Below are 121,896 nucleotides of genomic sequence, written 5' to 3'. Positions count from 1 at the left end.
TCCTCATTATGAAGAAAGAGAGTAACACCCCCTCACGCCGCAAAAAACAAAAAACGAGAATTTTGTAAGACCAAGCACGAGAAAAGTCTAGATTGTATTTCATGGAAGTCAGTGAGATGTCAAGACAAAGGCAGGCCGCGGAGTAGGGATGAAGGTGTAAGCTGTCATTCCCACGCTCTGCGGGCTTCCCAGCTACACCCTCAGACAAGCCTTGACACAGGGCTGAGGTTTTAGTCTTCTCTGAAAAGGACTTCCCTACCAACCCAGCCAGCAGCACAGCCTACAGGCTTCTGGATAACCAGGTGCGTGTCCTGTCAGAGTGTCTTAGGTTCCATGTTCCTTTTCAGTCAGATTTGCTTCTAACCCTAAGCCCAGCACCTGTTCTGTCATTTGGAGTCATAAACAGAAAGTCTCTAACTACCGCAGTCCCCCGACTCAGAAGCCAGCCCCATTGTTTCCGCTCTCGTGTTGATGTTTTTTTGTTTTGTTTTGTTTTGTTTTTTGTTTTTGTTTCTTTTTTTCTTACTTTGGCTGGAATCTGGATCCATGCACAACACCAGCGTGACGTCTAGTGTCCCTAAGTGCAATAGGGTGTGATGAACTTTACAGAGGTGGTATACACATTACTCAACCGTAATCAACTGTGTTTTGGTCTATGTGTGCTCAATGAGCCAGTTACATTAAGCAAGGGTTCTTTGAAGAGGCATATAAAACAAAGTTATGTAACGGTCAGTTGACACAAATATGATACCGGGATTCCCAGGAACCTAACACTACTATCTCCACCAGGTCCAATGGCCCAGCATTGTACCCCTTATCCTCCCATTGTCTCTTGTATTAAGCATCTCTGGGACGAGTTGGTTTTCAGGGCTGTTTGCGGCGCTGGAGGGGTGAAACCGCCCACCGGGTGCGCGGAGCGGCCGGCAGGTGGCGCCCGACCTGGCTTTCCTGGCGGCGCTCCGAGGACCAGGTGGACTGGAAGGGGCGGAGGGAAGCAGCAGCGGCCAGTGGTGGCGGCCCGCGGTCCCCCGCCCCCTCCACGCAACGCTGGCGACACGGGCACGAGCGCCGGGGCTCGCTGTCCTCCGAGCTCGGGCCCCACTGCCGTCTGCTCCACGAGGAGCCCGCGCGTTCCCCGCCGCTCTCGGCTCCACGTCGGCCACCATGGAGGCACAGGCGCAAGGTGGGTAGCCGCCGGCCGCCGGCCGCCGCCGAGGTCTGCTCCCGAGGCGCACGGGAGGAGACGCTCTCCCTGCGGTGACTAACTTTACTCCTGGACAGACAGGGACGTCCCACGCGGACGGAACTCCGCGCCCACGCGCGCCTTCGGGATCACGCTTGCATCCCCAGCCTAACTCGGGTTTTGCAGTGGGGCTGGGGCTGGGAAGAGGTCCGGACCCTAAAACGGTGTAGCCTGTCCCTGGGGATCCGGTCCCTGCCTGCACTACCCCTCCCCGCAGTCAGTCGCCCCCACTTGGCCATCTTGGAAGGTGCCCAGAGGACCTGTTGTGCAGGCTGCGGGTCGCTCCACTGTGGGCTCGCGTCCTTCGGATCACAAGAGCGGCTTGGGGAGGTGACGCGGAGAGGTGGTGGCTCGGTGGAGACCCTGCTAGTCAAGGGCTGCAGGAGGGAGGGTTGTCCTTCGCAAGAGAGGGTCACAAGCCCCACTTCCCGCTTCCCCCGCCTCCCGACCTCCAGATAACCGCGTCCTGGTTTTCCGCGGTCAGGGATGAATCCCTCCTTCCCCAGCCGCGCCGGGCGCCAGGCTTAATTAAGGGCTGGCCTCTTGCTCGCTCTCGGTGCTCAGGGTGTCCTCTGGAGGAGATAAGAGAACTCTAGGATCGTTCAAGCATAAGAGTAAAGGGATCTTAGAAGGGATCAAAGGTGGGCAGATGTGGAGCGAGAGGAAGGGAGGAAGAAAGCGCTCAGAGACCCACTTTGGAAGCAGCACTCAGAAGGAATGTGTTGTATTAACGCCATCAGGACCACCGAGGAATTCTGTGGTGCCTTTAAAAACACGTAAGAGCCATAATAATAATAATGGAGTAAAGAGGTTCACGACCTCATGTGCTTGTGTTCTAGGGGAGAAAGCGTCTCGGACGAAGGCAATTTGGGCAGTTGTGTAGGTCTGCAGTCACTCAGCTGGCTCGCGGCCAGGATCACTGTAGTCTGAACAGCATGAACCATACTCTCGGTCCCGTCAGCCAGGTCCTGCCAGGAAGTTGCAGAGTCCAGTTACCCTCCCCCTGCCCCATTATCTTAATAGGAAAAGAAGAGTTCAACTGAAGACAGTCCTGAACCCTGGAGGGAAATTGTAAGGCCCAGTGCAAGAGTCTTGTAGTGGGAAAGTTGGGGTTCCACCTCCCAAAGCGCGAACAGGTGTGGCTGTGCAGCCAGTGGGCAATGTGGGGGGCACTGATGGATGCAGGCTTACTCGGAGAAGCACCGGGAAGGAGTGAGAGGGATCTCTTCTGGTTTCTTTGGGTAACACACACACACACACACACACACACACACACACACACTCGAAAAAAAAAATTTCAAAACTCTAGGATGCTCACGGACCTCTTATTCATCTCCTGTATACTTTCAATAGTCTCCAGATCATTTATTAAGCTGATCCAGCCAAATTCATGAAAAAAAATTCATATTGTATTTATTTAGAAAATATTGACAACTGAGAAAAGTCAAATAGGTTCCCCCCCCCAAGTATTATGTATCTGTAACATCCAAGTTTGAAGACCCCCACGGATATGGGGTCAGGTGGACAGGGCTGACCTGTTATCGGTTGCTTTGGAATTCCTGAGGCCTGAGCATGAGTATACTTGAAAGCTATCCAAGCAATCCTATTATTCAGTGGTAGGAAATGAATTATAATAATTAAGAAGCAGCCGCCTGAGTTCTGAAGACTCCTGTTGCTGTAGACTAAGGAGCACAGATGTTACTAGCTTGCTTCATCGCCGAGCAGAAATCTCAGTGCTTTCCTTTTCCAAACACAGCATCCGGAAGAGCAAAGCCAGATTTCTACTTCATGAAAAACTCGGACCACACGGTGCAGTGCGAGCATAGGCTTTAGGCCCAGTTGTCAATCGTCAGAATAGCATAGGCTGTTTATTTCCTCCCGGTCTCTAGTCACAGCACCTTTTATGTGTTGACTCGGACCGTGTGCATAGCAGCCGAGGAGGTAGAGTTCTCATTCCCATTTTGCAAAGGAGATGAGAGAGTAGCTATATTCCTTGTTTATGGATAAATGGGCGACAAGTAGCAAAGATGGTGTTGGGAGGGGCCTCAAACCCTGGACTTTAAAGGAAAGATAAGACTCGAGACAGAACTGCCTCTTCAGCCGCCCTGCAACCGCCTCCCCCTCCCTCATGGCTGGATGGAACTGGCTTGTGCACTCAATGACTGTTTGCTCTTAGATTCTCAAAAAGCCCTGTGATGTCCAAGGTGTAAGCTTCTCCCCTGGTTTCCTTTAGGGTTTTCTGAACCGGAGATGGCTTGTCTCTCTTCGCCTTTTGCCTGTAAATGTAAAGGAAGGCAACTGTGTATGAGATTAGGCAGGCATTTAGTGAGTCAAGTCCGCTTGTTGCTCACAGATACTGTAGAGATGGGTTATCCATGTAGCTCAGAGATGCAGAAGAAGGTCTGTGAAAATCTTCTGGTAGTGAAATTCTTCAAACATACTCGTTGGCTTTGTGGAAAGATTAAATTGCTCCCAGAAAAAAAAAAAAAGAAGGCATGCTAAGAGGTTGGCAGGATGGGGATGGGGGACTGTGAGTGGGTGATTTCATGAGAAGGGGCTGGCGAGTCGGGTAGAGCGGGGAACCCTCAGGAGGACAGCACCGCTGGCTGGAGAGGTTTGCCTTCCCAGAGTTGATACACGGTCTCTGACTTAGTGTGTTTCTGGTGAAGGTGTTTCAACTTTACAATGGTGTGAAAGAGCTGGGCATGCAGGACTGTATGAAAACTTTAATGTTGATCTCAGGCTTGTGATTCGGCACAGTATTTATTATGGTTTTCATATGAGTTATCTTTCTGCAGTCCCCGCATCGTTGTAAGCTTGATTTCTCTAGGGTGTTTGCAGTCTTTGAGAGGTGGTTTGGGCATGAGGACTGGAGCCTAATCAAGATGTTGATCTGTTGATGGTTTCATAATTTGATGACAGCACTGGGAGTTGGTGGGAAGTGAGACCCGGATAAGGAAGTGGGTTGCCGAGACCTTTCCTTTGAATGGAATCCTGCTCTGCTTCCTGCTTGCAAGGAGGGAGGCAACTGCCTTGGCACGCTGCCCCATCACAGTCCAGCAGCAATAGAGCAAGCTGGCTGGGCACTAGAGTTGCTGAAACCATGAACCAGAGTCATATTTTCTTGCCACAAGTTGTTTCCTCAAGTATTTTGCCACAGCAAGGAGTGCTAACCGACCCATCGTATTCTGATAACTAGATGATGGCACCAGCTGCATTTTCTGGTCTACCACGTGATGACATGAATACCAGCTGACAAGCGGCGGTGAGCAATGTGCTCAGCTATGATATTTAGTAATTTAAATGGCTTCAAAGTCTTCTCATCATATGGCACTTTCAGTTCATGATGTGTGTAGTGGGGCATAAGTTCACAGTTAAGTTGAGCAGCGCTTTGAGTAAGAGACTTTGGTTAGGAATGTAGCATGCTCCTGCCTGCGCAGCAGCCATTTAAAAATGAAAGTTCTTGATGCCTTTCAACTGAATCCTAATGTTTTATTTCTCTAAATTAGAATAACTTCACTTTCATTATCTTTCCCAGGTTTTTTTTTTTCCTAAAAGGAAAACCTTGTCTTTGTTTAACAATGGCATATCAAATTAACTGCTGGCTCTAGCTTCCTATAGAAAACAAACTGCTGCAAACTTCACAGCTGAAAATAAGACAGTTCTAGAGACTAGAGAGACAAAGTCACAGAGTTGACAGGGCTAGTCTGTGAAGCCATGCCTTACCTCTACCAGCCTCAGGTGGTTGCAAGTCTTGTCTGGCTGTATTACCAATCGTTACTTCTAAAATCACAATGCCTCCCCCATTCTGACTGGTGAGTTTCTGCCTCTCTCTTATAAAAAATTGTGATAGTATTAAGGGCTCACCTGGCTAAATCTGGCTAAACTGCACACCTCAAGAACATCAAATTAACCACATCTGTAATGATAACTTTTTCTCATATTAATTAGTATTTGCAGGTTTCAGAATTTAGGATTTGGGCACCATTATTCAGTGTACTACGATAACTCCTTTTTCTTTTCTTTTTCTTTATTAATTACACTTTATTCACTTTGTATCCCCCCTGTGGTTCCTTCCCTCCCTTCCTCCACCCTCTGCATGCATGCCCCTCCCCAAGTCCACTGATAGGGAAGGTCTTCTTTTCCTTCCTTCTGATCCTAGTCAATTAGGTCTCATGAGGAAGGGCATGCATTGTGAAGAGGTGTCCTTCAGAAGTGGGGGGCAGTGATCTTTATGAGGGGCTTCCTGCTGGTGGTAGGTATGAGTGTCCAGGTTCAAATGATGGAAGCCTGGGTAAGATATGGTCTGTTTGGTGTGTGTGAGAGACAGACAGACAGACAGAGAATGTGTGTTTGTCTAGATTCAGGATCTAGACACCTAGGTTCAATAAAGGTTGTGTCCAGGTTCCAGTGCTGGAAGCCTGGTACTCAGTATAAGACCTTTTTTTTTTTTAATTTTTATATTTTATTTATTCACTTCTTTTTTTCTTTATTAATTACACTTTATTCACTTTGTATCCCCCCTGTGGCTCTCTCCCTCCTCCCATACCAATCCCTCCCTTCCTCCACCCTCTGCATGCATGCCCCTCCCAAGTCCACTGATAGGGGAGGACTTCTTTTCCTTCCTTCTGATCCTAGTCAATTAGGTCTCATCAGGAGTGGCTGTGTTGTCTTCTTCTGTGGCCTGGTAATGCTGCTTCCCCCTCAGGGGGAGGTAATTAAAGAGCAGGCTAATCAGTTCATGTCAGAGACAGTCCCTGTTTCTATTACAATGGAACCCACTTGGATACTGAACTGCCATGGGCTACATCTGTGCAGGGGTCTTAAATTATCTCCATGCATAGTCCTTGGTTGGAATATCAGTCTCAGGAAACAGCCCTGTGCTCAGATTTTTTGGTTCTGTTGCTCTCCTTGTGGAGTTCCTGTCCTCTCCAGATCTTACTGTATCCCACTTCTTTCATAAAATTCCCTGCATTCTGCCCAAAGGTTGCCCATAAGTCTCAGCATCTATATTGATAGTCTGCAGGGCAGAGCCTTTCAGAGGTCCTCTGTGTCAGGCTCCTGACTTGTTCCCTCTTTTCTCCTTCTTCTGATATCCATCCTTTTTGCCTTTCTGGATAGGGATTGAGCATTTTAGCAAGAGTCCTCCCTCTTGATTAGTTTCTTTAGGTGTACAGATTTTAGTAGGCTTATCCTATATTATATGTCTATATGAGTGAGTATATACTGTGTGTATCTTTCTGCTTCTGGGATAGCTCACTCAAGATGATCTTTTCCAGATCCCACCATTTACCTGCAAATTTCATTATTTCCTTGTTTTTTTATTGCTGAGTAATATTTCATTGTGTAGATATACCACAATTTGTGCATCCATTCCTCCACTGAGGGTCATCTGGGCTGTTTCCAGCTTCTGGCTATTACAAATAAGGCTGCTACAAACATGGTTGAGCAAATGTCCTTATTGTGTACTTGAGACTCCTTTGGGTATATGCCTAGGGGTAGTATAGCTGGATCTTGAGGAAGCGCTATTCCTAGTTGTCTGAGAAAGTGCCAGATTGCTTTCCAGAGTGGTTGTACAAGTTTACATTCCCACCAGCAGTGAAGGAGGGTTCCTTTTTCTCCACAACCTCTCCAGCATGTGTTGTCTCTTGAGTTTTTGATCCTAGCCATTCTGATGGGTGTAAGGTGAAATCTTAGGGTCATTTTGATTTGCATTTCCCTGATGGCTAATGGATAACTCCTTTTTCTAATCAGACACTTAGCTCAGGAGAATTCCTAATAGCCTAAGCATGACATGAAATAATAAAAACTGGATTATTCCTATCTGTTTGTAAATCCTACTAAAATGACAGTGTCATATTGACTTACATTATACTTTGCTCAAGACTCTTGCTCCAGGGAGGAATGACAACAACAGTTTATACGAATTTGTAAATGAAACATAATAGGCCACTATAAATTAGAAGTGAATGAAAGGAAATAAAGAAGGCTATGAACAGGAAAATGAGGCCAGGAATGATGATCTGTGAAATGTACTCAGTTGTGTAGTTTCTATGCTATGGAAAGCAAACTCTTGTATAGCGTTAATTTCTTGTATGTGTGAGTAAACACACAGACCATCTATGCATGGGGGGATCAGAGGGCAACTTTCAGGCGTTGGTTTGCTCCTTCAACCTTGTGGAAGGTCCCCAGGGACTGAACTCAGGTCATCAGGCTTGGTGACAAGCTCTTTATGCACTAGCCAACTATCTAGTCCCCCAAAGGATGAGGACTTGCTTTGTAGGCAAAATACGCCATTTTATTACAAAGCAATTTCTGCCTTCCCTGCCAAACAGCAACAGTGTCCTGTGTGATTAGATAACATTAGGAGAAATTCTACTTTTTATTCAAAATTTTTATTTCATTTCAGGCAATATAATCATGAGCTTAGAATAATGGAAATTAACTGCTAAATTTTTGTAAAAATTAATACATGTATTTATTTGTTCAGTGTGTGTGTGTGTGTGTGTGTGTGTGTGTGTGTGTGTGTGTGTGTTAGGCATTTATGCCACAGTGATCCTCTGGAGGTCAGAAGATAATCTCTGGGAATTGGTCCTTGTGCCCTGTGGAATCTGGGGATAAAAGTCAGTTCAGCAGGCTAGTGGCAAGTGCCTTCACCTGCTAACTCATCTCGTATACATATTCAGTCATATTCTGTATACTTGTTGCAACTCAAACACATCTCAAATCATTACATAGTAGTGTAGATGTTGTAGTTATTTGGAGCCCATCTTGAATTGCTGTCTCTAGCATTTATTCAGTTCCTTAATATGCTAGACAGACAGACTCATAAACTTCCTTCAAAAAACTTATAAGCAGAGTCCATCTTGGCGGTTTTGCTACTTAACACTATGTAGCAACTAATAAACATTTCAGAAAACATTGATTTGGTTAAATCAGTAAATATATATATTGATTGTTACAGCAATAACAAATATTTGACAAGCCAAGAACACTAGGCATCGGGGCTTCTGTGGGGCTCACAATCCTGGAATCAAGTAAACCTGTCTCAGTTTTAATGCTATCATCCTTACCTTAAAATTAACTGATTCTGGTGAGGTGCTGCTTTCTCTGAGCCTTGGCTCCTTCACAAATGGACGGAAGTTGATAGCTGTAATGTACTAGGGTCCTCATGAAGTGTCAGTGAGTTAATTTATGCAAGGAGCTTGAATGATGCTCTGTAGAGGGTAAGCAAGCCTCACTTGCCATGCTTGTGGTTGTCCCTCTCGGCCCTTGCCAAGACTTGCCCTTGAATCATTTCATCAAAATGTATAGTGACACCATCAGGTAGGTATCTTTACATTTAACTCATGGAAAACAGGAAAAGTGAATGTCAGAAATGAAGTGACAAGGAGAAAGTTCAGCTCCAGTTACACTGAATCTGAAGTACGTGCTTCCCCAGGGTACTCCATTGTCTCCCAGCGTGGAATCAACCACACTCCAGAGGGTGTAGCAATGGAAGGAACCAGAGTTAAGAATTTCATCACTATGAGCAATAGTTCATAGAGCTGAAAGATGGCGTATTCCCACCCCACCAGGAGTTTTAGGAAGCTAAGTAGAACTAATTCACACTGAAGAACTATGGGAAATGAGAGGCTGCTGAGAAAGTGAGAATCCACTTTCTCCAGGAATGAGCTCCCTGAGAGGGTATCCAATCCTGAACAAATACAAGTGACACTGAATGGACCCAGTGCATAAAATATACTTACATATTATTTATAATATATTTAAATATGCATCATATTTAAATAATATTATGATTATATAGAGAGATAGGATTCAGTATGTAATATATATATCATCTATTATATATAATAATTAAAGTAAAGGTTAAAAAATTGAAAGCATATTTAGAGGCAGACAGGGAAGGCCTTGGAAGGGGGAGAGGTAGATTTAGATTGGATTCCGATGCACTGATCATGTATAACATTCTCAAAATATTTTAAAATTTAAATTACAAAAAAAAAAAAAGCCAGAGCTTGAATTTGAAATTTGTTTCACTCCATACCTGAAGATTTCGTTGTTTCTGTACCATTTCCTTGTGCTGGCACTCATAGCAGTCAGTGCACCAAATTGCAAATGACGAACTCAATTTATATTCTGTACGCTCAGAACAGCTTCTGAAGGGCAGAAGTTAATTGCACTATTCCTTCTGTAGGTGGGTGGGGTCTAGGGAGTGGAATTTGAAGGTGATTTGGTATCCCGGAGACCTTTGAGAGCATTCTTATTAATATGGCTGAGGTTAGGAGCTTATTGGGCTCCAGTGCATGAGGAAGAATTCTGTTGAATCACCCAACATGTGTTTCACCGAAATAGTGCAGTGTTTTATCACTAGATCTAGGAATGGTCAGTCTAAATAGTTTATATGTTCTACTTGTTTGCCCATTTCTAATAACTTCAGGTTTTTTTTTAACTTTATGTTTCTCTCCCTGTGTATTGAATACATGTGTGTATGAAGGAGTGTGTGTATACTTGTATGTATGTCTCTCTGTGTGTCTGTGTGTTTGAATGAGGGTTGCGTATTTGTGTTTGTCTGTGTCTATGTGTATGAGTGAGTGTGGCCATATTTGTGTGTGCACATGTGTCTCTCCCCCGTGTGTATGTGTGTGTATGAATGAATGTGTGCATACCTGTGTCTGTCTCTGTGTGTGTGCATGTGTGTATGTATGTGTATATGAATGAGTGTGTGCATATTTATGTATATGTGTGTGTGCAGCCCAGCTGTCTTCCTCTATCATTGTCCTCTGTATTTTCAAAGACAGGAGCTCTCACTAAATCTGAGGCTCACCATTGAGGCCAGACAGGCCCACCAAGCCCGTGGGATTGCTACTCTGTATCACTGGGGTTATGGCTGGCTAACATTTCACCTGATACTCAGGACCTAAATCCAGGTCTTTATACATGAGTAGCAGGTACTTTACCTACTGAACCATCTCCAGATCCTCCATCTCAGTATATTTCACCCATCAGAATGACTAAGATCAAAGACTCAAGCAACAATTCATGTTGAAGAGGATGAGGAGAAAGGGAAACCCTCCTCCATTGCTGGTGGGAATATAAACTTATACAACTACTTTGGAAATCAATCTGGTACTCTCTCAGACAATTAAGAATAGTGCTTCTTCAAGATCCAGCTGTGCCACTCCTAGGCATATATCCAAAAGATGCTCAAGTATACAACAAGGACATTTGCTCTACAATGTTCATAGCAGCTTTATTTGTAATAGCCAGAATCTGGAAACAACCCAGATGTCCCTCAACTGAGGGATGGGTACAGAAATTGCGGTACATTTACATAAGGGAATACCACTCAGCAATTAAAAAACAAGGAAATCATGAAATTTGCAGGTAGATGGTGGGAACTAGAAAAGTTCATCCTGAGTGAGGTATCCCAGAAGCAAAAAGACACACATAGTATATACTCACTTTGGATATTAGACACATAACATAGGATAAACATACTAAAATCTGTACATCTTTTTAAAAATTATTTTTATTTTTATTAGTTACAGTTTATTCACTTTTATCCCCCCTGTATCTTCCTCCCATCCTCCTCCCCTCCCAATCCCATTCTCCCTCTCCCCAGTCCACTGATAAGGGAGGTCTCCTCCCCTTCCTTCTGATCCTAGTCTATCAGGTCTCATCAGGAGTGGCTGCATTGTCTTCTTCTGTGGCCTGGGGGCTGCACTCCTCTTAGGGGGAGGTGATCAAAGAACAGGCCAATCAGTTCATGTCAGAGAAAGTCCCTGTCCCCATTACTAGAGAACCCACTTGGACACTGAACTGCCATAGGCTACATCTGTGCAGGGGTTCCAGGCCATTTCCATGAGTGGTCCTTGGCTGGAGCATCAGTTTTACAAAAGACCGCTGAGCCCAGACATTTTGGATCTGTTGCTGTCCTTGTGGAGCTCCTGTGCTCTCCAGGTCTTACTATCTCCCAAGAAACCCAGAATTGCTAAAACAATCCTCTACAAAGAAAGATCTTCTGGAGGTATCTCCATCCCTGATCTCAAGCTGTACTATAGAGCAGCAGTAATAAAAACTGCATGGTACTGGCATAGAAACAGAATGGTGGAGCAATGGAATCAAATAGAAGACCCAGAAATAAACCCACACACTTATGGACACCTGGCTTTTGACAAAGATGCCAAAACCATACAATGGCAAAAAGATAGCATTTTCAACAAATGGTGCTGTTCTAACTGGATATCTACATGTAGAAAAAATGCAAATAGATCCATACTTATCACCCTGCACAAAACTAAAGTCCAAGTGGATCAAAGACCTCATCATAAAACCAGACACTCTAAACCTGTTAGAAGAAAAAGTGGGGAAGAGCCTTGACCTCATTGGCACAGGAGACAACTTCCTGAACAAACCACCAACAGCACAGGCTCTAAGAGCAAAAATCTGTACATTTTAAGGAAGCTAAGCAATAAGGAAGACCCTGGTAAGGTGCTCAGTCCTCATTCAGAAAGGCAAACGAGATAGACATCGGAAAAGAGTCTAGGAAACAAGGAACAAGACAGGAGCCTACCACAGAGGGCCTCTGAAAGACCCAACAGGGTATCAAAGCAGATGCTGAGACTCATAGCAAAACTTTGGGCAGAGTTCAGGGAATCTGATGAAAAGAAGGGGGAGATAGAAAGACCTGAAGGGGACAGGAGCTCCACAAGGAGAGCAACAGAACAAAAAATCTGGGCCCAGTGGTCTTTTCTGAGACTAATACTTCAACCAAGGACTAATCATTGAGATAACCTAGAACCCTTGCACAGATATAGCCCATGGCAGCTCAGTCTCCAAGTGTTCCCTAGTAAGGGGAACAGGGGCTGTCTCTGACATGAACTCAGTGGCTGGCTCTTTGACCACCTCCCCCTGAGGGGGGGGGGGCAGCCTTACCAGGCCACTGAGGAAGACAATTCAGCCAGTCCTGCTGAGACCTGATAGGCTAGGGTCAGAGGGAAGAGGAGAAGGACCTCCCCTATCAGTGGACTTGGGGAGGGACGTGGGAGATGAAGGAGGGAGGGTGGGATTAGGAAGGGATGAGGGAGAGGGCTACATGTAGATACAAAGTAAATCAAATGTAATTATTAAAAAAATAAATTTAAAAAAGAAAAAGAAAAAACTAAATGTCATGGGATATTTGCATTTATTTCTGGAAAATGGGGTCTGTATCCCTCAGATGTTGACTAAAATTAGTACTAATTGCAAAGAGTGACCCCCTCAAGAGTTTGTTTTCCCTTGAGAATATTATAATACATAATTGTTTAGATGAAAATTTTTATTCATTTAACTATCACCCATACACATATTAGTAAAATACCTACTTTAATTGTGGTTGTGTACTTAATGAAATTATGAAAAATAAAAATGAAAGAGGATTTGCCGTTAGGCTACTAGCAGTGTTTGTGGCCATGGTCTAAAGCACCTAGTGAAGAAAGGGATGTCTGTCTCAGTCACACACTTGGCTTTCTCTCAATGTTTGTGGATAGTCACTATGACCGCTGTTCTAGAATTCTCCCAGTGATACCTTGAAGATTCTTCTTCAACTGACTGAGTTATGATGCAATTAAGAGTACATGAAAAAATGGCAGCAAAATGTAAATATGTCAAGCATGTCATGTCATACTGCCTTCCATCAAATGTCTACAAAATAAAAGCTAATTTACTTAAATGTATGCCTTCAATTAAGAATTAGAATTGATGTACTGGGAAGGCAACAAACATCTTGATGTATCTGAATAAAATGATACAGTTGAGGGTAAAGGGAACTTTCTGTCCTTAAGTAATGATACATTTTAAAGAGTTTTTCTCTGGTGCGTTTGGTGTATACAGGTTGCAATTTGACATATAAGAAGTGAAATTCCCTGAATAAAACCACAATAATACCCTAGGTTGTCAACAAATTGCTTCTTTTTTACAAATGACAAGACTGGTACTTTGTTTTAACCAGAAAATGCACCATACTGAACACATGTGAGTGTGTTAGACCAGTTTCCAAAGTTGCCCATGGCTATTTATATCCTAGACAAATTACATTTTCTCTGACATAGATTTAAAATGTGGGATCTTCTTCGGCTCCTGGGAAATTACGAAATATGATTTTCTTCCTTCAGCTAGAATTTTTTTTTCGTGGATTGACAGCAAGAGAGGTGTGTCAGGGGTATCTCGGAAGCAGAATTGATTCATTTGAAGGAGAAGAACACTTTGAGATGAAGGGAGTAGGAGGGAGCTCTGCAGATGCCTGCTTTAGAGTCTGATGTTGGGCATTTGTGGGTTTTCATTAGTTTCTCCTTTACATATGGATGAACTGAGTGCAGCAGTGCTGAGAGCTCAAGACAAACAACAAACAAACAAACAAATGGTGTATATTTGTTAATGTTCCAGTTCCCAAAATAGATTCATTTCTATATAATGACATCAGGGAAAGATAATTTCGCTTACTCCACAGGGCAGGCTAGGAGGAAAACATAGCTTTTGTCCCCTGTTATTCCTCTTGGGGAATTCCAGGATGGTCTAGGATAGTCATGTTACCTGCAGTTTTGTTCAAAGAATTGGAAGAGATTCAAGGGTTGAAAGGACTAAGAGCCGTGGTGTTTTGAATTCACTTCTTTATAAAGTTGCTAATTTCCTTCCTTAGGAGATCTGGGCAAGAGTATTCAGTGTATCAAGGACTATTACTTCATACCTTGCCATCCAAAAACTCTCTGTTAGATGTCCATTGAGATTTTGGCAATCTTTTCTCGTAGGAGAAACAGTGAACACCCATTCTTGTCTGCCTTCCTCCCGTGTTCTGTAAACTCACCATTAAATCTACTGCTTGCAGCAACCAAGGAATTCAGAACATGAAAATAAAGAAATAACTGCATCACAGAGCTCAGTGCCGCTGCTCTGTTGACCCTGGACTGTCATGGAGGCGTATCTCCCTTCCCCCTCAGATGAAGCCCTAAAGCACAGGATCACACATCTTTCGTCTTCTCAGATAGTGTGCTGTGTCCAATTTTGTAGAGCTCTGTTCTAGCTCTGTGCCCAGAATTTGTCTGATCCTTTTGTCTAGCCCACAAGGCTGAGGAAATTAAATGATCCATAATGCTCTCATGTAATAAATTATAACTTTTGGTTTCCATTTGATTTGGAACTACCGTCTTCCTTTTTCTCCTCTCTTTCTAGTTCTCTCAACACCCAATCCAAACGTGACACCTCAGCCCTATCATACTTGACTATTATCATCACCTCCTCCTTTGATTTTTCAGAATCCTAGGCTCTCCTCTCCTCTCTTTCCTCCACAAACCTTCTTTTCTTTGGCATACCCTAGGAATGAAGGAAGCCTTGGCTTGTGTTTCCTTTATGCCTACTAACATTCTCTTGGCCATTTTGTCATGAAATATGCTCTTGGGTTCAGTTTAAGTGTTAACAATTCCAGAGTTCATTTTTTTTCCCATCCAGGACCTTGCTCCTCAGTTTTCAATCTTCACTTTTGCATAAGTGTGTGCATGAGTGTGTAACTCAGATAAAACATGCAGACTTCTAGTGTGGAACACCAAGTCTGTGTTCTAAGTAGACATAGAATTGAACAGCTCTCCCTGCCCCTGCTTCTCCTCCCCTGGGACAGGCCAGTATGTCTCTCTCCTGTCCTCCCAGGACTTCCCAGCCTTTGGTCTCTTTGCTTTTTCTCGGGCTTCTCTTTGGTCTTGGGGTCTCGACAGAAATCATCAGATTGATGCTGTCCCTCTTCACTCTCTTTGCTTTCTCTTCAGAATCATTTCAGTTCTTTTCTCCCTCTTCCTCCAACACTCTCCCCTCCCTCCTCCATTGCTTTCCCCCCTTCTTTGATCCTTTTCTAATACTCTCAGCATGACCTAAAGACCTGGAAGCTGGACTCCTGTTATTGGGAGTCAGTTCTCCATTAGGAACCTCAAGCTTACCCACAGGTCATCTTCTGAGAATTTATGGCTCTTTTTTTTTTTTTTTTTTTTCTGGACAAGTTTTCAAGGTTGTCCTGTTGTGTGCAGCTCTGGGTGATAGAAACTGCTTTTTTTAAGCTCAGGATTATTTGTTGTTGGCAGATAAGGAACATATTTGCAGCCCCTGTGTAAATTCAAGGCTTTCTAAGTTCAGTGTTACTCTCCTGTAACACCCTGTATAAACAGACAGACCTGGCCTTCATCAGTTGACTACATCAGCCTTTCGAAATCAGGGCTCAGGGAAAACCAGTGCAGTGATATTATTTTGACAACTGCTATTGCCAGGTGTAATAAACTGTCTTTTGGCTTTAGCTAACCAAGACATTATACTGTTCTTTGTCAGCATCCATAAAGCTAGGGTAGCATCAAAGCCGGCCCTTCAGAATTCCTGAACCTTTTAGGTTAGCGCCGCATCTACCTACTTCTGGATTTGTTTAAGCATTTGTTTAAGGTGAGAACTTTGTTGACCTTGAGCCCTGGGTTCCTGGGAATTCAGTTTCCTGCTTAAACAGCTCTGTTGTGTTGCCAGGTTTACATGAGCTTGCCATGGGCTAAGCCTGCTGCTGAAGGGCCCATTCATAGACCTGAGGGAGATGAAGAGCTGGCTGATACGGGGGTGATAGAAGGAGTAGATGGAACGTATGTTAGGAACTAGTTCTCAAAATGTGTTCTCTTGACCAGTATCATGGGCTTGCCCAAGAAACGTGTTAGAAATGCAAACATGAAGGTCCTACCTCTTGACGACTAAATCAGAAACTCTTTATGGGCCACCAGTGTTTGAATGCATCCTCTATGCAAATTCATCCATCATGAAAGTGGATAGAGTTCCAGCCAGTGCTTGTAGCAGACAGAATCTGAGTCTTAATGTCTTCTGACCTGCGTTTTATTAGCACACATTCTATCCTGTAGAATGTTGGCAAGACTGTGGCTTCTTTCTAATCATGACAGGCAGGCTAAAGTGTGGCCCCCTGCTTACATTACCTATAAGGATCCCAGCTTCACAGACTGGAGGTCCTCTCTGTGAATGGCTAAGTGAGCAAGTGTATTGTAGAAATTTAGCTACCAAAGGGAACTGTGGGGTAGCTTGTGGACACGGTGGCAGCTTTGCTAGGATCTAAGTGAGAAAACAAAAACCTGGGCCCTTATTATCCTCCTGACCACCTGTCTAAGTTTTCCTCTGAATAGTCAATTCTTATAGTCCTGAGTCATTTATATAATGATTGTAGCCTTTTAGGGAGGCAGCAGGATGTGGGGGAGGTCAGGCTGGGAGCCAGGGGTCCAGCTTTGCTCCAAGCTTTGCTATCACTCTGACACTTACTTCTTAAATCCTTTGTTTGCTCACCTATCACATACTTCTAATCTGAAAGGGTTTGATGGCATGCCCTTTAAGGTCCTACGTAGCCCATCCTTCACAGGTCTGTTCAATTCCTTCAATATAAGTTGCATTTTAGATGTATAGGCGACTATATCTGTGCCTCAGGGGTTATTGCTCCTATTTCCTATGTGGAAAAATTTTCAAATGCATCAGCCATTTTCACTATCTAATGTAATCTGTAGAGTTTTATTCTGGGTGCTGATAGTTCTCATTTAGTGGATGACTGCATGGCCACATCAGCATTTTCCCTGTCTCACATGACTGTGATCTTGTGAGAGAGTCAGGAAGAAGGAAACAGAAGAAAGCAAAACAAAGATTCTGTCGCTTTAAGGGACTCTTAAAGGCAAAGAGCATAGGTGTTGTCATAGATCTAAATTTTTCCCTCTCGTTCAGCCATCTCCTAAGTATGTTTTAACTCACCATTGTCTCAGTTTGCTTACCTACAAAATGGTAAAAATGGCACCTTCCTGGTGGGTTTGGTGGGAATGGGGTGGGATGGCCCGTAGGAAGTGCTTGTGACAGTGGCTGGACACTGTCATGCAAGTGGAAAAGGAAGCTGATTTTTTTTTAATTTCCCATGCAATATTCATTGACCATCTTCTGTGCTGGGTTCTAAAGTATATGTTAGGCAAAAGTGAATGAACTGAAGCCTTTCCTTGCTGAATTTAAGCCTCACCTCCTCCATTTTTTGTTGTAAAAGTTGGGCATTAAGCTCCTGTTTTAAAAATATTCTTGTATCAGAAAAAGTCCTTTTTATTTTCATACTCTACATGCCCCAAAGCTGAAAATAACTTTAGGGATCTAAGGAAAGATGAGTAAGTTAAAGTTACAAATAAATACAAATGGTCCTGGAGTTCAGACATCTGACCCATATGCAAGATTTTATTTCTGAAACATTAAGTTTACTTACTAAGTCCACTGAAATTTGTGGACAAGATCATATATTTTTCACATGGTTGCTAGTGTACGTCTTTTATTTTCTAAGATTATAGGTAAAGATGCACAATGGACATACAAAGCCATATTCATCATCTAGATACATTTTGGGGTAGAATGGTCAGGTTGGATGTTTTGCTCACTTTGTGCTGCTTTAGTAAAGCAAGAAGGGAACAGCCAGAGATGCTCAGAGCTACACTCTGCAGCTCCTGTTTCCACTCTCTCCTGACTTGGGCTCACCCAGTGCTGATGGAGAAAGGTGCATGCTCTGGATGGCAGGACATCAAGCGTACTGGTGCCGGTTGCTTAGCAGCATTTGGAGGCCTCGGAGTGTTCTGAGAGCATCTAATGACATTGGGATCCCGGCTCTTGCATGTCAGATACTTCAAATCTAATTATGGTTACAAAAAACCTTTTAATATGTATGTTTGTACAGGTAAACATATGTGTGTTTGTGTAGTACATCATGTATGCACATACATTATAAAGCCCTTACTCTGGCTTTTCCTTTATCCGTTGATGGTAATTTATATTATATACAAATATAAATTACGTGTTTGCTTTTCCTCTTGTATAGAAGATGGGCTCACTAAGGGTAGGTAATTTGACAGTTTTCCTTTATTGATGTTTCCTTAATTCAGCTAGAACGATGATTGTTTCATGAAACGTAGTTCTTAAATACTTCTAAAAAATAAAATGAAATAATAAATGAATGAGTGACACTTATAGAACATAATAACAGATAATTGTAGCAGATGGGAGCAGGAAAATGAGCTTTCTACTTTTATGAGAAATGAATTGTTTAAAAAATTAATGTAACGTTTGATACAAAGAGCTCCTAAAATTAAAGATAATAAATGTTATTAAGGTTCCAGAATAATATTAAGAATTTTAAGAGCTGTTAAGATGGCTCAGTGGGTAAAGGCATTTGATGCCAAGCCTGATAATCTAAGCTTGATCCCTGAAAACCAAAAGGTAGAAAGAGAGAACAAAATTTTTTTGTTTACTTTGTTGTTTTCTTATTTCTTTTTTATTAATTACAATTTATTCACTTTGTATCCCAGCTGTAGCCCCCTTCCTGATGCCCTCCCAATCCCACCCTCTCTCCCTCTTCTCCTTCCATACCCCTTCCCTAGTCCACTGGGAGGGGAAGTCCTCCTCACCTTCCATCTGACCCTAGCCTGTCAGGTCTCATCAGGACTGTCTGCATTGTCTTCCTCTGTGGCCTGGCAAGGCTGCCCCCACACCCTAAGGGAGAGATGATCAAAGAGCCAGCCACTGAGTAAATGTCAGAGACAGGCCCTGTTCCCCTTACTAGCAAGCCCATTTGGAGACTGAGCTGCCATGGGCTGTATCTGTGCAGGGGTTCTGGGTTATCTCCATAAATGGTCCTTGGTTGGAGTATCAATCTCAGAAAAGACCCCTGGCCCCAGATTTTTTGGTTTTCTTGCTGTCCTGTTCCTTGTTCTCATTATCTTCTGATGCCCATCCCGCTTGCCTTTCTGAATGAGGATTGAGCATCTTACCTAGGGTCCTCCTTCTTTCTTATCTTCTTTAGATGAATAGATTTTAGTATGATTGTCCTATATTATATGTCTAATATCCACTTATAAGTGAGTATGCATAAATGAGTGTATACCATGCGTGTCTTTCTGCTTCTGGGACAACCTCACTCAGAATGATCTTTTCTAGTTCCCACCATTTGTCTGCAAATTTCATGATTTCCTTGCTTTTAATTGCTGAGTAGTATTCCATTGTGCAAATGTACCACAATTTCTGTATCCATTTCTCAACTGAGGGACATCTGGGTTGTTTTCAGATTCTGACAATTACAAATAAAGCTGCTACTAACATGTTTGAGCAAATGTCCTTGTTGTATACTTGAACATATTTTGGATATATGCCTAGAAGTGTTATAGCTGGATCTTGAGGAAGCACTATTCCTAATTGTCTGAAAAAGCACCAGATTGATTTCCAAAGTGGTTGTACAAGTTTACATTCCCACCAGCAATGTTCGCCTTTCTCCACATCCTCTCCAGCATGTGTTGTCTCTTGAGTTTTTGATCTTAGCCATTCTGATGGATGTAAGGTGAAATCTCAGGGTCGTTTTGATTTGCATTTCCCTGATAGCTAAGGATGTTGAGCATTTCTTTTTGCATTTCTCTGCCATTCAATACTCCTCTATTGAGAATTCTCTGTTTAGGTCTGTCCTCCATATTTTAATTGGATTACTTGATTCGTTGCTGTTTAACTTCTTGAGTTCTTTATATATTCTGGATATTAGCCCTCTGTCAGATATGGGGTTGGTTGGTGAAGATCCTTTCCCAGTTGTCTTTGTTCTGGCAACAGTGTCCTTTGCTTTACAAAAGCTTTTCAGATTCATGATGTGCTAGTTATTGACTGTTGATCTTAGAGCCTGTGCTGTTGGTGTTCTGTTCAGGAAGTTGTCTCTTGTGCCAATGAGGTCAAGGCTCTTCCCCACTTTTTCTTCTAACAGGTTTAGAGTGTCTGGTTTTATGATGAGGTCTTTGATCCACTTGGACTTTAGTTTTGTGCAGGATGATAAGTATGGATCTATTTGCATTTTTTCTACATGTAGATATCCAGTTAGAACAGCACCATTTGTTGAAAATGCTATCTTTTTGCCATTGTATGGTTTTGGCATCTTTGTCAAAAACCAGGTGTCCGTAAGTGTGTGGGTTTATTTCTGGGTCTTCTATTTGATTCCATTGCTCCACCATTCTATTTCTATGCCAGTACCATGCAGTTTTTATTACTGTTGCTCTATAGTACAGCTTGAGATCAGGGATGGTGATACCTCCAGAAGATCTTTTATTGTAGAGGATTGTTTTAGCAATTCCGGGTTTCTTGTTATTCCATATGAAGTTGAGAATTTTTCTTTCTAGGTCTGTAAAGTATTGTGTTGGTAATTTGATAGGAATTGCATTGAATCTGTAGATTGCTTTTGATAAGATGGCCATTTTTACTATGTTAATCCTGCCAAGCTATGAGCATGGGAGATCTTTCCATCTTCTGATATCTTCTTTTAATTCTTTCTTCAGAGATTGGAAATTTTTTCATACAAGTCTTTGACTTCCTTGGTTAGGGTTACTCCAAGGTACCTTATGTCATTTGTGGCTATTGTGAAGGGTGTTGTTTCCCTAATTTCTTTCTCAGCCCTTTTGTCTTTTGTATACAGGAGGGCTGCTAATTTTTTTTGAGTTAATTTTGTATCCGGCCACTTTGCTGAAGGAGTTTATCAGCTGTAGGAGTTCCCTGGTAGAGTTTTTGGGGTCACTCACCTATACTATCATATCATCTGCAAATAGTGATAATTTGACTCCTTCCTTTCCAATTTGTATCCCCTTGATCTCCTTCAACTGTCTTATTGCTCTAGCAAGGACTTCCAGAACTATGTTGAAGAGATATGGAAAGAGAGGGCAGCCTTGCCTTTTCCCTGATTTTAGTGGGATTGTTTTAAGTTTCTCTGCGTTTAGTTTGATGTTGGCTATAGGCTTGCTGTATATCACCTTTACTATGTTTAGATATGTGCCTTGTATTCATGCGCTCTCCAATACTTTAAACATGAATGGATGTTGGATTTTGTCAAAAGCTTTTTCAGCATCTAGAGAGATTATCATGTGGTTTTTTTCTTTCAGTTTGTTAATATGTTGGATCACATTGATGGATTTCCATATATTGAGCCACCCCTGCATACCTGGGACAAAGCCTACTTGGTCATGGTGGATGATATCTTTGATGTGTTCTTGTATTCAGTTTGCAAGTATTTTGTTGAGTATTTTTGCATCAATGTTCATAAGGGAGATTGGCCTGAAGTTCTCTTTTTTTGTCAGGTCTTTGTGAGGTTTAGGTACCAAGGTGACTGTGGCTTCATAGAATGAGTTTGGTAATGTTCCTTCTGTTTCTATTTTGTGGAATAGTTTGAAGAGAATTGGTGTTAGCTCTTCTTTGAAGGTCTGGTAGAATTCTGCGCTGAAGCCATCTGGTCCTGGGCTTTTTTTTGGATGGGAGACTTTTGATGACAGCTTTTATTTCCTCAGGGGATATAGGACTATTTAATTTATTTACCTGGTCTTGATTCAGTTTTGAAAAGTAGAATCAATCAAAACAAATTTTCCATTTCATTTAGGTTTTCAAATTTTGTCCGTATAGGCTTTTGAAGTAAGTCCTAATGATTTTTTGTTTTTCCTCGGTGTCTGTTGTTATGTCCCCCTTTCCATTTCTGATTTTGTTGATTTGGATAGTGTCTTTTTTGCCTTTTAGTTAGTATGGCTAAGAGTTTGTCTATCTTGTTGATTTTCTCAAAGATCCAGCTCTTGGTTTCACTGATTCTTTGAATAGTTTTATTTGTTTATAATTTATTGATTTTGACCCTGAATTTTATTATTTCCAGCTGTCTACTCCTTTTGGGAGTGTCTGCTTCTTTTTTTTTCCCCCTAGGGCTTTCAAGTGAGATATTAAGTTACTTGCATGAGATGTTTCCAATTTCTTCTTGAAAGCACTTAATGCCATGAACTTTCCTCTTAACACTGCTTTCATTGTGTCCCATAAGTTTGGGTGTTTTGTGCCTTCATTTTCATTGAATTTTAGGAAGTCTTTAATTTCTTTCTTTATTTCTTCCCTGACCCAGCTGTCATTGAGTAATGAGTTGTTCAGTTTCCATGTGAGTGTATGCAACATATTGTTGGGTCTTGTTTACACATCCATTCTGTTAGTCTGTGTCTTTTTATTGGAGAATTGAATTCATTGATGTTGAGAGAGATTAATGACCAGTGGCTGTTAGATCCTTTGATTTTGATGTTGGTTGTTATAGTGTGTTTGTGTGCTTGGTTACTTTTAGTTTTGCTGTAGTAAGGTTATTTATTTTCTGTGTTTTCCTGACTGTAGCTAGCTTTCTTGGGTTGTATTTTTTCTTCTAGTATCTTCTTTAAGGCTGGATTTGTGGGTAGGTATTGTTTAAATTTGTTTTTGTTGTTAAATATTTTGTTTTCTGCATCTATGTTAACTGAGAGTTTTGCGGGGTATAGTAGCTTGGGCTAACATCTGTGTTCTCTTAGGGTCTGCATGATATCCCTCCAAGCCCTTCTGGCCTTCATAGTCTCTGTTGAGAAGTCAGGTGTGATTCTAATGGGTTTGCTATTATATGTTATTTGGCCTTTTTCCCTTGCAGCTTTTAGTAGTTTTTCTTTGTTCTGTATATTTATGGTTTTGATTATTATGTGGCAGGAGGATTTTCTTTTCTGGTCTAATTAATTGGGTGTTCTGTAGGCCTCTTGTATGCTTATAGGCCTCTCCTTTAAGTTGGGGAAATTTTCTTCTATGATTTTGTTGAAAATATTTTTTGTGCCTTGGAGAAGGGAATCTTCTTTATCCTCTATTCCTGTTATTCTTAGATTTTTTTTTTTTTTTCCTTTTCATGTTGTCTTAGATTTTTTTGGCTTGTTTCTGTCAAGAATATTTTAAATTTAACATTTTCTTTGATAGATACAACAGTTTCTTCCATGGTATCTTCCACACCTGATATTTTTTCTTCCATCTCTTGTAGTCTGTTGTTTATGCTTACCTCTGTAGTTCCTGTTTTCTTTCGTAAGTTCTTCTTCTCCATGATTTCCTCCATTTGTGTTTTCTTTAATTTTTCCAATTCTATCTTCAGATCTTGAACCATTTGGTTGATTTTTTTCACTTGTCTGACTGTATTTTCCTGTTTTTCCTTCAATTCCTTTACCTGTTAGTTTGTACATTCCTCTGTTTCTTTTATTTCTTTCAATGACTTAATTATTTCTTCTCTGAGGGCCACAAACCATTTGGCTGCATTTTCCTGTATTTCTTTACAGATGGCCATACTCTGTTTGACTTCATCTTCCTCTTGTTCTTTACAGATATTCATAATCTGTTTGACTTAATCTTCCTACATTTCTTTACGGATGGCCATAATCTTTTTTACTTTATCTTCCTGTATTTCTTTATGCATTTTTGTTTCCTCCATTATCCTCTTCATAAGCAAAGATGTTAGGTCATTTTCTTGGATTTCACTTATGTTAGGGTATCCAGGGCTACTTGCCCCTGGATAACTGGGTTCTGGAGATGCCATGTTGCTTTGGCTTTTGTTGGTTGTGCTTTAATGCTGGCCTCTACTCATCTGAATGTTGCAGGTGTTGGCTTTTAGTTTCTGGTGCCTGATGGAGTCCTGTGGTAGAGAGAATCCCCTTGGCAGGAAGATGGTTGTTCCTGAAGGTGATCTCCTCAGAGTTTTGGATATGGTCACCAAATGGCCGGTGCTTCTTAGGAATTGCCACAGCTCACCTGTGGACCTGTGTGGTAACTGTGGTCATTGGTAGTCACGGGTGCTGTCCTTTCCCCAGGAGAATTCTTGGAGACAGCTGCCCTGGCACGGGGTTTCTTGCTCTGAATTTAGTGAGCTGCTGCTGCTTCTCTTACACTGTGTTTGCTGAGTACAACCTTCTTGAAGAACCATGGAGCCCCACAGTTCTGTCAGATTGGCTAGGGATAGTGATTGTGCCTTGGATCAGTATCTGGGGACTGATCCCGGGAATCCCAGTCTTCTGTAGGTCTGAGGTTAGATCTCTGTGCCCAGTACCCAAGTGGTAATCAGTGGCAGGTGAGTACAACACTCATGTGTGTGGCATGAGGCTAGAACCGGGAGCCTGTGGAAACCCAGAAACTTTTCTGGAGCTGGGAGTTCTGAGGTTGGACTTGATGTTTCTTCCATGGTAGGGATTTCCTTCCGACAGGGAGACCCAATGTGTGGTGTTTTGGGGGTCCATAGTTCAGTCTGAGATGATGAGTCAGGCACATAGGCAGACCACCACCTCTGGGCTGGTGGTTGAGTGCCTGCCAGAACCTGGGACCTTTTCCAGGGATTTTCTGGGTGATCTGAGGTTGGTCCCAATTGCTTCCTTCACTGTGGGGTTTTCTCTCTACTGCAAATTGCAGTCTCAGTGTTGTGGGGCTCACAGTTCAGCCTGGGATGGTGATCAAAGCATGCAGGCATGTTATGCTCGGCTGGTGACCAAGTGCCTTCTGGGACCCAGGAACTCTTCCATGGTTTAGCGGGTGACCTGAGAATGGACCCGATTGCTTCCCACATCATGGGGCTTCCTCTCACCTGGGAAACACAGTCACTGGTGTTTTAGGGCCCAGAGTTCAGTCTGTTGGCTGCTGGGCAGTCAGTGCTGTCATGCTTGTCAGACACAGTTTTTTTCTCCGCACAGCCATTTGGATTCCCCTGAGAACAAATTTTTTTAAAGTTGTCCTCTGACCTCCACAGGCATGTACAACCCACACACAGACACACACTCACGAAATAAATGAATGAAAGAACAAACAAATGAATGAATGACTAAATAAATAATGTGATAACACAAGAGAAAATGAACTTTCAGGAGGTTTCTAGTGGTGCAGACTTGTAGGTTGAGGGAGGAGGATGAGGCAGGAGGTTGGGCAACAGAGTGAGTTCAAAGTCAGCTTGGGCAACTTGGATAAATGCTGTCTGGAAATAAAAGTAAAAACACAATTGGCATATCAGATAACCACATCTACAGTGTTCAAGGTTCAATCTTCAGCACTTGAGAAAGAGAAGGAAGAAAAGGAGAGAAGAGGAAAGGTAGGAAGAAAAAGAACAGAAAGTATCAGTACTCTGCTGTCATTCTATGTCCCTGATAGTGACATCTTGAAGACATTGTTAAAATTGGGAGCTGAGGTCTCAGGATAGCCCAGCCCACAAGCTATGGTAGAGCCAAGTTGCTCTTCTATTAAAACAAAACAAAAACAAAAACAAAACAACAAGAGAGCTATGTAAAAGTTAAATATAGGAAGCAGGGAGAGAAAAATCCACAAGGAATTTGCCTTTGTGGGAGAAAAAGACATGGAGGAGAAAGGACAAGCTGCCATGACTGAAAAGAGAAACTTCTCAGTGTGGGGCAAGAGATGCAATGGTGGGCTTCAGGGAACTTTTGGGACCAAGTCCTCCTTCCCCTATGATATTAGTAAACTCTGATGGTCGCTTGAGTAATTGGATTCTAGGAGCACAAATGAAGTCACTGGAGTGCCGACCTATAGCTTACTAACAAATAGCTGGTTCTCTAATCTACATTCAGCAAGCACCGAGGAGAGCCTTGAGATGACCACCCAGGTGAGATGAGCAAAAGAACCATCATGTGGGTGGCACACTTTCCTGGTTGTTCTGGGGCAGAGGCAGCAACGTGGCAAGAAGGAGATGCAGACACAGGCAGGTGGCGTGCCCGACAGCCGATTTTCTGTGGACTGGCAGTACCTGTTGCATTCATGTTAACCAGACAAGCTACAATAGCTTAGTGGCATTCTCTTCCATGTTGCTCAGGTGACTCATTCTGCTTATTTAGTAGACACAGATTTACCGGAAGGCATAGTCACAGTCCGAATACCAGCCGGAGCTGTTGAACGAAACTCCAAACGTGCTGGTTTCCTTCTCTGAGTGCGTCACTTCCCCACAGCATCACTGATGGCCTGTTAGGGTTTAAAATATCGACGAGTATGAATCCGTTCATCTCTGGGTTTCGGTGGCATTTCAGTGGAGGATATTTTCAGCTTTGTTGGGAATTTCAGCAGAGAACGTCGCCTACAAAAGTAATCATAACATGTGGGTCCTTTCTCAGTTCCGGAGAGCTGAGGATGGATTCTGTTAAGTGAGTGCTGGAGTTGTCATTAGCTTATTCTAACACCGCAGTGAACGCGCGTTTTTAAATAAGTGCATGCCTGTAATCCCAGCACTTGGGAGGCAGAGGCAGGCAGATCACTGTGAGTTCGAGTTCAGCCTGGGCTGCAAAGTGAGTCCAGGACAGCCAAGGCTACACAGAGAAACCCTGTCTTGAAAAAATCAATGACCAACGAAAGAAAGACAGAAAGAAAGAGAGAGAGAGAGAGAGAGAGAGAGAAAGAAAGAAAGAAAGAAAGGGAGGAAGGGAGGAAGGAAACTTATGTGAGAAAGAAGCAAGCTACTCAAACCTATATCCTTTTTGCATACTCAAGCACTAACTCCATAGATACGGCAAGCCTGTTAAGCAGTTGTTTGCTTGGGTCCAGTGCAGATGGCCTTCTTGTGGTGTGATTGTGACTGACCTGTCCTGAGTGCAACCAGATAAGGATGGGTAGCTGGGATTTTCTTTACTTTTTAGATTTTAAGAGCTGTTAACCAATTCACCGACGCTCACACATGATCCCATGGAACAGCTAACTCACCTTGGGTATATTCTGATTCCCCATTTTTCAAGCCCACGAGTTACAGAATGGGCTCGGGTGGCCTTGCCTACCTAGAATACTGGTTGTCCTCCCTTCTGTTTCCCAGATCGCCCCTATCTACTGCCAGTACACTCCTGACTTCCGCGTGTAAAGCAATTTCTGTTTCCCTGAGTGCCCACTGCTTTGGGGGTCTGGTTTGTACCCTCCAGCAGGGTACTCAGATTTAGAGTTAGAAAGGACCTGATGAGTGGTCTCACACAACATCCTGCTTCTGTGGAGAAAAGCACTTAGGGGATGAGGTGATTGATCCAACTAATGCCACAGTTGTAGCAGCAGAGGGAAAACGCTGTTGCTCTGACCCCATTCCTATGATGCAGTCTCTGCAACATTGTGTAGCACCCTGGAAATATTTACCCCCATTACTTAGAAAACCAAAGCCAGGCAGTGGTGGTGCATGCCCTTAATTCCAGCACTTGCGAGGCAGAGGCAAGTGGACCTCTGTGAGTTCAAGGCCAGCCTGGTCTACAGAGACAGTTTCAGGACAGCCAACACTACACAGTGAAACCCTGTCTCAAAAAGAAAAAAAAAAGTCAAATAAAAAACAAGAAGCTATTTTTAATGTAAATACCAACATTTTATTAAAGTATCAGATTAGGAGAATTTATGTTTTTATGTGCGGATTAACCTTTTCTGTTTGAAAAAGCAACAATTATATAATTAATAATTTAATTCTTATATATTTATTGAATAGTAATTGTTTTCAAAGCAGCTTTGCATGGTATAATATTCAAATAATATATAAGTACTTTATATGTCAGTATACACTTTCTAAGTGTTTAGCATTTCCAAGCACTTAAATTAAGCTTTTAATCATATTTAGTGATTTTAATCAAATTCTCTTTAATGATTCAATATTACTTACAAATTAAGTTAAGACTTCCATTTTAAAACCATAGGTTTAAATTACTTAACTAATAAAATATTTAAAGTTGTAATTATAAGTCTGGTAGTCTTTCAATAGAGCAAATTCTTTAGCAGATAACATAAGTTCCAAATATTCAGAAGTCTTCCTAGAAAAAACACCAGGTTTTTGGCTTTGATTTATTCAGCTCTTCATTGTCTAATTATCTAAACTCTCTGTGTATCAGACAGTGCTGTAGAAAAACAAAACACTATCCAAAAAAGGAAACTATGAAGCTAACATTGTAGGAATGAGGTAAATAATAAATAACATAACTGAACGCTCTTATAATCTATGTGGGTAAATGCTAAGAACAATCAATTGATGGAGTTCTGAAATGGAAGGAGGTCTTGTGACTATAGATTGTTTTACCTGGTGATTGGTTCTCTGAATAGAGGGCTTCTCAGCTGATAGATTCACTTCTTTTTTTTTTTTCTTTTTTTTTCTTTTTTCCCTTTTTTTTAAAATTTTTAATCAATTACACTTTATTCATTCTGCATCCCCCCATAAGCCCCTCCCTCCTCCCCTCCCAATCCCACCCTCCCTCCTCCCTCTGCTTGCATGCACTCCCCAAGTCCACTGATAGGGGAGGTTCTCCTCTCCTTTCTGATCTTAGTCTATCAGTTCACATCAAAAGTAGCTGCATTGTCCTCTACTATGGCCTGGTAAGGCTGCTCCCCCCCAGGGGGAGGTGATCAAAGAGCAGGCCAATCAGATTATGTCAGAGGCAGTCCCTCTTCCCATTACTATGTAACCCAATTGGACTCTGAACTGCCCTGGGCTACATCTGTGCAGGGGTTCTAGGTTATCTCCATGAATAGTCCTTGGTTGGAGTATGAGTCTCTGGGAAGTTCCCTGTGTTCAAATTTTCTTGTTCTGTTGCTCTCCTTGTGGAGACCCCGTCCTCTCCAGCTCTTACTATTTCCCAGTTCTTACCTAAAATTCCATTCACTCTGCCCAACAGTTGCCCATCAGGCTCAGCATCTGCATTGATAGTCTGTAGGGCAGAGGCTTTCAAAGGCCCTCTGTGGTAGGTTCCTAGGTTGTTTCCTGTTTTCTTCTTCTTCTGATGTCCATCCTCTTTGCCTTTCCGGATGGGGATTGGACATTTTAGTTAGGGTCCTCTCTCTTGCTTAGTTTCTTTAGATGCACAGGTTATAGTGGGTTTGTCCTATGTTGTATGTCTATATGAGTGAGTATAAACCATGTGTGTCTTTTTGCTTCTGGGACAACTCACTCAGGATGACACCAGACAGCTGGCAGAGGTAGATTCACTTCTTAAAGAGGTCAGGTTCCCTGAAGTTGTGCAAGCCCAAAGTTTTGACTTACAACGATGACTGAATTCTTCCCACTAGCCCCAGAAGTAGTGGTGGCTGCATGTGATCCCAGCAGTTGCGTGGTAGTCACAGGAAAATTAGAATTTCAGGGTCATCCTCAGCTATGTAGTGAGGTTAGCCTGTTCTAAGTGAGACCAAACAAGAGCATCAACAATAACAAAAATTGCTTTGTCCCTACCATAGTTTAATTTCTATCCTGATTAAAAAGTAATTCATGGGAGAAATGCTGTATTTAGCTCACAATTTCAGGTTAAAGTCCATGAGCCCAGGGAAATAAAGGCAGCAGGAACTTGCACATTGCATCCATAGTCAGGAGTATAGAGGAATACATGCATACTTAGCTGCTTGACTGCTTTCTCAGCTCCGTTTCTCCACTAGAACAGTTCAAGATCCCCTGGCTAGGGAATAGTGCTACCCACAGTGGGCTTGATCTTCCCACATCAGTTCACTTAATTAAAATAATTCCCCATGGATGTAGATAACCATCATGGTTCCCAACTCTATGACTTCTAAAGATAAATCAGCCACACTCAGATCGCTGGATTAAATTTCATTTTTTCTCTAGCTCTTAAAAAATGGCTGAAAAGTCTAGGTACCCTGCCTTGGCTGTGTACTGTAATTGGAAGACAACCTTCCCAGTCATTCCTCTGCTCCTGCCCCCATCAATTTTAGTTCCCCAGAAAGACATTGAACTTTGAGAAGATAAACATTATGTTTTGTTCCCTCACTTATTGTTCTCCATGTAGCATAATGGCTTACATAAGGAGACCTTCACACATGCTATTTAAGGTCTCCCGGTGTGGTTTAAAGCCAAAGGTCCTGCTCCACCTTCTGCTTGCAGGTGGCTGCTCAGAGAGTGGGCAGTCTCAAATGTGAACAGTAATTCTAAGTATCCCCACATGAAAGCATGATGTTAAGTAAGAAACACTGTATGCATGGAATTATAGTTCCCTTTCTTATAAATAGTTCAATGCTTATTCTGAAAAGTCCTTTAAAGCTTGGTATGGTAGCTAATGCTTATAATGTCAGCATTCAGAAGGCTGGGACAGGAAGATTGCCGCCCAGGACAGCACGGACTACAGAGTAACTCTTTGTCTCAAACAAAATAAAACAGATAACAAAAGACCCACATAAAACAAAACCAAACATTTCTTTCCCAAATATTTATGAAGTAGGCAGTTTCTTTTCCATTCTACTTAGGCTTTGGGTTCATTTGGGTTCATTTTTGTTTTTGTTTAGGGTTTTTTTTGGGGGGGGTGTTTATATCTTTGCTTATTTTACAGTGCTGATGATTTTATGATAGCAGGCACATGTTTATGGCATTATTCTTTGTGCATAGAATGGGTTTAATAAAGAGGAATGAACCATTTATTCCTTTGCTTTCACCCCACTGAACTCAGCTTTACCTTCCTATTTGTTCCATCTGTTCACTGTAACTACAAACAAACACCATGAAAATGGAAATGCTGGGTTGGGAGAGATGCGTCTGAGGCTAGCTGTTTTTGTAGAGGACTTGAGCTCAGTTCCCAGCACCCTACATTGAGAGATTCACAACCACCTGCACCTCCAACTACAGGGGATCTCATGCCCCCGTCTGGCCTCTGCAGACACTTGCACACACCCTTGCATGCGCGCACACACACACACACACACACACACGTAAATAAATTGTCTTTCTAAGAGTGGAAACACTGACAATTCAAGACTTGCCTTAAGAAGTCTTTGCTATGCCATTGTCTGCACAGTTTAAGATCCCAGAGGACTTCAGTTCTGGAAAGAAGGTCTTGCAGAAAAACAACCTAACCTGTGAGAAATAATTCCATCAAAGAAAGCCACTACCTACCTGGGGTCCCTGCAGGACAGAACTCCCACCTCCTACCATCTCACCCTACTCTGGTTACTACTTTTCTGTACCCTGTAGCTCTGGCCACTGCAGCCATCAGTCCTCACTCTAGTCCATGGGCAAGGCTGAACTGAGAGCCCACTTCCTCACTTTTGCCCACACTGTAAAATTCCTAGATGGACCCTAGTTTCTTCCTACATCCTATAAAGATTACCGTAGATTTCAAAATTGCGCAAAATTCTACTTTAACATTCCTGAAATTGGGAATGCACAAGAATTTGCAAATTAAATTCGGCAGTTTCATGTGCATGTAGACAGCATGCACTGCTAGGCAGCTGTGTCATGATCAGAGGACATGAGGGCTAACGACCTCACCCTGAGCATTCAGCTTCCAAATATTAACTGTGATCGGGACTGTTTAAGCTGTGCAAAATGCTTGCTTCCTGGTTCTTCTAATGATGTGTTCAGGTATCAAAAATGTGTTCTATTTACTCTCTCAGAGTTTTTTGGTTTTGTTGTTGTTTTGTTTTGTTTGAGACACGGTTTCTCTGTGTAGCCTTGGCTGTCCTGGACTCACTTTATAGACCAGGCTGGCCTCAAACTCACAGAGATCCACCTGGCGCTGCCTCCCTGAGTGCTGGGATTAAAGGCATGTGGCTCCATGCCTGGCTTCAGAGTTCTTTTTAATAAATGAAAAGACACAGCTTTCTGCTTGAAGCCCACAGAGCTGCAGCCTGTGACATACTTTCACCATGTTCCTTTATAATTGCTCACTGCTTTTCAATACATCTAATTCGTGGTGTTTTTCTCTTTAAGGTCTACAAAGGTTGAAGAATACTAAGACAACAAAATCAATCATGAGTATATGGTCCTAATTAAGTTATATATCTTCAGTGGTCGAATAAATCTGAATATATATGACTCCAATTGTTAGCATAGAGCACTACCCCAAGAGCAAAATTTTAGAAGACCAATTTCAGATTATAGAATCCCCTCCTAGAGGATTTAGGAGTAACCGGGGAAGCTGAATAAGGTACCTAAGAACACCGAGAAAGACTTAGGCCAGAGCACAAGAGACAGCACTGGCATCATGGCTCAGTCAGTCAAGTGCTTGCACACAAGCATAAGGCCCTGACTTGAGATCCATTTCCAGCCTGGGTGTGTGTGTGTGTGTGTGCGTGCGTGCGTGTGCTCGTCCTGAGGCACACCAGGCAGTGCTGAGAAGCAGAGCTTGCCAGCAGCCAGTCTAATTAAATCTGTGAGCTCCGGTTTGGTTAAAAGACTCTCAAAAAACAAGATGGAGAACAGTTTAGAAAGACAGCTGACATTGTCATCGCTGTGTGTACACACTCACGTGCATACATGTAAACACACCCTAAAGGCTCATATTTATACACAACACACACACACACACACATATGCCCACTCGGATATCTGTACACTTGTGTGCACACACACCATGAAGAACTAAAGTACTTGGAAACTTTGCCATCATATCAATGGGGAAGCCTGCTTATTTTCTTTACTCTCCCAGAGAAAACGGACAGAGGACAGCGAACAAGACCTCATCAGCATCCTGGGGCTTCAATATTAAATTAGGAGCAGATAAAGAACAAGGTGTTAACAGAAGCATATGTTACTATTTGATAATATTCTCATGCCAACATTCAGCGAGCACTTTCAATGTGCTAGGCACTGTCTAGGTTATGGGAGCGCACCAGTGAACTGGCATGGATGCTAAATGTGTCAGCACAGTTAACTTTAGAGATACAGGCTGTACCAGTTGACTTTGGCCTTGTACAAACTGTTGATGTTCAGACACTTATTTTCTTCCCTCTGGTTGCCAAAGGCCAGGATTTTTGCTGTTGTTGTTTTGTTTTGTTTTTCCGTTTTTATTATTATCATTTATTACAATTTATTCAATTTGTATCCGGCTGTGGCCCCCTCCCTCGTCTCCTCCCAATCCCACCCTCTCTTCTTCTTCTCCCTATGCCCCTCCCCTAGTCCACTGAGAACCCTGAGAGTCAGTATTGTTGCAATGACTCCAGTGACTGGGGCATGCTTGGGACGTTGGGGTGGTTCTACCTTCTACTACAGCTGTTTGTTGTTGTCATCATTTTTCCCCCACCTGCTTTCAAATCTCCCTTTTATTTATTTATTTTTAAAATTCACTTTACATCCTTGTTGTAGCCCCACCCCTTCTCCCTTCCCAGTCCCCACCCTTCTCACCCTTCCCTCTCCCCTTTTTCTCAATAAAGGGAGCTCCCTTTCCCATCCACCCCAGCTCATCAAGTTGCATCAGGACTAAGCTTGTCCTCTTCCCATCTGGCCTGGCAAGGCAGTCCCGCCAGGGAAAGCTATCTAAAAGCTGGCAAGTGAGTTCTTGTCCAAAGCAGTCCCCACTTCCCTTACTAGAAGACCCACATGAGGCCTAAGCCGCCCATTTGCTATGTCTTTGTAGGGGGCCATGGTCAATGCTTCAGTCTCAGCAGGCCCCTCAGGGCCCTGGTTAGTTGGTTCTGTTGGTCTTCTTGTGAAGCTCCATGACAGCTGTTCTTGATAGGAAAAAGGTGATTTGGACAGTCCTTCCCCAGGAGTCTGTTGCCTAGATTATCTCTCTGGCAAATTTTAAAAAGAGATTTATTTATTTATGTATGTATATGGGTGTCTGTATGTACATCTGCACATCAGCAGAGGACATTGGATCCCATGGTACTACAGTTGTAGACAGTCATGAGCTTCTCTGTGGGTGCTGGGAATTGAACTCAGGACCTCTGGAAGAGTAGACAGTGCTCTTAACCACTGAAACATCTCTCCAGCCCTGTTTTTGGCTCAATTTTAAAAATTATTATTATTATTAATTATTGTACATATACTCTGTGTGTGTGTCCACATGAATGGTGCAAGGACATATGTGTGGAAGTTGTCAGAGGACAGCCTTGTCAAGTTGGTTCTCTCTTCCCACTTTTATATACATTCCAGAATTTAAACTGGTCTTTAGGTTTGCTCAGCAAATGCCTTTGCCCACTGAGCCACCTCATGGGCCCCTGGGTCAGTTTTTATTGGCAAGGGTGTTTCTAAGACATTTCTAGCAGCTGTGCTGTCTAGAAACCAGTTACAAATATTAACCAAGAGTACGAGAGAAGGGCAAGTAGACAGATATGACGTTTGACAGGAAACTTTATTGAGCTAACATCTGCGATGTGTTTTACTTGTCCGTGTGTTGTGCAGACCCGTTCAAATCGGATCAGTGCCTTCTTGCAGGCGGTGCGCTGAAACCAAATGCACTGAGGGGCTTAAGGGAAGCAAGCAAATGTTGAAGGAGCATGCCACACTTCCACTTTTCTTGATGGACAAGGACAAGCTGCCTTTTTCCAGAGTCGTGAGCCGGAGTCCTGAGCCACTCGTGGGTGTTGCATTTTCAGGGAGAGTGAGGCGAAGATGAGTGGGTCCCCCTCTAATAGTAGCAGAGGAGTGTTGAGGGGGTGGCTGTGAGAGTTGGGTAAAGGTAGAAAGGGAGGGGACCTGCCATCTGGATGAGAGACGATGTTGCGGGCACTGGGTACAACTTCTTCTTTTTAAAAAATATCTTATCTATTCTTATGTGCATTGGTGTTTTACCTACGTGTATGTCAGTGGGAGGGTACCAGATTCCCAGGAACAAGAGTTAAAGGCAACTGTGAGCTGCTGTGTGGGTGCTGGGAATTGAAATGGGGTCCTCTAAACAGCAGCCAGTGCTCTTAACTGCTAAATCATCTTTCCAGCCCTGGGTATAGCTTCTTACAGTATGCCCTTCTCTTCTGGAGCAGGTACAATGGCAGACACGTTAACCTCACTGACGGAGTGGGGGGTTAGGATGCTGAGAGCCCAGGGCAGCCTTCCAGAGGCCTTCAGCCCCTCAGGCTATGTAGTTTTGAACAAGAGCTATGTAAGTATTATTATCTAGAACTATGTTTAACCTCCCAGACTCAGCTATGTGGTAGGTGATGGCACTTCCATTTCACACATTTCTGTGGAATGTGAGTTACATGTGTGACAAGCTCTCAAAAATTACAGTGGATGTTTATATAGCACATGACTCCATAAGCGTTTGTGTGAGCATATGGTGATGCCTGGGTGCTCTTTTTAAGTAGTTCATGCCAATGACAGCGTTAGAAACTTAGGACAGACAAAGTCCCTTTTTTGGGAGAATTTCCAATACAAGTAGTTCTTAGAATATAAAGTCAGAATAAAAAGAGTGTAATCCCAGTACTCAGAGAGGCAGAGGCAGGAAGATCTCTTATAGTTCGAGGCCAGCCTGGTTTAAAAAGAGTCCGGGACAGCCAAGGTTACACAGATAAACCTTGTCCTGAAAAAAAAAAAACACAAAAAATAAAATTAAAATTAAAAACTAAGAAAAGCAATGTTTCATGAGCACCCATGAAAGATTCCAGGGTGGCCAACTGAGGGCAGGACATACAGAAAGTACCCTTCAGTGCCCAGAAGATTCCATGGGTGCCAGGGGGTCAGGGATATACAGGAGAAGCCTTGCCAGGGTGAGTCCAGATGTGGGTTTGTGGTAAAATGGGGAGACCATAAATATGTGAAACAGATTGGAGTGTGGCCAGGAAAGTACCTTAAAGAGGAACAGCAGTATGACTGCAGTTCCTCTGAGTCACTGAAAGACTTTCAGAGAAGGACTTTGAATAAAAACAATGAATGATGCATCACTGCAGTATGTGACATTATAATATTTATAGAAGTTTGTGAGGTGACAAATATGGAACAATAAAGGATCATATCTTTCCCCCATTCCCACAGAACTCAATTCCTAGCAACTTGGTTGGCTCAGAAATTAATGTCATTTATTAATTAATGACAACAACATAATTTATAAAATTTAAATGTAAATGAATACTGATAGTGATGGAGAATGTGTAATATAAAGCTAAGTAAGGACTCTTAGAAGAAAGGAAACTGAGTGTTCAACCCCAAGTACTAAGTTATTGTCTCGGTAAAATCTTAGAGCAGTGGTTCTCAACCTGTGGGTCATGACCCATCGGAGGGTCACAGATTAGATATCCTGCATATCAAATATTTACATTATGGTTCATAACAGTGGCAACATTACAGTAATGAAATAGAAATAAAATAACCTTTTAATTAATTAATTTTTTATTAATTACTTTATTCACTTTGTTTCCCAACTGTAGCCTCCTCCTCATCCCTTCCCAATCCTACCCTTTCCTCCCTATTCTCCACCCATGCCCCTCCCCCAGTCCACTGATAGGGGAGGTCTTTCTCCCCTTCTGTCTGATTCTAGTCTATCAGGTCTCATCAGGAGTAGTTGCATTGTTGTCCACTGTGACCTGGTAAGGGTGCTCCCCCCTCAGGGGGAGGTGATCCAAGAGCAGGCCACTGAGTTCATGTCAGAAACAATCCCTGTGCAATGAAATAACTTTATGGTTGGCACTCACCACAACATGAGGAACTGTATTAAAGGGTCGCAGCATTAGGAAGGTTAAGAACCACTGCTTTAGAATCTCTGTCAGTCTCTGCTGGGCTGGAATCCATCCAGCTGTTTTAAACAGGAAGTAATCTGTAACCAAGCCATGCTGCTGAATGGTCCTGGGATCATTGCATGGTCACAATTGCAGATTTAGCTTCCATGACCAGTTCTCAGTGCTATTCCCCACGACTGGGACCCCACGTGGCTGCTACTTTGGCAACTACAAAAGCTGTTAGGACCAGCTCTGGAGCGTCTGCCTGGTCCACGAGTTGTGACTCTTACCACTGGCTCCAGAACTCTGCTGCGTCTTTATGTCAGCACTGGGAAAAGGATAGATCAAACCTTGTCTTTTAACATCCTGATGTTAAAGGCCAAGACACTGGGAAGCCAGCCATAGAGCACTGATGCCAGCATCAATGTGCTTGACTGCAGGAAGAGCACACATAGCCGAGGTACACAAAGTCACTTCAGAAGGTACATAATAGAAATGTCGTCATGCTCTGCTCTTTGGCTTCGGGAAGGACAGGACTTGGCTGGCCAGACAGGCATGTCCAGAGAGAAGGAATCCCTAGCTGAAACTCTGCAGGTGCTAACAGGGAAGGAAATTGGCAATAATGGACATGGAACAGTCAGAATTTTGTTTATATATGACAACAGCCATCAGATTTCACTTTAGTGCTACGGTTTAGCGTTTTGCTTTCAGAAGATTTTAATTCCCTTGTACCCTAGTTTGTTTCCTATTTCTGTGACAAGCACCATGACCAAAAGCAACCTGGGGAGAAAGAGTTTTATTTTTAGCTTCCAGCTTATAGCCTGTCATGGAGGGAAGTCAGGGTAGGAACTGAAATCAGGAACCTGGAGGCAGGAAACGAAGCAGGGACCATGTGGAAAGGGTTCTTATAGGCTCTCTCTGCAGGGTTTGTTCATCCTGCTTTCTTTTTTTTTTCTTTTTTTAATTAATTTATTCTCTTACATATTGCATCCTGACTACAGTTACCCCCGTTCCTGCTAATTCCTCCCTTTCATCTCCCATCTCTCCACAATCCACTTTGTCTTTGTTTCCCTTCAGAAAAGGGCAGGATTCCCGGAGATAGCAATCAGACATGGCATATTAGGTTGCAATAAGGCTAGACACCTCCCCTCATACTGTGGCTGGAAGAGGCAACCCAGCAGGAAGAAAAGGGTCCCAAAAGCAGGCAAAAGAGTCAGAAACAGCCCCTGCTCACACTGCTAGGAGTCCCACCAGAAGACCAAGCTACACAACTGAAACATATATCAGCCTGCTTTCTTATGTAACCCGGGACCAGCTGCTCAAGGGTGGCACAGTCAACCATCAATTAAGAAAACACACAGAACCTGAGACATAGAGTGACTACAAACTAGAAAAGTCCAAGCTTAAGAAGCTAGAAAAGGATGAAAGAGATGGTCTGGTTCATCAAAGTGTACTTTGAGGATATGAATTTGATCTCCAGAGCCCATGTAAAAAGAAGAGCTTGACGGTACACACAATCCCGCACTGGAGAGGTGGAAACAGGGAGATTTCTGGGGCTAACTGCAAGTTTCAGGTCTATGAAAGCCAATGTCTCAAAAAAGTAAAGTGGGCTTAATAGAGACACTTGACACTTGACATTGACCTCTGGCCTTCACATGTGAATGCACAGGTGAGTGCATGCCTATACACACATGTACCCATGCACTCACACACACAAAATAATTTTTGTAAAAACTGGCAGGGCTGGGGCCACAGAGACAGCTCAGTGGTAAAGCATTTGCCTGGGAAACATTGGTACTAGAGTGTGGATCTCTAGTATCCTCATAAAAGCCAGGCAGGAATAGTAACTGCCCATGATCCCAGCATTCTGGAGGTAGAGACAGGGAATTCCCATGGTAAGCTGGGGAGCTAGACCAGCCTAGCTGGCAAGCCCCGGTGAAAGACTCAACAAGAGCAATTCGGAAAGGACACCACCGTTTGACCTCTGCTCTCTACACTCAGACACACACACACATGGTCATGAGAGGCACCCTGATCAGTGCCACTGTAATTGCCTAATATGCATAAGGCCCTGGGTGCAATTTCTAGCATGTAAAAAAATAAACAAAACCAGACAACAGACTGGATTTGACAGCAGAGCTTAGATTGCGAACCCTTGAACTAGAGTAAGTGTGCGTGTGTGTGTGTGTGTGTGTGTGTGTGTGTGTGTGTGTGTATCACCAGAATGGCTCAAGTAGGATCTTAAACGCCAGTGAACTGGTAGCTATATTTAGTGTAGTCCCCCTTAACGCACCAGCAGAAGTGTTTTGGAGTTGTATTAAGTACTCCCAGACTAACTGAGAAAGATAAATTGTGAGTATAAAGAGAGTAACTGACAGGGATTACCCTGGGGCTATTGGTATGCACTGTTCTAGGTGTATGTCTGCAGTTGTGCTAAAACACCCTGAAAAAAAGCAGCTGAGGTGGCAGAGGGTTTTATTTGGCTTACAGTTACAGATTGCAATTCATCGCTGAGGGTAAGTCAAGGCAGGAAATCAAGCACTGAGTCACAGCACAGCTGCAGGCCAGTGGAGAGAGAAATGGGTACATATGTAGACTCTCACCCCTGCTTCTGTTCAGCCAGTTTTCCTCACGCCTATGCAGTACAGGTCTTCATCTGTGGAAGACCTTCAAGACGTGTGGAAATCGTTCAAGACGTGTCTTCCAGCCTCAATTCACTCTAAAGACGATTCCTCTGAGACATGCCCATAGGTTTGCGTGATGATGCAGATAATTCCTCACTGAGCTTCCTTCTTTTCACATGACTCTAGCTTGTGTCAAATCGACAGTAATAACTTACTGGCACAACAGTATTTGTTGTCATGGGAACTGATGCACTGATACCAGAACAGTTCTACATAAGTCTTCAGATTTGCTGGAACTCAGTGTATGCAGTGCAGTGTGTGTGTTTGTGTGTGTGTGTGTGTGGGGGGGGAGTCAAGCTTCATAATAACTGGCTGAAGAACATCAGTTTGAAGTTTGGCAAAGTGGTGCATGTCTGGAATCCCAGGACCTAGGAGGGAGAGGCAGTAGGTGCTGAGTTCAAGAGTTCAAGGCCATCCCAGGCTAAATAGTAAGACTTTGTATTTAAAAGGGGGAGGAGGCGACAGCAACGAAAACAACTAAGTGATTTCTACTATATGCATTTTAAAATCAATTTCATATAGATTAAAATCTTAGCTAGCACATAAGAGAAAAATGAGATAACTATGTAAATACAGACAGAAATAGAAATTATTTCCACAGGCTGATAGAGGAATATGAATTATTTTGGTCTTTGAGAAGGATAGTTGGTCAGCATCTGTTAAAATTTAAATTCTGCTCTTAGAACTTTCCAGAACAGAATCTACCTTATATAATGAATGATAACAGGCACAGAGATTATTCATTGGAGCACTGATTAGTAAGCATCTCATTGTACGGGGGGGGGGGGGCAAGAAGAAGCTAAATTTAAAAAAATATATATTATTTAAATGCTTATGTTTGAATACATATGATATTTGTTTACCATGAAGCAGTGAGTGGTCATTTAAAAGAGAGTTTTACCATCTGGTGTATGTATTCAGTATAAGTTGTTAAGAGTAGCAAGATGGAGAGGGTACATAGAAACAAGGCATTTTTGACAAACAGTTCTGGAAAACTTTGCTTGAGAATGTGTTATATACTCTACATGTATGGGTGTATATATGCATGTATTCATATGTGCATGCATATATATGCACATGGGGCTATATATGTGTGCATACACACATTGACATGCTGCTAAATAATAAAATTCTGTATTATTTTAAATCTAAAGTCTAGCAGGTGTGTTTTTAATATCTCCTTGGTGAGAAGACAGTGCATTTGATTTCTTTCCTGAATACTGTGAATTAAGCAAAGCTTTCCTGATGACACTAGGAAAACCTTTGTTTATTTTTTATTTTTGGCTGGGGGCTGGAAGAAGTAGTGAAAGTATTCTTCATTAACACTGAAGAATAATTAAGGCAGATTTTGGTTTGTCCCATTGAGATGATACATGGTCACATGACCATCCATTGAGGAGGAGCTTTCCATAATTACTATAGCATACTGTGTATCCTGTCAGTGCCTTCACTGTCTGGTGGATTCAGAACAAGCTACCTATCTAAAGAAAGATGTGACTCAAATGGGAACTTGGCAGGACTTCTCTCATCAGATGAGATACTATGGTGGTTTGAATAGGTATGACCTCCAAGGACTCATGTTTTTGAATGTTTGGCTCATAGGAAGTGGCACTATTAGGAGCTGTGGCCTTGTTGGAGTAGGTATGACCTTATTGGAGGACGTGTGTTACTGTAGAGGCGGGCTTTGAGGTCGCCTATGCTCAAGTTCTGCCTAGTGAGGAACACAGTTTCCTGCTGCCTGTGGATCAAGATGTAGAATTCTCAGCTCCTTCTCCAGCACCATGTCTGCTTATGTGCCACCATGTTTCCCACCATGATGATAATGGACTAAACCTCCGGAACTGTAAGCCAGCCCCAATTAAATGTTTTTCTTTATAAGAATTGCCTTGGTCATGGTGTCTCTTTACAGCAATGAAAACCTAAATTAAGACAGATGCCCACATCCTCAACTTGTTATTCAGGTGGGGAGGCATAGTCTCATCCTTAGCCGCTTCGTCTTTTGCATAGAATGCTGATTCTTCCCCCCAAACCTGTTTACTGATAGGGACCAAAGTGGCTTCCTTCCCTCATCTACCTTGTTAAAAAGGACATTGAGAGTGAACAGAAGTATCGACATTGTATGAAGCAATGGAATTCTCCTTCTTACAAGTATTTTGGAATAATATCAAATTATTTCACGTTTGTTATTTGTGTATACCTATGTTTATTCTCAGAGAAGCTATACTGAAACCAATTAGAAATACTGCTTAACTTTTCTGTGTGCATTCCTTATCACTCCTACTCTCTTTTATTCCACTTAATTTTATTAAAAATCATCCGGTCACCCCCACTGAATTAACTTCATGACCCACTAACTGTGAGAATGACCTGAAGTTTAAAAAAAACAAAAACAAAAACAAAAAAAAAAACAGTATAGAAGGAATCTCTCAGAACTGAATGTCTGGCATTCCAGGGCAGAAGGATTTCCACTTGACTAGCCTGACAGTTCCTCACAGGGGTCAGATAAGATCCAGGAATGTTTTGCTTCCATTGTATGCACCCGCAGGGCCAGGACAAAATTTTAAATTGCTACCATAGCCAAACGTTGTAATACATTTAAAAAAATTAGCTTAGACTAGAGGCAAGTGAATAACTTTTTGTGTGGCTAGTGTTCGTGGGAATGGCTTTTATTTACTAGTGGGGACAGTCATGAGGAGGCTGGTCATCTCGGTATAAATAGAAGGCATCTCAGCTGATTTCACCTCTGCCCTAACTGTTCTTGTGTTACCTTTCTCACTTAGCCTGTAAAACATTATGCTCAAGTCTGTCAAAGAAAGATTTCTGTTCTGAACCTAAATGACAATTGTTTATATTATCTTAATGACTCCCTCACTTGGGCAAAATGCCAGCATAATTCTTTAGGGGCCACTAGAGATGAGCTGTACACTCTGTCCCAAATGCAGGATTTGTGTAGGTCATAAACGCAATAGGTGACTGATGTTCAGGCTCTTAAAGTAGAAGTGTTTGAAAGCCCGATTCGCTCCTGGGCCTCAAAGGGAAAGGTTGTGTTTTATATTTAACTGCATGTGGGGCAAAGAATTTCAAACAGCCGGGTGGGACCGCGGACTCCTCCACAGCACCTTTTATAGTGTTTCTAATTTAAGAAATATTTGTAAATATTCACTTGGAAGCAAAAGCTATTATGAACTAGTTTGACTGTCAGTTTTTAATCTAACATTTTTTTTTCCTGCTGATTGACATCAGTGCCTTTGATTTTGTGAGTATTGTCCAAAGTGGATTCATCACACGGTGAGTGCAGGCAAGAGCCTCTCTATGCTTCGTACTTTTCCACAAGCTTCCTTTCAGCAACCCCATTGTTCTTTCCTCTCCGCTCTGAAGTCCTTCCAAATCTGATACTGGGGCAAGTTAACTTTATTTCCGCACTACATGAGGATTTGAAAGAAAGTAAGCCTTTAAAAAAAAGTTATTTACCTTTTCTTTTACTGTGCACCCCTCAGGAAGCAGTGTAAAAGTAGAAACACAGCAACGGCTGCCTGCAGAGACAAAGCACTGAACAAAGGGCATGGCAAGGTGCAGGAAGTCAAGGTATTAGCCCTAACACCAACCCTCCCACCTCTGGTCCCGTTCTAGAATTCTCTACAGCATTGAAGTGTTGTGGATTAGAACAGAGAAAACTTTTTTTGCTCCCAAGTCATTTGCCATTTCCATCTGTAACTAACTTAAACAGTTAGCCATGATGTCACTTAAAGTTCCAGCCTGGAAATAGCCTCTGTCTGTGGAGCGCACTGGACATAATTTGAACCATCTCTGCCAGCTGTGTCTTCTTTGTGAGTGGCAGGGATCAGTATGTTCCTGCTGTCGCTGTTGGTTTGGTTTGTGGGACTGTCCAAATGTAGTATATTCAACTTGTTAAACTTGTGACCAGCCCTGAGAGACGTGAACTGTTGGTGCTATTCTTCAATTTCTGTAGCTCACTTGCTTCATTAGTTTCTTAGGTTATTCTATTTGGAAAACAGTAGTGAATTAGTCTCATGTGAGAGCCACTACCAGAAATTGTAGGAAAGTCATGAAACCCAGAATGTCAGTGGATCCGCATGGCTGAGTGTCAATGGCTCTGGTTTAGCATTTCCTCATGCTAGAACAAGGAAACAACATGAAACTATGCATTCTTGTTCCCTCAACCCTCTGCGCTGGGTTCAGTAAGTCCCATGGACTCTTGCTATGATTTTAAATTCAAATTATGTGTTTTCCCCTTAAAATAAGTTATGCTTTGCTGGCTTTGAATTTTGTTGGTGGTGGCATTTTCACCATTCTTATTTTGTTCAGTCTCGTATTTTGATTTTCACTAATATCCTGAGAAGTATTTCCTACTGCATGGATGTAGAGAAACAAACTCCCCTTTGCTCCTTGCATCTCACCTGTGCATCCTATGCCTGTACATCCGATGGATTTCACTAAGGGTGAGCCTTTCCTCTTCTTGGTGGAGGGAAGTCCCAATGTGCTTTTCCTGGTCACATTGAAATATAGATGTAGATCCTTTCCTTTAACCTTAAAGGGAAGAGTAAAGAGAGGTTATGCTTAAATTGAGGTGGACTGTATGTTCAAACAGAGAGTGTGTAGCGGAGCCTACTTATTAGAAAATATGGCTTGTGTTGGATCAGAGGTCTCCAGGCTCAGCCAACTTTCTGTTCAGCTGGTGGCTCTTGAAAGTACTCGTCACAAAGAAAGATGCAGATATGCCATGTACTGTGTGCCCGCTCTCCCCACTGAAGTTTGCCAGAAAAGAAATAAATGAACAATCGTGGCCACTTCACAGTTCTCGGGCACCCTTAAAGCAGCTCCGTTTTTCTCTCCCCTCATGTTCCTTCATGAGATGTCAACATATTTTGTCATTCCTGACTATTTCTTTTTTTTTTTTTTTAATCAACAACATAAGTTCATTAAAACAAAACAACTAGCACCCACGTGGTGTAATACTGTGAGAGCTTAGTGTTTCTAGGGCTGAAGCTCATTAGCCTCGTTAAAGAGGTAAAGGAGATTATGGATGAAGACCCTGGCACAGATGCCTCCGTGGCCGTGTGCCTTTCCTGTTCTTCAGTAGCAATGAGGGAAATCTCACTGTTTCCCAGGGCCTTTGTTGTAGCAGTCAAGTGGGAGTGTTCAGGGTTGGCATTGACTCCTGGTGGAAGTTTCTGTCTTCCTGGTGACCCTGGCTTCCACTTCAGAGCATCAGCTCCATAGGTTTGGGTCACATCGATACCCGCCCTTAGTACTGAAGAGTTTTAGAGCTTACAAGACCTGAGCCTCAGGACCTTGTTCAGGGCTCCTCTGCAGCAATCAGAATTTTGGAGCATAAGAAACCCAAAGATAACACTTGCCCTGGGTTCCAAACACCAGCCAGGCCTTTCGCGCATCTGCTTTAGTGGCAGGCGGAGCTTTGCTTCACACATTCGTGTGCAGCGCCCTCCCACAACAAACCTTGTTAATAAAGCCAGATCCTCGTGATGTACCCTGGTAGGAGCTGGCTGTGTAATAGACCCATGCCATCTGAGTTCTTGGACAATTAGCATCCATGTTGTCTGTAGCAAATATTTAATTATAAGGAGGTGGGCCAGGCAGTTCAGCTCTGCTTGGCCGGCTGGGCGTAATAATCACAGCCAACATTTATTCATTATTTTTTATGTGGTAGGCACTGTGCCCGACAGTTTGTGTAATCGGATGCCACTCAATCCTCTTAAAGAACTGTTTGAAATATTTGCTCTCTATTCTTGCGTTTTGCAGATGAGGAAAGGGAAAATTCAGAGATGCCAAGGGAGTTGGAGGGCCTTCCTTCAAATAATTGAGTTGCCAGAACTAGGCTGAGGCTCACCCACCTCACGGGTCCCACCTGAGTTGCACTGTGGTTCTCATCTGGGGCCTGCAGGCTGCCGCTAAGACCTTGCAGTAAGAACCTGAGCCTGGGCTGTAAAAACCTGCTCCTGCTGCGTTGCTCTTTCCTCTCCCTCCCAGTTCCCTGTTCTGATGTGTTTCCCCCCGTGTGGGGTGGGGGGAGTAGGACAGGGGAGAGAGACTCTCCAGTACACAGTACAGCTTACACAATGTCTCTCCCAGATGCGTGCTTCTGAACTCGTGGTCCCCAGCTTGGATCGCTGTTTTCAGACATCATGGAATGGGATGTCTGGCATTTGGGAATGGGAGCTAGCTTGAAGAAGTGGACCGCTGGGGGATTAGGCGGTGAGATTTGTAGCCTTATCCCCACCTTTAGTCTAGGCTTTGCTTCCTGGTCCGCTGAGACTCAAGGAAACAGGCCCGTGTTCCTGCTGCCGGTGGCTAGGTCTTTCCTGTGATGGAGTGTGTGTGCCCTCAGACTGCGAGCGAAAATAAAATAAATCCTTCCCCCTCGAAGTTGCTTCTTGTCAGTGTCTTGTGATACGGTGTCCAGCCCTCGGGAACGCTGTGATGGAGAAACAGCCGAGAACCAGTGGGCTGAAGGATGGCTGCAGATTCCCCAAGGTGCTTTTCGGTGACTTTCTACAAGAGGGGAGCTCACGTGATAGCCCACCCTCCTGTGGTGCTACACCATACATAGCGTTGAGGAACAGCAAGCATTCTGGGCGTGTGTGCCCGGTTGTACGCACGTGTTTGTGTGTGTGTGTTTGTGTGTGTGTGAGTGTGTGTGTGTGTGTGTGTGTGTGTGTGTGTAACACCTACATGTGAAAATCAGTACATGAGAGACATGTAAAAACACGCAAAGCTATGAGATATATGTAGTTATTAAAATTTATATGTAAAGTGTGCGTCTAGGTATAGATGGCCGCCTCTCTCTCTCTCTCTCTCTCTCTCTCTCTCTCTCTCTCTCTCTCCTCTCTCTCTATCTTCTGAGTCGAGCATGAATGTTGAAAGAATGCAAACTGCCGCGCACTGGTAACGCACCACCTTCTCACTGTGCAGCTGCTAGGGGCTTTTTGGAGTGAACTGGGGAGCCGGTACTGTCAGAGGCTGGGGCTCTCACAGAGCTTGCCAGGTCTTCTGTGTTACTCCAGCACACCGACAGTGCAGTTACGGGTTGGTGCTCTTAGATATCACAATTCGAACAGAGAATTTAGGGCTCTTGGAGGAGAGAATGACAAGCAACCAATAGCATGACCAGTTTGAAATGGCAGCTGACAGCGGGAATAGATCAGGTACAAAGATTACAGGCTCAACATTTTTTTTTTCAGTGTGTCGGTAAGAATGGGGGTCCGTCCCTCTAAAACTCTGGAGACAGCTGGGCATGTTGGTGAAGATTAATCTCAGCTACCCAGGGAGCTGAGGCCAGAGGTACGCTTAGACCCAAGAGTTCTGAGCAACATAGGGAGACCCTATCTCAATCAACAATGACAAAAATAAAGTAAATCTCCACATATGTATGAAGCAGGGCAATTGAGCTGGCTGTGACCTCTCCCTAGGAAGCTGTTTTTGTTTTTGTTTTTGTGTTTTTAATTGGGATCTCAGAAGGCAGAGCACCTGGCTCATCACAAAGGCATTCTCCTGGATTCCTTATGCTGTTCCTGGTCTCAAACTGGTACAGAAGCTCTCTGCTATGGCCCTGGCCCAGTGTCCCCATGGCAGCTAAATAAGTTGATGCCTCTCTCTTTTCACACCTCTCTAGCTTCTGGAGAATTGGGGTCCTGCCTTTTCTAATAATGACTGTGTCTCTGAGACCTAAAATAATACTGAGCCCACAGCAGTGCCTCTTGCATCATACCATTTTATAGAAAATCGGTGATCTTGAACATTAGCTGTCCATCAGAGTCACCTGCAGAGATTAAAAACACGCACATCCTCGTGATGGACCTCAGAGGTTCCAATTCAGTAAGTCTGGAATGATGCCATTAAAACTGGCTTTAGATGGATGAATCATCAAGGACTCATGACAAAGAAAAATAAGCTTTCTATAGTTTCCAAAGCTGAGGTTGTTTTTGAGACTATATTTACATGTTCACCTCCTATCCTCAATCCTTGTGACTGTTGAAGAGAGAAAATAAATGGAACATGAACTTGCATTGGCCCCAGAAACTTCTAGGAGGCCAATATATAATTTAGGGATGACCATTTGGTATTGGACAATCAATTCATTTTGATTAAACCTAAAGGATTACTTTCATTTTATGCAGAAAAATCTTTTGGTGGCCATCTGAACAGTGACAACACAAATAGCCAGGCTGACATGGAAGGGGGGAAGCTCACAGGGCCTGTCTTAGTTACTTTTCTATTGCTAGGATAAAATAACATAGCAAGGCAGCCTATGAAGAAAGCATTTAATTTGGCTTTAGTTTCAAGGGGTTAGAGTTCATGATAGAACAGCAAAGAAACAGCTGTGTGTGTGTGTGTGTGTGTGTGTGTGCATCACATTTTGATGCGCAACCTCCAGGCAGAGAAACCTAACTGGGAACCACACTGGGAATGTTTTGAAACCTCAAAACCAACTCCAGTGACACACCTCCTCTAACAAGGCCACACCTCCTAATCCTTCCCAAACAGTTCTACCTCCTGGAGACCAAGTATTCAAATACACGAGTCTACGGGGGCCATTCTCATTCACACTACCATAAGGCTCTACCCCTAGATGGAGGGCTACAGGCAATAAACCACTGCTAAGCGAGGGAGAATTAGTCTTTCCTAGGGTGAACGCCCTAATTGGTTATCCAATATCAAATGGTCATCCATCCCTGAAATTATATATATATATATATATATATATATATATATATATATATATAAAAGCAACAGGAAATAGACTCAGCAGTTTGTATCTGTGAGTGTGCATGTGTATATATATATATATATATATATATATATATATATATCAATAATAAAGAAAAAAGAGGCTATGGATTTGAGAGGGATGTGGGAGGGATTGGAAAGCAGAGAGGGAGGGGATTAGGTAATTATATTTCAATTAAAATTGTGAAATTTTGACCTATACCTTACAAATAAAGAAAATGTAAATATGTGTGTGTTTGTGTTTGTATGTGTTGTATGTGTATGCACGTATGATTCAGAAGGGTTGCCTGTGCTTGTACATGTAAATATAGACACCAGAGGTCCAGCTTGTGTGTGTGTGTGCATGCGTCTGTGTGGGTGTGTCTGTATGTCTGTGTGTTTATAACTTTTGGGACAGGTTCTCTCACTGAACCTGAGACTCACTATTTTGGTTTGACTGTCTGACCAGCAATCCCCTGGAATCCAAACTCAGATGCTGATATTGGCAGAGCAAACCCTGCACCCGTGGAGACATTTCACCACCTCAACCACAGGCTAATTGCTTAATAAGACATACATGGCGTGATGAATGTTTGTTATGTTTTCTCTTGGCTTATATAAAGTACATGATATTTCCTGGACAGCGAATGAAACTGGGGATCACCATACTATGTAAATAAGACAGATTCAGAAAGATAAGTATTTTAACTCTTATGTACATAATTCGGATTTAATACACACACAGGGTATGGAAATAGATATAAAAGGGGAAGTTAGGGGGAGGAAGGGCGTTAAGGAAGTGTTGAAGGAAGAACAAGGGAGGATAAGGGAAGAAAAAAAGGAAAGACTAATATTGCATGTTCTCATACGTGGAGCATATATTTAAATATGTATTTGTTTGCATGAAAGCAGGAAGAGGACTTTGGGGAGAGGAAGAGGATCAGTGGGACAGGAAACAAAGTGTAGTGATGTGGAGTGACTAAGAGCAAAGTACAGTTGTACATGTGAAAATGTGTATTATGCATTCTGACTTTTTTAAAGTGCCTACTACTTAACAACTCAAAGTAGGCACTTGGTTTTCCCACAATATATACTTTAGTATTTATCCATTTCTGTTAAAATACACAAGAAATTTTTTCTGGAAAGAGAACTCCCCTTTTCCCTGAACTCATGGTTGCTATCAGACTATTCTTAGGCTCTGCACTCCCCTCGTCACCATAGCATCAAAGCAGACTCAGAGCTCTGACATGCTGTCAGCCTGGTTTGACACAGAAAGCACAGAGGTGAGAGTCAGTAAGAACCATGCTCAGAACCATTTAGCCAATTAGTGTCAGGTGCAGCGTTCACATCCCTCCCCCCTTAGAATCACAGGTAAGGTCACGTCCCAATACGATTAGCAGGAAGAAATAGCGAAGGCAAATAAATATGCCTCAGAGACATCTGACCAGGCCTGAGCTTCACGTGAACATGCAGTCTCTCACTGGTGGCAGAAAAAGATGTTCCCTATCTTCTCTGTGCCATGAGGAGCTATGTTTAAATTATACTCTAAAAATGTTTCCTAAAACAGACTCATGCTCCTTCTCACTGAAATTTTAGTCCACCTTCCTCATTTCTTGGTGAGAAAAGAGCTGGAATATTTTTTTCCTTAAAAGCCTTCCTCACAGAGTCTCCAGCCATGTTCCTTTTCCAGATGTAATCTTCCTCCATCCTATCACTTTGACCTTCCATCATTTCGTCTAGGTATGGTCCATCCTCCTCCTAACACCCAATAGCTGTAAAGCCCACATCTTCTGTGCTATCCAAGTTGCCATGGAGCAGGATTGAAGCCAGTCCACAAACCCAAAAGAGTGAGAAATGTTTTCCTTCCTCCTTCTCCTCCTTTTACCACTGCAGTAATTTTTGTTATTGGTTCATTTTTCTACCAGAAAGAACTTCAGAAAATCTTTACCTCCAAAATAAAGATTTCTTTTTTTCTTGCCTGCCATATCTAAAAGTAAAGACTCTTACAAAGTGTAGGTGCAGAACTCTTGAGTCAGAATGAGTAAAACGGAGTTTTTAGAGTCAAATTTATTTTCCTTTGTAAAGTAGAATATAATAAGAGGTGTGGATCAGTAATAAACTAGCATTTAGTTTAACATTTTATAAGGTTATTCCACGCTTTATAAACAAGGGCCCCTTATCAATGATTACCCTCAAAACAGTGACCTCCCCAAAACATTGTAACCATTTATCTAGTAGCTTCTCTGATATGTCAGGGCTAGAAGTTCAGACATAGCAGGTGACAAGGACTAGGGAGAGTATGCATGACTGAGGATATGGTGATTAGAGTCAAAGGGAATGTGCAGACCACCAAATCTTGGAGGTTAGAGGTTGCCCCTTCAGTTTTGGGAATCTAATTGGGCATGTGGGTGCCCACTCCCTGAAATAGTAGAGCTGCTCATATCTCCAGAAAAAGAAATCTAGGAGAGGAGGGGGTGCCAGTTGTCCCACATAGCATGGTGCCTGGATTCACTGATATGGTGTACTTGTGTGGGGCTGGACACTTACTGTGGTTTCAAATCACATGCATTGGGCAAGCCACAGGATGGATTTGCCCTGGAGCCTCCAAGTGAGCCCTTGGCACCTGAGGCCAAGATCTTGGGAGGTTAATACAATCAAAGTTCTCATAGAAAGGAGGACTGCATGCAAAACTTCAAGCCAAGACAAGACCAAAGTTCTCTACCTAAACTACTTGTGCCCATGATTTCTGCTTTGCTTTCTGGGAGAATGAGCCTCTGGTTCATCTACTTTTGGAGACAGAGGTCTTTAGTTGCTTTCCAGGGCATTCACAGTACTGTGGGAAGGTCCTTACAGGCATTTCAACCTCTTCAGGTCCTTTGAATCCTCTGTGCCTACTCTCTTCCTCGGTGACTTGTATGATGGTTGAAACTGCTAGTGGCTTGGGTTGACAAGTGGTTTTCAGCTCTAGACACTGGGTACAATCACTACCCCTGAAATCTCTCCACACACTCAGACTGGATGCACTGTGTAATGGAAACACGTGAGCCAAACCCAGAGATACCGGTCACCTGGATGTAGAAGAAGCAGAACTCAGCTCTGCCGTTTTCTGTGTGTGAACAATAGTCCTTTTATGTAAAAATTAAGGATAATAGCAATTACCCATATGAAATAAAATATCCTTGATCCTATGCCTTACACTGTGCATACAAGTGACAGCTCTCTTCAGCCATAACTGAGAACATCTAGCCTGCCTTTACCCTGAACAGAGCTTTCAGTCATTCTCAGCTCTGAACCACAGGGATATTAGGCAATCTCAATCTCTATCTGTGTGTGTGTGTGTGTGTGTGTGCATGTACACGCATGTGTGTCTGTCTGTGTGTCTCTCCTATCCCTCTTTCTCCATGTGTGTGTGAAGAGAAAGAGAGAGACCCAGAGATGTATGTATGTACATATGTATCCATGGATGTAAGATGCATGTCTGTACATATGTATGCATGGATGTGTTTGCCTGGGAGTGCTTGTGTAGAGGTTGCTATCAGGTGGCTTCCTGTCCTCTTTCTTATTTTCTTGAATAGGTTCTCTCATTGAACCTGGAGCTCGCTAGTCAGCTAGACTGGCTAGCCAGTAAGCCTCAGGATCCTCCTGTCCCCTCTCTCAGTGCTGTGATTATAGGACGTCAGCACCTCTAGCTTTCCCCCCATGTGCTGACGATCTAAATCTAGGCCTGCATGGTTGCACAGGAAGTTATTTACCTATTGAGCCATATCCCCAGGGCTCTGGAGATGTTTCCACTGTTCTTTTGGCATGAGGTGGGCAGAGAGTAGGTGGGCTGCTGAACATCTCACAGTGATGTTTCCCACAGGGGAAAAATGTGTAATAAAAATGTCAGTGATGCTGAGGCTGCAAGGGTCAGTCTATGTACTTCTAGCCCAAAGGTATGAACTTAGCTCGGATCCTTCAGAAATTTTTATGTCTGTCATACTCCCATCAAGGGTCTCCGCTGGCACTGATGGATACCCATGGGTTCTACACACAACTGAGAAGCTGCAACCTCATTCTGAGCAGAAAAAAAAACAAAAAACAAAACACCTCTTCCTTGAAATATGAACATTTTTTTTTTGATTCCCAAATGGGGATAATGTTCTTTAAATGATTATTTTTTAAGCTCTTGACTGGAACTTGTGATCATATGCCTTAGCCTCCCAAGAGCTAAGAGTTCACCATGCGTTGTTTGTTTGTTTGTTCAACTTAAATTTAGACAAGAATTCTAACTAATCAACTGGATAATTAAGCATAAACTAAAGGGTCAAAGAGTTGGTTATGTTTATTTTAATTTTTACCCATAGCACAGCCTAAAAAACATTTTGTTAGTTTGATATGATCCATGAAACCATTATACTTTTTTTGTGTGTGACACACATGACCAATAAAAGGGTCACACATTAAATTCTATGTGCAGAGCAACTCCTCAATTTAAGCAAAATAAAATTAAGAAGATACTATGTTTAGAATGCCTGGCACATAAAAATAAAAGGTGCCCGAACTGAGCACTTATATGTGAAATGGTGGGAAGAAGTTGTTGAATCTGAACACAGACATCATGGCCATGGAAGGTCCTAAGAATAAGTAACAGTTGAGTGCACAACCCTGGACGTGACATTTGTACTACGTCCTCTGAGGTTCTGTGAACACAGCAGGAGAAGGGAGGGAAGAAATGGAAGAACCCTAGGATAGGGAGAATAACTGTGAAATGCTTTCTCCTGGGCATGGCACAGCCAATGTGGTCATAATCTCACGGTTTGTGTCTGCCTGCAGTGGGCCTGGGGAAGACTGGGGCTACCAATAGTCAGCCGTGGACAATGGAGCAAAGCACAGGGCCTTACCCCTCCCTGATGAACTATTGGCTAGTGATGAATTCTGGGAGACCGGCAGATATTGTCTTTAGTTAAGTACCCACTGATGAACTACCAGGCTCCAAACCCATGGTCACACAGGTGGCCCTGGTCAAATTCAGTGAGTCACAAAACAGAATAAGAAGACAAGAGGCGTATAGGGTTGGGGGAGGGGCGTGAGAAAGGGGGGCTGGGTGAGAGTAATCAGAATGCACTCTATACATGCATGGATTGTCAAAGAACAATTTTAATAAAAGCTACAGAAGTTTTCAAAGGGGAAAGGGGAGGAATTAAGTGTCTTTGGATCTGAGGCTGCTACAGGCTTTCCACTGCATTCCATTCCCTCTGATGAAGTCTCCTGGTCCATCGCTACCTCACACCCTAGGTAGGTCCCACGACTCAGGGAAGGATCTGTGATTCCTAGCACCATCAGCAGTTTCCAGACTCCTCCTTTTTTGAGGTAGGGCCTTTGTAGGATAGCTCCCAGTTATAAAGCTGCTTTCATTCAGCCTTTCAGACTTGCATTGTTTGGTTGTGTTTGGTGTCTGGGATGGATTTTGCAAGAGCACTTAGGCCTCTTCCTGCTTCTCTGCTTGGCCTGTCATCAATTTCATTAGTAAGTTCTGAAGGAACTTTGAGCTTCTTTTTTAAAACAGTACTTCGGGATTCAGTCAGTTAATATGTTCAAATTTGACTGCAGGAGTATTAACAACAGGTTCAGTGACGGGTTTTCTTTGGGAAAAAAAAAGTCCATTTGCAATGCAGAAAATGTTCTCAGAAAATAGAGACAAATGATAGACATAGTTTCTCAATAATTCAACATGTCCTAGTTTTCAAATGCTCCTTATAGTCATTTATTTCCAGGGTGAGTGAAGCCTTTGTGACTGGGAGCCTGGGACAGACGGCAGCAGTTTCCACTGCAATAGGAACCATGGATATTCATCTAGTTCCTCAAGGTGCTGTCTTCTCAGCCACCTCTAAAACCTGGGCCCACTTTGACCCTCATGGGGGGGAAATGACCTTTGATTCAGACATCAAACCTAGATGTTTATCTTGCTTAGGCTTCTAGGGTGTTCCCATTCACGAGGAACTCTGATCCATGCACTTTCTTGGTTTTTCTCTTTATTTGATGATTTGAAGATGGAGACTGTGATAAATCTTCATGATTTCACAGGATTAAATATTGTCATTCTTATTCAGCTGTATAATGACTGCTCACTAAATACTTTGGAGATTATAATATACTTACATCACCTCCCTTTCTCTTTCCTCCCTCAAAATCCTCCTATTTATCCCGCCTTTCCTCTCTTTCATATTTGTGACCTCTTTTTCTTTAATTCTTTTCACATGTGTGTGTTCCTAAATATGCATATTCCTAGATATATAAGTACAACCTGTTCATTTTGTATACTGTTTCTTGTATGTATTTTCAGGGCTCAAATACTTTTTAACACCTCAGGCATGCTCTGGCTATGAGAGAGGATTCAGGCTATGTCTCTACTCTAGCAGAGTCTATGGGAAGTTCCTGATACAAACCTTTAATTGTGTGATAAGTCCCAGAGTGAAGTAAAAGGTAGGGAGTATGGGAGGAAGCAGTTCTGAGAAGAAAGTCAATCGTTTGATTGGGCCTTATAGGTGAACAGAAATTAAACACGTGCGCATACACACAGGTATCCATGCAAGCGTGTGCACATCGGCACACAAACACACACACACACACACACACACACAGGAAAGTGTATAAGCATCTGCATGGGAGCAGAAGGTGTCCGAATGACGAAGCTGTGTGCCTGGCGGGGGGGGGTGTGTGTCCTGATGGAGAATGGCTGCAAGGAGCAGGGCAGAGCCATGCCTGGCTGTTTAGAGGTCTGTGTTTTAGTTTGCTCTCAGTGAAATGCCATCGGAGTCCTAGTGGGATGCTACAGACCCCATGGTTACTAGGTGAAATAGCAGGACTGGGAGCCCGAATTGTGAAATTTCATGATGCATAGATATACTGTCCTGTGAATATGTAAGCTATTTTGAGTGATTTATATGCTCCACATTTTCATTGTTATTACTCTTCAATAAATGCTTCTAGTTAATATTGTTGACTGTAAGAAAACCACATCTATGCTGTTTTACGCTCACATGTTCTCTGATTCTGATAAAAAGGCACAACAAGTCACTGGCTGAAATAAATGGAATACTGCATTTGCTACAGTGATATGAGAGTAATTTTGTGCTAATAGTTTGGAATATCTTCCTTTATAATAATCATGAGACCATACTAAAAGTCTCATTGTTTGGATTCTTAAAAAAATTAAACAACTAGAATTTAAGTACAATCTTTCATCAATATTGACTACAGTGTCTAGCTCTGAAACTGTAATCTAAGAATCCTTTTTTACTTATTCATTTTTATTAAAACTTTCATTTAATATAGAAACAAAAAGCCAGTAATTGTGTGCCTATCGTAACCAGTCAAGAAATGCATTCGTAAAATAGTTTTCTTCTTGCTTCCACCTTTACCTTTTGCTGTTGTCAAGATGGAATTATTTACTGTGCATTTTTTCTAACCTTCCTCAAGTTTTCATACAGATGGGTAATTATAAAGAGTCGTGTTTACATATCAAACACATTTTCAGTCCTCCCTGAAATAGGTCATATGCAAACAACTCTTTTGCATTCAGTAAGTTATACACTGTGGAAACCCCTCATTGTCGAGACATATTTTTAATAACTGAAAAAATACACAATGCAGGTATACTGTATTTGCCTTAATTTTTATAGTTGTCTCAGTCACTGTCAATACTTTAATATTTTATACATATTTCCTTCTTAGGTCCATCGCTTTTTCCTTACAGATTTATTTTCCAAAGCAGGAGCAGTAGGTCAAAGGCTCGCCGAGCTCACCATGGCACAGAAGCCAATGATGCAGAGGTTCCAGTGCTCCCTGAGCTTTTCAATCCAACCTGCTGTCCTGCTTTTGAAGTTTGATAATGGCATAAATGTAAATTTGCATACCCTTTGACCTTAACATTCAGTGAGGTGGCACGTCTTTTCATTGTCTCTTGTCCGTTGCATTTCATATCTAAGACTTGCCTCAAGTTTTCTAATTCGTGCACATTTCATCCTTGCAAAACATTTTGTAATTCAGAAACATATTCTCACGTCCTTTCACATTGGTTTTTCTGTGCAGATCTTAGGAGTATTTCAGGGATTTTTACTTGGACATACTCAAAGCAGCCATCATCAGAGAGTCTAGAGAAAGATGAATGTTTAGAACTGATTTGTTTAAAGCCAGAGGGGAGGATTTCTGTACCCTGACCAGTGCTTGTCAGAGATTCAGGACTCTGAGAGTGGCTGCCAGACAGTTTAGCTGTGCTCTCTAACCCTTGTCTCACCCTTGCTACCCCTTAAGAACTAGAGTTTTACAGAGCCCTGGGCCATCTGAGAGGGTCTTTCTTACTGCCTGTCCTCTTCTTTAACTAGACCTTAGGAGAAAGTTGCATATTATCCCACTTTACATTTACACCAGATATCTTCCACTGCCAAAGGAATGATATTATTGTTTCTCCTGAACTAGGCTGACCCCACAATTAAAGAGGTGAATGAACATTCAAGGCATGACCCAGGATGGAATGTTGCCTGTCCTGAAGAGCTGAGCATGCATAGGCTTGTCTCTGCCTCTCTCCCTCAGCAGACAGAGGAGATAAAAAGATACTAAGAAACCATGGCTATAGACTGGCTATCTTGGGAAAACTCACATCAGCAAATTTGTGAATGGGAAGACCAGTTCTGAAATCGACTTTTGTTAGTTTCAAAAGGAAGAAGGTGAGAAGACAAGAAGGGTTGTCTTTTAAAACAAAATAGGTGCTTTTTTTTTAGTGAGTTTGAGTTCAGAAGAATTTATTGCCCTGGACACTTTTGGGATATAAATAAGATCTTTGCTTGTGGTAAAATTATAAGGCTTGTTGTTCAATTCAGAGGGTTATCCTTTCTCAGGCTTGACCTCCCTTTTCAGCTTTAATGAGAGATGATTTGCTGTGTAAAGAGAAAGAAGAATGTTGTGGGGACAAGCGTTTCTCTCCCTCTCTCTCTCTCTCTCTCTCTCTGTGTGTGTGTGTGTGTGTGTGTGTGTGTGTGGTGAGTCTGTGGTGTATGCATATAAGTGAGTGTACATGCTCAGATGTGCAGGTACAGAGGCCAGATAAGGAAGATGGGACTTCAGTGGGTGCCATCAGTTCTGAATGAGCCTCCTGCCTCCACTCTCTGCAGTGGTGGGGAAGCAGACACATAGGCAGCCAAGCTGAAATTTTCCCTGCTAGAGGTTTGAGCATGGGTCCTCAAGCTTGTTCAGCAAGCTCTCTTACCCACAGAGCCACCCTTCCAGCCCCAGGAGCTGATGTTGACTGTGGAGAATGGGTGTTGTGAAATGAGGATGGGATGTAGAGAAGAGGAAGATGATGTAAACGCTTCCCTGGTTCATCTGTTCTGGGTTCCTCCATACTCATTCCTGCCCATAGTTTACAACCTTTCCTCAGGCAATGTGAGGGCTCATTCAGAAGGAAATTCCTGGAGTCTATCCGTCAGGAGCACTAAATATTTTTGCTATAGTTATATATTTATATTTTTAGTCATCGACTTGTAGCTGTTGTGTTTTTATGACTTTGGCAGGGTTGTTTTGATCTGACTTGTAGTTTAATCCAGTGTGCTTCTATTCTATTTTTATGTGTGTCAAAGATTTCTTTCTAGACTAGCAAATAATACTTTAAAAGCATATATATATATATATATATATATATATATATATATATATATATCCAAAATGCCTTACTCTTGTCTTTAAAATGGTTTTATCATAAATATTTTATAACGCCTTTTGACGAAAACTGACTCAGTTTGTCTTCCTGGTTCTGAGTGTGGCTGTTGAAACAGTAACAGCAGAAGACAAGGTCATGTGACCTCACATCAGGAATAAAAGCTAGAGTTCAGGAGCTCATGCTGTTTGAGAGCCAAGTCGAGACCCACCAGAGTGAAGTTCAGAGGCTGTTCCTGGAAGAGCACACCACCACACTACCTGTAAGAAACCTAAGATCCTCTGTTCTGGCTTTTGCTTTTCCTTCTTCAGAAACTTGATTATTCTATATTCGTTCCCTTGACATCATTGTCAAACTTTTTTTTTAATGTCAACAGTATTCACAAGCTTTTAAAAGAAACTGATAGATTATAATTGACATAAATGATAAGTGAGGTTTGAAAACTTAACACACCTCTGCAGTAATTCTAATCCGAAAGGTCCCAGATAAATACTAGGATTCAGCTTGTCAGGCAGCTGGATAAGACCTAGCTGTGGCTGTCTTCTGCCACTTAATGCAACTAAAATTGCAGGTCATCTATCATGTCGTGTACAACTGTCCTCGATTTAATGTTTCTTTTCGTACTTTCCTGAAGCTTTCCCAAATGGTAGGCAGGATGTTGGTTTTATGTAATATATATGTATGTATATATGCATATGTATATTCATCTACATGAAAGTGAAGGCACAAACTTTGCACAATATCCGTAGAATGAAATTAGCCTCTGACATGTGATGCTAGATGGGCAAGATGCTCAAAGAGAAAGCGTGAAGATACAGCAGAGCTGATAGTCTGATGCTCGCTGCCTGGCATGTCTTTATAATTTATTATGTCATCCTTGTCAATGACCATCCAGTTGACTCTCCTTGATCATTTCATCATCAGACTTACAGAAGCAAGGCACCCCCACCCCAAGCATGGTATGCATTTGAAAAGTACATGTGCAAATCAATGACAAGCTAGTTAAGTTATTCTACACAAATTCATCAAGAACCTACTATGGGCAAGATAGGGAGCTACAAAGAATAAGGTACTTCATAATTTAAAGAAAGAAAAACAGAGTGACTTATGCAGTTGAAATACTGCATAAGATAATGTGACAATAGTGTGATGCCATCCAACTCTTTCCTATCGTCAACTCTTGTGAGATAACTTTGACTCTCCCCTGGTTCTTCATTTCGCTGAGTTTGGTTGTATGTGACACATGCAGAATTTATCATGTGGCATTTAGTCAGCTAGGCAAAGCAGTCTCCAAGGAACTTTGTCAGCAGAAATTGCCCTGGCAAGCTGAGCTCCTCTCCTGTGCATGTCTTCAGTGGCCAACTGAAACCAACCCCCAGGTTCATTCATCTTAATTGTATAGCTTTTAAAGGAAGTAGGTACTTGGGATTTATTTTATCTGAGCATATGAAGTAGGCGTCCTGATCAGTTGGTAAAATGATTCCACACATGAGGCCCTAGGTGTGCTCCCCAGCATCATGAAAAGAGAGGAAGACAGGGGATGAGGTGGAGAGGTGGGAAGTAGGGGGGAAAGAGTTAGGGAGGGAAGGAGTGAGGGAGAAAAGGAGGGAGAGGGAGACACAGAGACAGAGGAAGAAAGAGAAAAAGAGAGAAAAAGAATAAAATATAGTTCTGTACCTGTGAAATAAAAAGTCTGACCCGAGACAGCCACCACTGACAGCTTGGAACAGGCTATGATTCTCTAGCATGCCGTTAGGCTGGTGATCCTGACCTGGTTGACTGGCTCTTCTAACAGAATAATGTGTCTTAAAAAAGTGGCATGTTCTGTTCATGGTCCAGCCAGATGATTATCTAAGGCAAGCCAATCTTGTGGACTTGGAAAGTATTTTGTACCTCCATAAGTGAGCAGGTTCTAGCTACCACCCCAAATTCTCAGCAGTTTCAATGCTTTCCAGAGCATCCCACAGGCATAATTTGTGCATGCTGACTAGGTTTTCAATAGTTTCTGATTCCTGGTCACACTTTGACCACAGAAATGATAGTTTAGGTTAATGGGTATCCAGGGAACTTTGAAATGTTTTAAGTTCCTTGTATATTGTCTATTTTTTTTTTTTTTTTTTAGATACAACTGGCACTTGACTAATAATGTGGAAACAAATGCTTTTTCCCATCTTTGGTATTCCTTTGAATTTTGTTGATTTGGGCTGTCACATGGTTAATAGGTAGTACACAATTAACTGCAGAATTTTCCTTCAGTGATATGTTACCTCTTGCAGTCAAAATGGAACCCATGTCTCTGTACATACATAATAAAAGGAAATAGCTCCATATATTTGCTGAGTTTCAGTTAGTAATCCCTTGTCGCTTCCACTGTTAGCCACAGTTGTGTTTTATCCTGTCACAAATCTGTGTTTACAGTCCATTTTAATCATCATCTGACTATTTGTCACCTATATATCATATATAAACATGATAAAGATAAAGTCTACAAGTGTAGTTTAATCTCTACAACCTAAGAATAATCTTGAGACAGATTTATTGGTAAAAATCCAAAATTCTTTGTTCATCTGATTGATATAATCTCAGGCTGATCATTATAGATATACTTTCTGGATTTATTCACATTGTTAAATGAAACTAAAAAAATTTAGTAATGTTGACTCATGAATCCTTCATATTTTAAGAAGGGCACTAAACATTAGGCAGCACCTGAAACAATTACCTCTTAAACTTGTTTGCTCATAATTTTATCAATATTTATTCCAGCGTGTCTTAGTATAAATTATAATGCAACTTGTAATATACTTTATATTATACATGTATGAAGTTTTATGATATATAATAACGACTACATTAATGTATAAACAAGGAAATGAGTCAATATTTGAATTCAAATTAAGTCATTTAACATGTTGTTATTCTCGTGTTACTGACAGCTTCGTAGACTTCTTGGAAGAGAAACCGTGGAGGAAGTGGGAAAAGGCTTTCAAAAACTGACATGTCGCATGAAACATTTATGAACGGATAGAAGAGTGCTGACAGACACTGTGTATGAGAGACATCCTGGCTAGGATGGAGCTTTGGTAGGAGAAATCCTAGTCAGTCAGCAGCAAATAGCATTAGCAGCTGCCATACACATAAGAGTGTTTACATTTAAGCTGGAAGCTATGGATGTCCATCAAGGGGGCTGTTTCTTGAACTTGATTTAGACATGATAGAAATAATACCCCACAGTATTCACTTATATGTTGTATAGATTGAGTCCACATGAGGTAGTGTGGTCACATGAAAATACCATGAACTCTGTGACCTAACAGCTTTTCATTCAAAATTCAAGTCCGCTATGCATTAACTTGCAAAAACCCAACAAACTTTCTCAACTGATGTTTCTTCGTTGGAAGAAATGTGGAAATACCAGTTATCAGAGAGGATTCTCCAAGGATCTCTTTCATTTCTCCAAATTATGCAAGAAGAGACATTGGTTACTTGGTTTTGTTTTTGTTTTATTGCTGTTGTTGTTGTTGTTTAAACCCCCATCTGCCTTTTCAAGGAAAAGAACAGTTAAGGAAGAGAGAGATAGTATCTTCTAGGGAACCAACAGTCCCTTCCACTTTCCATCCAGCAAGTCCTCCTCCAGAGCAAAGAACAGGCAGCTTTGCTTAATGCCTAAAGAAAGATTCAGATCTCACGAGCTCAGGGCTCTTCAAATGGACTCAAACCCACTGTTGGTGCAGTGTCCTTCTGATATCACCCTCTACAGGACTTAGAGGCAAAGAAAACCAACCTGTGATGTTCATGATTCTTATTCAGCCATGAGTCACAGGCCCATGAGTCCTGGATCTTCTTCCAACAGCCTTGAAATTGTACCAGAGCAACTTGCTGGCTTGCAGACTTGGTAAAAATCTCAGAACCTTTGTCAGACATTATGCCACCTGCCTAATGTGTTTCTAGGGAGGTTAAGACAAGATACGGGATACTTCAGAGAAAGAACACGCTGACCATCATGGCCAATAACATGGCAGCAAGTAAGCAGGTATGTTACTGGAGCAGTAGCTTAGAGCTTACATCTTATCTACAAATTAGAGGCAGAGAGAGACAGAGACTGACAGACAGACTAGGAATGGTGTGGGCTTTTGAAACCTCAATGCCCAACCCAGTAACATGACTCCTCCAATAAGGCCACACCTTCTAATCCTTTCCAAACAGTTCCACCTACCGTGAACTAAGCATTCAAATATATGAGCTTGGTGGGGGCCAATCTCATTCTAGCCACCACAATAGGGTTTCTCTGCTATGCATGAATTAGATGTTTCCAGTTCCACCACGAAAATCCTAGACCCTGGTGGTAAAATCCCTTCAGAATTCACGTGTCTACCATAGAACAATGACTGACAACTATAGTCCCATCTGTCTTTGAAAATTGAAATGCCTGAAATGCTGCTTCCTTATGGACAGTGGGACAGGGCAATGATTGACTGCTGATCCCATGCAAAGCTCAGGATTGGACTCAGGAAGAGTACAAAAGAAAACTGCCATTTATTGTTTATGGATATTTTAGACTACCAGGCCATTTATACTAGTCAAGACCATCTCAGGGAACTAGCTTCGTGGAAAAGCTATTTTGAAGTAACAAATAATTCCCATTTAATTAATTTAATTTGAAGTAATGGCTAGAAATATTTTAGAGCTAAATATTGAAAGGAGTTCCAAGTTTTATCAATTTTTTTTCTTTCCTAGATTCTGTGATGCTATGTCTCTGTTAAACTTGGTGTTGCTTTTTCTTTTGTTTCTTTTTCTTTTTTTCTTTTTCTTTTTTCTTTTTTTTTTTTTTTTTTTTTTGGACTTTTAGACTAGCTCAAATGAAAACCTTGAAGTTTATTTTAAGGATTAAAAAAAAAAATCAGACATTCAGAAGTCAGCCAGATAAAGCCTGAGTACATCTAATGGGAAGAGAAGCCGGCACAGTACTCAGTTCTCCACAAAGTCTCGTTCAAAGGACAGGATGCAGGACAGATATGTGGGGGATTTCCAAGTGGTTTCTACCTTTGTGTTGATGTTCCAGCATCAACCTTGTTTTCCTAGGCTTTCCACCTTATTCAAAACCCCAAGCATGGATCCCACAGGCTACTTTAATGTCCTTCCTAGTCCTGTAAGCAATGACTGGCCAGGAAGGATAGTACCAAATGAAGCATTAGCATATGAAGCACAGTGTGGTGGGTTAGGGCACTCGTTTAGTGAATTAATTAACTGAGCCTACCATGTAGTGATTTTCCTGAGGGGTTATATGTTAGTAGCTTATCCCCATACTGATTTTTTTTTCTTCTAGTAATTTGAGGTTGAAGTAATACTCTTTGCTACTCTCACAGCACCTGAACTTTTTACAAGAATTCTAATCAAAAAATGATATATAGCTTTGTTATAATCAAACTGGAACTAATGTACTTACTAATTATCATATGCCAGGCACAGTGCTGGGCATTTGGCAAAACTGTAATACTACCCTCATGTAGAACATTGTCATCCTTATATTCTAGGTCAAAAGACGTGTGTAAACCGCTACAGTACAACAGTGAAAAGGAGTTTGTTCTGCAGCAGCTTGTTCACCACACATAGACTCTTTTCACTATCACTCTGCTGCCTTGCAGTCACCTAATAAACCATTAATTAAAATATCATGATGAAATGTACAGAAAGGATCCAGTTCTCATTCATGAGTCATTAGAGACCCAAGAAAGAAATGTCTAAAAAAACATAACAAACATGAGTGTTATGGTTGTGAACTCAATGATTAGATTGGGAGAGATCAGCTTTAAATACATTGTAGAACCAGTTGAGAACCTTTGATATGGTCAGGCTATGAGTGACATGATTGAGAATGAAATGAGAAAGTGATGTGGGGGGGAGAGATCAAATTACAGAACAGTGTGCTTTCTTTCGTCTTTAAAATACAAGGGTGGATTTAGCTAGTTTGCCCTCTACCTTAGCAGGTTTCTTACAGAATCAGCCAACTGTGTGGTGGTTTAAATGAGACTGTTTTGAATGGGCTCGTGTATTTGAACACTTGGTCATCAAGTTGTTGGCACTGTTTGGGGAGGCTTAGGAGGTGTGGCTTTGTTGGAGGAGCTATGTTCCTGGAAGCTAGATTTCAGAGTTTAAAGAGTTGCACCATTTCTGGTTCGCGCTCTCCTCTTCATGCTTTTGGGGTTCAAGGCGTGAGGTCCCAGCTTGTGCTCCATGCACTGTGCTTGCTGGCTCTCATGCTGACATACTCTGCCTCTCTAGAACCGAAAGCCTAATAAACCCTCCTATATGTCACCTTGGACATGGTGTTTTACTACAAGGCAAAAAGTGAATAATACCAACCATGTTTAAAATATTTTTAATTGTACTGAACATGTAAAACTAATCCCTTTATTATTCCATAAACAATGCAAGATAAAACTTATAGATAACATTGTGTTCTATTTTATAGGTTATTTAGAGATTGTTTGACATACCAGGGAGAAGGACATTGGTTATATGCAAATTCTAAGTCATTGGAACAAATAACCCCACAAAAGTACCCCATAATTGCTCTATGATTTTTAAGACCAAAGATGTTAAGATACCTATTGTGTTATATGTACTAAGAAAGACTTAAATGCTGTCAGTTAAGACACTGCCAATTAAGAGGTGTTCTGATATCTGAATGAGAAGGAAGAGTGTATACACTGTAGAGTATATGGGAAAGATGTGCTGATATTATTGAAACTTTCTGGGAGGTAATTTGTTTACTTTGGCTATGTATGTGTGTATGGAAATTCTCCATATGACCCTGACTCCCTGCCCCACTCTCACCCCAGTCTCAAAGGCCAAAGTGAGTAGAGTGGCTCTCAGTTTCAGAAGAACCAGTTTTAAAATCTTCTGGCACGCTCTGCTTTAGCTTTCAAGCCTTGAATTCAGGATGTGAGGATGTAAGGTACCCATTGTACCACTCCTGGCATTTGAAGCCTCTGCCAGAACTCTAGGGCAACAGGAAACGCAATACAGTAACAGATTAGATAAGAGCTACTAAGAGATGAAAGAAGAGCAGTTGAGTGATGGAGGTCCATGAAAAATAATACTTCAGTCTGAAGGATAAGTTAAGTAAATATGTAAGAGTGTAGAGTACTAAAAAATAAAGATGTTTTATATCTTTAATTTCCGTGCATCACTTTGTATTAGAAGTTTTTGTTCATTTAAAGATAATCATAAATCCCACAGCAATGAGATTAGCTCAATAGTTTATCTCTTTGGTAATAAACAGATTTTTGAGGTTATTTTTTTACCACATATTATGAAGAAAACATAATTAAGTAATAAATGTTAAAGCCTGAAATCTATTGTTTAAGACATGGTAAGTCTTCATTTAAGCTACTTTATTGCATTCCTTCTTTTATTAAATCTTGGTATAATTTTGTGCTCTTTCTACAAGAATACACCTTTCTTCCCTTTCTTGGTTACAGAGATGGACTTACTTCACTAGTATAGTACAAGATTATTTTTTTCAAAGAAGTCTGCAACTTCTAGTATTTCCTAACAATGTATCACTAATCCAACAATACAGTTTATGATAATTTCAATGTATAGCTGTCTGTAGAGCTTCAGTGAAGGCCACGAAGTCATTACTGAATGTCGGGGGTGGCTGACAACATGCACTAAGAATATACAAATGCCAAAGGTGATTTCCTCACAGTGTTGAAGGTGACACTTAAACCTAGAGCTTTTCTCTTGATTTATAGCTGCCAATACATTGATGGCTCCTAGTCCAGCAGATACAGGGCACTGGTGAGTTGCAAATAAGTCTCCTGAGGTTGCCATAATAGACACTAATCCCTCCTACCATAGCACTGAGAAGTGGTGAAGTCACAAGGGTTCTGTCATACACAGATCTTGCTGAAGAAAATTAGTATGTAATAATAAATTCAATTTCTTTCCTTTCCCCACTATCGCACGCACGCTTTCTTGCTCTGTTGCCTTCCCCCAAGGGATAAGGTTTCAAGAGGAACCTCTCCAGATGTGGGCCCCCTTGACTTCAATTTCTCAGCCTCTAGAACTGTAGGACATAATTCTCTATCTTTATAAATGAATTAACTTCCTTCCCTCCCCTTGCCCCTCACTGCCTGCAGCAGGCAGGAGAGCCAGTCCCACCCATCACCAGGCTGCAGCCTTCGAAAGAGGGGGTCCTACACCTCGCTTAGGCAGCACAGCCAAGCTGGCCCTGCTGGCAAAGGCTCAGGTGAGCTGGCCCCGAGAACATGAGAACAGGGCAGCTGACCTTTCCTCTTTCTGGCTGAGGCATTGGGTCAACTAGCCAGAGCATTGCTGGAGAACTCACCCCGGTGGTGGGGGCACAGGAGAGCTAGTGGGCTGGCCACCAAGGCCCAGACTCAAGGCTTTGAATTGGCCCACCCCAACGTCTATTCCATCCATGCTCTGCTGGAACACGTGAAAGGGCCTGTCCTACAGATCCAAAGCTGCAGGATCTCCATGACATGGGGCAACAACAAGGTCTCTAACCTCAGTTTGGGCCAATAACTTGGAACTGTGCGATTACAATTGGTGCCTTAAATGTAATATTTCAGGCCAGTTTTTCATATCTCAGAAACAGGCCTATGACCATTTGACCAGTACTTTACCATCTGCTTGGATTCCAAAGGTCTAACATGACTAATAGAGTACTCCAGTTCCTGTCTCAAACTCAGACTTATTCTTTGTTTTGTTTTGTTTTAATAAAACAATTCTATTTAGCAAGCATCAACCCAGTGGAGAGCCTCTGACAGTTATTAGAAGAGAGATGTTAAGTATTTGCTAAAGCTTGCTCATTACACGGAGAAGGGAAAGGATTGCGATGAAAGACATCTACTTTGAACTAAAAAAAAAAAAAAAAAAAAAAAAAAACAATTCTATTTGTATTACTACATACACAGTGTAGGTATGACTGGGTTTGTTTTCATTTTTGTTTTTAATTTCAAGATTGCAGTCTTGCCAGCAATGGATGGGTGTTCTCCTCATACCTTAACTTCTCCGGCATGAGCTGTTCTTTATTTTATTGATCTTGGCCACTGAAGCTGGTGTAAGGTGAAATCTCAGAGTAATTTCGATTTGCGTTTCCCTGATGACTAAGGATGTTGAACATTTCTTTATGTTTTTGTCAGCCATTCGTGTTTCATCTTTTGAGAACTCACTCTTCAGATCTGTACTCATGTTATAAATAGGTTGTTCGCTTTCTTGATGACCAGGTTTTGTTTCTGTTTGTTTTTTAGTTCTTTATATATTTTGGATATCAGCACGCTATCAGATTTGTAGTTGGTAAATGTAGTTTCCCATTCTGTAACCTGTTGCTTTCTACAGATGATGGTATTTTTTTGCCATTCAGAAACATTTTTTTATTTTCATTTTTTCACAATTTATTCATTATATATCCTCACTGAAGCCCCCTCCCTCAACTCCCCCTAGTCCCACGCTCCCTCCGTCTTTCCCCCAACTCCTTCCCTTAGTCCTCTGAAGGGCTTCACCACTGCCATCTACCCATAGCTTGTTAAATCTCATTAGGACTTCTTGGATGCTCTGTTGGTCTTAACACCTGAGCTAATGGTATCCTGATCAGGAAGTGTTTTCCTCACTTTTCTCTTTTATCAGATTCAGTGTATCTGGCCTTATGTTGAGGCTTTGATCTGTTTGGAGTTGAGTTTTGTGCATGATGGTAGACAGATCTATTTGCAGTCTTCTGTTTGGCCAGTACCATTTGTTGTCTTTTTCCAGTGTGTATTTCTGACTTCCTTATCAAAAATCAGATGTTCATAGGTGTGTGGACTTATTGTGGCTGGGTCTTTAGTTTTATTCTATCTATCAATATGTCCGTTTTTGTGCCAATACTATAGCTCTGTAGTACAGTTTGAGATCAGGAATAGTGATTGTTCCAGCATTTCTTTATTTTTTTTTCCTCTCTCTTTAAGCCATCCTGGGTTTTGTTTTGTTTTGTTTGTTTTTTTGTGTGTGTGTGTGTCCATATGAAACTGCAAAATATCTGTTCAATTTCTGTAAAGATTTGTGTTGGAATTTGGATGGGGATTGCATTAAATGTGTAGACTGCTTTTGGTAAGATGGGCATTTTTATTATGTTAATATTACTGATCCACGAGCACGATCAAGATCTTCCCATCATCTGATATTTTCTTTGATTTTTTTTAAATGTCTTAGAACTGCTTTCACTGTGTCCCATAAGTTTGGGTATGTTGTGTTTTTACTTTTATTCAATTCTAAAAAGTTTAATTTTTTTCTTAATTTCTGTCTTGACCGATTTTTCCTTCAGTAGTGAGTTGCTCAGTTTCCGGGTGTTTGTGTGCTCACTGTTGCTTCTGCTCTTGCTATCCAGCCATCACCCGTGGGGCTGAGATAGGGTGCAAGGTGTTATTTCAAACTTCTTGTATTTGTTTACAACTTCATTGTATCCAAATAGGTGATTAGTTTTAGAGAAGGCTCCATGAGGTGCTGAGAAGAAGGTACATTCTTTCGTGTTTAGGTGAAATGTTTTGTAAAAATCTGTTAGGTCCATTTGGTATCTAATGTCAGTTAGTTCCAGCACTCCTCTGTTTAGTTTCAGTCTGGACGACCCATCTATTAGTGAGAATGGGGCAGTGTGTTCTCCCACTATCAGCCTGTGAGGGCCAATATGTGATTTAAGCTGTTGGAATGTTTCTTTTGCAAACCTGGGTGCCCTTATGTTTTCGTTATAGGCGTTAAGAATTGCAGTGTCCTCTTGGTGGATTTTTTTTTTCTTTGATGAATATAGTTCCTTTGCTATCTCTTTTTATTAGTTTTGGTTTGAAATTTATTTTGTCAGACATTAAAATGACTACACCAATTTGATTCTTAGGCCCATTTGCTTGGAATATATTTTTTCAACTCTTTTCACCCTAAGGCGATGTCTATCCTTGATGTTAAGGTTTGTTTCTTGGATGCAGCAGAAGGACGGATCCTATTTTCAAATCCAGGCTGATAGTCTGTGTATTTTTAATAAGGAATTGAGACAGTGTTGAGCAGTGTTTATTGATTTCTGTTGTTTTGTTGCTATGGTACAGGATTTGATTTGGTGCTCTTAGGATTATTTATTCCTGTTTTCTTGGATGTGATTAACCAATTGAGGTTGAAGTTTTCCTTCTAGCACCTGGAGAGTTGGATTTGTAGATACATATTGCTTAAATTTGGTTTTTATCAGGGAATGTCTTCTTTTCTCTATCTATTGTATTTGAAAGTCTGGGCTGACACCTGTGGTCCCTTACAATCTGTAGAACATCTATCTGTCCAGGCCTTTCTGCCTTTTAGAGTCCATTGAGAAGTCCATTGTTATTGCCAGAGGTCTTCACTTACTGGTCTTATTCCCTTGCAACTTTTAATATTATTTGTTCTCTACATTAGTGTTTTGATTATTATGTGTTGAAGGGAATTTTTTTCTGGTGCCGTCTTTTTGGTCTTTTCATATATGCTTCTTGTACCTTGATAGGAATCTCTTTCTTAAAGTTAAGGAAAAGTTCTACGATTTTGTTGAAATATTTTCTGTGCCTTTGAATTGAATTTCCTCGTCTCCTTTATTCCTGTTATGTATAGATATTTGTCTTTTGATAGAGTCCCATATTTCTTGGATTTCTTTTTAAGATTTAATATTTTTTTTACTTCGGTATTAATTTCTTTTATTGTATCATCAATGCCTGAGATTCTCTCTTCCTCCTCTTATATTCTTTTGGTGAGTCTTACCTCTGAGATTTTTGTTTGACTTTTTCAAGTTTTCATTTCTAATTTTACCTCATGGGTTTTTTTTTTTCAAATGTGTGATTCTATGTCTACTTTAACATCTTGAACTTTCTCATCATTTTATCCCACTGGTCATGTTTTTACAGACTTCATTAAAGGATTATTCATATCTTCTTTCAGCTCTTTGAGCCCATTTTTAACAGCTATTATGAAGTCCTTCTCTTGTTTTAGCTATATTGCATTTTTCATGGTCTACTGTAGTGGGGTTGCTGGGTTCTGGTGTACACATACTATCTTGGGTATAAATGATGGTATTTTTGTATGGGTGTCTAGGTCTCTGGGTTTGGGATGCTTACATGGTCTTGTCTGTGTTAGGTGAGTATTCTGATCTGTGGTTTCTGTTGCCCTTTGAGGATCTTAGTAACTTTTATTGGCTGTGTTTTGTCTGGAGTGCTGCTGAGACGCTGCCAGCTGTGGCCCTGGGGGTCCCAGACAGAATGTGTTTCTAGGTATTAGGCCCTTGTATAACAGAATGGAACTGGGCTAGAAGGTTGTCTGGGAAAAGGTGCACAGGAATGAGGAAACCTGGGTCTGCCATGGGATTAGCAGAGCCTCCAGAGATTGAAGTAAAAAAGGGATTTTGCTACAGGGCTCGGGATGAGACTGGAGAACTTTAAACGGAGCACATGAAGAAGAGAAAATATTGCTGGGCCCCATCTAAAAAAATGATTTCTAGAAATTCCAAATATTCTAGGAACTGATCTTTCATTTTTGTAGCAGATATGTTCTAATGTGTCTCTTGTCTGTTTGTCTTTGGTAATGTTTAAGGGAGAGACATTCCTTAAACTTCCTTACATGTTTTGCTGTTTCTGTCTTGTTGGGTTAATCTCTTCCTTCCCAAAGGTGAACTGATTGTCATCGAGGACTTTCAGTTTTGTCCTGTGAGTTGTGTATGAATATGTAAACTATTATTTCCACATGGATAATATTGTTACACAATGATTATTAAAAGACCTTCCTTTTACTTCAAGTGTATAAATGACAGCTCATATGCCATGTCATAAATAAATAGTTTCTGAACATATTTGCAGATATACTTTGGTTTCTCCAGGCATCACAGGGCAGGGAGAGGGTCAGCCGGATGGCCCTGGGGCTCTCCCAGGGATTGTATAGCTTAACTACAAAGGCATCTTTATCACATGAAGAGTTAAAAATTGAGTTATCATGGGGTTAGTCAAACTGTGGTACGAACTGTGGTACAAAGATAGCATCAGAACCCCAAGGGCTTCCCGCCTTTCCTCTCTGGGGAACCCTTTGTTCCTGTGTTTCCTTGAAGTATGCTGTTCCAGCCTCTGCATGTTACCACATCAAAAATAGTTTTCTGTGCTCAGGTTGTTTGTAGGTAAAGTGCATGTAAGTAGTTGGGTCACATGCACCCCACTAAAGGGTAATGAGTTCTCAGGAAAAGAGTATCTATCTATCTATCTATCTATCTATCTATCTATCTATCTATCCATTTGTCCGTTTATATGTCTATCCATCCATCCGTCCGTCCGTCTGTCCGTCCGTCTGTCTATCTTTGCCTTGCAGACACCTACAGGGAAGGAAAGCTTATCTGAAGCCTCACTCATGTTTCTTTCCCTGGGTGGGCTTCATTCTCTGACCCCTGAACCCATGAGACAGTGAAAGGTGAACCTGTATGACACAGGTTAATTCTGTGACAGCTTACTTTGTTTATGTTTTTAAATCATGCATTTTATTTTCAAAGTTCTGTGTGTAAGTACGTGTTGGGAGGTATGTGTATATGTGAGCACAGGTACCCTTCGAGTCCACAAGAGGGTGTGGGATCCCTTGGAGCTGGAGATACAGGTAGCTGTGTGCTACCCAACATGGGGACTGAACTCGGGTCCTCTCTGGGCCATCTCTTCAGCTCTTGTTTACATTCTGGCTTTCCCTTTGCACTTGGTTTTTTTTGTTTGTTTGTTTGGTTTTTTTTTTTTCTGTTGTTCCTTTTGTTTTAGGCTTCTCGATATTTGCTTCCTTAGAGCTCATCACACATTTAGAATGAGCTTGTTCTTGTTTTTCTTTTGACACATTTTCGGTTGGTTTTCGGTGTGAGGGTAAATCAGTCTGCGGAGTTTTTCGGGTTGCAGCAATGGAAGGTGGTTACACGTATAACCCTCCCTTTATGTCTTGTCACTTTTGCCTGAAGGCTTATTGGAGTCGGAACCACTACAAGGAAGAGATGAGGATGCAATAGCCAGTGCTGACTTCTCTAGCATGCTCTCTGAGGAGGAGAAGGAGGAGTTAAAGGCAGAATTAGTCCAGGTACGTTTAGAAATCTTCTATTTCTATCTTTAGCTCAATACAGATCTCATATTGCAATTATGTTGTCTTTCACGCAATAAATGAATACACTGTAGGATGATTCATTTTTCCCAAAGTGTTTTTTCATAATGCTGGCTGTGTTTGCAGTGGCAAAGTGGATGGCTGTACTGCTTAATCCGCAATAACAATTAGTGTTATGTATGTTCTTCTTGTTTTGCTTAGTATGAAGATGTTGTGTGAATGTTAATCACTTAAGGATCAGTGAAATGTATTTAAAACCATGGGACAAACCAGAGGGGCTTGTGCGTGTCTGTTATCCTTGAGTTCAGGAGGCTGAGGCAAGAAGATGAAGAGTTGGAGGCCGACCTGGGCTATAGAATGAGTTCCAGGCTAGCTTGGGCTACATAATAAAACCTTATCTCAAAAACAAAAACAAAGAAACCATAGCATAGGTGTACACTAACCTGTAAGAGCAATTCTTCAATTTGTAATGATTTTTATTGAAAATATCAATCATGAGAGCAGCTCATGGCTCTTTTGCAAAAGAATAAGGCTCTGTGGGTGGAGAGGTAAGCTACAATTAATTAGGGCTTAATTAGAGCTTTTGCAACTGCTGTAGGGACCCATCCTAGAGGAGAGGTAAATGCCAGTCTCATCCTAAGTACAGGCTTGTGCTAAGGCTTTTGCTGGCCGTCCACTCTCACACATTGGCTCACTATGTAGAGGTGTGTGACTCTTTCACGGAGAGAGCTGGAGGAGGGCTCCTGAAAACAGACTGAAGTGGGAAGATAGGAGAGGTGGAAGCCTTCATGCCTTCCGTATCCAGTTCACAGGGCAGGAAGCTCGTTTCCTCTGAAAGTTTGCCTTTCTGCCGTCACCTTCCTACCTGGCTCAGGACACAGCTTGAGCTCCACCACACCTGGTGTGTCACTGTAGCTCACTGACATAGTAAGGTTTAATTGCAATAAATCGCCATAAGTTTTATTCTTTGATTTTACTATTTGCATTGTGTTTGGTTGAGGCTGAGTCTTGCAATATAACCCAGGCAGATCTGGAATTAATGATAATCATTCTGCCCAGCCTTCTGAGTTGGGTTTTTAGATGTTTATTAATACACCCTGCTATAAGTTCTCATTTTATTTTTATTGACATGTGATAATAGCACATATCTATGGGGTACACTGTGATATATCCATATATGTGAATAGTGTGTGGCAGTCAAATAAGAATGCATCATATATGTATTACATCACACATCTAGCTTTCCTTTGTGGTGAGATCATTCAGCCTTCTGGTGATTTTGAAATGTATAATCAATATTATCACCCTCCTGCAGGGTGGAACATCAGAACTTACTCCTATCTAAAATAGCTTTGTATCTTTTGGCCACTTTCTCCTCATTTCCCTCATTCCCTCCCCAGCCTCCACTAAATACTGTTTTACTCTGCTTCCATGATTTTTGTATCAAACGTAGATAATATCATGCAATAATTGTTTTTGTGTATCTGCTCTTAAATGGTTTCCTCTTAAAATAAAAGACCAACTAGGTCCTCTAACACAACTGGGAAGTATCCCAGCAGGCGCAGTGCCTCAGACAGAATATTCCAGCTTTCCAGCTGACTCTGTACATGGCTACCGATTGGTCACACATGCCAGAGTGCAGAACAAAGGTGGCCTTAATGGGGAATAGGCTGACTTCATATGGCCTCATGACTCAAGATTGTTTCACGGCCTGCTTAAGTCAACTGTAGTGTACAAAACTTATGTTCTGTAAACTACTGTAGGCTCATTGACCTGAAGCTTGATCTTAAGGACTTCATTACAAGAGCTCAGTGTCTGCTCAAGAAGGCAGAATGCCAGACTATCAGAATGACTCTTATAAAGTGCCTTGATTTTTCTGGGTTCTGGGACTATTGGGATGTGCATACATACATCTGTCAACTCAGTATGTTCTGTGTATTCAACAGTGAGCGTGATTCTTATTGTCAAGGGAAAAGTAAGCATTGGATTTAGATGGATGGTCCCTGAGTGCAAACTACCAGCAACATTCTCAGAATTCCCTGTCTTCATGGTCACAGCACTAACCCTTTAGCAAGTTTCGTTTCTGAGATTTTGGGGGTCAGAATCCTGATGGTAACACTAGATCCACTGTAACTGTGCTCCGGTTCCTGGGGTTCGTGATTCCACCCTTCACATTGCACTGGCCTTTAATACTTCCTGTTTTATTTCTGGGTGCTTCAGAGATAAGAATCAGCTAGGGTTAAGGTTAGCATCATGACTTCTGGAGACACCTGGGCAGTGTCTGTCCCCCGGACAGTGAAAAGACAGGCAAGTGTATCTTTGCTATTTCCCCTCACCCATTTCCACACGTTCCCTGCTACCCACTTGCTTGCCCCTTTCCCAAATTTTCTTTCACCCTCCTTTCTCCATTCTTGCATGTCCTGCCAATTCTCAGACATCGCTACAGGTCCTTTATGTCACACACGCGTTCAGACTTTACTTGTCATGCTAAGATCCAGTTACTACAAGAACACACAGAGATCACCCCCAGCCACCTTAGCACTTTCAGGAAAGCTCAGCCCCAGTCTCAACCTTCCCCAGGTGATCAGAAGTAGCCCATCTCTATATCTTCAAGGTCGTGTAGAGTATGAAGACTCCTCAGAGGCCAGCAGCTAGCTCAGCAGGTAAAGGTACCTGTGGCCAAGCTTGATGGCCACATAGCAGAAGGAGATATCCATTTCCACAAGCTGCCCCATGACCTCCACACACGCACCATGGTATGTGCATGCCCTCTCCATCCATAAATAGTAGTATTTTTACAATTTTTAAAGATTCCACAGAGACCAGGCTTTTGGAGACCCACCTTTGATCAGGCAAAGTGTGTGCATGTGGCAAAGCAAGACTCCATGCATAAGGGCTTCTTACCTCTGACGGTTTGCCTAGAGCAGTCTTGGGTCTGCCAAACACCCAGGCTCACTCCTCTGCATGGTTCCCTCATAGCTTTCCATGCCTTCTGTTAGCCAGGCCCTCTGTCTCCCCCGTTTTGTTGTTAATGTCCTGACGAGGACATTAGACAGTCCTCAAAGTCCATTCACCCTCCCAGTCAACATATTTTGAACACAATTTGAACTGTAGTTAATGATGATGATGATGATGATATTATACTTGTATTCATAAAATTCCCTTGACATGAGACTAATACTAGCCCTTCCTTGGTGCAGTGGTTGGTGCATAGGTGTCCAGTGATTACTTATGAATAGCCTGAGTTATTTTGCAAACTTAATAGAAAACCACCTATAGTTGTAATGCCCAAAGTGGAATATGTGTTTTCATGGATTTTATCACTATATTGCAAAGTATTATTTCATTTCAGATTTTTGTTCTGTCTCATCAGCAGCTGCTTAAGGTCTTCAAATATCTAATTATATCCCTCTTGAAATAAATGTTACCAATAATTCTTGCCATCATCCCTTTCTCTTTTTTCTTCCTCTAAGCTTCATTTGGTGCAAAACGTTCTGTAATGTGCCTGGCTTTGGAAAGATGGCAGTGTTGGCACCAGCACTGCCAATGTGATTATGTAACAACCCAATACTGCCAATGTTCCTAGATAAAATGACTCAAGAAAAACAGGTATTAATAAGAGTGAAGAAATATCAGCCAGCGTTATCAATAGGCAGAACCTATTTTCAAGTTCTCTCCTCTCTTCTGCTTTTTCATTGGGTAGAAGGTCCAAGAACACACAGTGCCTTCAGGCTACTTTGTCTTAGATTAGAAAAGACTGAGGTAAACTTGTGCCTTTCTCTATCAACTCCAACACAGTACCAGCATTTTAACCTCAGTTTTCCAGGGATCTCAGCCAATAGAGGCAGTTGTCCAAGCAGGATGAAGTATGCATCCCTGATGATTAACAGATTATCAAAACATTTCTTCTAGCTCTGTGTTATAAATTCCTTATGATTTATCAGTTAAAATAGAAAATTAAATTTTCAAACGTACAACATAAAGTTAATTCTGAGCTAATTCAGTTTAATTAATTTACTCTTTTTCTTTTTTGTATTTTTACCAAGACAAGTTTATTCAACATAGTCAACAAACATTGAACATTCTGTAGTCGTAACTTTAGTCTCTTTCCAACACACAAATCTTGTCATCCTCTCTGAAAAAGACCCTTCACATCAAGCACTTATCATACATTGCCCCTCCTCCAGCTCTCTGAAAACCACCAGGCTGCCCTGTGTCTCTTTGGATTTACTGATTCTGTGTATTTCATAAATGGGGTCTCAGATGCTATAGTGAACTTTTGGTGTCTGTTTTTCTTTTTCTTTTTTATTTATTACAATTTATTCACTTTGTATCCCATCTGTAAGCCCCTCCTTCATCCCTTCCAAATCCTACCCTCCCTTCCTCTTCTCCTCCCATGCCCCTCCCCTAGTCCACTGATAGGGAAGGTTCTCCTCCCCTTCTATCTAACTTTAGCCTCTCAGGTCTCATCAGGACTGGCTGCATTGTCTTCTTCTGTGGTCTGGTAATGCTACCCCCCTCAGGAGGAGGTGATCAAAGAGCTAGCACTGAGTTCATGTCAGAGACAGCCCCAGTCCCCCTTACTAGGAAACTCATTTGGACACTGAGCTGCCATGGGCTACATCTGTGCAGGGGTTCTAGGTTATCTCTGTGCATGGTCCTTGGTTAGAGTATCTCAGGAAAAGACCCCTGGGCCCAGGTATTTTGGTTTTGTTGCTCTCCTTGTAGAGCTCCTGTGCCCTCCAGGTTTCTCTCCTTCTTTCATAAGATTCCCTGTATTCTGCCCAAAGTTTGGTTATTAGTCTCAGCATCTGCTTTAATACCTTTCTGGGTAGAGTTTTTCAGAGGCCCTCTGTGGTATGTTCCTGTCCTGTTCCCAGTTTTCTCTGTCTTCCGATGTCTATCCCAATTGCCTCTCTGAGTGAGGAACCTCCTTCTTGCTTAGCTTCATTAGGTATATGGATTTTAGTATGATTATCCTATATTATATGTCTAATATCCACTTATAAGTGAGTATATACTGTGTGTGTCTTTCTGCTTCTGGTATACCTCACTCAGGATGATCTTTTCTAGTTCTCACCATTTGCCTGAAAATTTCATGATTTCCTTGTTTTTAATTGCTGAGTAGTATGCAAATCAAAGCAACCCTTAGATTTCACCTTACACCCATCAGAATGGTTAAGATAAAAAAACTCAAGTGACAACACATGCAGGAGAAGATGTGGAGAAAGGGGAATCCTCCTCCATTGCTGGTGGGAATGTAAACTTGTACAACCACTTTGGAAACTAATCTGGCACTTTCTCAGACAATTAGGAATAGTGCTACGTCAAGATCCAGCTATACCACTCCTAGGCATATATCTGTAATATGTTCAAGTATAGAAGGAGGACATTTGCTTAACCATGTTTGTAGCAGCTTTATTCATAATAGCCAGAATCTGGACATTTGCTTAACCATGTTTGTAGCAGTTTTAGTCATAATAGCCAGAATCTGAAAACAACCCAGATGTCCCTCAATTGAGGAATGGATACAGAAATTATGGTACATTTACACAATGGATACTACTCAGCAATTAAAAACATGATTTCTTTTTCTTGAGCCTAATATTTTCAAGGTTAATCCATGCAGAAGCATTTATTAAGAGTTTCTTTCTTTTTCCTTCTTTCTTTTTTTTTAGACAGGGTTTCTCTGTGTAGCCTTGGCTGTCCTGGAACTCACACTGTAGACCGGGTTGGCCTTAAACTCACAGAGATCCACCTGCTTGCCTCTGTGTACACCACCACCACCATTTCTTGTTATGAATGCACCGTATCTTATTTTAGGTTTACTTATGTTTAACCTTTGAGGGACATTGGGGCTGTTTTTCTTCTTTGTAATAAACAGTGTTGCTGTAAACATATGTACTCTAAGTTTCTTGAGATATAAGTGTAGAAATGCTACTACTAGGCCAAATTGTAGTTCAATATTTAAGTTTGAGAAAACAGTTTCCTACAGTGCTGAAACCATCTTATTTTTTTATCAGCAATATGTAAAGGTCTACTCCACGTCTTCGCTAGCACTTGTTTTCTTGCTGACCATATGTAAATAAACAGTTAAAGTGTCTCACCTTGGTCATAAATGTTTCTCACATGAAGATTGTCTAGAGTCCAGAAAAAAATTAAAGAACCCTCAACAGTGTGCTCCAGGTCAGTATATAGTGATACCGTGTCTCAGATAGATAGATAGATAGATAGATAGATAGATAGATAGATAGATAGATAGAGATTTAAAAAGAAGGCAAAGAACCAACTCTCCATTTCTAATGAAGAAATACTTTTAAACTGAAGGAAAGAATACCGTAATGTGGTCGATCAGTGTGATTTACCTGAACCCCACCTCACTCTAGATTCTATGTGATAGCAAAAATGCTCACAACATAGACACATATCACCTGCAGCATAATATCTGGGGGGTACTTATCAGATATTATAATATGCCTGTTTTTACTTGATACTTCAGAATCCCGGGGTAATAAGAGTGGGTGTGCGTACTTGGGACTCTGCATTTTACATATGCCCTTGGGGTGATTTTTATAAAGGGCAGTTAAATCACTGCTGTAATTGAACCCCCAAACCTCATGACTGGGCTCTTTGGAGTCATAGTCTCAGAAGCTTTGATCCATGGTCACTTGACTGTGTTGCTGTAGGCTGGTGGTGGCGCATCACATCATGGCGGGAATGTGTGGAAAAGAAGATTGCTCACTCCATGGTACGCAAGAAGTAAAGGAAAAGAGAGAGAGAGAGACAGGGGAAGAAACCAGCATTCCAGCATCACCCTTGTGGGCACTCCCAGATTCCCCCAAGTTTTCTGTTACCTCTCAGGCTTGGAATCATGCCTTTGACACATACAGACTAGGAGACATAAGTAGACCACCTCAAACTTTCAGTCTTTTTGTAGGGAGGGTCAAAATTTTATTAAGTATTCTAATAGAAACATCCTTTTTATTTTCTCCTCTCCATAACACATAAGTAACTCACTATGTTTATGCAGTTTCATGTACATAAGGCTGAATTATCAATATCTATAAGCTGTTTCTCCTACCCTGCATCAGTAGCTTATTTCTGCAAGTTAAAAATTTCCCAGGATTTTTATCACACAGAAGAAACTAAAGAAACACACGATGTATCATCGCATGCCAAGAAAAACCCAGGCTCCCAGTAATTTCAGTCACTCAAAATGAAAGAAAGCAAGAGCTCCATAGCTATCAAAGAGTAAAGGAAGACACAATCCTCAAGCATTTTCTGTGGTAGAAGAACAAGAGATAACCATATTAGGCAGCAGATGTAATACAGGAAGACACTTTGACAAAGATGAAAAGGTGGAATATGACATGATAATAAAGAAGAGAGAAATGAGATTTTAAAATAACACTGTGTTCTCAAGTAACAGCGAGACTGAAGCCTATGCCCCCAGGTGGTCTGACTATCCTCCATTAGCAGCTATCAGCCTATGCATGTACACAGAAGACTTGACCACCAAGAAAACAGCGTGTCTACTGATTGTGAACATATATGGAATGTGTGATTCAGTCTCTTTTCTGGAAAGTTTTCCAAGAACATATAGAAACAAGTCCATGAAGATAACCTAGAACCCCTGCACAGATGTAGCCCATGGCAGCTCAGTGTCCAAGTGAGTTTCCTAGTAAGGGGAACAGGGACTGACTCTGACATGAACTCAGTGGCTGGCTCTTTGATAACCTCCCCCTGAGGAGGGAGCAGCCTTGCCAGGCCACAGAAGAAGACAATGCAGCCACTCCTGATGAGACCTGATAGACTAGGGTCAGATGGAAGAGGAGAGGAGGAGGACCTTCCCTATCAGTGGACTTGGAGAGAGGCATGGGAGGAGGTGAGGGAGGGAGGGTGAGTTTGGGAGGAAATGAAGAAGGGGCTACAGCTGGGATACAAAGTGAATAAGCTGTAATTAATATAAAATGTTTCAATTACAATAGAAAGATAAAATAAACGGTTTATGAATGTAAAACTTGAATAACATTAAATGACCCAAGGCATTGCTCTTTTGTGCTATGCATTTCAAGGTGCCTCTCGCCTTTACTTTCATCTCTTTTCCTACAGTGATTATCTGTGTTGTGAGGCTTCACATCTGGGGGAGCAGCTCAGGGGTAGAGCATGTGTTTACCAGGTGTGAGTCTGTGTGTTTAACCCTTCCCATGATAAAAAACAAAAACAAACAAACAACAACAACAAAAAAAATAAGGGTGTGAGTCTGTGGATTTAACCCTCCCCATGGCAAAAACAAAAACAAAACAAACAAAAAAAACAAGGGGAAGGAGGGAAAATCACAACATGATTTCTACTGCCTAGCATTGGGGACGGGGAGGGGAGTTTGTTGTGCCAGAGAAAAGGATTTTTTTTTTCCCAAAGGCAGTCATCACTCTTCAGCAGTTTGTTCTCCAGTGATCCAAGGAAAAGTATCTGCACAACGCCTGCAGGGTTAGGCACACGTTGTGGTCAAAAGTAAATGATACTTTGAATGTAAATAAGATATAGCTCCCCCTTTGAAAACTCAGAACTCTAAGGATCTGATAGACTTATGGTGCCTCTGCACACATGGAGTCCTGAGGATGTCCTCACGATGCTTTTGCTTGCCTTGCTGAAGAAAAGCACAAATGGCTGTGCTTCCCAGAATCAGAGATGGGAAATCAAGCATTATTATCAGAGCAATCCACGAAGTTAAGTCAGATGTTGGCAACTTTAAATTTATTTTATAGGATATCACAATACCCCAAACTCTTAATATTTTATGTAATTTCTTTGCTAAAAAATAACTTGCAAAAACAGTTAAGTGAATTATTTGTATGCAGCATGGGGGAAAAAAGAAATGCTTTTTTCATACAGAGCCTTGTAGGTAGTTTTCCATAGTGGTTTTATTTTTATTATCCAAGTGCCCCTTAACAAAAAGTTGGCAAACCCACATAACAGAGAAGTGCTCTGCAGGGAAAAGGGAAGGAACCGTTGATAATGCAGCAACTTGGGTCAGCCTCAAATAACTGCGCTAAGTGAATGAAGTCAAGCAAAACGAATATGCGAGGTATTATACCATAATTATGTAACATTCTTGAATTTTCAAACTCAACTCGAGTGAAAGAAGGAATATTAGTAATTGCCTAGGCAAGAGTTAGGGGGACAGAGAAGAATTGGGGAGAGGAAATTACAAAGAATGGCTAGGAGGTAATATATATTTTTAGGCGCCAAGAGTAGTGATGGCTGTGTGGATACATACACACATACATATGTGTGTGTGTGTGTGTGTGTACATATATATGTACATGAATATATACATGCACATACATATTACAAGGATAATATTTATAAACTGCATATTTAATATACATGTAGTTTATTATGTGTCAACTCCATGCCAATAAATTGATAAAGAGAACATAACCCAAGTTACTCCCTTGCATGTATTCTCACCTCCCTTTTTTATGGCACTAGATTGGGAAAAGCACAATGCCAGCCAAATTTATTCATATGCCGGTACAGTTACACGTGGCTGGCAAAAATAAGCCAACGTTAACTGGTAACACATGAGAAGAAGCTGTTTTGTTAAATAATGTGGGCAATACAAAACCAATCATTTTTTAAAAAAGGATGTGTATTGGGGTAGCAAGAAGGCTCAGGCTGTAAGGGCATTTGCTGCAACAGGAAAACCTGACTCCAGCTCCCAGGACCTACCTGTTAGGAGAGAACCAACTCCTAAGAGCTGTCTTCAGACTTCCATGCTCAGGGAATGGCTAAACCTAAGCAACCTGTATCCAGTTTCAAAGAGTGGATTGTCCTTTGTCTAGTAAGTTTTGGGGCTGGCAGCACGAGGTCCCTAACAGGATTCAGGCTTTCTGCCAAAGCATTGCACTCTTTTGGAAATGAACTTTTCACTGGCTCTGCCGTCTCATCCCACCATCTTTTCTCTCACCTCTAGCTAGAAGACGAAATTACCACATTACGGCAAGTTTTGTCAGCGAAGGAAAGACATCTGGTTGAGATCAAACAGAAGCTCGGCATGAACCTGATGAACGAGCTAAAGCAGAACTTCAGCAGGAGCTGGCATGACATGCAGACCACCACCGCGTGAGTATATCCACAGAGCTCCCATCCGTTAGCGTCTGCTGGTGAAAACTCCTCATTCCCGGAACCAAGGGTGTGTGGAGCTCAGCTGCTGGAGTGCCCGCTTGATTAGGTACAGGGAGTCCTGGGTTCAGTCTCCAGCACTGCATGGAGGTGTGATGGGCTTTCTTTCCCTTCTAGCATTAGGGAGGTAGAGGTATGAGGATCAGAAGTTCAAGGTCATCCTCAACTACATACTAAGTTAGACACCAGCTTGTGAGACACCAGACCCTGCCTCAAAAAAACAGCCAACCAAATGAAACTCTAATTCCATTTACACTTTTTTGTTTCATTTATAAGCTCTATTATAAAAATTTTTGAAAACAAAATCACACCGAAAATCATCAGACCCAAAGTCTGATTATCTTAGTGAACTTCTATCCAGTTAGTACAGTCATTTGAAGAAGAAGCCAAATGACTTTTATACTTGTATCCCCAAATATAGTTGTATACGCCTATCCACCACCAAAACCAAAAATTCTGTGTGACAGAGTTAGAACTAGGAAAGCAAGCGTAGTTTTGAATGTATCTTCTTTCATAACTTGTGTCCATTATCAGCATTCAGTCCTTCCTTATCCCCTAACATTTATTCTTTTTTTGTTACACCCAAACATATTTGTTTTGGGGTAAATTATGAAGGTGAAGGAGAACATAAAGTATTTTTATTTCACAGATTGTGTGACCTCATTTAATATTATACATTTTAAGTCTGCCCATTTTCCTACAAACTTTGTGATTACATTTTTAATATTTAGGAACTATTGAAACAGATTTCCACAATGACTATGTTAATTTGCATGCCACCAAGAGAGAAAAAAAATGGCTACCTCTCCATATCCTTTCCAACATTTGTTGTCAGATTTGTGGATGTTAGCCATTCTGACTGGAGTGAGTAGGTATCTCAAATCTTCTGTGAATGGGCAGAAGTTTCCTAGGAAGTCAGGTGCTGCCTCTTTGCACACTTGTTATGACTTTTCCTGATTCTATGACCTTGGTGATTGTCAATTATCATGAGACGGAGAGGCCAGTTGACTTGGCATTGGGATGGGACTTTGGGGGGGGAGGGCAGATGGGACTTCTTGAGGATTAAAATAGTCTCCTTGCCAGATGATCTTACATGAAAAAGGTTTTTAAACATAAGATTTTTCTTCTTCTTCTGTATTGAATATTAGTAGCTGATGGGAGATCGGAAGGACACCCTGTTCAATTCCTTAACTTTAGCCATCGAGATGGCTTAAGTGCAGCCATTGAGAATTTCTTTGCCTTTGAGTTAGACATTTCTTTCCTGCTTCATTCATTAGGATGTAAAGACACTATCTTCACCTATGTCTTATACCTGTGGGAATCAGTGTTTCCCTCTGTAATTATTCGCTCCTGGCCTTAGTGCCTGACAGTAAGAAGTACCAATGATTGACAGCAATTATTTCAATTTTTTGTGAGACACTAATGTCACCTGCCAGTTATTAAGTACTGATGCCCAAGACCTTTTGGTGCTGTGTGAAGATGCCCTCCATATGAGGATCCCTAGAGTAGCTGCTTTGGTTTCCATGGGAACAGTTATTTCTCTTCCCCTGCAGTGTGGCCCATCTGCCTTTCTATGTGTGTGCACCAAAACTTCATCTAGCTAGGACAGAGGAGGACAGTATGAAGTCAGGGGTCTTCAAAGTTTCTCTCCAGAGGCTAGCTAAGTATCCTGTCCTCGTCAGATGACAGCTGCAGAAAGACATTATAAACCTTACAAATGTGCTGTGTGCATCAACTTACAATAAGTACTGCAATAACTCCATATGAGCAACCTCCGGAAAAGGACAGGAGTGCTAGGCACTAAACTAAATAATTACCTAGCAGTAGTCTGGCCTTCTGTTTTTGCCCTCTGGTGACCAATACCAGTGAGTTTCCCTGACGGTGTGTGGCTGAACCCCCTCCAATTCTCCAGGTCTGGTTGCTTCCGCATTTAATTTGGGCCTCTTGGCCTCAAGTCATACTGATCTGAACTTCCCTCTGGGGTGTAGGAATGGGAAGGATTGTTTCATCTGGCCTCCTTGATAATTTCAGGAATTAGATGACCAGGTGTAGACAGAGTAGTTTTACGGCGGAGGATTGGGAGGAAGAAGAAGAGGCGGGAATAGCTGTGTAAGGTGTGTGTATAGTGTTAAGCTGTGAAGGGGCAGTAAGAGGTGATCGGGATATGTCTCCTGGAATGTGGAGACTTCTAAGAAGTCTCCAGTCTATTCATACGGGGAAGAGTGAGTATTCTGTTTTTCTCATGTTTGAAAAACAAGTTGGTGTAGCCAAACAGTCTACTTGGTGTAAAATAGCACAGATTTAGTCTCTGGGTTTATGGAGTTTACAATATAATCAGAAAGATAAGAGTTTGTTTTTTTTTTCATGAATAATAAATACAGGGCACTGTGGGAGTGTGAATCAGGACAGGAGCTTTGCCTTGGGATATTGCCACTCTAGGGAGTGCGGAAAGCAGGGTTTCCAAAGAGTCCTCAGAACGTAATCAGTCCTAGAGAGACAGGTGGTGCCTCTTGAGGATGACACATACTGATGATGGCTCAGCAGGAGAGAAGTTTCTGCTCATAAGGAAAGCACCTAGTTCATGTGCTCAGCTTGGGAGGTAGGGCAGGCGTTGTCAGTTAATAAGAGTTATCTTTCTTCTGCAGGGACTAGAAAGCCATTAAAGGGTCCTAACCACTCATTTATCCAACAAGTGCTAATGAATGTCTACTCTTAGGCACTTACTATCTACAGACTAATTTAGACTTCAGGATAATAGGATTGACAAGGTGCCTACTTTTTATTCTGTGCTGAAAGGAAAAAAAATAAGCAAGAAACAATGAAATAAACAAAAGAGGAACTTCTGGGGAGGAATTACCAGGATCTAGGGAAGGACTTACAGGACGAGAAAAAGTTGAAGCAAAGACTGGAAGGCAGGAACTAGCTTTTCCAGCTTTCACAAAACATCATTTAAGAAAGTGTAAAGTGTATGTGTGTGGTGTGCTGAGATGAGAGCACCACCACTGAGGCTTCCTTCTTGGGAAGGTGAGAATGTAATGCCAAGGGCTTAGATGCTACTGGAATGTTTGGAGCATGGCATGGCCTGGATGGACATACATTTATGCATCATTTCCATTAGATTATGGAGTAGATTGTGGAGAGGGGTATGGGTGTTGGGATAAAGCTACAGGAGGCACCTTTGGTGATCACATCATGTAAGAGATCTAGAGCAAGAGGTTTATTGGGGGAGGGGAAAGAGCAAAAGGCCCTCTTGGAGTGGGGACATGAGAGAGTGATAAGACAGACAGATAGAGAGAATGAATAAGACGAAGTGAGTGGAAGAGAAAGGGAGAGAGAGAGCAAGCGTGCGCGAGCAAACGAGAGTGATCCTGGGTGGCCAAGGCCTTTTATGTTCTGCACCTGGCAGTGGCGGGTGATGACGTAAGCTGCTGCTGCTGAGTCACCGAAAGGCAGGTTGGCAGAGCACCTAATTTACAACAATGGGTGGGAATTGGAAAGTCATATATGAGACTATGATAAGCAAGAGTCATGTAGAGGAGGAGAAGGATTTGGAGGTCAGTCTGACAGGAGGTCCCAATGGGTTGGAGGTAAATGATGAGGGAAGCAGAGTGAACGAATGTGACTTGGTTATATGCTTGGACTACACAATAACCATTCTGTTAACCTCAATGTCAGTTGAGGATTGCTGTTAAATCTCATGGGCTGCAGATACGACAGCCTGGATTCTGTGTTGGGACCATGTCAGTAACAATGTCATAGGGAGGGAGGATTTAATGAGGTAAATATTGTAGGTAGATGATGTCTGATGCTTTGTTGCCCTGCTGGGACTCTGCTATCATCAGGAAGATTGACACACAGAAGTAGAACTGACACTCAATGACCTGTTTTGATCATGCCTGAACCACCCCACAAGTGAATTCTAGTCTGGGAGGACAACTTGAGAAAAGTTAAAGGCAGAGATGCGTGCATGTGTGCATGGGTATGAGTAAATCATTTGCCCATAGATATCATGGGTAACTTTAGGCCCTGGAGATTATTTAATAAGTCCAGTGACTGTGGTCTCACTAACATTTAGGAATGAAGTTGGTTAGTACCAAAGAGCCAACCCCTTACTAGTAAGAGAGATTAATTTATTAAACATATAATTTTAGGAGAAAGTCTTCCACTAACCTTATTCCTTTGGCTGCCGAAAGAAAGTGGGGGAAGGGGCTTATTAATCATCTATTGGAAGGAGTGATAACAAAACTGTTTCTCCCTGAATTAAATACCGCTCTGTGGGGACTCATGACTCCCGTTCTAGCACATGTTCTATATCTTATAGGGTGAAAACGTGGATATGAGAGAATGAGGAGCTGTGGCAAGTTAGCTGAGAAGAATTAGTCTTCAAAGCACTGAAAAGAATTTCAGCTCTCAGAATGTGTGTGACTCCCAGAGGTGACACTTTGCATAATGATTAGGCAATCATGACCTATTTAGTTTGATTTATAATGAAAAGAAAATCTATGGTATGCTAATGAAAGAGCTTGGCTTTTTTTTTTTTTTTTTTTTTTTTCAGAAATAGGATTGAAATTGCCATAGGACCCAATGAGTAAGAATAATTACATAATGGACTCAAATTGTCTCCTTTAAAGGAAGAGTTCAAGAACACAGAAGCAGGACAAGGGGTCATCTGGGGGGGGGTGAGGAAGTTGTTCTTGCTCTTTTCTATTTTGTTCATACCTAGACTTCTTTTATTGTCTTATGGGCTTCAAGAGGGAGGGTGCAAATGGGTGGCTTATAGCCAGTATACTTGTTTATTCAATGTTCTTCTTTGTGAACCTATTTAAAAAAAAAAACAAAAAACTCTCCCACTAATAGACCTCTGTGTGTTGTGTTACAGGTTCTAATGGTAGAGGGTAGGAGGTTTTAAAAGGGAATTTTAACTCCTCCATCTTTTATGAAAAACACAATAACTAAGCTATACATAAAGAATGAGGCCTAACCCCGAAGCATTTCAGAGATGTACAGTGCTTGAAAAGTGAGGTTCAGTTGATGATTGATTTACTCTTTGCTGGTGGGTTCATTTTTTTTCAGGTCCAAATGATACTTGTTTCTCTCTGTGAGGAGTGCTTTGTAGCTCTGCTTCATTCAGAAGTCTCAGTGATGACTAAAGGCCTAATATTAAAAGCTGTGCATGCCCAGTCTCCCATGAAACTAGTTCTCTGTACCTTCAGGATGCTATTGTATTACACAAACCAGGAAATAGATTCTTTTTTTTTCCCATACAGAAGTGGTAAATTTATATTTTAATAACATACTTAGTATGTCTTTGGAAGAAAATGATCCTAAATGGTGTTGTGTGTATGTCCTCGGTGAGATGTTGAAAATATAATTATTAAGGGAATGCAACCATTTAAATATCTTCCTAGGGCACATATATTCATGCTGTGTAATATCTTGTTTAAAAAAAAGTTGATGTTTCTAGTTATATGTAGAAAAATGCTTACATCCAAATCACATGCTCATCTATCATTTTGATTATTACCTCTGCCTTTTAAAATTGTGAATCACGTGGATGATGTGAACTATCAAGGAATCCATGTAAGAAGTCAACAGAATTCCTTTTACTTGTGCATGGAGAAGATTCCCCCAAAGAGATCTACAAAAGATGCCCTAGGTACTGGCCAAACACCTTAACATTTCCACCAGGTTCACTCTGTTTAAGACCAAGTCCAACCGGGACTTCACCTAAAATTACAGACTCTGGACAATGTAAAACCCCTGAGGTGCCCTTCATGTAGGCTGTGCTCTAAGTGGTGCTCCTTGGAGCTTCTAAGTACTCCGAGTTCAATGGCCTATTTCTCATAGGCCCTTGGTTGCTATGGTGTTGGTAATCACTTCCCACATATAACTCCCTCTTACTGCCTACCCCTGGAGATCTTTTTTGCTTATTGGTTCTAAGCATCATGCAAAATGACTGCTAACTATTCTTAAGAAACAGTTTGCCTAACGAAGAGGTGGGAAATGAAACACGCACATACACACCTTAGAATTGTGTGTGTGGTGTGTGTGCATTTGTGTGCATGATTGTGTGTGCTCGTTTGCACTTGCCCGTGGAGGCGAGAAGACAGCCTCAGGTGGTGTTCCTCGGGCCCTGTTCATCATCTTTGTTTTGAGACAGGGTCTTCTACACACCTGAAAGTTCTTAAAATACAGTGTTAATTGTTTTCCTGCGTGGAACCGGAGCTATAAAAAGCAGACCCAACTCACCTCAGTGTCATCTCCATGGCGACAGGCCATTATGTCACCGTGGAGCCACAGCAGTCTTCCTTGCCTCCATTTATCATGTGTAATCTAAAAGACTCAGTTCTAATGACCTTCAGATTTAACATTAAGGGCTAAGGGCCCCAAATTCATTTCTTGGCACCACATATACGCTCGAGAAAAGCAGAACAAATGAAAAAAAAAAAAAAAAAGAACAAAATGGAATTACAGCTTATTTCTAGAAATAAGGAGTCCTGGAATCCTCACTGAATTGAGCCAAGAACAGGCTGCACTGGGCCATTGAAAGTAAAAGTGGGAACAGACATGCATTTTTCATCGTTGCTACGTACATGCCATTAATGCAAAGTCGACATATCTTTGTGTGTTCCCAAAACCTCCCATTTTTGGGAGTGCCCTGAAAACAATGTAGCACTTGCCGCTTACAATATGACCTTATTTCTAGCCAGTTTTAAATTTAATGATCGAATTCAGAGTGTCACACATCTCCAAAAAATAAATCTCTTACCTCAAAATTCAAAGCCTTCTCAAACACAGTGTAGACCAGCTTTCAGTAGAAGTAAACATGCAGGCTTACTGCAAGAAACTGCTAAAGCAGCACTACCCCAACATCAGAAGGAATTTTCTAGTAGCCTAGCTCAGCCTCCTGTGAAGATCACAGCTGTTGCACCATTTTCCTCTGCTTTCTTTGTAGTATCCTTCAGGCCACTTGAGTCAGTGCCCGTTGGCTTCCCACTAGACATTCTTCTCTCAGTCTCCTATGACTGCTTTTTCTTCCCTTTCCCTGCCTTCCTGGCTAGGGCTTAATTCTTTTAGGCTGGCATTCACATGGCCAAGGCTCCAAGGCGCTATCTATGGCCCTGTTGGACGGAGAAAGGTGGCTTCTAGTCTTCCTTAGAGTGCAGTCTCTTTATCCACCAAAGCAGAACATTGACATTAGCCTAACGCCTTTCTTGCCAAACTTGATGGCATCACAAAGCAGAACAGTTAGAGCAGAGTCGCCCAAGTTATGTGGGGCCCAGTATCTTTGGGGAGTAGTGAGGGGGCTAGGTGAGCTGAAGAGGCAGAAGGAGGAGTGGTTAGGCCGAGGGATCAGGTTGTCTCAAGCCACAAGAGGTTGGTGCATATGGACTCTGGATTTCTCTGTAAGTGAAATGAGAAGCTGGTGAAGGGTGTGAAAGAAAGTGGCGAACTCGGCTTGGTTTTATTGGCTCTTCCTGGTGGTTGAGTTGAAGAGACACTATGGAGAGAGAAAGGTAGAAATAGCATGTTAGGACATTGTTGCGAGAGCCCAGGTGACAGATGGTGCCAGAAGTAGTAAAGAGCAGTAGAAGTGGTGAGAGAATTGACAGGGTCTAGTTTCTATGGTGAAAATGGAAATGAATCAGGAGGGTTTCGTGATGGATTGGACGTGGAAGAAAAAAGGTCAAAGGTGGTGCTGGTCTCCCATCTAATGGATTGTTTCATTTCCTTGCCACTGTATGTGAGAAATTTTACATAAGAAAAATTGTTTTTTGATACTTTTTTTCAGAATTCGACTATCAGTATTAAAAGGGAAAGTTCTAGAATAAGCTAAACCCTAGTACATGAATGTGTCTCTCATACATACTGTACAGTGCTTCCCTTTTCTCCACAATGCCCTCATTCTGTTTTTGAATCTACTTTTTATGGATCTGGTTTTATGGCTCTAGGACTACTTGATGAAAACTCTTTCAGGATCCTAGAAATCTGAGCAGGAAGTCTAGGGTTTTTTTTTTCCTTGACTTGTTTGAAAATACATGCCTTTATGCCCTTATTTTCATAATTTTCTTTTTTTAATATGTGTGTGTATGTGTGTGCATAAAACTGGAGGAGTTCTAGGTGGTTGTGAGCAGCCTGATGTGGGTGCTGCCTGATGTGTGTCTTCTGCAAGAGCAGTGCATGCTCCTACCTACTGAGCCATCTTTATAGCCCCAATACTCTTATTTTTAAGACCAAAGGCATGACATTTAAACGCTGTTGTGTGCAGCTCACTTAGTGTTCAGTATACTACTTTTGGATTCTTTTGAGTAGCTGGTTTGTTCTGAAGAATCTCAGCGCATGCCACTTTGTGATTGGAGAGCTCTTAAAGTCTTGTGATAATGATTGATATTTTTATTCCTAAGGTTTTACATTTAGTGCTAGGGTAACTTCCTTTTTATCAGCAGAAACTTGTATTTTAATATTTTATATCATGCATAAACTGCCTGAATTTTTTATATAATATTTTATATCATGTATAAGCTGAGGTTTCAGGGGATCATAGTTTTACCATAATTAAAACATAAAACTGTGTGTGTAAAAAGTAAAATTATACTTTGAGTATGCTATTTTCAAACCTCTTCAGAAAGAAATAAAGTTAGACAGATTTTTCTTCTTTGGTATGTGACCTGTCACCAGCCTAGGCTCATCACATACAATCTGTTCTTCAAAAACATAAAAAAAATCCAGATGAATAAATTATCTATAAAATATTTTTGAAATTTATAGGTTCATAGCTAGGAAAGAAAGTTAAACTCAAAGGTCTTAAGTATGGCTGGTTGCTATTTTAACATTTTTATTTTAAATATTAGCGTCTAAAAAGAGTATTGTTTCTATGTAGCAACCTTTCACAGCAAATTTTGTTAATTGTGATAGAACTTTCTGCTCTAAGCTGGCGAGGGACTTCAATCAGACTCCAGGACAAGGGAGGGACTCCTTGTCTTTCTACCTTGCTTCACTGCTTACTGCTCACTGCTCTAGTTGGCAGCGAACAGAGGAGGGCCTAAAGTTAAGATGGACTGAAGTCTCAGGCTATAGCCAACTCTCTTCAGAGCATCCGACAGTAAATACTCTGAGGCTAGAGCCATCCTGAGTAAAGTGTAAATCACAAGGGAGCCACACGTGGCAGCAGCACGTTTTTTTCACAGAGGCACACGAGTAACAGCTGGAGTAAGCTCGCTCCTGTCCGCTGCACCTTGCAGGAGCATGAAAACACATGCCAAGAACAGTTCTGTGTTCTGAAGAAACTGAGGTTACCAGACTGTCTTAGTTAGGGTTTCCTTTGCCGAGAAGAGACACTGTGACCACACCACTCTTATAAAAGAGAACATTTAGTCCGGGCTGCCTTACAGTTCAGAGGTTTAGTCTGTTTTTTTCATGGTGGGAAGCACAGTGGCACACAGGCAGACACGGTGCTGGAGAAGAGCTAAGAGTTCTCCATCTAGATCCACAGGCAGCAGCCAGAGAATGAGACATACTAGGCCTAGCTTGAGCTCCTGTGACCTCAAAGCCCATGCCCAGGGACCCCCTTCCTCCAACAATGCACACCACTCCAACAAGACCCCACCTCCTAACAGTGCCACTCCCAATGGGCCCATGGGGCCCACCCCACTTTTATTCAAACCACCACACAGGACTCTTGTCTTTTTTCTTGGAGTTTTCTCATAGGCACTCAGAGTTCTCACGTGACTCCATTCTTGGCCTTCGTTCTGACTCTTAACCAATGGTTCCCTTTTATTTCTAGGTACAAGAAAACGCATGAAACCCTGAGCCATGCAGGGCAGAAGGCCACAGCAGCTTTCAGCAATGTGGGAACTGCCATCAGCAAGAAGTTTGGGGATATGAGGTAAGCCCAAAGACAAACATGGGAACCCTGCCAAAGAGTATTGTGTATCGGTAGGGTGTTCTTTCTTTAATGGATAAAAACGACATTGATGGTTGACAGATAAATTTTCATGTTGGGATATTTTCTGTTTGAAGGTCAGTTTAGAAGCCTGGCCCCAACCATACTCTTTCTACCAAGGAAAGCAGAAGTTAGAGGGAATGAAGAGGGGTCGCAGAACAGTCTAGCACACAACGAACCTGACTGGTTTTGTCAGTCTACTTTTCTCTTTGCCGTGAACAGAAAATCTGACAAAGGCAGCTTCAGGAAGAACTCACTGTGTTCCATGGTCTAAGCATACAGTCCATCCTTGTCAGGAAGTCATGGCAGCGGGGGTTTGAAGCAGCTGTACACACTGCCCCTGGTCAGGAAGCAGAGAGAGGTGCCCTTTCAGTCCTGGACCCCAACCCGTGGGCTCCTGGCTCTTCCTCCTCAGTTAGGCCTGTCTGGAACCAGCCTTGTACACACAGCCAGAGACATGTTGCCATAGCAATTCTCAATCTAATCAAATTGACAGTGACTATCCAGCATCAATCTGTTAATTTGAGTTATACAGAAAAATATACAGAGGAATCTGTAGGTTACATTTTTATATCCAGCCACCTGGTATATTTTATAATATAAAATGATACTATTTGGTTTGTACTTCTGGTAGTTTTCTTTCTTTCCCTTGCCAGTAGATTGAGATACATTAATAATTTTATACCTTCATTTTTAATAACTGAACTATCATGCAGTGTACACCGGCAGTAAAACCTTTAAGTAACCACCCTGCATGTTACATTTGTCAGTTTACAGAGCACCAGGAAGGACCTGAAGATAGATTTTGAACTAAATCCAACAACCTTACTGTACAAACAGGGAAAACAGTGTTATATGGGTTATTTTAATTTTTTTATATTATATGTAAGGGAAATGTCTCACATTGTTATACTGAGTAATACATGCACATATTACATATATGTATTAAACGATACATATTTGTATTGTTTAAATGCCTGTCAATGTATCTTGAATTTTGCTGGTGTGGCTTAGGAGATCCTTCTTTAGAAATCAGTTTCAATTTTCTCTTAGAAACCAATTTCTTTTCTGAGACAAAGTTTCTCTGTGTAGCTCTGGCTATCTTAGAGCTCTCTCTGTAGACCAGGCTGGCCTTGAACTCAGAGATCCACCTGACTCTACCTCCCTAGTGTTGGGATTAAAGGCATACACCACCACCACCTGGCTCAGATTAATTTTTTTTAAGTTGGCATGCTTTAAGTTTCTCCTTTTCAAAAACCATGTGCATGTTTATGTTATAGATTTCTTAAACTATTATTTCTCTGAAGCTTGATACCAAGAAAAAATATTCATATCTTTGTATTTAGTTTTTTTACATCAAAATTTGTTGGAATATGCCTTGCATTCCTGAACCATTTTAACTGGATATTCATGTTGATAGAGTTGATTACAGATATGTACATGAACACTCTGCATTGCTTTACCTGCATTTTTATCAATACCACGTCATAAAAAGACAGTGAAAGCCTTCAGAGACAGCATATGATTTTGTATCTTTAGTTCCTCCTAATCTTATTATAGGTTTGCAGTGGTATCGAAGCACTTATCTGAACAAATATCCCTTATACAATATCCCTTCTGCCCCTTATTTATGAGAAAACATATTTGGCCATGTTTATAAACTTTGTTCTTGTCAAGCTTTCTCTTGAACTCTAAGACCTTACTCAGCAGTGCCGAGGAGTGCTCCCCCATCTTTATGAGTCTATGCAAACATCTCTCAGGCCCTTAAAAAGTGTGTTCTTCCAAATTGGGAAAGTGATTCCCTTATCAGCTCTGGATGACAGCAGCGTTTGCTAAGCTTAGTGGTGGAAGATTTACTCTTGGGCTCTTAGGTTCCATCTAATGACAGACAAAGGGAGGGGAACTCCAGCAGCAAGATCACCGGGGTATTACAGAGCATGACACGCATTGTGCATTTAAGTGCCAGTTTAATCTTTGTTATATGGCCATCTCAAGGTGGTCCTCACATGGAGAAAGTCAGGATTCATCTATGATTAGGATCCATTTCGTTTCCTAAAGGCTCCTCCTGTTTCTCTAAATATTGAGGAACCCAGGCTCAATAGGTTGCACATAGGTAGCGTGCTGCCATGTTCCTGTTCATACTGCAGTAGGCTATGATGCCCACTTGTCAACTGCCTTTCCTCCTGTTTTAAATTGCTTTGTCTACACAGTGCATAACTCATTTCCCAGGGGTTCCAGGCTGTGCATTAATTACAACTTCCTATACAGATACACAGTTTTCATTGTGAAGTGCCTAATTTTAGCACAATACAGTTAAGTCAGTAATAAAGCAATTGCCTAGCATTTACGAGGTCTGGGATTCTAGCCTCATGGCGTTCAAACAATTAGGGACTAAAAATCCTGGGAAATGTAGTATATGTTTCTAGAGATTCAAATAGAGTTCTGATAATTTTTATAAAGGTGGAAACATTTGTCAGGGATGTATTTCTAATTTTCATCAAGCATTACAAAGACTTCTTAGTTTTAAATTTTACTAAAGCAAGTAATATGTAGTTGTTATTTTAAAATTTCTCCAGGTTAATGTCCCCAAGTGAGAAAAAGAAGTTTTCCAGTTTGTTTAAGCTAATGTGTCAATTTACGAAATGACAGTAGGAAATGTTAAACTGTTAGCCCTGGTATTTTACTTCAGACTTTCTGTTGTTTTAAAGTATGCTATTATCCTGTATGTGTATTCATTACACTATAGAATTCTTCTGTGCACTCCAGGACCAAATTTATGACCATTTTCAGTCATTCTCCACTTGTAAATAGCATTAATAATACTTGTCCCACCTGTGTATTAAAGTCACATCCATGTAGTGAACTCTGAGGAAGTGTAAAGTCTTAGGATGGTTTTTTATAAAAACATTGACATCCTCTCAGAACGACTCAGTGAATCTGTTCAGGCTGATCCAATGGGGACAAAATGTTCAGACAAAGCATATAATGGAGTCTTGCCATTAACACACTGCTGTAGGAAAAAGCAATTAGAAACAAAATTTTAATGGAGTGTTGGACAAAAATCGTTAAGACACAGTAGAAACTTGGTATCACCCGCTGTTGTTTCTGCATCGGTGGACCTCACCAGCCACAGGTTGAAAATGTTGTTTTGTTGTTTTTTTTTTAATTCATTTCTATTGAGCATGTACAGATTTTTGTGCTAAGATTCTCTAACTAAGGAGGCATCACACATGCTGTATGATTTACCCAGTGTTAGGTATTAAAAATAAGTATAAAAGCCATGTGCAAACACTGAGGCACTTCAATCCTGGGATTTCAGTACCTATGGGGATCCTGAAACCCTGTTCCCTCAACATGCACAGGAAAGAGGATGGTGTCCTCACAGAAAAAACATCAATGAAGCTGCTTAAGCCTTTTTTTCGAGCTCTTACAAAGGAATAAAAGTCGTAAGGGGACATGACTTCCACTTTGTGCTAACTCTGTCCTGCTCTTCTCTCCCACGCTGCCTGGCTGCAGATCTCACTCTATTGGGTAAGCATGCCATGTTGAGTCTGTGAGGCTGCGTGAGATGGTCCGCAGCTGCTGCCTCCCTCCAGTGCTTTTCTGTTCTAGCCATGGCTCTCAGCTCCCTTCCTGCTGTGCCACAACCAGAAAGACAAACCGTTTTCTGGAGCGTGCTCATAACAAGGAAGATGGCAGTTGTGCAGCACCAGTCCATCGCAGTTCGCAGAACCACTTGTGAAACTTCTTCACCAGTTTCATTTGCTAAACAGTCTCTTAGAACTAGGCCTCTTCTGTTGGTGCAATTTCTTACTACACTGACGTGGTCCTAAGAATTCAAAGATGTAAAAAGAAATTAGGAATTGAGAGGTTTTTGTTTTGTTTTGAATAAGACTTGCAGAATGTGAAGTTGAGAAGCAGAGAGCTATTCCCTCCCCATCACTTTTCTCTGAATTGCTTATACTGTTTGACGCACTGATGTTTAAACTTCAATTTCCATATGTTGAAGTTAGAGGGAGAAAATTACTAGAAGTTTGTGGCTTTCAGCCTGAGGATTTCAACCTAAGCCTTTTTTTTTTTTTTTCTGGAATCGTAGTATGAACGTAATCCACCCTCACCCCAGGCCACTCCTACCCCAGCTTATATTTAATGAACTGCACAGGTTGGTCCTACCAGATTTCCTGTAGTAGTGTGTTTTAAATGCAAAATTTCTATATAGGGTATTTGGGAGGCTGTAGCTACTGCCTGGATGACTTTTGACATTTCAGTGGAAGGCTGCTCACCTTAATGACCTTAGCTAACAGTTTGGGGGATGTGTGACAGATTGTACCCGAAGCCTATTAGCTTCTAGGGCAGTGGATCTCAACCTCCCTAATGCTGCAACCTCATGTTGTGCTGACCCCCAACCATAAAATTTGATATTTCATAACTGTGATTTTGCTGCTGTTTTGAATCGTAATATAAATATCTGTGTTTTCAGATGGTCTTAGGCAACCCCTGTGAAAGGGTTATTTGAACACTCCCCCCACACACACACACCAAGAGGTTGAGCCCCAGAGGTTGAGAACCGCTGTTCTAGAGAGAAGAGAAAATGCAGGGTCTGTGTTTAAAATGTGGCAGGAGAGTAACCTGTTGCCCAAAACAATGGAACCCAGCTTGCTTCTTCCCAGCTGCCTCACCCCAGTTCACAGCAAAACTAAACAGACAATATACCAGGCAATGAGAGGGGAGATGAAGAGTCAGCTATGCTAGGATGAAGAGGATTCTCAGGCCTGCTTATAGTTGTACCAGTTGTTCATGACAGTTAGTCCAGAATGGATGTAGAAGACCTCTCCTTCCAGCTGGTGTGTGTGTGTGTGCTGTGTTGGCCTAGTGTGTGCTTCCTAGGATGCCTTTTCTTAACCGTGCACATCCCTTGACAGTTTCTGTACATGGATTATTAGCATCTACCTGCCTGACTGTCCTTCCTGGGTACTGCTCTTCGCTCCTCACCAGTGTGGGAAGGAAGTAGAGAGCAGAGTCTAGCTGAAGGATACCACACCTTCCAGATCCCCTGCAGGGCCCCTGGGAAGGAGAGGAGGCTTTGGCCATGGCTCGTCTATTCTTCTCTATACCCTTGGAAGCTGACTTTGGCCACTTATGCCCAAGGAAAACAAATACCGTCTTGGTTGGGTGGGCAGAGAAAACTTCAGATATTTGAATTTATTGTTTTAGAATTGTTTCACCAGCATTTTTTTCCACAAACCTAAATTATGCTGTCTTCTTTCCCCCTCCCTTTAATGTGCTTTGTCCTGAAGGTACTCCATTCGCCATTCCATAAGTATGCCTGCCATGAGGTAATGTGTACAAAATATTCACATCATATTAATGCAGAATGTATTGAAGCATTTCTTTATTTTTACTTGTGAGTTCCTTCTCGTATCGATTTATCCGAAAGGAATTAGCTGAAGCATCGTGTTATGACTCGAGTTTCCTTCTGGTTATCTTCAGGAGGGAAGGGGGCCACTCTGGGCTTTTGACCAGCACATGGCCTTAAATCCATCCCCTCCTGAAGCCAGAGACAAGGACTTAACCTATAGAAATCTCCATTTCCTTCCTGCACATTATAAAGAAATAAGACCTGCCTTGAGTCCAAACAAAGCAGGATATTTGAAGCATTAACAGGAGGCCCGGAACAATCTAAAGACATTTGCATAATTAAATGGAAATGTAGGAGGGAAAAAGAGAGAGCGAGAGAATGGGAGACTAACAGGGTGACATTCCTGTGAAAGGTATCCTTAAGATTCTGAATGAGTTGACTGCTGAAAGTTCAACAATGACAGACCTCTGCAATCCTGGATAGATTACTGGAGAGAAAAACATCCAAGTTCAAGGTTACATGGTTTAGTAATACAGTATGATTTAAAAAATAAATCCCTAGTGGTAATGGTCTGGAGGCATGGATGTTCATACAGGAACAAGAAGAGCCAGGCTGTATCACAGTTCTGCCAAAGATCAATGTTACAGCCATGCTAAAACAGTTTGATATCAGTTGCACTGTACTGAAAAAAAAGAGGTTGGAATCAGATTTGTTGTTCTTCCCATAGTGCTCCTGGGGTGGGTGGGTGGGGATGCTCCAGCAGCCTGGGCTACTGTCCCTGTGAGATAAAGAACATATCTGGCCGCTGGAACCTTCCCACACTTCAGTCGAAATTTGCTTCTCCTTTGCTTCGTAGTATACGTTTATGATGGAAAGTCATTGCAGAGGGAATTCAGTTATTTTACATAGTAGAGAACATGAGAACCAAATTCTTCCTAGGGTCATTTGCAGTACCAAGAGTTTATAGTTGTACACGATGTAATTAAATTTGATTAAACAGCTCTCCCTGTTCTTTAGCGTGCATTCTAGAGTAATTTAATTAGAGCAATGTTTATTCTTTTATGCCTGCTAAAGTCTCTTCTACACTGGGGACATTTGCTCAATTAGTTGGCTGGGAAATTTAACCACAGTGTTTGGTTTTCTGTATTTGGTAGAAACAGGATTGCTTAGTTCATCTTCAAATGAATTATTACCAGCTCCCATAAGACACCCAGACTGGCTAGTGCAACTCAAGGCCTGTAGCTCCTTGACTCACTAAGTTTAAATCTGGGTGTTCAAAGAAGGATTAGACAAAGTGAACAAAATTTTACTCTTTGAATCAGAAATCCATCTTGTGGCCTGTAGGTCAAGGACAATCTCATAAACTCCCTGAAGTTAACTCAGAAAGTCAACTTTACTAATCTAACCTATGTCCACAAAACATCCATCTTACCTGTCTCCCCACTGTAGGCCTACATAACTGATGCATGTCACGTAAGCAGGCTCAGCCAAATATAGCCTAATGAGAATATGAAGTGCCATCGTATATAATTTGGAGTAATACACATGTAATTTCACCACACAAGAGTATTGTGAGGGATGACTCCCAGGACATGACTAATGTCTGAGTCACGTGCATCACATAAGGCTATGTCCTGCAGCCTGAATGGCAGTACCTTGCTAGCCACGGGGACCGTCAGAGCTGCATGAGCAATCCTAAACCAATCCAAAGACCTGGAGAATACATCTTGGATGTCAGTTGCCATGGCCCACACCTGATAGCCAGACCCAGATATTGTAACCACATGCCCTTATGAAGGTTCTCCAAGCTGCTCCTCTTATTTTATTGTCCTTTGTGCTCAAGGAAGAACAAGTAGTTTATCAAGTATGATGAAATTTAATTGAAATATTTGACTTGAGTGTAATGGCAATTGTTTCTGGAATGTGACATGCAAACTTTAAGACATACCTTTTAGTTGAGCTTCTATTTCTTTAATTGCATTTAAAGATATCACGTGTAATGCAATGATATTTTTTTTTTGGTGTGGTCAAATCTAACAAAGAGAGCACCAACAGACTTAAAGCCACAGCATAGTAGAAAGATGATATAACAAAATATTTGAGTCATAAATAAAATGCCAGTGAGGTAGGAAGGTTCCGTCTCCTCAGCAGGTGGAAAACTAAAGCATGCAGCTAATAAAGAAACAATTTAGAGAGGGAACGAGGGTATTCAGCTTAAAATAATGAGAACATCAACTTTCAAAAATACCACTTTCTGGAATTTTTCAACATCGTTATTTTTTTAAGGTACAGAAAGAGAAAAATCAGGAACATTTCCCCCTCCTTTAGCTATTTCTTGTCTGTCTTATCTCATAATTATTAAAAAAAAAAAAAACTTTAACTTTCCAAGCAGGAAAATTTATGCATGACATTTCAACAGATTTCTGCTATTCACTAAAATAAGCAAGTAAGCAAACAAACAAACAAAAAATGAGTTAAGAAGGGAACTGTTGTCGAAAACAATAAATTAACAAATGTGAAATTAGCTGTCAGTCCACTGACTAATTAAAGTGAGTTGGGGAGGAGGGTGGAATTATTACAGTTGGTCATTGCCATGTGCTGTTATTCATTGCACAGGCGAGCATCTGAACATTGCACTTAGATGCATTCTATGGCTATGTTTCTGGATCTACCTGAGCAGAAGTAAAGCACATCGTCAGATACAGTTGGTGCAGGCAGCAAGGTGACAGCCAGCTCTGGTGCAGAGGTGATATTTGCAAACAAGAACTGAAAACCAAACATCATGGTTGCTAAGACACTAGGCCTGTAGAGCTGACCTCTCTTTCTTTATTTTAGGAACTCTCCTACTTTCAAATCATTTGAGGAGAGGGTTGAGACAACTGTCACAAGCCTCAAGGTACAGATGAAGTGAATTGTGTATGATTGGGTCCATTTCCTGAGGACAGCCTAGTCAATACCAGCCTTAGTGCTGAAGGCAAGGCCTGTGTAGCTAGGAAGGCAGTCATGCATAAGGACAAACCTTTTCCTCCCGTAGAAACCTATGGATAACATGAGCAGTGAAGAGTAATTCCTGCCTCGTCATAGGTGATAAACCACTCGGAGATAGATTGCTTATGGAAGTGGATTGGGTTTTCATTCACCACTTAATTTTATAACATTATCCCCGGAAAAAGGTATATGTGAGAGGATCATGGATGGAAAAATGAATGAGGTTTGTATGATAGCTCACAGATCTTCTGGCTTGGACATGAATTAGAAAAACCAAACTGGGTTGCTGTGTATCACAATGCCATCTACCTCCATCAGCCCCCGAGACTATTAATTAAATTTACATACTGACCACAACATAGTACGATTATCACAGTGGGAACAATTAAGCAATGCCATGAAATGCATTGTTTTCTAGTAGTGCATTTGATCCCGTGGTACCAACTGAAATTATGCCTGTTCCATGCATCGATTGTCCAAGCACAGGTGTTAATCTTCGGAGACGGTCGTGGAGGAAGGAGCAGGCAAAAACTGGTCTAGATTTTAAAGGCACGAATGTAAAACCGGAACATCAATTATTAAGAGAATCTCTTGGAAGATGCCGCCTGTATATACACGCGGTTACATCTTTGTATGATTACTATATTATATTCCTATGTTTTACCATATCTTATATTCCTATATTTTACTATTACTGGGATCTGTATATCAAAATGGTAATGATTTAGCTGCCTCCAGATGCTCAGCACATCAGTCACACATGTGCCACCTGGTAGCGTCTGCCAGCGCCTAAGTTATTCCTAACTACAGGCTCCAGGTGCTCCCGGTGATCTGGACCTGAAGTGTCTTCCCTAATGCAGGGTCTTTCGCTAGGTCTAAATTGTCACTCAGTGTTTACTATGCCTTCATCGGCTTCTTCGCCCCTCAGCATTGTCTAACGCTTGCCTACTTTTTCTCTTTCTGAGGATGTTGTAAGGATTAGTAGGAGGCATTAGGTTGTCCTGTAAAGTAGGGCATTAAAAAAAAAAAAACTAAAATGAGCAACATACTGTGTGTGTGCCTATATCTCCCTAGACCATCTTGTACCAAAATAAAAGGCTCAAAAACCCCAAGTCAGTTTCGTAACTCTTGGCTTTCAGCCTCACATCAGCTCATGAGTTCAGGTTCTGTTGCTTGTTAGAGGAGGTCTGAGGTAGATGAAGCTGTAGTTTTTAGTCTTCTTTTGAAGGAGGAGCTACGAAGAAGCCAAGGAAGAGATAAAGAACAGTCTATTTTTGTTTGCTTTTAGGAGACAGGGAAGATCACAGTTCCCATGCAGTGAATGTTGGGAGTCACAGTCTTAGCCTCCTCTTCTTTCCTCCTTGTGGAGCCAAAAGGCATACAGCTAACCTCCTCCTTCAGATCGGCACTTAACCGTACAGCCTGTCAGAGGCCGGGCTTGTGGAAACCTCTGTGCTTGTGCAACTGGTCATTGCTTTAACAAGACCCACATCCCACACACCTGCCATCTCACAGCCAAGGCCTAATCCAATTTTCCTGCCTACGTAGGCAACAGAGAACAGCTTATCATCAGGTGTTCTTTATCAACAGAAACTTCATTTGCTCCCTGCTGCTCAGGCCAAATAGCAGATATATTAAAGCCTCCTTTTCTATATAGCTTACTTGCAAGAGTTTGCTTTTGTGTTCTAAACATCCTAAGCTTCCATTTCAGGCTTCACTTATGGGCCCTGGGGCTGCTTTCTCTGGAGGCACATAGCTCAATAAGGAAGAATGGATGCCTCCTTATTGCATTTCCAGGCACAAGCTCCATATTAAGCTTGGTCTTTTAAGCCCCTTTCAGGCACTCAAGGTCATGTTTATGGTCTTTGGAGAAAAAAAAATCTATTTTGCTGTGAAATGATACCATCCCCACGAGCAATCTGACAATCCCCACAGGGCATTGTTCCAAGCCAGTTTTTCTCCTTTTACATCCAGTTCAATGAACAGTTTGATACTCCATGGGAAACTTCCCAGCTCATCCTAATCGTACAGAAGTTAGCTCTGCCAGCGAACTGGCAATGTAGTACTTGAGGGCGCATCGTCTGGTGTCAGCTGTACAGCCAGCCAGCTCTCCCATCCAACAAAGATAGGTGCAGAGCCAGTACCTCTGACGGCACATTCTGTGTGTCCAGCCACGTTCCACTTCATCACAAACAGCGCCGTCCTGCTGCCCACTCTTCCACCCTGTCGTGGAGACTACCATCTTAGCACAGCCACTCTTTGATGTGCAGACACATTACCGTGTCTGGATCAAACCTTCAAAAACCGAGGACGGATTCATCGTGCGATGCTCTTTGACGCTTTGTGTTCTCCTAGACAGTTATTTGGAGAGATTAAGAGCCCCACTCTGCAGTTCAAATAAAACTGTCTGCAAAGAACAATTATAACCCTGGGGGCAAAGTGATAGATTCATAGATGTAAAAATATTGTGAAGAAAAGAGTGCAAAATAGACTTACTGTCTGTGTCTTCGCTTAAGCAAAAAATTGCAGCCTGCCACCCGAAGCACAGCAGTGTGCAGACAGTGAACACGCCTGGTTAGGAAATCTCTGCAGCGCACTTGTTTGCCCAACTGATTTCCTGAAAAGTGCCTTTTTATATTACTCTGTTGTTTAAAGGAAAAAAAAAAAAAAAAACAACTAGATGAAGAAAAGTCTAAGAGGAAACATCAATAATCAGAATTAACCTGCCACAATACTGTGTGATTTCTATTATTAAATAGAAGCTAGGAGAGAATTAGATTTTTGTTTTCTTTTTCTTTTTCTTTTTTTTCCAGACACAGTCTCACTATGTAGCCTGGGCTGTCCTGGAACTCACTCTGTGAACCAGCCTGACTTCAAACTCAAAGAGACCCACCTGCCTCAGCCTCCTGGGTTCTGGGACTGAAGGTGTGTGCTAGTACGCCTGGTGAGAATTCAAATTTCTAAAACCCAGAAGCAGCTGGAATTCTTAACACAGTCGATTACATTAAATTAATCCTCCTTGATTCTCTCAGGAAAGAAACAGCAGAGCAGAAATCACAGAACTGACAGCATCGCTATCTACCCTACTTCTTTCCAGTCTTAAGATCACAGATTTGCGGCTGGAGGTTTTGGGCAGAAGTTCATTGTGAACCAGACTGTCATCCTTTTACATATATATATATATATATATAATATATCTATATTATATACATAAAATCAATTTTAGCTTATATATATATATAAGCTAAAATTGATTTTATATATTTAGTTGTATAAAAAAATCAAAATAATATTTTTGTGATGCATGATATTTAAATTATGTGAAATTCAAATCCCAGTGTCCATACCTACTTATCCCACATGTGTTCACGATGGGTGGCCGCTCCCTGCAACAGCTCATTTAAGTATTAATGTGCAAGATGACAATCCTGAAGTCTGAAATATTTTTCTCTTTGGCCTTTCACAGAAATTGTTCTTCTGGTTAGGCATGGCAGCACTATGGTAGTACCAGCGAAGGCAGGGGGAATTAAGAGTTTAGGGTCAGCTTGGCCTATGTAGGGTTAGGGGCCAGTCTGGGATACACAGGAAGACTCTGGGGGAAACAAACAAACAAACAAACAAATAAACAAACATCTGATCTAAGCAATGTAGAAAAGTCGATTTAATAACTGAATTTTAAAAGGCAAAAGGATTTTTATGACAAATGACTCAGAGAGATTTTTAACGAATGAACTGCTTTTTTAACGCTGGTTAAGTTTTATAGATTTGTTTTTTAAATTTCCTTTGCCATGTGTAAGTGTTTCTCCCATATGTATGTCTGTGAGCTGCAAGTATGCCTGGTGCCCATGTTGGCCGGAAGAGGGTTTCACATTCCTTGGAACTGAAGTTACTGATGGTTAGAGGCTGCCATATGGGTGCTGGGATACAAACCTGGGTCCTTTGCAAGAGCATCTTGTGCCCCAACACTGAGCCATCTCTCTAGCCCTGTCCAGTTAAGTTTTTCAAGGGCAAGCCAGGCAGCCTGGGCACCTTCCCATGCTGTGGACATGTCTGAATTACTCTGGTGACAGTGGGTGTAGATATTAGTTCAGCAACAGCAGCATTATCTATTCTCTCCTCTCCTTCTCCTGGGTGTTTTTACACCTTGTGGATGGTTAAGGAAAGGCCATTGTGAGCGTTCAGATTTGCACTACATATGCTAGCATACAAACCATAGATTTGAACTTTTAATGAGTAATTATTCAAAATACTTAAGCACCTATTTAAAATGTAAACTGACTTCTTTCTGTTTCTATTGACTCAAATAAAGGCACAAAACAGACCTATCTGATAGTGTCTTAGTTAGGATTCCTGTTGCTATGAAGAGACACGATGTCCAAGGCAACTTTTATAAAGAAAAACATTTAATTGGGGCTGGCTTACAGTTTCAGAGGTTTAGGCTGTTACCATCATGGCGAGAAGCATGGCAGCATGCAGGCAGGAATGGTGCTGGAGAAGAAGCTGAGAATTCTACATCTTAATCCACAGGCAGCAGAAGGAGACTGTGCACCACACTGGTCATAGCTTGAGCATAGATGACCTCAAAGCCTACCCCCACAATGACACACTTTCTCCAATAAGGTCACATCTACTCCAACAAAGGCACATCTCCTAATAGTGCCACTCCTTATGGGCTTGCGGGGGACCATATTCTTTTAAACCATCACATATAGTATCCTCGAGGATTTTGTTACCTGCCTAGAAAGATACAAACTTCCTACTGCTCAGGGCAAAACAAAGCAACAACAAAAACCCAGACCCAAAAAAGTGGTGGGGTCAGAGATAGGCTAGAGTGATAACTCAGTAAAGCCATCTCCTGTCCTGCAGGCAGTATGACCAGAGTTGAATTTCAAAAACCCCTGTTAAAAGTGCAGGGTACAGTGATGCACACTTGTAACCCAAACTCTGGGAAGGTGGAGATGGGGAGATCCCTGGAGCTTGCTGGCCAGCCATCCTTCCCTACTTTGTCTGAAAAAAAAAAAAAGTTAGGAGATGGCACCCAGGAATAACACCTGAGGTTCTCCTGTAGCCTCCACATACATATACACATATGTGCATGCACACCTACACAAAACATGTATCCACAACCACAAGAAATGCATATTCACACACACACACACACACACACACACACAAAAGAGAGACATTTTCAGATATTAGGATTGGCCTCTAAATATGTCTCAAATAGCAAACCTAAGTATAAGTCATGTAGGGATGTTTATACATTTGTAAAAATGGAAGACTTAATCTAAGATCCAATTCCAATTTGCTTGGATAAATTCTCTAGGCAAATAGGGACAGGTGTTGCCCATGCACCTCTCTGATTATATTCCTACAGGGATTAGAATTTTATAAGTAGAAGTGATAAAGGGAAGGATTCTAAACCTATGTGAATTGAAGTTTGGAATCTTGTCCCAGATGAATCACATTCTGGACCATAAAGAAAACCAACTCCTCTAAGGTCATGTGCCTTTGAGGAAAAATAAGTTATTTCTGAACTCAAAAGTAATTAAACTTTTGGCACCCTTATTTTTAAAAAGTTACAAAAACGATAATGAAAAACTAACTGGATTTTCTTCTGCCTGCCCATTTCAGACGAAAGTAGGTGGGACAAACCATGGTGGAGGCAGTTTTGAGGAGGTCCTCAACTCCACAGCACACGCCAGCTCCCAGAATGCTTCAGGAGGCCCCCGGCAGACCAAAGATGAGGAGCTGCAATGCTAGGTTCAACCAGCCTGGGCTGCTGCCAAGCCAATCTGCCTGCTCGTCTCCTCACACGACGACCAAAATCCCACTGGAAAACCCAAGTTTTGATATTGTTATTTAAGTGGCCTCTACAAAAAGTTGAATAAAATGATTTCCATTTCCATTTGTGTTGATGCTGGACCGCTTGACCATCACACTGCAATAGTTACAAATGTCATCCTTTAAAATGGCCAACCTGGAGGAGGTTCATGCTTGGTCCTAATTCTTGTCTGTGTAACTCAATGTTTTATTTCCCAAACACGCAGCTACTGGTTATCAGCTTTGGTTTTCGCTTGGGCTCCATAACAATCCGCATGTCTTTGAGTGCTGCGTGGTATGCCCTCGGTTTGTAGATCAACAGGTGGCACTTTTTACGACTGTCTCCAGCAGTAGGGCCAAGTCACTATAAACTTCGCCAGATTGCTTGGGATTGCTCCCCCCTACATCAGTTATGTCCATTCGTTTAAGCCATTAAAATAATTCATCTTAATGATGGCTGGATCTTTGATTGCTTTGGTTTGTCAGGGCTACCTACTGGTGACTTAAAGTTGGTGGCAATGGTTCTCTGGGAGTGATTTAAAATGAACTTCTCACCTGATGAACAGGATAGACAGAGGATGCAGAAATAGTGTCTGACTCAAATTTCCTACAGTCTGCCTAGGACAGTAGCTACTCAGGTAAAGAGTGTCTGAGAAGAGACCCATGAGAGAAGCTGGGCTAGAACAAATTATCAATTTATATGTTGTTCACACATATGGAATCACAACCAGCTTCCTACAATTGCCTTTACCTTTTACTCTGTATACTTCTATTTTCTTCACAGTGGGAAATGCTTCACAATGTTTGTTGTTTGGTAGCAGGGATATAACCAACCTATGGCATATTTGTAAAATATACCAAATAGTTCTGTTAACTAAAACAATTCAAAATTTGAAAAAACAAAATGAAAACCAAAAACCACACAATGGACTAGAGCTGTAACTTGGTAGAGGGCTTGTATACCCTGCACAATGTCCTGGGTTTGATCCCTCAGCACTGAATAAACCAGATATGCCGGTCCACACCTGCAATCCCGGTCCTCAGAAGGTGAAGACAGGACAACCAGGAGTTCCAGACCATCTTCAGCTCTATCATGAGTTCAAGGCAAACCTGAAAACTTTTGTTCAAGTTGATGTAGCATGACAATATACATAATTGAAAAAAAAATAAAGCTGGTTCAAGGCCACATGATGTGCTGAGGAGCATTAGCATAGGGACTGAACTGTATACTTCATCCACAGTGGGCAGGGTAGACAAACAGCACCTCCAGCAGGGTGCTGGCATTCTCTGGCCAGAAGCCAACCTGTCTAGTTGGCATGAAGGTAGTACCAGCTCCTCAGACACAGAATGATGGACTGTCTGCCTCACTCAATTTCTAGTTGCCAATGAATTCTGAGTGTTCAGCTTCTTCGACTGTCTGCTATCTTTAAATCCACACTTGGCAGAGCAAACTGTGTAGACAGAGGGTTGTCTGGTACCATAAACAAGTGTCTTCATCCACCACGTTTGTCTTATAGTTGTCTCAGAATCACAATCCAGAAACAGTATTTAAACTTGCAAGGAAAAAAAAAATGCCCAAGAAAACTAATATATTGATAACTCAGTGTATAATATTATACACTGACAGCACCATTTAATGTAATTGGGTAAGTTCAAGGCACCCTTGCCCTACATGGTGACTGTGAGGGCAGACTAGGATTCATGAGACCCAGTCTCAAAACAACAACAAAACAAACAAAGAAACAACAACAAAACCCACTTCTCGGTGCTCATACTTGCAACACCTCTATTAAGCTAAGGGAGCTTCCTTAGCTTGATTCCATCTGACCTGGGAATGACTTTTTCCAATGCATGGTATGTGCATCCTTGCACATTGTCACGCCTGTGAGCAAGTCATAGCACTCGTATCCGCATAACCATAATGGATATTTGTAGGTGGGCTGTCTTAGTGAGATGAGATAGGGAGCCGGGCCTCTAGACCTCCCTACTTCAAGTAGGATTGGCTTATTTCTATCTGGCTTTGTGTAGACAAGCTCATCCTGACATGGAAGCCTGCCATCCTGCTGTTCTCACTCACAGGCTTTGAAGTCTTTTGACATATACTGAAGATGATTTGTGCAAAACGGCACAGCCTTTTACCAACAAGTGCAAATGATCCCATGTCAACCTGATGCGCAAGGAAGAACGCCTAAACCAAAACTGTATTTCACTCGCCACAGATTCTGTGTGGGGGTTGGGAGGAGGAGATGGCACACATGCTACAGTGTGTGGTCATGCAGAGGTCAGAGGCACTTCTTGGAGCTGGGTCTCTCCTTCCACCATGGAGGGCCCTAAGGTTTGGACATCATCAGGCTTAGTAGCAGGTTCCTCTACCCATTGAGCTACCCTGCTGCCTTTCATTAGTACTTTTAACTCATATGATAGATAGGGTTTAGTTTCTATCAAGGCAAACCCAAACTAACCACCTTAGCCTGACTTCTGTTGCTGATAAAACAAACACCTGGGGCTGAATTCTTTATAAGAAAAAATAGGTGTATTTTAACTCCTAACATTGGAAGTTCAGGAACATCTCTTTGGCTCTGGAGATGGCCTCATGGCTGAGAACAGAAGCTGTCAGTACAGTGATCCCACGGTGAGCCACAGAATGAGAGACTCAGGGGCCAGGCTTTTCCATAATGTCTGGAAAAACAACTCATTCCATAAGACCAGTATTCACACTACCTGAGAGCAATGCCCTCCTGCTATACTTAACCTTGCATTAATTCCCAATTATAAAGGTCTCACACTGAGTACCAGACTTCCAGCACTGGAACCTGGATACAACCTTTATTGAACCCAGTGTCTAGATCCTGAATCTAGACAAACACACATTCTCTGTCTGTCTGTCTGTCTGTCTGTCTGTCTGTCTGTCTGTCTGTCTGTCGGTTGGTCTCTCACACACACAGACCATATCTTACCCAGGCTTCCATCATTTGAACCTGGACACTCATACCTACCACCAGCAGGAAGCCCCTCATAAAGATCACTGCCCCCCACTTCTGAAGGACACCTCTTCACAATGCATGCCCTTCGGCAATCCCTCACCCCAGTACATATCACCCACAAGGCTTTGAGACTAACTGACATTTTACAAACACAAGGGCACAGAGAATTATGCCACAGCAGGAGAAATGCCAAGGCACAGGGCAAACAGTGAACAAAAGAATTGTTATTTTTTTTGTTGAATTCAACCCAAGAATAATTATTTACTCTGCATCATAATTACAGAACCTGCTACTCAGAATACCAACCTGGACAAGCCGCAAGAATCCCCCAAGGGGAAAAAAATAATGCCTTAAAACCAAATTGTTCCATTATTTGTAGACATTGCTGATGGATACAACAGTTCTCTTTTCCTATTGAACTTCAGTGTGTGTGTGTGTGTGTGTGTGTGTGTGTGTGTGTGTGTGTGTTTTGTTTTTTAATTAAGATTTTGCTTACAGTGCCATCACATTTATTTCTTGTTCAGAAATAAAGTTCAGTTAAAGTGTCACTGTGAACTGCCACTTAGGAGAAAATGATGAAGACTTTAAGATCCTCACCAGTGGAGGCTTCCAATGCCTCCAAACGGCCCTAACTGCTCATTAAAAAACAAAAAAACAAAAAAACAAAAAACTGCAGCAGGAGAACATTGAAAATCAAAGGCCAAGGCCATGGAAAATCTTCTGATTACAAACACCTGAGCTGTATCTGGAGTTACTTTGTGTAAAAATTCAGACCAATAGATAAGGCTCCATATCACATTTCTAGTAGGTAGAATTGTTTTCCGACTAATCAAACTCTCAACAACAGTATTTTCACATTCTTTTTTCTTTTTCATTAATTTGTTTGTTCATTTTACATCCCAATCACAACTCCACTCCTGCATCTCCTCCCAGTCCCACCCTCCCATCCACTTCCCCCTTACCAGGCACCTGGGTTCCAACCCACCCTGGCAAATCAAGTCACATCAGGACTAAGTGCCTCCGTTTCACTGAGGTAAAACAAGGCAGCCCTGCTAGGGAATCCAGAGGGAGGCAACAGAATCCAAATCAGGGGATTCTGTTAGGGGAGCCTCGTGAGGACCAAGCAGCCCTTCGTATTTGTAGAGGGCCTAGGACCAGACCATGCATGTTCTTTGACTGGTGGTTCAGTCTCTGTGAAGTCCCATGGGCCCAGGTTAGTTGGCTATGTAGGTCTTCTTCTCCTTGACCCCTCCAGCTCCCTCAGTCCTTCCCCTAACTCTTCCACAAGACTCCCTGAGTTCTGCCTGATGTTTGCTTGTGGGTCTCGGCATCTGTTATCTGCTGGATGAAGCCTCTCAGAAGAGTTATGCTAGGCTCCTGTCTACAGGCATCACAGAATATCATTAATAGTGTCAGGGATTGGGTCTCTCCCATAGGGTGGGTCTCAAGTTGGGCCAGTCATTGGTTGGTCATTCCTTCAATCCCTGTTCTATCTTTCATCCCTGCACATCTTGTAGTAGGACAGAGTATGGGTCCAGTGTTTTGTGGGTGGGTTGGTGTGCCCTTCTCTCCCCTGGAAGTCCTGCCTGGCTAAACCATATGGCTACTTCAGTCTCAGTATCTCCTGCTGCTTAGGAGTCTCAAGCTAGGGTCACGCCTTCCCAAGGCCTTCCCAAGGCCTTCATGGATGGAAGCAGAAAATACCATCCTGAGTGAGGTAACCCAGAAAGATACACATGGTAGGTACTCACTCATAAGTAGATATTAGCCATATCATACTGGATAACCAAGCTAAACCCACAGACCAAAAGAAGCTAAGTAACAAGGAGGGCACAAGGGAAGATACTTGAATCACACTAAGAAGAGGAAATAAAATATAAACATTGGAAGTGGAAGGAGAGAGAGAACTGAATGAGAAGGGGTGAAAAGGGGAATGGGAGTGGGGGTGGGGAGAGAAGGCATGAGGGTGAAAGACCTGATAAAGTGAAGGGAAATTAGGATTGGCACATGGCATCTCTATTTTCATATTCTTTACCTTTAATATATATATATTTATATTTATATGAATGTGTTACTTTTGCAGAGGTCATGTATCTTGCTTCCTGCAGACTTGGTATCCATGGATACTGCAAAGAGCTTCCAGAGAAATGCTGCTTAGAATGCTCCATACCAGCCTCAAAGTGGAAGATGACATTCCCATTAAAGGGACAGGCTTCACTGCTCCATGCTGAATTACCAGGCAGGCTGGCATGGACAGCCATCCCTCTCCACACTTTTCGATGGGGTACACAACCTAAAGGCATGCAGAATGGATTATTATCTCATCAGAGAGAAATGAAAGGGAGACATGAGGTTGGTAGAGAACTGCTTTGGGTGCAGTAACTCCGGCAACATTCTTTATAATCATTCACGAATGTTATTATAATCAAGGCATTAAATCAGATAAGGAAGAAAGGGGAGGACACATAGAGTTGGAACTACTTTACCCCAGTTTATTTCCTCAGACAATGGGAAGGAGGGCAGACCTGCTGGCAGGCTTAGAGATCTCCAGTGAGAGGCTGAGGGATCACACCGTAAAACCTGGCTCCAGCTTTGCATGGTGCCACAGGCCTGAGTATGTCGGGTGTCCGGGAGCAGCCAGAGTGAAACATTCTCTCAAACAGCATCAAAAGTTAGCCTGGAGAAAGTGACTGTGTGCTAATAGCATCTCATCAGGGTGACGAAACAGGACTAATGTGCACTTAGTAGCTCACTACTGTGCCTGAAGAGGAATCTGGTCTTTAAAGTAATTATAATTGGCCACACATGGGAGCTCACGCCTTTCATCACAGCACTCGGGATGCAGAGGCAGGCGGAGCTCTGTGAGCTTGAGGTCAGCCTAGTCTACAAAGTGAGTAGATAGGTAGCTACACAGAGAAACCCTCTATTGGAAAACAAACAAACAAACAACACAAAACAGAGCCAAAGTTTGGAGTGTTTAATATTTATTTAATTCACACACAAAAAAGGCATGCTCCTTTCGAGTCTTTGTCCATGGCATCTTCCTGAGCATTTCCAGTTCAATGGCTTCTTTTAGGGACTGTATTATATCGCATTTCTTGTTCATGTCCAGACAACAGAAAACAGACTCTTGTCTTGGGAATTCCTCAGACCAATTGTAGGAAAACACATCCCCAGGAAGCAGAGGGAGAAAGCAGCATGGCACAACATCAGGGAGAGCTCAGGGGCCTGGCTCTGTGGAGGCTACGGCCATGCTGGCGTTCCTCTCGGCCTCCAGCTCCGAAACAAGCTCGACTATCTCAGGATGGCTGAATTTTCCTGGGAGGGGGAGAAAGAAAAAAAAAAGACATTTCCACATTGATGAGAGAAGACACCAACTTCTTCAGTTTGACTGAACGGCTATTCCGGGCTCTGTTCTGTGAGCTAGACCATACCTCAAAGTAGGAGATTCTAGGTCTCAAGAGATGGTAAAGGAGACCACTCTATCCAGGGTACAGGGACAAGAATCAAGCGAAGAAGCATAAGTTAGGCAGAACTAGAGGAAAGATCATGAGGCAGCCCTGGAGTGCTTCTACCAGGAACTCTAGGAGTCATCTGAGTGTGAGTTGAGAAGGTGTTTTTTTTTTCCCCAAACTGAAATGAATTAAGAGGATCCAGTACCTACATAAAAACTGGTCTGCTATCGTCCCTGCTCCTCAGCCAAGGGTTCAGAAAGCAAGAAGAGAAAAAGAGTGCAGAGCCGTGATGTGAATTAGAGAGAAAAGGAAAACTAAGGCCGAGCTCCTCTTCAAAACTGTTGTCACAGGACTGGTGCAATGACGCATCGGGTCAAGGAACTTGCCACCAAGTCTGACATCCTAAAATCTACTCCTGACCCCCCATGGTGGAAGGGGAGAACCAGCTCCCGAAAGTGGTCCTTTCACTTCCCCACATGGGCTACAGCATGCCTTTAACGCCTATCAAATAAATTAATATAAAAAAAGAAACATTTAAGTTGTAATAGTTGCAGTTTACATGTATCTTCATGTTTCTTTTTAATGAAACCTTTTCTCTTTTAACTAATAACGTTTTTTTTTTCTTTAAATTAAGATAGAATCATATCAATTTTCCATTCCCTCCATGGCCTCCTTATCTTTGTTGTTACATATATGGACTTAGAAATGAGTCCTCTCCTTAAGTGTTTGTCCCTGACATAATCGGAAGCCGTTTCTCCAATCGGCTGGGTTATATTTGTTTACTAACTTTTTAATGGAGGCAATGCACTGAAGCGCAAACTAGGTGAATCTTAGCTTCAGCGCCGCCGTTGGCAAGTCACTGTCTTTCTGGGCTTCTGGTTCTTTCTCAGAAACAGGCTTTGAACTAGATAGACAGCTCTCTCCACTCAGATTTGATTCCACTTGTATTTCACTTTCTATCTTTCCCACTGTGAATCTATGACAACGCAAGATAACTAACTGTAAAGTGCAAAGATGGCCTATATTTTAAATTACTGGTAAAATGCGCTATTTGGAACCCACTCATCTCTTACAGCATGAGCAGCACACCATGAAAGGAAAGAGCCAGGAAGGAAACATTCCATACTCTGTGGTTTATGGCATAACCACTCACTCCTGCTGCCATGTTGTGAAAAGAAACTCAGACAGCGCATAAAGAAGGGGCGGAGCCTATAAAACGTGAAGCTACAAGCTTGTGCCCTTGAAGGAGAAGTGAGGGCTCAGCCTCTCCTTTTGTCAAGTTCTGGCCATGAGGTAAAGAGCTGCACTCCAGCTTACATACCCAACCATGATGTACCATCTCCCAAAGCAATGGGCCAAGCAATCTTAAACTATAACTTTTAAAACCATGAGCCAAAAGAGACTTTCCTCATTCTACCCCAACCTTACAACCCCAAAGCACTAACACATCGGGGCACGTTCACACGCACTGTCTCCCCCTGAAAACCAACCCTGGACTTAAGAAAGGAATTCTGGCTCCCTTTTTTTCAGATGAGGCATGGGCTCCTGAGCAGCCGGCAGGTGGCAGAAGCAGAATGAGAACATGGTGCTCAGATGTCAAAGTGGCAGTGCTCCTGAGTGCTCCTAGGGCACCTCAACCAGCCATCCTGCCACGACCATTTTCTACCTCTGTTGGGGCTCAGTAACACCACCAGTGCTTACACTAACCCAACCCATCAGAAACGTTTATGAGCTCGAGTACCTGCTGTGGAATCATAGAAGTCTTGAAGCCGCCCGGGCTTATTCTCCAGGTGTTCATATTCTGATGCCTGAAGGATCATTTCACACTGGTCCAACTGCTTCACGAATCTGGCCTCTTCGCTAGATTGGGTCTCATACTCCTGAGGGACGGGACATTTAAAGGGCATTGAAGGGCATGTTTAGGCTGCCTGGAGTCAGAATCACGTCCTGGGGAATGAATATTCAGCACTGTGTACAGATAATTAGAGGCACTTGACTTGAAGGCTCAGTGTAACACGAGGACTCCAAGCAAAGACATTCATAGTCACTCCACAAATGCCACCGGATGCCCTGAAGTCTCATTTGTTCCTCTTAAATACTGCCAAATTCTTCTCTTCCTGTCTTGGTCTCAAGATCAACATTCTTTTATTTTATTTTTTAAGAAATTTAATTTATGTGTATGCACATGAATGTATGGACATGTGTGTGCACATGAAATGTTTGTAATTGCTGTCCATCTTCTTTGAGAGAGATGAGATCTCTCATCAGCCTATGGTTTGCTGCATAGGCTAGATGGCCAGTAAGCCCCAAGGATCTGGCCCTCTTTGTCTCCCTGAACTTGAGATTGCAGGCATATTCTGCCATACTGCCTGCCTTCCTTTCCTTTTTCTTTTCCCTTCCTCTCTTCCTCCCTCCTTCTTTCCTTCCTCCCCCATTCCCTTCCTCTAACCTGTGCTCTGATCAAACTCAAGTCTCCATGCTTGTCAGGAAAGCACCTACAAACAAAGCTACCTCCCAGCCAAAAGACCCGATCCTTTCATCCACTTGAGCTTAAGAGTATACTTGTATATCTGCACTGTCCTCATTTCCCATCCGATAGCCTCTTTCTCTAAGGTAATTAACATGTTTGCTAATTACTTTTCATTCTGGGGTTACCTGGAGATATTTGTCCTTGTGGTCCACCTAATCAGTTAAGTCCCTCTGGGTTATAACAACTGGGGACATTAGAGAAATCTATGAGTTTTGCACATACTGTGTATGTGTGTTGGTGGCAGGAGATGGTGAATCCGGTGGCAGAAGAAGAGCATTTCTACCTTTTCCGGACTCACTGTTGAGTGAAACAAAGATTTTTTTTTTCCCTGTTCTCAGCAGAATAAATCATCTGCCCCAAGTTCCAATTAATGCTACACAGGATCATGTGTCTATTAAGACCAAAGTATTCCCAACTGGTTTCTTGCAGAATTCTCACTTGTAATTCCACCCCAGATGTGTTCAGATAACAGGCCTGTCACACTTTCCTGGCAGCGAGATGTGATACAAATTACTGAAAAGTTTCTTAGGCTGAATTTGAAGCCGTGGTCTTACAAAGGCACCCATTTGAATTTGGTAAGAGCTGAATCTTACCTTACACGGGGAAATTGTTTAAACATGAAGCCTAATATATTTTTGCTTTATCTCAAAGGCACTTAAAAAAATCACATTTAAGTGTTCATTCACAGTCATAGTTATGCAGTTATATTAACTAAATTCAAGTTCACAATTGAGCCAAAGGAAACTAAATACTCCAAGCAAACCAATCTAGAATTTCTTTTTTGCTCAAAGTGAATAGAAAAAAAATTTTTTTTTTTTTTTTTTAAAGAGTGTTAAGAAATACAGTATAATGTTATACTGGTCAGTTTTTGTCAGCTTGATACAAAATGAGGGTCACCCGGGAAGAGGGAATCCAGATTGGACTGCCTCCATCAGAACAGCCTATGGGTACATCTGTGGGCATCTTCATGATGTGAGAGGGTTCAGCCATGATGTGAGAGGGTTCAGCCATGATGTGAGAGGGTTCAGCCATGATGTGAGAGGGTTCAGTCATGATGTGAGAGGGTTCAGTCATGATGTGAGAGGGTTCAGCCATGATGTGAGAGGGTTCAGCCATGATGTGAGAGGGTTCAGCCATGATGTGAGAGGGTTCAGTCATGATGTGAGAGGGTTCAGTCATGATGTGAGAGGGTTCAGCCATGATGTGAGAGGGTTCAGCCATGATGTGAGAGGGTTCAGTCATGATGTGAGAGGGTTCAGCCATGATGTGAGAGGGTTCAGCCCCACTGAGGTGGTGCCGCCCCTGGGCAGATGGTCCTTGCACACCAAGCAAGCCCCTAAACAGTCCTGGTCCTTCTGGTCCTGCCTCTACTCTTGCTTCCGTTATCATCCTGACTCCTTCAGTGATGAACTATTACTAGGACACAAGCCTAATAAACCCTTTCCTCCCCAAGCTGTTTTTGTTCATGATCATTGCTTATCACAGCAAGAACAAGCAAGCTTATCCGACCAATTGTATAGAGAACACTAATGAATTTACAGAAGGCTTCCCTGTCTGAACTCTGGGTCATCTTTTACCAGGACAGGGACGCATGCTGGTAAGAGAATCAAAACTCAGTAAAGGTTATCAAGTTTAAGAAAGAAAAGCCCTGGATAAAAATGGGAGAGGGCAACATGGTTAGGAAATCCCTAAAAACAAGTCTCTGTATTTCCCCAAAATTACATTAAAACACACACACACACACACACACAGATACACATAAACAGACATCCCACACCACCACCACCACCACCAATGACAACAACTTCCCTAGGGAGGAAGATCTGGACTAAATTTCCTTCCATCAGCTCAGGAGATATAATTTCAAACCAAGATGATCAACAGAAAACCAAAGTGACCAGATCTCACAGAAACGGAGAAGACAGAATAGGAAGTAACGTCCCCCACAGTCACATCCGAAAGACATTCTCAGATTTAAAATTAGATCAAACCTGCCACAAACTACCCCCGAAGAACCGGAAGACATGAAAAAAGTAAAACATTAAAAAACAAGCTAGAAAAAAATTAGAGGTTATTTTGAAAAAGAAATATAAGTGATGTGGAATCCAAGGGCAACTAAGAATGACAAATATGGCTAAGAGAAATAAAAACTGAAATGGAGGTTACCCTTAACAGTTTTAAAAAATTAAGATACAAAGGGTTTAAGAGAAACTGACAAACATTGGCAGTTGGCAAAAAAACGAACTAACCGAAGCATATAGGATAGTAGAAAATAAGAAAGGAAGAGAGGAAGGAAGGAAGGAAGGAAGGAAGGAAGGAAGGAAGGAAGGAAGGAAGGAAGGAAGGAAGGAAGGAAGGACAGACTAGACATCAATAAAATTTCCTTGCAATTACAGTTTTTTCTAAAGTATGTTGAAATCATTGACTATAAATAACTAAGGAAAGTAACTCAGCCTGATCAATACAAAGATACATTCTAACAAAAATTTCCGGGGGGGAGGGGGAGAAATTCTTTGTTCTGGCATATAATAAAAAATAAAATAATGATTAGACTTTGACAGCAATGTTTTATGTTAGACAATAATGAGAGAAATGTACTTAAGATATTCAAGGTGAAAAAAACTGTGAGTTTGGGATTTTTTTTTTTAATTCAGAAACTAACATGGATAAGCCATATAAATTCAGTAATAATAATAATAATAAAAACAGCCAGTAGGTATACTCACTTCCCAGAGTTCATAGAGCTCCTTCCGGAGGTCCTCTGGCAGCAGCTGGGTAATCTCTTTCATAGCCTCCTGAAATATAAAACCATTAAATCCCATCTACAAAAGTCAAACAAGGGACTCAAATTCTTCTGAATAACTCCCAATAGAATAAACCTGCCTTTGCTGGTCCCATTTTTTTTTTAAAGTATTATATTCATTTTCTATTATTGCCATGACTGCAAAAAAAAGCATCACACAAAAAGGCAATCACCGTCACTAACATAACAGAAGTTACATGGTCTTCTGAAGTTCAAATTCCCAGAATGCACTGCTGAACGCTTTATCCTCTCTGCACCAAGGGACCTCACCACCTCAGGAGGCTGCCACCCAAAAGCACTCTCCTATCCTCTAACTGTCCACAGAGGGTCAAACAGCAGGACGGTGGGCAGTTGGGTCAGAGTGACTGTGTCCCCGGCCACTGTTTGAGGGGATGTCCTTGCAACTCAATGCTGACCACTCTGGGGCCTTTCTGCCATGTGTGCAGCAGAGTCTAAAGGCACCTTTGTCAGCACAAGCAATGGTATCCAAAACCCAGAGCAAGGTAGAGAATATAAGGGTAAAAGGTGCTCTTTGCCTGCTCATAAATACTTCTAAGTCACACGTGGTGCCCTCAGGCCAGTCTCTTCCTGCATTTCAATCATCCTAGTAGTCATTAACATACATGTTTTATAAGGCCAACTGGCTTCCAAATTGCCTTAAATTCCTTTATTAGCTTATCCTGTCTACCTCTTACTCTATTCTGTTGTTAACCAGAAGCTAAACTCTTTGAAAAGAATAAGCTGTAAGCATCAACTTCAGTACTAGCAAGGTCTCATATAAAATAAAACAATGAATTGGAGAAAAGCGATGAAAATGAAAACAGGTATTTGTCTGTATATTTATAAGATGTTGGAAGGAAAAATATTCTAAAGCATAAAACTGTATCTAGAGCAAGCAGCATCTACCAGTACCAGCAATTTGCTCTTACAAGTAGCATCATCATCCTCCTGAGTATCTTGCTCAGTCATATAGTATCACACCACACTAAGCAGCATGAAATGAATTTTATACTATCATTCTTGTTTATCGTAAATCTCAGTAATGTACTTGAGAAAATACATTTGTATATATTAATTTTTTCCACGAACATTGCTTTTTACTATACTAGTCCAGAACTACATTACTTCTTTTGTTTTAGAAGTCCTCAAGACATTTGTGTATAGAAATATTAAAGTCCAATCTAAGAGTACATACACTCTGAACAGCAATTGCCTTCCTCTTCTTGGCTGATGGACCCAGCACTGAATATGGCAGAACAAATTATAGCCCTCGCCTCCCTTATGCAAGATACTTTGTTTTTATTTATTTTGGGTTTTTTGGACAGTTTCTCTGAGCAGCCTTGGCTGTCCTGGAACTCACTCTGTAGACCAAACTAGCCTCGAACTCACAGAGATGTGCCTGCCTTTGCCTCCAAGGGCTGGGATTAAAGGCGTGCACCACTACTGCCTGGCTAAGGTACGTTATTCACATGAATGCATCCCAAGACTGAATCAGCTTTTCGGAGATCACACCATCCAAATACTGACTGACTACAAAGCTCCTTACTGACTACAATTACTATGTTCTTTGGCAAACAAAACACAACCAATATGTTGCTTCTCTCTAAAAACTGAGATTTTCCTGAGCTCTAAATTTATCAACGTAACTTGTTACACAATGAGAATTGTCCTTTTTTTAAACCGTTTTTTGAGGACTTCATACGTAAGTCCTGTACCTCCATCACTTCTATCCCCACTTCATCCTCCCAACTTCTGCTGTGTTCCTCACTCCCTCTCATATCTGTCACCTCTCTTTCGATTACTATGGGTTACACACACATATGTAATTACAATCTGCTGAGTCCATGTAATGCTGCATGTGCTTGTGTGTGTGCATGCATGTGTGTGTGTGTGTGTGTGTGTGTGTGTGTGTGTGTGTGCGCGCGCGCGCGCGTGTCTAGAGCTGATTGGATGGCACTGAGCAACCTGTTAGGGGCCGTGTCCCTGGAAATGACTTACCCTCTGTCCTCAGAGCTATTCATTGTCTACAGCTCTTCACGTAGAGGCAAGGGCTTATAAGATCTGGTGCCCCCAGCTGAGAATGATACTTTTGAGGCCTCCTTGTCTGATGGCTTATACCACAGAGCCACGCCTTTTAAAATGAACTCTCTGATATCAACTTCACTGGAGATCCTAGAAATGAGCCAAGACCTCACTATTATACCTTCACTGCATCACTCAGTCATACATTTTTGAGGTAGCCAGCTTCTTCCTTTGCTGGCAAAGTGTGCCAAAAATGGGCCTCCAGTGAACTGGGTGGCACCTCAGCCAAATCAACAAATATCTTTTTCAGTTTTGTGACACACACACTTGCTACTCATGCCGTGACACAGCGGAGTGGTGTGGTAGCTCGCTCAGGTTCTAGATGCAGACTGGTCTTCAACCTTGGCTTGGCATCTCCTCACTGGCGCACTCTGACCAAGTCGCTCAGTCCTTTCGTCCGGCAGTCTTCTCGCTTGCAAGGCAGTACCTTCCTAAGACGTGTGTGTGGCGTGAGCACGCACGCCTGCAATGCTCACAACTCGGCATGAGCCCTCTAAACGTTCGCTTCCATTTCTCACTCTCTCTACTTTCCAAATACTCCCGCAATAAAGTCTAATTTGTCTCGCGTCACCTCCCAGTTCTTCAGCCATTCTGCCCCACACACATACGTGTGCATAACACGACTCTGCATGCCGTCTGAACAAGTGTCTCTCTGTGCAAAGGAGTGCAGCCAGACACTCCTACCCCCAACCTCTACGTCCAGCCCCTAGATCCTCGTGATTTCTGTTAGGCAACACTGGCCAGGTTGGGCTATAATAAAAGGTCTATGTTGTCGTGACAGAGGAAGGGGGAGAGACTGCAAGTGTTGCTTTTGGTCCCCTGCCCCCGTCCTGTCTTCTGTGCCCTCGTCCTGCCTTTCATCTTAATATCAAATGTCCTTCCAGTTCACTAAGTAGTCTGTCGCCATCCTGTCCCCGCCCTCTTCCCTCAGCCCCTTCAGCTTAAATCCTGGCCGGCCAGTCACATGATGCTTCTGGTTCACATTACGCACCTCTCTCCTGAGGCCGAGCAGCCTCCATGTAACTATCTGAATGCATATCTCAGAGAGCCCACTCCTCTTCATAAACGCCATCTGTTTAGGGAACGCCAACCCTCTTGTTCCCAAGCCCAGGCCAGCAGCAGGAAGAGGTCGTGTCGCCCCAGCTCCCTTCAGGCCCTGGGTTTCCCGGCCAAGAACTTGATGTTCTTCAAGAGGCCTGCCTGGCCCTCTGCCTATGACATTTCTTTCTCTGTGAATCGGCAGGAGTGGGCGGCAGCAAGGATGACTGGGGACAGAAAGGCTTTTCTCCTAACCACAGCATGGCACCTTGAGAAGACAGCAGCGCCTTGACTCTCAGGACCTTGTGGTCCTCCCTCAGGCAGCAAATCAGGACCCAGCCAGTCTCCCGTCCTTGGTTTTCTCCACCTCTGGTAGCTATAGTTCCTTTACACTGTCTGTGGTTCTTCCCTAGAAGGTTCTGACATGCTCTTCTGTGGAGCAAACCCTCGTGCACTTCTAGAAGGAGAGAATACTTCCTTCAGCAGGATTCTTCACTCAGATATCTGTATTTATGCAGAAATGGAACCAACACCCTCCAATGAGCTTCATGAGTGAGGTGTTTTACTCTGGGTCACGCTTCATTGTACATCATCCTCTGCTTCAAGTGCCAATTTCTTTCTACAACAGAGAATTTCAGCAGTCTACATTCTTTCTGTATGAATTCTGTAACCTAAGCAACCTAAGAATTCTTTTTCACAACCGTCTAGACCCACACTGGGAAATATTTCCTTCCGTCGTGATGCGCAGGTTATCTTTTGGGGCCTGTCCCTTGTGAAGAAGGGGAATGGATGGATACAGTCTTACACTATTCACAAGTTTATAGGGTAGGTTGAACCTAAATTAGCTCCAGTTCTTCATGGGATCTTCTTGCTTCTGGAGGGGCAAAAGCCCTATTGGCTTCTTAGCTCTAGTCTCCATTATCTCTGCAACAGCTAAACACACCTTCTCTATTAAACCATCTCAATGAAGACTTCCTCACTAAATGACTTAGGGCCCATCTCAAAAGCCTACAAGAAAAGTCA

General features: G+C 41.9%; 2 protein-coding genes across 4 annotated transcripts in view; one reads left to right on the top strand and one right to left on the bottom strand.

Moving 5' to 3' along the window:
* The first annotated feature begins 273 nt into the window (after window positions 1-273).
* On the top strand, window positions 274-106,064 carry Tpd52l1 (TPD52 like 1). Of its 3 annotated transcripts, none has more exons than XM_060373704.1 (8): window positions 274-302; window positions 71,544-71,659; window positions 81,660-81,808; window positions 91,653-91,754; window positions 95,328-95,342; window positions 97,109-97,147; window positions 100,006-100,066; window positions 105,793-106,064. In XM_060373704.1, exons 2-8 carry the CDS (start codon window positions 71,612-71,614, stop codon window positions 105,919-105,921), a joined length of 543 nt encoding a protein of 180 aa, XP_060229687.1. In that variant the 5' UTR covers window positions 274-302; window positions 71,544-71,611; the 3' UTR covers window positions 105,922-106,064. The 3 variants fall into 3 exon arrangements, with proteins under 3 accessions (XP_060229687.1, XP_060229685.1, XP_060229686.1); XM_060373702.1 differs by lacking the exon at window positions 274-302 and adding an exon at window positions 1,017-1,183; XM_060373703.1 differs by lacking the exons at window positions 274-302; window positions 95,328-95,342 and adding an exon at window positions 1,017-1,183.
* Window positions 106,065-111,932: 5,868 nt separating this feature from the next.
* Window positions 111,933-121,896, bottom strand: part of Hddc2 (HD domain containing 2) — a 14,158-nt gene continuing 4,194 nt past the window's right edge. The window contains exons 4-6 of the mRNA XM_021658062.2: window positions 117,677-117,745; window positions 114,162-114,300; window positions 111,933-112,283 (exon numbers count right to left, since the gene is read on the bottom strand). Of these exons, the coding sequence (XP_021513737.1) occupies window positions 112,186-112,283; window positions 114,162-114,300; window positions 117,677-117,745 (306 nt within the window). The 3' untranslated portion in view covers window positions 111,933-112,185. The remainder of the gene's footprint in view (window positions 112,284-114,161; window positions 114,301-117,676; window positions 117,746-121,896) is intronic.

The sequence above is a fragment of the Meriones unguiculatus genome, chromosome 20, assembly GCF_030254825.1.
Source record: "Meriones unguiculatus strain TT.TT164.6M chromosome 20, Bangor_MerUng_6.1, whole genome shotgun sequence".
Taxonomy (NCBI): domain Eukaryota; kingdom Metazoa; phylum Chordata; class Mammalia; order Rodentia; family Muridae; genus Meriones; species Meriones unguiculatus.
Note: the sequence above shows the minus strand (reverse complement) of the source record. Positions and strands in the feature narration are given on the sequence as shown.

Bases quoted from the DNA above. Each gene is read 5' to 3' on its own strand.
- Tpd52l1 (XM_060373702.1), top strand. The intron at 97,148-100,005 runs GTAATGTGTACA...TCTTTATTTTAG, and splicing joins ATAAGTATGCCTGCCATGAG to GAACTCTCCTACTTTCAAAT. The intron at 100,067-105,792 runs GTACAGATGAAG...TGCCCATTTCAG, and splicing joins CAACTGTCACAAGCCTCAAG to ACGAAAGTAGGTGGGACAAA.